Source organism: Lithobates pipiens, unplaced genomic scaffold (assembly GCF_037356315.1).
Source record: "Lithobates pipiens isolate NorthernLeopardFrog02 unplaced genomic scaffold, aLitPip1_a1.2 Scaffold_18, whole genome shotgun sequence".
NCBI lineage: Eukaryota > Metazoa > Chordata > Amphibia > Anura > Ranidae > Lithobates > Lithobates pipiens.
In genome coordinates this window covers 284,466,588-284,605,305 of record NW_027507758.1, presented here as the reverse complement: position 1 = coordinate 284,605,305, position 138,718 = coordinate 284,466,588, and the positions used below count along the sequence as shown (strand labels likewise).

The following is a 138,718-nucleotide window of genomic DNA, read 5'->3' as shown; positions in this document are numbered from 1 at the left end:
TGTCCTCTGGAATTTTTACCCCCCCTTGCGCGGTCGTGCGGCACCTCTGTGTCTTTTTTTTTTTTTTTGCACTATAAACAAAAAGTCCGACAATTTGGAGGAAAATATATTTTTTACTTTTACTTTCTGCTATAAAACACGTCCAATAAAAAAATGTAAAAAATCAAATTCTTAAGTTTAGGTCAATATGTGTTCTGCCACATATTTTTGGTAAACAAAATCCAAATAAGCGTATACTGATTGGTTCAAAAGTAGCATCTACAAATACACTATTAAGCCCCATACACACTATCAGACTTTCTGCTGATTTTTTCCTTCAGATTTACCAAAACCATATAATATGAGGTCAAACCTTAGGAGTTTCAATTTGTATGCAATCAGGCAGGGCCCTTCTACTACATGGTTTTGGTAAATCTGAAGGAAAAAATCAGCAGAACGTCTGATAGTGTGTATGGGGCTTAACAGTAATCAATGCTAAAAATATGCATGGTCACTTCACTAATCACACTGGCTGGGAAAGGGGTTAACATCAGGGGCGATCAAAGGGTTAACTGTGTGCCTAGCTAGTTTTTTTACAGTGCAGGAGATACTTTGACCAAGGGAAGACATGGATCCGGATCCATGTCCCTGCTTTGCAGAGACACAGGGTCCATGTCTTCTCTCCTGACAGAAGGTTGCTGCTCTGCCTCTGTATCTAAGGTGAGTTGGGTGTCGGCGGACATTGGGTCCGCGCTATCCGCCCATTGGCTCCCGCTGTGAATAATTACAATGGGAGCAAGCTGCCGGTGTTGTGCATTCACACCCGTTACCAAGAAAATATACGCGATCCTGCACATGGCTGCAACCCTGTAGCAGTAAAACTGCTATAGGGCAGTTACTAAGTGGTTAATAAAATAACTATATAATAAATCTGTGGTGAGAGAAATATGGTGGTTGCTACTGCTAACCAAACCTTTTTAAGACTCCATATACACATAGCCTATTATGACCGCCGGCTGCAGGAAAACGTCAAACTTTGCAAAATTGCGCGTCACTTTTATCTCGATTTTTGATGCGTTTTTTGGAGATTCTTCCACATTGGGAGAGGAAGGTTGAACCTCTCCTAACTGCAGCAGCTCCTAAACGATCCTAAAAGTCTATTTGTGCATGGACACAGGCTTTTATGGAGTTGAGTTTAGGTGCTTCTGCAAAAAAAATGCCAAAAGCTCCTAAAATAGTTTTATGAGCAGTACATGAAGCCTAAAAATGCTGTGCAAAGTTGATCCTATGTTTTTGATTGCTTTCTAAAGCCAGCCAGACATGGATCAAATCTCAGAGGGTTCAGATGCATGATAATGAGCAATACCACCTCCCTACCAACAGTCATACCAGGTCCAGGGCTCTAACCTTTTGACTGGAGTGTGCTGTTGACTGGATTTACACCTTTTGCGTTTTTGCCCGAAATCAATTAAAAGGCTTTAAATTGCATTTCACGGTGAACCGTTTATTACAGAGTGCATTGCAATGCTCAATAGTGAACATTGTCAATTAATATTATGTACCTTTTTTGTTTTTGTTTGTTTGCTTTTTAAACCATGATCTTTACCCTTCTCTGCTGACCTCAGAACAAGCTGATGCACATCAGGAGCTTATATGCTCAGGCTTGTTCCAGGTCATCGGTTCACCAAGTAGTGAAAGATAGATAAAGATAACAATACTGGAGACTGCTCCTTCCAAGAGTTAAAGTGGTTGTAAAGGGACAAGGTTTTTTTGCCTTCATGCATTCTCTTGATCCAGCGACGAGAGCCTTGTCTCTCTGGGGACTTGTCCTCCTGATTGGCTCACTGGCTGTGATTGGCAGTTTCAATCAGGTGATGGAGGGGACGGAGCCAAGCAGCGGCTCCTTGTGTGAATGGACACACAGAGCTGCAGCTCAGGCGCATGCCTGTTTGAGTGCCCCCACAGCATGGAAGGAGCCAGGAGCACCAGCGTGGGACCTGAGAAGAGGATCCAGGCTGCTCCAAAACTATTGCACAGAGCAGGTAAGTAGAACATGTTTGGTCAAGCTCACTATGCATCTTACAATCTCCTTTAGATCTACCAACAATTGTGCAGTGCAAGGGCCTGCCTGACTGGATACAGACTGATTGTATCTTTCTGGTGGGTGCTCATATTTAATTTGTTTTGGTAAGCCCCCGCTCACACCGGTGCAACTTGACAGATCAAGTCACATGATATGTCACACCCTATTTGCTGCTATGGAACCACTCAAATCAGTGCGATGTGAGTTGCAGCAACTTTGAAAAAGGTCCCTGCATTATTTTTGTGTGATTTTACAGTGCCTTGCAAAAGTGTTCTCCCCCCTTGGCATTTTTCGTGTTTTGTTGCTTCACAACCTGGAATTAGCATGGATTGTTTGAGGATTTGCATTATTTAATTCACAGCCCACAACTTTGAAAATGTTTGCTTCACAATAAAAAAAAAAAAAGAAATAGGACAAAATAACAGAAAAAGTCAATGTGCATAACTTTTCACCCCCCTGAAGTCCATACTTTGTAGAACCACCTTTTGCTAGTATCACAGCTCCAAGTCGCTTTAGATAAGTCTCCCATGAGCTTGCCACAGCATACTACTTGGGTTTTTGTTTATTCCTCCTTATAAAACTGCTCCGGCTCTTTCAAGTTGGATGGGTTGCACTTGTGAACAGTAAGTCTGACCACATATTTTCTATTGGATTGAGGTCTGGGCTTTGACTAGGTCATTCCAACACATTTACATGTTTCCCCTTAAACCACTGTGTTTTGGTGTGCAGCCTTCTCTTGGCAGGTTTGCTGTTGTACCATGTAATTTCCATTTGGTTATGATAGATTTGATGGTGCTCCTATGAATCATCAAAGAGTTGGATATTTTTGTATAACCTAACCCTGACTTGTACTTCTCAACAACAATGTCCCTTACTTGTTTGGAGAGTTCCTTGGTCTTCATGACAGTGTTTGGTTAGTGGTGCCTCTTGCTTAGGTGTTGCAGCATCTGGGGACTTTCAAAAAGGTGTGTATATGTAATGACAGATCATGTGACACTTAGATTGCACACAGGTGGATATCATTTCACTAATTATGTGACTTTTGAAGGTTATTGGTTGCACTATAGCTTTTTATGGGCTTCATAACAAAGGGGGTGGGGGGGGGGTAGTGAATCCAAAACACTAGTGCAGCACCTCTCAAGAGGCTTAAAATGTCCTACAGTAATAGAGAAGAACAGAATAGGCTGCATCTGAATATAGCAGTATAAAAACTCATATATTCACACAATTGGAAACTTAAAAGACAATATAGTGATATCAGACATATACATGTAGAAACATCATTTAGGGTCAGCTTTGGGAGATGGACCTTCACAGAACAGGAAGAGCTTCTCTGGGAAAGATTGCAGCACCTGTAGCTGTAATGCAAAGGAGACATCACTGGGGGCAGAAGACTAAGCGTAGCAATAGGTGAATGTAAAGCAAGCTATGTAAATAGCAACTCAAAGTAAAGGGTTTACGAGCTTTTAGAACTTGGGTCTTCTGCCTCACATGGGATTGTCCATTAAACACCCAGATGTGGGAGAGCTGAGCGGGGTTCAGCTTTCACTGGAGCTTATAAATGTGGATGGGAGCCCTGGAGTTCATTGGAAGACCACAAGATGGTTGATGGTGGAGGTTTTGCTTGAACCAATATTGGAGTGACAAAGAGGTAACCACTCCTTGAAATGCATAACCACAACCATGCATGTGACGTCACTTCCTGAGCCACATGCTCGTCACCGTCAGCCACCTTTTGGTCTCCCAGTGCTCCCAACCACACCCATAGGATCAAATGATCAGGCCAGTACAACTGGTTCTGTTGGCCCAGCATCCACAGCTCAGCAGGAGGGGCCCGGGCGATCAGTGTAGTGGAGTGCAGCATAAAAAAAATCCTTTCTGAATGCACCTCCTTGCGGCATCACTCCAATTACTTTAGGGGGGTGTATTTTTTCATTTCCTGTGCCCCTCCTCTCTAATATGTGCTGGTGGGAGACTGGGAGTGGAGGGACTATTTTTCAGTTTAGGGCATGGTGGCCTGTGCTTGCCTTTCCTGGCGGAGTGATCTATCTTCCTCCATTCTCGATTCCATAGTGGAGCCAGAGAGTAGAGCAGACTAGAGAGGCTGTGAGGCGGGTGACGGCCGGCACAGGCAGCTTAGCTGACAGTGTCCAGGCAGAGGCAGGAACAAAGAAGAAGTGGTTCATGGGGCTGCCTTCAACACAGGTGTGTTTAAGGTGAATATACACTACAGTGTATTGTCTGCAGACAGCACATTATGGCATGGATGGTAATCGTATCATAACACACAGGCAGCAGGCACGTTATCATGGCTCTGGCTGGCAGTGCTCTGTCTCAATGTGTCACATAACATGGCTGTTGGGTGCAGACCTTCTTATGTGACACATTGTGACAGAGCATTGCCAGCCAGAGCCATGATAACTTGCCTGTTTGTTATCATAATGCTGTTGATCTTAACCATTTGCCAACCACCTCATAGCAGATCTACTGCTACAGGGCGGTCTAGCTGCGCAGGATGATTTGTGTGTGTGTGTGTGTATGTGTGTATATATTTATATATTTATATATATATATATATATATATACACACACATACACATACACATGATCCTGCATTACTGGGTATTGGAGCCAATCCAGGGGTAGGTGGATTTTATGTCCGCTGCTGTCTGCTAATCATTCTATTCACAGGCAGAACGGCAGTCTGCTTATGTAAATAAGGCAGATCACCTTTCTGTCAGTATGGAAGACATCCATTCTGTGTTCCCTAAGCAGGGATAGGGATCTGTCTTCCATTAGTAAAAGCACCTTCCCCACAGTACGAAAACACTTGTTTTAGCAGGGTTGCTTAAAAATGTAGTTAAGCTAGGTGGTAATTAATCTGAATAATTGGTAGTTTTATCCCGCTGACTTTCTGCCTTAAACCTGAATGTGGGACATTTCTTCTGGCAATAGGTGGTACTGCTGCCTTTGGCATTAGAATGACAAGACCACAGTGAGTTCAGGCTAAGAATTCTGGGATAGACCATTTAAGGGGAATGAGTCAGGTGATCAGTGTTCTTTTAGCCCCAGGCTCAGGCTTTGGGGCTATGTGTGAAGCAGCAGCTCAAGGTTAAGCCTAAGCCTGAGGCCTAGCCACATGTGTAGTGGCTCAGCCCGAGGGAAGAATGATCGTTTCAGAGGTTCAGCTGGACAGGGAACCAAGTGTTGCCAGAGGTGAAGAAGAAGCAGTTGCCACATGGGACGACCACTCCCTTTACCAGAGGCTAGTGAGAACCAGAGTTCAGAGATAAAGGTGACACTATTGCCAGTAAGGACAACTACTCATGTTATCAGAGGCCAGGTTTGTGAAGTCCGAAGAAGTACTAGAGCAGCCTTTTTCACTAGCCGGGAACGGTGAACAAGTTGGGAAAGCTTCAGCGTTCAAGTCAGGGACCCAGAAGATTGAGGATTCAGAGGGTTAGCTCAGAGCCAAGCCAGGGACCCAGCAGGTAGCGCGGGTGACGCTTTGAGGGTACAGTGGGTTAGCTGTGGAAGAGCTTTTTTTTTTCTTGGATATGTTTTTTAAGTAAAAATTTTCTTTTTCTCAACCCTGGACAGGTAAGTGTTCATATATTAAAAGTCAGCAGCTGCAGTATTTGTAGCTGCTGACTTTTAATTTTTCGTGGGGGGGCTGGACCTCCTCTTTAAATATGTAGGGGAAGGAAGGGTGTGCCTGATTAACTGCATGGATTGTTTCGTTTTTTTATGTTACATAGTTTTGGTAAATTTAAGGGGGGGTTGTACAGAATTGTACAGTCAGATTGTCTAGTGTATGGCCAGCTTTACACCTGCCTACTGCATGCAGAGAAAGCTAGTGTGCATCATTTACACTTCATAACTAATGAAAAACAATATTGGGGTGCTACATATTCAAAAGAGAGCCATCCTATCACTCCTTGTATTGTGCAAAGAAGTATTTTTTAGCAATAGATATGAATAAGTTGCATTGTGCATGGGTTTTTTTCTATTTTATTCTAATGTCTAGCCGTGCAGTGTACCTGTGTGTTTGGAGCGGGTTAGCTTTCCCGTAGAGTTTTATTATGTTCCACATGTTTGGTGCGTTTTCTGAAAGTGCACCAAACCTGCAGCATGCAAGAGCATTCAGGAAGTGCGCTAAAACCATGGGATACAATTATTATTATTATTATACAGGATTTATATAGCGCCAACAGTTTACGTAGCGCTTTACAACTTGAGGGTAGACAGTACAAATACAATACACTAATACAGTATCAATCAGAGGGCCTGCTCCTTAGAGCTTACAATGTAAGAGATACAATATACAGTAACTCTATGGAGAAGCAGAGCTAACGTGTGGGGAAGCTGTGCTGCACCCATGGTGCAGGAAAACTGCACCACTGCAGTGTGAAAGCAGCCTTAATGTTATCAGGATATTGTTATAGGATAAGTTCACCTTTCCTAACATTACACCCATATTCAGGGTGTAACATGTTACGAACAGACCGTCCCCCTCACACACCTGATCCCCGCTGTGACAGCTAGCGGGGTTCTTCTCCCTCCCAGTTAGCTGACGCAAATTTTAAAAATAAATGTGGCTGAGCGGGTCTCTGGCCAAGTCACTGATTGATAGGGCTCTGTGCATGGAAAACTACAAGGTCCAGCAGCCTTTGTGGCTGTCGACTTGTAGTTTTCAATGAACTACCACGGCACTGGTAGTTTATTCATGCTTCCTGTCAGATTGTATCTGCTTACTCGTATGGGATGTAGGAGCAAGCAGATCTGCATGGCACCAGTAATCTGCTCATCGCTGGGTTAATGCTTACAGGCTAAAAAAAAAAATGCAAATTTTTTTACCTGCAAAAAAAATGCATTTATTTTTTCCAAAAAGCAAACTTATCCTTTAATACTGTATTTGACAACCAAATGGAGAAAATAAAGGAAGTGTATTGGAAAATGTGGTTCAATTGAATATTAGTTTCTTAGCCTTTATATATAACTGGCATGCCTGTATTTCCAGCGAGAACTAAGCTTTACATCTCTAATGTATTCTGTAATACATATTACATTAGCTATAGTGCCCTCTTGTGTTTGTTTTGAAATTGACTGGTAATAAGACAAATGTGAAAATTTTAAAGTTTTCCTTACTGCATTAACCAACAGGTTAGTCAATCGAACTAGCTGGGAAATCCTCAAATATGTGTCATGCTGGTGAAATGCTTGCAATGGGAAATATCTGCAACAAGCTGTGTTGGTATGCACACTTAGGGTTTATTTATTAAAGGAAAATCCACTTTGCACTGCAAGTGCACTTGGTAGTAAAGTCGCTGTAGATCTGAGGGGGCCATGCAAGGAAAAAAAAAAAACAGCATTTCTCTTCACCGACTGACACAGCTCCTTTCTTAGACCATCGGGATGTTACACCACCTTCAGAAGAGGACTAGGCAGAACATGTTAAAATGTACAACAAAACCACAACTTTCTAGGTCTGCCCAAGGGGTGTCCCTTAGGTAACAAACCCCCAGCCTGCCTCCTGCAGCCTCAGTTTTTTTCTGCCTAGTGAAGGAGAAGGACCTAGGAACCCTGCGACCCCATCGGTGCATGGATTTTTTTCTGCAGAAGTTTGCCTTTTGCGCAAGATTAGGATCCTGTGATCTGCTCCGTGCTGGGTCGGCCACGACATGTGGTGGGCGTAATGCTCTGGGGCACACATATCACCGGGCAACTGATTTCTGCGTCACAGTGTGAGCAGCTGGGCATTCCCTGGGAGGTCGATTTGTGGGTCCCTCACTTCCCTCTCTTCTGTCCCTGTCCCTATCTTCCCTCCCCTCCTCTCTGTGGGGGATGCTGCATGGGCTGCTGAGCAGTGTGCGTGCGCCATAGACAGGGGCCCCCCGAGGGGGCTCTCACCTGGGGTGGGGGCTGCGCTGGGTAGCTGTGCCCTAGATGTCTGTAGGTCTCTCCACTGGGTGTCTGGAGGCTGTGTCTGCTGATCACTGTAGCGCTGTTTGCCGCCATTTCCTCTGCCTGTTTTTACTGTCTCTCATTGCATACAGTGCTCGGCGGCCATTTTTGGTGTGACCAGGGAGTAGCATGGTCAGACTCCATTTTTTTGTATCTGTGTTTTCTTATGCCATTTATATTGTTTTTTCTGTGCTCCTACATTTACCCACAATTAGTAACATATTATATAATAATTGTATCTCTCACTGGAAGAAGACAATTGCAGAACCACCCCCATCCCCAAAGCAATATCATATTAAATATTTTCTTACCTCAGTTAATATCAATGTATTAAAGTTTAATTCCCAATATTAACAGCGCATACAGTAAATACGTCAGTTAAATGATATATGAAGTATAGAAAAATATTATAGTTCAACTAATATTATAATAAAAAATCTTAATTGTGATCCATTCAATGAACAACCATCCTCCAATAAAGTGCTCGGTGCTCCAAACTTCATAATAACAGTGCTAAAGTGTTCCAGGTAAACATGCTGTGCAATGAGGCACACACCCATCTTGTACCCTCACTCACCAGAAAAAATGGACCCTCAGCTCCGACCGTGTGTATGCGGCATTAGACTACAATATTTTTCTACACTGCACATATCATTCAACTGATGTGCAGTATTTACTGTATGAGCTGTGAATATTGTGAATTAAAGTATAAGGGATTTTAGGCTGGATTCACACCTATGCATTTTTTAGTGCTTTTTGTATTTTGCAGATTTGCACTACAACACATTTAACATGGTTTCCTATGGAACATGTTCTGTAGTGCAAATCTGCAAAATTCAAAAAGCACTAAAAATGCATAGGTGTGAATCCAGCCTAATGCCACGTACACACAATCGGAATTCTCGTTGGAAAAAGCTCTGATGGTTTTCCCAACGGAATTCCGTCGGAATTCGGCTCAAGCTGTCTTGCCTACACACAGTCACATCAAATTCCGATCATTTAGAACGTGGTGACGTACAACACGTACAACGGGACTAGAAAAAGGAAGTTCAATAGCCAGTTGCCAATAGCTTCTGTCTCGTAGTTGAATCTGAGCATGCGTGATTTTTGGCGTGTCGGAATTGCATACACACGATCGGAATTACTAATAGAAAGTTTTTCCGTCAGGAAAATTGAGAACATGCTATTAATTTTTGTCTGGCGGAAATTCGGACAGCTAAATTCCGATGGAACATACACACGGTCACATTTTCCGATGAAAAGCTCTCACCTGTCTTTTTCTGGCCGGAATTCTGATCGTGTGTGCGCGGCATTAGACTTAGTGAACTGCAACTGCAGGAGATTGATCACAATATTGTTTAGGTTATAGTGTGAGTATATATATATATTTCAATGTATTAAAGTTGTCAGGCTTTATCTTTTTCTTTAGGTTCTGAGTTCAGTTTTATTGGCATGCTTAATTGCTGTTGGACTGGTTTTTATCTGCTTAAGTCGGATAACCCAAGAAAATATTGATGACCAGCCAAACTCCAACAGAAGCGGAGAAACATCCAACCAGCTACAACAACATGAAGCACCAGAGCAAGCTTTGAATGATCAATCAGAAACTGATGCCGCGTACACACGGGCGGACTGTATTGCCGCGTACACACGGGCGGACTGTATGGCGTACTTAGTCCGTCTAAACACATTTCAGCGGACAGTCCGCTCGTGTGTGGGCTTCAGCGGACTTTTTCAGCGTGCAGTCTGGCGTACTAAGTATTTCGGATTTTTCGAAATTCTGTCCGTCGTACTTTGGTTTCAGCGGACAATCCGCTCGTCAGTATGCTAGTTCGACGGACTAAGAATGGTGCATGCCCAGAAAGGATTTACACGGCGGAAGGGTGCTTTGCTGTGTATTGGACTTCCTATTTCTAGCCCCGTCGTACGTGCTGTACACGTCATCGTGCAAGCTTTCGACGGACTGTTTGGGCATCCGTGTGTGGTCAAGTCCGTTCAGCCGAAAGTACGACGGACTGTCCGTCGGATTGTATGACGAACTAAGTACGCCATACAGTCCGCCCGTGTGTACGCGGCATATGGCGTACTTAGAAATAGGAAGTCCAATGCACAGCAAAGAACCCTTCCGCCGTGTAAATCCTTTCTGGGCATGCGCCATTCTTAGTCCGTCGAACTAGCATACTGACGAGCGGATTGTCCGCTGAAACCAAAGTACGACGGACAGAATTTCGAAAAATCCGAAATACTTAGTTCGCCAGACTGCACGCTGAAAAAGTCCGCTGAAGCCCACACACGAGCGGACTGTCCGCTGAAATGTGTTTCGACGGACTAAGTACGCCATACAGTCCGCCCGTGTGTACGCGGCATTAAGCTTAAGAAAAAAGACTAGGCCAAATATGTAAAAAATGTGTTCCTTGTGGTTTTTAGATAGTGTCCATAGAGCTAGAACTCTGAAATATTCAAAGCTCTGTTACTTTTTATAACAATGGATTCTTGGAGGGGAACTCAGAGGGGAATGGTTTTTTCTCAACAAAAGTGGAGTTACGCTTTAAAGTGTAACTCCACTTTTGTTGAGAAAAAAAACATTCCCCTCTGGGTGATCTATAAACATTGCAGGGAGTATAACAAACTTGTTGCAGATTCCTACCTTTTGTTATTCTGAAGAAATCCATGTGTGTCTGTCTGTGCCTCTGTACTGAGTGGGTCTAATAGGAGTGGTTTCATAATTAACTGTCAGGTTTGGCAGCAGCAGGACACTAATGATGAAATCTGCTGGGTCTACATCCCTTTAGATGGGTTCCTATTGAAAGTATCTCTCCAAAAATGAAATTTTCGTTGCAGAGGATGCCTGAAATCTGACTTGTATCTTAGTGCAAACCAGGACCATCTTTAGTATTGATTGGGCCCTGGGCAAAAAAAATTGGGCCCCCTCCATGCAGTTTCGCTCTCCACCTGCTTTGAAACATACCATAAAAGGCAGCTAGACTCAAAATCAGTTTACTGAATCAGATCAGACAGCAATTGCGATTGGTTGCCAGAGGTTAGTGTATCATTACCACTCACTGGTTGCTAGAGGTTACAGCACATAATTTATGCTTGTTGATTGATTGCTATAGGTTACTGCACATCATTACTGCTTACTGATTGGTTGCTAGAGGTTACAGCACATGATCTCCTCACTGCCTGCACACCATGGACCGGGGAGGTGAGGGGGCCCATTAATAGACAGAAAACTCCTAGGGATCCTAGAACTCCTGGGCTCAGTGGCAGTGCTGGGGGAGGGCAGGGTGTGATCAATGGCGGTGCTGTTTTTTTTTTATACTGACTACCAATATAAAGAGGAGTTTCAACACTGGCCACCAATGTAATAGGTGTTTACACTGACCGCTAATGTAATAGAAGCATTCACAGTAACCACCAATGGAAGGAGGGATTTACGCTGACCACCAATGTAACTGAGACATTTAGCCTGCGTTCACATTTGTGTGTGTTGAGAAAGCATGCAAAATCCCTTTCCTGACACCACAGAAATGTGCTGCCCTTTATCAGATATACAGCAGTGACATTAATTGTTAATGAAACCCTCACACATCTGCTGACATGTGCCTTGGCACCGTGTGATTTTGGAAAAGGGTTTGGAAGTTTCTTCCGCAATTGTAGCACATATAGCAGCCCATTGAAATGAATGGGCTGCCCTACACATGACCTACATCTTTATTATCCATGCTGTCAGTACACCCTTGAATCCTTAAACACATGCTAATATCTGCACCCCAAGCCTCCCCCATCTTCTCCACTCCAATCTCTCTCCCCTTTAACTCTGCCTGCCTCTTTTGCTCATCTTTGCACCCACCAAACTTACCTCCATACTGTACATTTCCTCCTTGCTCACCTGTTCACCCCAAATTCCCTCTCTGCCTAACTCTGCACACCCCCCACTAATTTGCTTACCTTTGCAGAACAGGCTGATGATAGGCTTTATGACCACAGTTGTAGGCAGGACTTTTATGCATGACCCTTTACCTCGCCAGTGGGCAGCATTCAATATAGGTGATGGTGGATATGACCTCAGGGGGGCATGATATACATATGAATACCTCCTCTATTTACATATGAATCCTGCCAGTCTGTCTCTATTTACATATGAATGCATATGAATGCAGTCACTATTTACATATCAATGTCGGTATTTACATATAAACACAGGGTCTGCAGGTGAGTTATCTGTACACAACAATAGGGCAGAGCTGGGAAGCATTAGTAACAGAACTTTACACTGAGATATCAGGACACAGCGCGGGACTAAAACCTCAAGGAACAATTGAATTTAAAATGGCATAGTTGGCAAGTATGAGACAGAATCTTTGGGCCCCATAACAATGGCAGGGCCCAAGGCAGTTGCCTCTTTTGCCCTGCCTTAAAAATGGCCCTGGTGCAGACTTCTGTGAAAATTGGTCAATCACACAAGCAGAAAATGATGTTTCTGGGGAGTGGTCAGTACACACTCTGTGTACAGAACAGCTCCAGGTAGCCAAATTTTAAATGCATTCTCCGAAAACTACAGCGCTACAGATTTAAAAGGAAAGGTAATTTTTAGGGCTGTGGAAATTAAAGATTAATTCCTCGATTAATCTTTAATTTTTTTGATCAATCAATCACTCTGTCAGTGTGAGGCGAGGAGAGCCGATTACCGGCATCTCCATGTTTACATGTGACCAGCTGTGATTGGACACAGCCGATCACATGATTAAAGAGCCACGGATGCAGCTCTTTACAGAGATCGGGGTCCTGCTATGTCCTAGCAAAACGGAGCGGGTGTGATCGTCACGCTGCGTGCCCATTCTGGGATGCCGTCATATCATTCGACAATGGGGCGAGTGGCAAGCAGTTAATGCAGTTTTGCATTAATGCATGTAGCTCATTTAAAGAAATCCTTTTGCCAGATAATTAATTTCAAGAACAATCTTCCAATGTTATTGCAATATTTGCTTTTAACATATTTTCTGCCTATTCTTTACCTGTAAAAATCTTCTGTGGGCAGACATCCAAAAGGCTTGAGACTGCCACTGGGCACCACCATTTTAGATGTGATATCAGCAATCCTAATAGACTCAGAGCTGTCTCTCAGCTGACACTCTGTAGTACTTCCCTTCACTCCTCCTCCAGCAGGATTATGTAGGTAGGTGAGGGACATAGGAGCAAGGAGAGAGGAAGGACAGTGGCTCTACTGAAGAATTGACTTTTCATGGTGTGGTTGAGTTCCCAAGCAAGTAGGTTCAAAGGAACATTGCAGGCAAATCAAAAAATGTTTATGTAAAGTAAAAAGGTGGCAAGCAAGCATTTCAAATAGTTTATTTTTGTCTGTATTTTTTAGGCTGGTGATTATTGACACTTGAATATGGGATCCCATAACGGAAAATTGAATATCAAATACTTACCACAATTTTACTTTCACACACACATGGGTATGGGCCCCACCCACCTCCACAATGATAGGACGTTTAACTCATAAATTTCAGCACTTGAGCCAACACCGCATTCTGTAACTAGCACTCCAAACGGGCAGGCAGGTGGGTGACTGGGCACCGATTGGCTGCACTGATGGGCACCGATAGGGCATCAATGGTGGGCACTGATAGGCTGCACTGAGAGGTGGCACTGAAGGGCACTGAGAAGTGGCACTAATAGGTGGCAGTGCTGGGCACTGATGGGTGGCAGTGATGGCCACTGGTAGGTTAAACTGAAAGGCATCACTGCTAGGTGGCACTGATGAGGCACTGATTGGCACCACTGGTGGGCATTGATAGGTGACACTTGTGGGCATTGATAGATGGCACTTGCAGGCACAGAGGAGGAGGCAGATATGCTTCCTTCCTCTTTGGGACTGATGTCAATTGAGCATAAGCCAGTGATGTGTCTGCCCTGTACTGTGCTTGCGCAGTACGGAGGACAAGGAGACGAAGATGAACGGCGCCTGCGCCGGGAGTCCAGGTTCAAGCCCCACCATCCAAGTGGGCATAGAGTTAGAATAAAAAATAGCCGAGCGAAGCGAGGCCGTGCCCAAAGCGTGGTGAACCCACGAGGGGTCCTGTTACTATGTGCTACCGTATGTCCACTTGGATGGTGGGGCTTGCACCTGGACTCAGTGCGCGGGTGCCGCTCTTCTTCGGAGACTTTCGGAGTCTCCTTCTCCTCCGTAATGCACAAGCGCTGCGCCTGCGCAGTACGGGGTGGACACTATCCAATGGGCGGACAGTTTTTGACAAAACACAGGTGATCGGCTTTTTTTTCTCCTCACACGATTACCGAGCTTTTGTTTATATATGTGATCAGCTGTCATTGGCTGACTGCTGATCACGTGGTAAGGGGCCCCTTACTGGGATCGGTGATCACCCGAGACATCGAGGAGCACGCAAAGGGGAGTACGTCCTGTGATGGCCTCCTGGAAATTCAGGTCCGCGTTGTGGCCGTCATTCGGCTATAGCGCAGACCTCAAGTGACATGACACAAAGCCCATGACTCTGGGCCCAACTCCACCGTAGTTAAGGCAGCTGATTCAATACAATAGTGAGTAAAGAAGGTCTTGATGACCAAGTGGCCGCCTTGCAGGTAGTTTCCATGGACACACCCTTCGCTGCTGCCCAGAATGTAGAAATACTGCAAGTAGCATGCTCCCTGATGTCATCAGGCAATGCCAACCACTTCCCTTATAGGCCAATGTGACCTCTATAGGCAGTGGTTCTCAACCTTTCTCTAGGGTGCAGTGCCCCCTTGATAAAATTTCCCAAGTTGTGAAGACCCCTAACCTTAAAACTATTTTCATAGTGTGGGTTGTCAGCACCCAAGTCCAGACAAGTAATTTGTGCCCCTAACCCACAGACATTTAGTGCTCCCTGATTCCCTTTCACTCGTACAGTATTAAAACCCCTTATGGTACATTCGAGGACGTAAGACTCTTTCTCTTTGTTCTCCTTTCTTTCCCTTTTATCTCTCTCTATCCTAATTTCTTGTTTTTTCCCCCCATCCCTCTTTCTAGCCATCTTTCTTGTTCTTTCTCTTATTATTTTTCTCCCTTTTTCTTTGTTCCTCCCCCTCTTTTCCTCTCCCTTCCATGTATTCTCTATTTTTATTCCTTCTCTTACTCCTTGGTGGGGGGAATGGGATGAGTGACAGTGTTGGGGGAAGTTCTGATCAGCCATCTTAGGTACTCTTGATCAAGGTCATCTGCTGATTTGAGAACTGTAGTGAAGACTTTTAATGGCAACTATAATCACAGGTAGTGTTACTGTGTCTCCGACTTCACTGTGTGTCAGACTTTGTGGTGTCTCGTAGCAGTGACACCTATGCCGAAATCAGGAGATAGGGTCTCCTCCAGCCCCTCCCACTTCACATTCCTCATCAGTCAGCTGACCTCTAGTCTCTGCCCCCCAGTCATGCCTTGAACTGAATGGGTTGCTGCCAAGAGGCTGAGTGAGCGGCCGCGAGCTCCAGAGACAGCCCTGCTGGGTAGCCGTAAAAAGGCTGGAAGAGCGGTGCAGCTTCAGGAACAGCCAAGGATTTGGTGACCCCAAAGAGGGTCCTTTCAACCCCCAAGAGGGTCCTGACCCCAGGTTGAAAACCACAGTCTATAGGAGTTTCAGGTTCCCCTGATGTCAAGAGGACCAAGAAGAATGTCGGCAGAACAGTTTCCTGGTTAGAGGGAATACAATAAGCACCTTCGGCATGCATCATAGCAGTAGAACTAGGACCACTCTATCCACGTGAATGGCTCATTACAGCCCAGGGCTGCCATCTCTGATATACCTCCCAACTTTCCGAGATGGAAATGAGGGACACCCACTAGCAAAAGCATGTAGGCATAGGACACACCCCATGCCATGCTCCCTTTAAGGAGAATTAACCCCCCCCCAAAAACTAAAAAAACTCACAAGTGCTTTTTTTTTATTTTATTTTTTTACCACTACTATTTCTTTATATTGGCTTTTGAAATTTACAAATGCAGCAATTTATAAATATGATGAAAGGTTTAGCACTGAGAGACAGTTTTTAAAAGATAAATTGTGCATTTTATATACAACTATACAGATCAGACCAAAATGAGGGACAAACGTGGATGAAAGAGGCACAGAGGGACATTTCTCCAAATCAGGGACAGTCCCTCAAAATCAGGGACAGTTGGGAGCTATGATCTCTGAGACTCTCCTTGTGAAGGAGATTGTGATTGAGATCAATCCACACGGATCAGGAAGAAGTCTGTAATGAAGCTGTCTGGCTGGAATGCAGGGCATGCGTTCCAGCAACTCTGAAGCCAAGATCCTTGTTCCTTCTGTGATGAAAAAGCCATGCCAACCCTCCACACAGCCAGGATTTACCCAGCCACACAATAAGACCCTGAAGTCGGGTTCCCCTACCCTGCTCCATTTAGAAGCACTCAGTGGGGTCTGCATCCAGGCAGACTTGGATAGACAGCTAGGGATTTACCCCAGCAAGGTAGGCACCGATTGCTCCTGGCATCACTGTGAGGAGGAAAAAACAGGAACGCAGTGCTGGCTCATGTGCTAAAATGTATGAGTTAAACGTCCTATCATTGTGGGTGTGGGCGGGGCCCGTACCCATTTGTGTGTTGACATGGAGCTGTCAGGAAAAACATGATTGTAAGATCCCAACCCCAAGCTTCATAACATCATCTTATTTTCCTTTTCTTCTTAAATATTGTGATAAGGATAAGGCAGTTCTAAAATGATGATTTTTATTTTCTATCAATATAATGATTGTACTGATTTTTAGGCTTCTTAACTGAACATAATGGCCCCATGAGACATACCATTATGAGATAATTCTTGTGAGTAAAATTGTTTGTATGAATTGAATAAGCGTATCATAATTCATAAATGTACTTCCTTTTGTATTTGCTACACATATTTTTGAGTTGTAGTGACCTCTTGTGTTTGCTGTGTAATTAAATAATAAAACACAGATGTGTAAATCTGGCACTTCCACCTTAAGGCCTTTTGCACATGGGTAGTTTACTGATGTAAAGTCCTTGCGTATGCACATACAGTAGCATAAACATGTGCATGCATATATACATGTAAAAAAAAAAATTCAACTTCTTTTAGCTGCCAGTGTTGCAATTTACACAATACATATAAATTACTACACTCAGTTGTAAAATTTGCTGAACTCATCGCTGTATTGCTGATCTTTACGCAGCTGTGTGCATTGTCTGATAGACAATAATGTACCTGTGTTAAGTCAGTATAAAAAATGCTACATGGCTACAAACATCAGCTATAATGTTAATTCAAGAACACTACCTTTATTCCGATATGAAAGAATTAAACTTATCTTATAGATTATGCTTCATGAAAAGATAGCCAGCACAAATAATGATACATACCATAGCTGCATAGTAAGTCAGGTTGCAAAAAGACCATTGGTTCAACCAAAAAAAAAAAATCCCATATGCACAATCCTTCATCCACAGTTGATCTAGAGGAAGGCAAAAAAAAAAAAACAGCATAGCATACTCCGCTTTGCTACAGCAAGGGAAAAAAAATACTTCCTGATCCGCCGAGAGGCAATCGGATTTTCCTTGGATCAACTTTACCTATAAATGTTAGTACCCAGTTATATTATGTACATTTAGGCAGTGGCGGCCCGCCCATAGGGGGCGCCCGGGCACCGCCCCCCCTCCCCCTAGGTGTAAAAAAAAAAAAGTAAAAAAAATTAAAATAAAAAAAAGTTTAAAAAAAAAAACGGGCCCTTTAAGACATTTAAAAAAAAAAAATGTCATTTAACAATTTAACATAGTGTACTGTGGCGCCGGTCACAGTGCACTATGAGAAGCGCCACGTCGATGCAATCACAACATTGCATCCATGGCGCTTCATTTGCGGGTTAAAAACCCGCCTTGCAGGGCACTGTAGAACGCCGACTAGCTTCCGCCCGTAAAATCACTGTGATTCTACGGGCGGGAGCATTGTCATTCTTAGACAGGCAGGTCACTTCCGGCTTTCGGCTGCTTCACGAAACCCGGAAGTGTTTCAATGTTTTTATTGATTATTATTGATAAAACAAATATTGCATGTTACATACACATAGTAAAACATAAATCTGAATATCATTGTAATTATGAAATACAGAATTTGAAAATAAAGCAACAATATGAATTGATATTTGGCATAAGATAGACATGCATAGATCAATAAAAAAATAAAAATAAATAAACAAAAAAAAAAAAAAACACACTTGTAAATATCTATCATATAGATGAAATTACTCCAAGCTGGATAAAATTGATTTAAACACATGCGTATATATGGAGTCATATTAGTCGCATACCTACATCTCATAAGAAACCAAAAAAAAGGTGTAACAAACTAGAGTAACAATGAATCTGTAAATTCCATATTATCTCACGCACCCCTAATGGGATCAAACTGTGCGCGAAAATAATTTGAGTCTTAACATCTGACTATATATAAGGTAGTGGTCTGTATGGCTTTAATCTGAGCTACAACCAACATGGTTGTCTACCTTATAAGGGATTAGTATCCAGAATTGAGTACAAGCTGCTATATAAAAGCAGTGAAATGTAATTTATTCTATTATATTATGTTGGGGTCCCCAGGTCAAGCTAAACAGGGACAGATATTAGGGTGTTATATGTAGTCGAGCACTTAAAATGTGACCAAAATGACCACGTTTTATAAAATTTAGTATGAGTATCTTTCGCTTGAGAGATCAAGCCCTCCATTTCAGCTATTTTCTCTATTCTGCGGAGCCATTCAGAAATAGTGGGGGGAGAGGTAGAACGCCAATGAACGGGGACGCAAAGCTTTGCTGCATTTATAAGATGTAATGTGAGGGATCTTTTATAAGTGGATTGCGGAATAGATGTATGATGCAGGAGGTATTGAGCTGGCGTGTAGTCTGGGGAATAGGTTGTGATTTTAGTGATGAGCTTATGGACTTCCTTCCAATATGGTTGGATTAAAGGACAATCCCACCATATGTGGAGAAGAGAACCGTGCGCTAGATTACATCTCCAACATGTGGGAGGGATAGTAGAATGGAATTTGTGAATTCGGTCAGGCGTTCTATACCATCTAGAGTATAATTTGTATCCATTTTCTTGAGCGGTAACATTTAGGGAGCCTGAATGTATGTGTGTGTATATGTTTTGCCAGTCCTCATGTGTTAAATCCAAGGACAGTTCTTTAACCCATTTCTTACATGTGGTGTCATTTGAGAAAGAAGCATCTGGGAACATTAAAGAATAGGTAAATGAAATGAGGTGTCTTTGAGGGTCTGTTTTGGAGCATAAGTTTTCAAACGGCGTATGGTCTCTATACCACAGAGATTGGGAGTTAGAGCTTTGCAAAAAATGTCTTATTTGAAGGTATTTAAAGAAAGGAATCTTCATTCCAGGGAAACGAGCTAAAATTTCTTGAAAAGATAATATCTGACCATTGTGATAGAAGGATTTAGCTCTCATGGGTTCCACTGCAGATATGTCAGCATCGGATTTAGGCAAAATACCAGGAGGGAAGTCCGGATTCTGGTCAATTGGGGTTAGTGGGCCCGGAACTGAGGCAATGTGTAGCTTCTTGCGAACTGAATGGAAGATTTGTAACGTGGGAGCTATTAGAGGATGTGATCTGACCTCATGTGTTAATTTTTGTGGATTGATCCATGGTAAATAAGACATTGGTAAATGGAGGACAGCTTCTTCCATACCTATCCAGGCCTTTGTCTTGTGATGTAAATGCCAATCTAATATTCTAGTCAGATGACAAGCCCAGTAATACTTTTGAATATCTGGAAGACCTATTCCCCCCTTCAATTTTGGGGACACTAGCTTACCCCATTTGACCCGTGATGGTTTCTCTGCCCAGATAAATTTTAAACATAATCTTTTGTAACGAAACCCGGAAGTGACGTCGGCAGCTCCGTTCCTCAGCCCGAGCGGAGCTGCAAGACAGTGAGGCAGGAGGTGAGTCACCGCATAAAGGCTTTCTAGTTTCTACTTTGTTGAGAATGTTCATGCATTTAGCTGAATGAATGGAAAAAAAGTTTTCACAGTCAGAAAGGTTTCCCCAGGCCAGGCGACTTTTGCCGTGGCCAATCAGAGAATGAGCTCTGAAGGGGGAACTCCACGCCAAATTTCTGAAAAAAAATGGGGGGTGCCTTGGGGGAGAGGGGGCGTGCGGCCCCCCCACCCCAAAGCACCTTGTCCCCATGTTGATGAGGACAAGGGCCTCTTCCCGACAACCCTGGCCGTTGGTTGTCGGGGTCTGCGGGCGGGGGGCTTATCGGAATCCGGGAGCCCCCTTTAATAAGGGGGCCCCGGATACCGGCCCCCCACCCTATGTGAATGAGTATGGGGTACAATGTACCCCTACCCATTCACCTGTGAAAAAAAGTACAAAAAAAACACAACACAGGGTTAAAATATTTTATTGCACAGCTCCGGGGGTCTTCCGTCTTCGGGGGTCTTCTCGCCGGACTCCTCCGCTATCTTCTTGCAGCTCTTTTGCTAGCGGAGGAGCCCAGCTTTCTTCCTCGCCGCCGGCCTCTTCTTCCGACTTCGGGGGTCTTGTCCCCCTCTTCGGTTCTTCTGCCGGGCCACCGCGCCTTCTTATAGCTCTTTTACAGGCGGTGGCCCGGTCTTCTGTCGCCGCCGCCGCCGCCTTCCGTTCTTCTTCTTCTTCTTCTTCTCCAGGAGATGTTGACTCGACAATCTCTCCGGCCACAATGCCAGGGACGCGCTGCGCTGCCACTTATATAGGGACAATGGGGCGGTGTCACATGGGTTGATGTCACATGGGTTGGTCACATGGGTTGATGTCACATGGTGACCCCACCCCCTTACGATGTCACAGTCCCGGAGGATGCTGGGACTGTCGCCATGTGACATCAACCCATGTGACCAACCCATGTGACATCAACCCATGTGACACCGCCCCATTGTCCCTATATAAGTCGCAGCGCGTCCCTGGCATTGCGGCCGAAGAGATCGTCGAGTCAACATCTCCTGGAGAAGAAGAAGAAGAAGAACGGAAGGCGGCGGCGGTGGCGACAGAAGACCGGGCCACCGCCTGTAAAAGAGCTATAAGAAGGCGCGGTGACCCGGCAGAAGAACCGAAGAGGGGGACAAGACCCCCGAAGTCGGAAGAAGAGGCCGGCGGCGAGGAAGAAAGCCGGGCTCCTCCACTAGCAAAAGAGCTACAAGAAGATAGCGGAGGAGTCCGGCGAGAAGACCCCCGAAGACGGAAGACCCCCGGAGCTGTGCAATAAAATATTTTAACCCTGTGTTGTGTTTTTTTTGTACTTTTTTTCACAGGTGAATGGGTAGGGGTACATTGTACCCCATACTCATTTACATAGGGTGGGGGGCCGGTATCCGGGGCCCCCTTATTAAAGAATAAATAAAAGTGCAGAGCTTACTACTAGGTGAAATTTCATATAACTGAGTATAAATGAATAAACTGTCATAAAAAACCTAAGTGTTAGTGAATCCAAATGAAGTGAAAATCAACAATATAAAATGTTTACAAAAAATTAATTAGTTGTCAAAAATAAAAAACAACATCTTTCAGTAACTCAAAGGTCCAATGCATTTAAACATGTGAGAAGAAATTTTCAAAGGTGTGTGATAGTGTCCTATTCAAGTGAACAAAGAATGTAATTAATCCTGTTTGTTCAGGAGAAAGTGCTTGACCACGTGGACCCTTCACAGCTACAAATCAATAAGGAATGGAGGCTTACCAGATCACCGATTAGTATGCACAAATACAAATACCCAAACGATTTGAAGCGGACAGCCGTACAACGACCCAGTCACTCAGACGTTCCACAGTCACCGAATCGATTCGGGTCCTCTCACTGGACGATTTGCACAGACCGCGTAGAGTTTTCGATGCGGGAAGCCAAAAATCAGCCCACACCTTCGAGTGTTTCGTAGTTCCCAGGTCCGTTCCGGTCCTTTCGAAAATCTCGGGATATCGTGTCACCATAAAAACAAAAATAAACAAGTGCACCCGATCGTGTAATAAAGTTTAAACACGTAACATTTATTTATTATTCAACCGAATAATGTTAAGCGCTACGAATGACTCCACCGAGCCATACAAAAGTAGACGTAACGTAAAAAATGAACAATTTTGCTATTAAAGGGGGCTCCCGGATTCCGATAAGCCCCCCGCCCGCAGACCCCGACAACCAATGGCCAGGGTTGTCGGGAAGAGGCCCTTGTCCTCATCAACATGGGGACAAGGTGCTTTGGGGTGGGGGGGCTGCACAAATTTTTTTTCAGATTACATAAGGGGCGTGGTTTATGTTCTTATGTTGTCGGACAATACGATCATGTGTGGGCTCCATTGGACCTTTGCTGTCCAAAAATCTGATGGACTTTAGAAATAGAACATGTTTTAAATTTTTCCGCCGGAATTCTGCCAGTCCCAGTTCCTATGGAGAAATCTGCTCATCTGTATGCTAGTCCGACAGACGAAAACCGACGTTAGGGCATTTATTGGCTACTGGCAGCTCCATATATTAAAAAATATTTATTGTAAAGCCGTCACAGTGACTACAGTCAGCGGCTGCTGACTGTACTCACTGTGAAGGCTTTACAATAAATATTTTTAATGGTATGGAGCTGCCAGCTGCTTCTTTTTCCTAATGACTACATTGTCTTTTGGTGTTTGGGAGGACACCTCATCTTGGACACCCTGACTGCAACTTCCAACATAAGAATTTGTTTCCACTGTTCTGAGCCATACAATCCCTTTTTGTTTGAACATATTCCAGATGAGGACTAATGATTTGTACAGGGGCAAAATGATATCTCTTTCTCTGGAGTCCATACCTCTCTTAATACAAGAAAGAACTTTGCTTGTTTTGGAAACCACAACTTGGCATTACATACTATTATTGAGCTTATGATCTACCAAAATCCAAAGATCCTTCTCCACCTTTGATTCCCCCAGTTGTACCCCCCCCCCCCCCCCTCCCTAGTATGTGTGATGCATGCATATTCTTAGCCCCGAGTGCATAACTTTACATTTATCAACATTAAACCTCATTTGCCACTTAGTTGCCTAATTAAACAGTGCATTGAGGTCAGCTTGTAAAATGGAGACATCCTGTAAGGACATTATTCCACTGCATAGCTTAGTGTCATCTGCAAAGACAGAAATTTTACTTTTAATCTCAGACCCTATATCATTTATGTAGCAAGGTCTCTGACCTTGTCCAGTCTAATGAGAACTTTCCAGGCCAGAGATAGCTGACATCCTTCTGTATGTGGTGAGTTGTGAGGCATAGTGGGTGCAAGGTGGACAAAGTAATTGGGTGTCAGACACTTCTTGGATGTAAAAGAGGGTTAATTTATCTTAAAAAGTCCTTTTTGTAATGTTGGAGGAAAGAGGGTTATGGCTAGGACCCCACTTAACTAGTTGTAGATTCAATTGGCAGACTCTGAGACTTCAATAGGAGGACAGCCATGCAGGGAAGGGCCCCAGCAGGGCGCCACATCTGCACATGCAGGAATGCTGTCTCCTATAGAAACAGTCTTAAACAGTTCTTAACTCAAGCATAACAGTTTCTTCAGCTTCACTACAACTGCCTCTTGTAGTTCTTCAACAATGGGCTCCCAGTTTCTCACTAAACCCTCTGACTCTGAATCCCTTGAATCTTTGCAGTGGTATCTCCCTCAAGCATCTCCCACGCTTCCCTGCTGGGTCCCTAGCTTGGCACTCCAGATACTTCTCAAGCTTCACCCCTGCTGACCGGCTCGGTCCCTGGCTTGACTCACAAGGCTGCTCTGCAAGTGTCACCTCCACTGGTTGGGTCCCTTGATCACCACCCGAAGTTTCCCAATTCTCCACCGTGCCCATTTGGTGAGAATGCTGCTCCGTTACTTGCTTCAGTTACTCACTGTGGTCACTGGTAATAAGGAGGTTGGCCACTTTGTGGCGACAGCTTCCCTTCTACCTCCGACCACTGACAGGTTCTCCAGCCGGCAGAACCGTCACTTCTGGTTGGACTGCAAGCCGTAATCCCAACCCTGCGCTGCTCTCTTACTTCTGGATAAGCCCTCACACAGCCTAGCAGCCAGGTGACCCTGGCCTAGCAGCCCGAGGCACACAACACATGTCCACCCAGACAGCCGTCTAGGTGACACGGAACATAGATCCCCTTGACTCCACCCGAATATATAGACTCTCCCAGCAGGCCAAGTGATTCAAGAAAACCCCTGCCCATTGGCTTAGATACCCCATATAAAGTAAGTAAAGTAAATAAAGTAAATAAAGTAAGCAAGTTAATGTGTGAGGCACATCCCTGACTAAACCCCAGGGTGCACTGAACTTTGGTCTACACCACTGATAACCTTAGACCCTTCAGAGTAAGAGTCATTAACTAACCACTACTCTCTGAATTTGGTCTTTTAGCCAGTTTTCTATCCACTTACAAATTGATCTTTCCAAGCCTGTAGACTTTATCTTATACATGAGCCATGCGTGGGGAAATGTTTTTGCAAAATCCTTGTATACCACGTCCACAGCCACCCCTCTTTCCAAGGTTTTACTTACCTCCTCATAAAAAGAAATCAGGTTTGTGTGACAACTTATGTCTTTCATGAATCCATGCTCTCTGTTGCTTAAAATATTTTTTTTCAGCAAGAACTCGTCTATGTGGTCTTTTATTAAACTCTTCAGTATCTTCTTAACTGTAGACTTAAACTAACAGGTCTATAGTTACTTGGTAAAGACTTTGATCCTTTTTAAATATGGGCACCACATTAGCCAATCCAGTAGTACCATTCCAGTCATTAACGTGTCCCTAAATATTAGAAACAATGGCCTTGAAATTACAGAGCTCAATTGTTTTAGGATCCGTGGATGGATGCCATCTGGTCCAGCTGCTTTCTCCACCTTTATTGTCTAAATATTTCTGGACCATATCACTTTTGAGCCATTGTGGATAATTTGGGGCTGTGACACTACCATCCCCATTATGGACATGAGCTCCCCCATGCTCCTTTGTATACACAGAGCTGAAGAAAGTATTTTATAAATTAGCCTTCTCTTTGTCCCCAGTCACCCACTTATTTTGTGAAGGTCCTACATGCTCAGACCTGATCTTTTTACTATTAATATATTTGAAGAATTTTTGGTAGTTTGTCATACTATCTTTTGCAATCTGTCGTTCGTTTAGAATTTTTACTTTTTACATATTCTGTTATATTCTGTGTAACATTTAAACAATGATAGCGTTCCTTCATTTTTATATTTTTTAAAAGCTCTTTTTTTATTATTTATAGCCATTTTACCTCTGACCGTGAGCCTCATAGGTTTTATTTTTATCCTTTTAAACTTATTGCAGAAGAATTATACAAATATATAGTAAATCTGGATATAAGGGAGTAGAAATGTTTGTTACTTGAAAATATTCATGTTATCACAAGTAAGCAGCACAAAATATTCACAACTTGCAATTTTTTGCCACAAGATAGTTCAAGAATGAAACATGCAAATTAACTCTGTTTCCCTATCATTAAATGGCAAACATAGAACACAGGTTGGTGTAATTCAGCTTTAGTGATCTAATTTGACAGCGTCCCAGCTGTTTATACTGTCCACAACTCACTTTCCATTTGAATGACCAATCACAAAGCATCAGCACTGTCATATCATGGCAGGAAGGATTGATAGCCACATGTGCCCCATTACCTGCATAATCAAGTATTTTCCTTTGATAAAGGTGCTGACCCAAGTGACAGGGGAGGTAAAATAATTTAATGAGATTATGTGCAGTTGTGGGGGGGGGGGGAGGCAGTTAAATAGGCCCGTGGGTAGGTGTTGCCTGGTGCGGTGAAAGTAAACTCAGAGTCCAGCTTCAAAAAACAGAACTGTATTTAAACTGAAGTTCAATAATGCACAACAAGCGCAGCGTGAAGACAACTTGACTGGATGCACTCACAGCATGCACAGCGATGAGTAGTAGCAGTAGGTATCAGGTGTGCAGACAGTGTCTGTCTCGAGGAGCGAAATATTGCCTGGCCAGTCAGTACCTAAGTGGGGAGGATTCCAGAAAGGATGGCATGTCCCTGCACACTCTCTACTCATCTGGAACCTCTCTCTGACCTTAACCATTGTCCCTGACAGATGGGTGACCTGCCCCTACTCTATCCACATGCAAAATGTGCACCAAACTTTAGAGCCAAGGTTTCTTAATAGACTCCTCCTGACCCAAGATGGCTACCAAAATCACATGGAATGCCAGTATCAGGTTGGATGCTGTTCCTCTGTGACTGAGGAGATCTTAGAGGAACTAGGTTCCCAGCAACTTCCTCCTCCACCTGCATTGCTGCTGTGGATGAGCCCCACCTGCAGTGGAGAAAATAGACTGCACCTACAAGCCTGCATTAACAAAGAACTATTTACCTGCAAGATAAGGTCAGCTTAAAAAAAAATACATATGCCAATATGCTGCAAGTACATACAACAGATTACTTTTCAGATGCAAGCCTTGTATACAATTAGCAATGCATGAATGGGTCAGAACCATTTAGCCTTTTCAACCAGTTGCCAACCACCTCACATATGATGACAGCCGCAGAGTGGCTCTCCTGTGCGGGATCATGCACAGGAGAGATGTCCATAGAGAGATGCCCACCTAGAGAGAGTGGATTCAATAGCAGCATCAGGGGTCAAATAGCAAAGATTTCACCAGTGCTAAACTGCGGTCATGTGAAAGGGATCACGGATGAGTAGAGGGAACTGAACCCAGTGCACCTAGATGGTAACCATAACTGGAGGATATGTATAGCAGCAATATGAAACAAAGGGTGTCAGCGCTCAATGGGTTAAAAATAGAAAAGAGTCTCTACATAGCAGCAAGAAAAAAAACGTAACAAGTTTATTCAATGTTGTACATGGGGAAAAAAAATCCAGTGTCAATGCAATGATGATGTGGATAATGGCAGAAAAAGAGTGGCCAAAAAGCTCACTTTGGTCTCATCACTCCAAATGACTTTGTGCCAGAAGGTTTAAGGCTTGTCTCCATGCTGTTTGGCATATTGTAAGTGGGATACTTTGTGACATTTGTGTAGTAATGGCTTTCTTCTGGCGACACGACCATGCAGCCCATCTTTCTTCAAGTGCCTCCTTATTGTGCATCTTGAAACAGCAACACCACATGTTTTCAGAGAGTCCTGTATTTCACATGAAGTTATTTGTGGGTTTTTCTTTGCATCCCAAACTAATTTCCTGGAAGTTGTGGATGAAATCTTAATTGGTCTACCTGACCGTGGTTTGGTTTCAGCAGAACCCCTCATTTTCCACTTCTTGATTAGAGTTTGAACACTGCTGTTAAGCATTCTCAATTCCTTGGATACCTTTTATATCCCTTTCCTGTTTTATACAGTTCAACTACCTTTTACAGCAGATCCTTTGACAATTCTTTTGCTTTCCGCATGACTCAGAATCCAGAAAGGGGATTTTATAGAGACCTAAGACAAGCAATTCAACCGTTTCAATAATTGCATGTGGCAGTTAGCTTAAGGCAGTGTTTTTCAACCTCTTTTCAGTCAAGGCACTCTTTAAAATTTTGGACAATCTCGAGGCACCATGCAAAATTATGGACAGTCTTGAAGCACTCCATTCTAAAATGTAAAACCGAATCTGATAGTCTCACAACAATCTGATAGTCTCAGCAACATCAATACACATTGGACACCCAACATTAAAGGTGATGTATTCTTCCAAAGCAAATACACTTTTGCAAACTGGTACTGACTAGTATTCCAATGTTTATCCCTAGTTTGTCTCCATCAGTTAGCTAATGAGACCCCAAAGCTGATGGAGAGAGGCAAGGGAGGGTCAATTAAGGGTGCTATGCAGACAGCTGACATCCTCCTTATCAACTAATGATGTAATTATTCATTAAGCGGTTGGCAGCTACTAGGTTGTAATGGTGTACAATGAAAACCAGTGGCTTTGTATAATTAAAAGGCAGGTTTCATCCACCCACTGGTTTGTATACAATTTTGGGGCAATTTTTAGGCATTTTGCCAAGGCACCCCTGAAGAAACACATAGGCACCCTGGTTGAAAAAGGCTGGGTTAAGGTCTAACAAATCATAGATAAGAGACTTGTGAATTAACACACTAACCCCTCGAGCATAGACTGAATGAGTTGCATGGTAATAGTGACCCACCCAGGGCTTCTTTAGACCTTACTAACCACCAGATGGGTTTGTTGAAGCATACAAATATGATGGTTGTATTTCTTAAGATAAGAAAACACTAATGGCGCATACACACGAGCGGACTGTATGGCGTACTTAGTTCGTCATACAATCCGACGGACAGTCCGTCGTACTTTCGACTGAACGGACTTGACCACACACGGATGCACAAACAGTCCGTCGAAAGCTTGCGCGAAGGCGTGTACAGCACATACGACAGGACTAGAAATAGGAAGTCCAATACACAGCAAAGCACCCTTCCGCCGTGTAAATCCTTTCTGGGCATGCGCCATTCTTAGTCCGTCGAACTAGCATACTGACGAGCGGATTGTCCGCTGAAACCAAAGTACGACGGACAGAATTTCGAAAAATCCGAAATTCTTAGTACGCCAGACTGCACGCTGAAAAAGTCCGCTGAAGCCCACACATGAGCGGACTGTCCGCTGAAATGTGTTTCGACGGACTAAGTACGCCATACAGTCCGCCCGTGTGTACGCGGCATTAGGGTCCTTTCACATGGGCTTGTCCGTGTACGGACTCCGCTTTGCTCAGCAGGGATCGATCCACTGAACCCTGCTGAACAGGCAGATGACAGGTCCATCTCCGCTCACTGTGCAGAGATGGACCTATCAGAGCCCCGCTGTCCTTTATGGAGATCGAATGAAAAAGGACATCCTGAAAACGGACATGTTACCGCTGACATGTGCGGCTCCAATCAGGTCCGCCTGAAAAACTGGCATTCAGACCTGATTGCCCGTGTGAAAGGGCCCTTAAGAGTGCTTAATCTTATGCCGCGTACACACGATCAAATAATCCGGTGGAAAAGTCCGACAAACTCAAGTCCGCCAAACAATCCCCCCGTGTGTAGCCTCCAGCATACTTTTTTGACCCAACAGTACGGCGGACTTAGAATTTCGGGTTTTCCAAAATTCTGTCCGTCTGACTCGCATTTCGGCGGACAATCTGGCCGTGTGTATGCCAGTCCGCCGTACTTTAGAAATGAGCAGACTTTTCCCGCCCGGAGAAAAGTCCGCTCATTTCGAGCGGGTCTCCAGGTAGGCGGGGCCCGCGAAGGAGACGTCGCTGGCCCCGCCGCCTGGTATGGACTTAAAGGGGAACCCCAACGCCGAAAAAAAAATCGGCGTGGGGGTCCCCCAAAGTCCACAACAGACCCTTGTCCGAGCACGCTACCCGGCCGGCCAGGAAAGGGGGGCGAGCGAGCGCCCCCCCTCCTGAGCCGTACCAGGCCGCGTGCCCTCAACATGGGGGGGTGCCTTGGGGAAGGGGGGGCCCCGCGGCCCCTCCACCCCAAAGCACTTGTCCCCATGTTGATGAGGTCAAGGGCCTCTTCCCGACAACCATGGCCGTTGGTTGTCGGGGTCTGCGGGCGAGGGGCTTATCGGAATCCGGGAGCCCCCTTTAATAAGGGGGCCCCCGGGTACCGGCCCCCCACCCTATGTGAATGAGTATGGGGTACAATGTACCCCTACCCATTCACCTGTAAAATAAAAGTACAAAAAAACACAACACACAAGATAAAATAATTTATTGCACAGCTCCGGGGGTCTTCCGTCTTCGGGGGTCTTCTCGCCGGACTCCTCCGCTATCTTCTTGTAGCTCTTTTGCTAGCGGAGGAGTCTGGCTTTCTTCCTCGCCGCCGGCCTCTTCTCCCGACTTCGGGGGTCTTGTCCCCCTCTTCAGTTCTTCTGCTGGGCCACCGCGCCTTCTTATGGCTCTTTTACAGGCGGTGGCCCGGTCTTCTGTCGCCGCCGCCGCCTTCCGTTCTTCTTCTTCTTCTTTTCCTTCTTCTCCTGGAGATGTTGACTCGACGCTCTCTCCGGCCACAATGCCAGGGACGCGCTGCGCGGCCACTTATATAGGGACAAGGGGCAGTGTCACATGGCTTTATGTCACATGGGTTGGTGTCACATGGTGACCCGCCCCCTTACGATGTCACAGTCCCCATGTGACATCAACCCATGTGACCAACCCATGTGACATAAAGCCATGTGACACCGCCCCTTGTCCCTATATAAGTGGCCGCGCAGCGCTTCCCTGGCATTGTGGCCGGAGAGAGCGTTGAGTCAACATCTCCAGGAGAAGAAGGAGAAGAAGAAGAAGAAGAAGAACGGAAGGCGGCGGCGACAGAAGACCGGGCCACCGCCTGTAAAAGAGCTATAAGAAGGCGCGGTGGCCCGGCAGAAGAACCGAAGAGGGGGACAAGACCCCCGAAGTCGGGAGAAGAGGTCGGCTTCGAGGAAGAAAGCCGGACTCCTCTGCTAGCAAAAGAGCTACAAGAAGATAGCGGAGGAGTCCGGCGAGAAGACCCCCGAAGACAGAAGACCCCCGGAGCTGTGCAATAAATTATTTTATCTTGTGTGTTGTGTTTTTTTTGTACTTTTATTTTACAGGTGAATGGGTAGGGGTACATTGTACCCCATACTCATTCACATAGGGTGGGGGGCCGGTATCCGGGGGCCCCCTTATTAAAGGGGGCTCCCGGATTCCGATAAGCCCCTCGCCCGCAGACCCCGACAACCAACGGCCAGGGTTGTCGGGAAGAGGCCCTTGTCCTCATCAACATGGGGACAAGGTGCTTTGGGGTGGAGGGGCCGCGGGGCCCCCCCTTCCTCAAGGCACCCCCCCATGTTGAGGGCACGCGGCCTGGTACGGCTCAGGAGGGGCGGCGCCCGCTCGCCCCCCCCCCCTTTCCTGGCCGGCCGTGTAGCGTGCTCGGACAAGGGTCTGTTGTGGACTTTGGGGGACCCCCACGCCGATTTTTTTTCGGCGTTGGGGTTCCCCTTTAAGTCCATACCAGGCGGCGGGGCCAGCGACGTCTCCTTCGCGGGCCCCGCCTACCTGGAGACGCGCTCGAAATGAGCGGACTTTCCTCCGCGTGTGTGGGCGAGTCCGTTCATTTCGAAAGTACGGCGGAGTTAGTACGGCGGACTTAGTCGCCGTATTAGTCCGCTGAAAAAGTGCCGTGTGTGGGCAAGTAGCCCGTTCGGAAATTTCGACGGACAGTCTGGCGGACGTCCGCCAGACTAAGTACGTCGGACAGACGGCTACGTGTGTACGCGGCTTTAGAATTCCACACTCATACATTCCAGGAGAAGTGCTTTATGGGGGCCATAGTAAAGAATGAACTATATATTGACCAGGAGGGACGCAACCCCGAAGGCATGTCACAGGTACACCAATTATACATATAATACTCCCACCCATAAATCAACATCCAGATAAAATGAATAGTAATCAAAGCAGCTAAAGTCGAGAACCACTGCCAAAAAAAAAATAAAAAAATAAAACCCAACCCAAACCCTCCCCGCTCCATTTAGAACTTGGATTGCTTAGTACCGAAAATGGAACAGTAGGAGTATTTCTCATGGGGGAAATGTGTTAAAGATAGTAAACTAAATATATAGTTCTACTCAGTGTGACCAGTCCAGTCTGGAAACAGGAACAGCCTGAAAGATAAATGGATCCATGAAAAGGGGGAACCTTTAGCCATAGCTAGGGGCACTGACTTAATTGCATAAGAAAAAAAAACCTCAACTGAGGGAAAATATTATTACCAAACATATAAGGTAAGATGAAACAGTCTTACGGATCAATCCAGCCAGAAAGCTCCACCGACAATCGCCTGGAAGTTCCATAGTATGGATGGGATGAGAAGAATCATGGAGTCCCATTTCTGAGCATTCAGAATTACCACCAGGTAGCAAATGACCGAGCACCAGGGTATACCCAGGTCCAGGATACATTTCAGGGGTGGTCTCCAAGTAGCTACAGAGAAGAGGAAATAATGTAGTGTATCCACGTAGTCGATCAAGGCACAGTGGAAGGTACAAACAACAGCTGGCTAAGCTGTAAACATGCAGCAAGTGAGTTAGATAAGAAGGGAGAGAGAACAATAGGGCATCTCCAAAAGGGAACATAGCGGTGAGCAAGCATGTAGTCCTAATCAGCAGGCACTTGGCAAGGTCTCAAGGCATTGTGAGGCATCCTTAGGTGAAGCAAAATATTGGGTAGACCCACCTTCCTGCACTTGTAGCCGGGCAGGGAATGACATGCTGTACTTTCCATCCCAATTACAAAAATAAGGCTTGAAGTGTGTTAAATGTACTATTTTTATTTAACTTTAATTGAGAGAGAATTAACTTATTTTCAGGGATGTCATTGTAGCATTACCCCCAGTGGAGCCACTGAATTGTTTTGTGATTTTTTTGTGATTTTTCTGCACACCTGAAGATGACACCCCTCATTCACCCAGCACTGCGCAGACTTCCTGGCGGGCTCTGCACGTTGGACCATGAAAACACGCCTGAGCTCATCCTTAGTGAGCAGCTTGGATGGCTCAGCAGACTAGATAGCTCAGCAGACAAGCTCAGCAGACTGGATGGATCAGCAAACAGGTGAGCAGCTTGGATGGCTCATCAGACAGGCCCAGCAGACTGGATGGATCAACAAACAGGTAAGCAGCCTGGATGGCTCAGCAGACAGGCCCAGCAGACTGGATGGCTTGGCAGACAAGCCCAGCAGACAGGTGGGAAGTCCAGGAGCGTCAGACAGGCCAGGTCGGAAATTAGGCTGGCAGCAGAGGTACAAAAGCAGCAGGCAGAGGAATCATCAAACAAGCCAAGGGCCAGGTACAGGCGGATAACAGGAACAGTCTCAAAGCAAGTCGGGTCAAAACAGGAGCAGATATCATGTTTTCAGGGAACACATACACAGAGCTGCAGAACAAACAGCAACGATGCAAATGTCAGACGCCCGCAATCGTGCACCAATGGGTCTAATCTGCCTGTGACTGTCAGGATCTTCATGACATGAGCATTGCAAAGTGGTCTCCATAAAGATTACTTCTGTACGTCCGCATTAATGAATATTCAGTTTAGCCCTGCCCACACTGCAGAAGGATAATACAACAGCAACAAATGAAGAGTTTCCAGAGCAGTTATCAGCTACCTGTGGGTGGGGCCAACTTGCCCAGTGCACATGGGGCCTTTTGCTCTCTCACACTCTTCTCCTTCCTCCAGACTCTCTGGTGTATAGTGGCGGCTGGTGCTCCATAGGTTGGGGTGGTGGTAGGCGGACCTAACCACAGACCCTCCCCCCGCACCACCATACCCTACCCCCTCAGTCTCCATGTCCCAGCTATGTCGGTCGGGCTCATGTGTCTACTCTGCTGTACGTCTCCTCCTCCTTCCTCCTTATAGGCAAATAGGATGGCCTTTCCTTTCGGCAAATCTGATTGGCCGGGAGGAGGATCAGTGTGAGAATAGCGAACATTCATTCTCTATTGTCACACAACTGGGTGGGCTCGGAGTGCAGTGCTTTGTGCCCCGAGCCCATCCTATTTTGAAGCCTATCAAGAGCCTCTGGTTCTAATCACGTGCTTCAAAGAAAAAAAGAAAGAAAATACATCCCCCATTGGAATCCATGATCCGGCACCCTATATGTAAATCAGGGGGACGGATGCATGGATGCCACTAGGCAGTGCCCGTGCGTCCCTAGTGGATGAGCCGCCACTGCCGGTGTATGTGCTCACTAATCCCGGGACCAGACGGGTGACGTTTATGTGGCATCAACGTTATGGTGGCACCCTGACTTAGAAGCTGTACACCCCGGTGTCCCTGTAGCATAACCTGCAGCTGTCATACAGGTGCCTCCCAGTACAGCAGCTCCTCCTGAGCTCTTTTGTTTACTTTTCAATCAGCCCGCTGGGTTGAATGAAAAAAATTTCATCAGAGGGCTTGATGACAAGTGATGACAGAAACGCATCAGGGCGTTGCTACGCAGCTATCTACAGAGTCAGCTTATCCACATCTGTCCTTCTGGGGAACACCGCGGGAGCAGTGAGAGGTTAGAGGGGAATGCACGACTGACATAGTATTGATGTTACATGCCCTTATATTATGCAAATATTGTGAGTGTATTTTTGTGAGATAATTTTAAATTAATAAATAATTGTTGTACTGGATAACACTATGTGGAATTTTTTTATCTATTGCTTGCAATGAGCAAAATACAGTTGAAAAGTGTCCAGTGAACAGCGATTATCCCTTTGATTGATAAGCGTGTTAATCAGCAGGGTCTGGTAAGTGGATTACCTACAGGGCTGTGGCACAAGTGGTGTGGTGATGAAGACTTGGGATTGCTGCTAATATTCTCTTCCACGATTGTCTAGTTTATACTCACCTGCCTTTTCTTAATGGACTTTCACTGAGTGGATCACCATTTGATACTTTGTTTAAGTGGACTCTTAAGCAATTTCATTGATATTTTTAAATATTTGCTATTTTTGCACTAGTACTGCTAATGTTTTAGAAATTTTTCTTTGACATATATTTGATGCATCTCATTTTAGTATAGCAGCTGCTGACCATTGTTTTAGCAATATTTTTTCTGTGTGCGAGGGAGGGATACCGAACATAGTTTTTTTATCTCTCATTCTTTTATAGGAACTGAAGACAGTTGCAGTAGAGGCCTGGCAGAGCATCAATAGGGATGAAACCCAGCGTCTGGTGATGTCTATGCGTTCCAGACTTCAGGCTGTAATTGACTGCAAAGGATTTGCAACCAAGTATTAAAAAGTGAAAGTTTTATGGATGATTGTTAATCTGTCCAATTACTTTTGGTCCCTTAAAAAGTGGGAGGCACATATACAAACTTTTGTAATTCCTACACCATTCACCTGATTTGGATGTAAATACATTCAAGTTAAAGCACATCTTGTTTGTTTCATTTCAAATCTGTTGTGGTGGTGTATAGAGCAAAAAGGATTACAATTGTGCCGATGTCCCAATATTTATGGACCTGACTGTACATATTGAGAAATGTGCAGTTTACTTTGAACTGGATACAATTCCTTAAAACTAAGGACTTTAGGTTACATGACAGTTATAAACAATGGATGGCTTCCTTTCATGCCATGCATTGTATACAATTGTGTTGCTAGATGTGATTGGTCACAGTGATCACATGGTACAGACAGGGCCAATTACAGTCCATCTGTAACCATGCGATTAGCTTTGGCCCATCACAGCTAATCATAACAAAAGACACTAAATTAACTGGTTTCATTCAGTAAAATGGTTGCTTATACCAATGCAATTCATTGGTATAAACCAGGGATTTGCAATTAGCGGACCTCCAGCTGTTGCAGAACTACAAGTCCCATGAGGCATAGCAATACTCTGACAGCCACAAGCATGACGCCCAAAGGCAGAAGCATGATGGGACTTGTAGTTTTGCAACAGCTGGAGGTCCGCTTATTGCATAGCCCTGGTATAAACAATCATAATGTGTAAAGAAAAAAAAATCTTATATTATTATATAATAGTTATATCATATAATTTTTTTATTTTTTTGGTATTTGCTTGAATTGGAATGATACCCTCATGATATTATGATGGTTTGCAATAAATGGCTCCACATATGTTTTGGTGATGCCCATTACGTCAAAACCCACTCACAAACTTTGGACCTATGCATCCAACCCCTACATTTTTCTTATCCAACACCTTCTGATGTTTGTCACATTCTCCATAGCCCCCTTTTATGTGTTATTTTTGTCACCCTTTTACTGTATGTGCAGTACCATGTTTATGGCAACCCATTATGGGTTAAAGCAGGCATGTCCAAAGTCCGGCCCGCGGGCCAATCGCGGCCCGCGGTCTGGTTTTGAACGGCCCGCCTGGTTGTTTAAACACATATATCTTTTGTGGCCCCCGGAGATCTCCCAGCGCCGGGGCCACAAAAGATATATAGTCCGGCTGCCTCGGAGGGAGGAGACGGGACGAGTGCTGTGCACACAGGAGGAGAATTTCCTGTTTACACGGCAGCTGTAATAGGAAGTCCCGTCTCTGCCATTGGATGACTGTACTGTCCATCAAAGGAGGCGGGACTTTCTCTTAAAGAGGCCGTTGTGTAAACAGGAGATTCTCCTGTAAGATGTCTTTGGCGCTCGTCCTGCCCTCCATGGCTGCACTGATGGTAATGGTAGCTGCATTCCTGGCAATGGTGAGTGAATTCCTAGCAATGGTGGCTGCATTCCTGGCAATGGTGGGTGAAATTCCTGGCAATGGTGGGTGGAATTCCTGGCAATGGTGGCTGCATTCCTGGCAATGGTGGCAGCATTCCCGGCAATGGTGAGTGAATTTCTGGCATTGGTGGGTGCATTCCTGGCAATGGTGGGTGCATTCCTGGCAATGGTGCCTGCATTCCTGGCAATGGTGGCTGCATTCCCAGCAATGGTGAGTGAATTCCTAGCAATGGCGGGTGAATCCCTGGCAATGGTGGCTGCATTCCCGGCAATGGTGGCTGCATTCCCGGCAATGGTGGCTGCATTCCCGGCAATGGTGGGTGAAATACATGGCAATGGTGGCTGCATTCCTGGCAATGGTGGCTGCATTCCTGGCAATGGTGGCAGCATTCCCGGCAATGGTGGCTGCATTCCTGGCAATGGTGGCTGCATTCCTGGCAATGGTGGCTGCCTTCCCCGCAATGGTGGCTGCCTTCCCGGCAATGGTGGCTGCATTCCCGGCAATGGTGGCTGCATTCCCGGCAATGGTGGCAGCATTCCTGGCAATGGTGGGTGAAATTCCTGGCAATGGTGGGTGAAATACCTGGCAATGGTGGCTGCATTCCTGGCAATGGTGGCTGCATTCCTGGCAATGGTGGCAGCATTCCCGGCAATGGTGGGTGCATTCCTGGCAATGGTGGCTGCATTCCCAGCAATGGTGAGTGAATTCCTGGCAATGGCGGGTGAATCCCTGGCAATGGTGGCTGCATTCCCGGCAATGGTGGCTGCATTCCCGGCAATGGTGGCTGCATTCCCGGCAATGGTGGCTGCATTCCCAGCAATGGTGGCTGCATTCCCGGCAATGGTGGGTGAATCCCTGGCAATGGTGGCTGCATTCCTGGCAATGGTGGCTGCATTCCTGGCAGTGGTGGCTGCATTCCCGGCAATGGTGAGTGAATTCCCTGGCAATGGTGAGTGAATTCCCTGGCAATGGTGAGTGAATTCCCTGGCAATGGTGGTTGCATTCCCGGCAATGGTGGTTGCATTCCCGGCAATGGTGGCTGCATTCCCGGCAATGGTGACAGCATTCCCGGCAATGGTGAGTGAATTCCCTGGCAATGGTGGGTGAATTGCCTGGCAATGGTGGGTGAATTCCCTGGCAATAGTGGGTGCATCCCTGGCAATGGTGGGCGCTGCATTCCTAGCAATGGTGAGTGAATTCCTAGCAATGGTGGCTGCATTCCTGGCAATGGTGGGTGAAATTCCTGGCAATGGTGGGTGAAATTCCTGGCAATGGTGGCTGCATTCCTGGCAATGGTGGCTGCATTCCTGGCAATGGTGGCTGCATTCCCGGCAATGGTGGCAGCATTCCCGGCAATGGTGGCAGCATTCCCGGCAATGGTGGCAGCATTCCCGGCAATGGTGAGTGAATTCCTGGCATTGGCGGGTGAATCCCTGGCAATGGTGGGTGAAATTCCTGGCAATGGTGGGTGAAATTCCTGGCAATGGTGGCTGCATTCCCGGCAATGGTGAGTGAATCCCTGGTAATGGTGGCTGCATTCCCGGAAATGGTGAGTGAATTCCCGGCAATGGTGAGTGAATTCCCGGCAATGGTGGGTGAATTCCCTGGCAATGGTGGGTGAATTCCCTGGCAATGGTGGGTGCATCCCTGGCAATGGTGGGCGCTGCATTCCTAGCAATGGTGAGCGCTGCATTCCTAGCAATTGTGGGTCTGCAGATAGACACTGACCCTTGTTTTGCTTCACAGTTCTTTATTTAAAATTTTAAGTTTTTTTTTCCTGAAGCTTCCCTCTTAAAGTGAAGGTGTGTGTTATACGTCAATAAATATGGTGTATCCAAATAATACACTTGAGTTCATCTATTCACCACACACAGCCACAAAGGCAAGGGAATTCTTGTTGGGCCGTGTATTAGTGCTCGGATGGACACGCTTAGACCGAATTTTAATGGTTCAAAGAATGTCAGGCAAAATGGTCGGCGCTCGCGCATGTTCAGGTCATCAAATCTGGCCCTCTTTGAAAAAAGTTTGGACATCCCTGGGTTAAAGAATCTGCACCTCCAATATGCAGACAGTGACCAATAAACAAAAACATATGCCCAGAAATCCCTTCTATAAAAAACAAAAACACCAGAACAAGCTCCCAGCTTAAAAATATTCTTGTCCTGTGGGACCCCTAAGACAACCAAAAACATATGCATCCTTAATCCCCCCCCCCCCCAGACTGAAACCCACATAGTGTCCACAATTCTCTTTGACAAAAATCTTCTGAAATCTCATCCAAATTGAAAGACACCTGCATGTTCTCCATTCTATGAACCAAATAACCAAAAATAAACAGCAACAGACAACATATGACCAAAAACAGGCACCTACATTTCAGCAACCCTTCTGGACTGAGAAATACCCATATGAACCCTTTCCAGGACTGAATGACCAGATACACCCAGAGTAATGAATGTACCTATTCTATTATCTGACTGACAGCCATCTGTAAAAATACCACCCACCAAACTGACAATCTCTCACGCCATCTCAAAACTGAGGGCTACTAGAATTAACTGAAGCTAGATGGCCATCTACACCCCTCAGAAAGATCAAGACAACACTGGGTTGAAGGTAAAAATGTGCACAGTCTCATGAATTATTGCCACATGAGGAAATCACACGGCATTTATAAAGAAATATATATTTCACTTTAATACATTTACTTGAAGAAAAAAAAACAACACACATGCAATTAGTGTTTAACACCTATACATTATATTTTATTGCACACATCCCAATCTTTCTCCATTTTATTTTTTACTGGAATGGGTACCATTGTCCTAGATACATCAGAAGTCATGTGTATTCTACAGTGGCCTATTGTATGTGGTTTGGTCATTTATTTCTTTTAGATTTCTTTTCATCGTTCTTTTTGAGGAATGTGATTCCTATTTCAGTGACATCATCTCCTTTTAGTCTGTCTTGAACAAAAGTGACTTCAGCAGGTAAATGAATCTGTAAAGAAAAAAAATCCCAGATGATACAATCTTATGCATCTATAGACAACATGACAAGAGAAAAGGAAGCAAGAAATAATAATAATAAAAAATAAAAACATTTTTTTTTACTGATTTTCTAACAAAGACTTTAATCCCAGTCCAATGGATTAGGCTGGATTCACACCTATGCCTTTCTTGTGCTTTTTGCATTTTGCAGATTTGCATTACATATCGTGTTCCATAGGAAACAATGTTAAATGGACTGTAGTCCAAATCTGCAAAATGCGAAAAGCACAAAAAATGCATAGGTGTGACTCCAGCCTTAAACTTCCACTTATTTATTAAGGAAGTGAAGGCCAAACTTCATCCAAAATCCAAATTTAGTTTTGAATATAGTTCACTTTCCATCAAATTTTAGTTTTAATCTTTTTTTTATTAATGTTTTACCAATATAGAAATAAGTACATACTGATCATGGGCAGATCATTAATAGTACAACCGATATCAAGATACAACACGGTAGGAGAAAAAAGACAATATGCAGCAAGAGTCAATGAACCATTCCCATAAAACCCTGCCGGGTCAAAAACAAAACTATTCCTTGTAGAATAATAGGCTAGTCAAACTCGGATTCTCTGTCCACTATGTGGAGACAGTAAAATGGAATCAAAGTTGCGTATAGCTAAAAATCGTTATCCAATCTAATACAGCTCCATGGAGGCCTATGCAGTGTTGTGAACCTTTGGAGAGACATAGGCGATAACAAGTTCTCCAGATCAACAAAAAGCCAAGCATTAGGTAGCTAGCCCAATTGAAGAGTGTAAATGGTCAAACGGAGCACCACAGGTGGAACAAGGATCTTAGAAATGGGAGGGGGGGCTATGACTCGGTGAAGTTAACATTGTAATCTATTAGGATTTCATAAAATAAACAAGCAATATATTTTGTTACTTAAAAGGAGGGGCTACCAATATGTATTTATTTTTCCCAAAGTTCCACTGAAAATAATCTATAGATGTTAGTCAACAGTTTAATGACTTATAAGCTTAAATAAAATAACTGAAATAAAGTTGCCCCATAATTTCCTGGTTTTCATTTAAGCCTCAATAACACAATACTGCACAGAAGAAGAAACAGGGTAATATCCTGAACGTAGGGATGAAGAGGATTTTGTGTGACTACTACAGGGATTCCAGTACCAGTCTTGGATAATAATAATAGTAACAGCACAACCTACCATTTCCAGAGCTCCTCTCAATACCCCAGAGAGAAGGTTGCAGTAGCTGAGTGATGGTCTGCCAGATGGAAGCTCTTCCACAAAGTCTACAAGTGGATTTTTATCCAGTATGAGAGAGAATTCATTTCCACCATCATTACCACCTATCGTAGAAGGGGTGATCCCAAGGTACATTTTAAAGGCCACCTATAATTAGAAAAATAGTCAGTTAATACCTGCTGAAAAAGGAAATATTGCAGAAGTAGGAAGCCCGAAAAGAGAAGAATCTGACACATGGATGTGGATGTGTCAGATTCTTCTCAAAATTTTACTGCTACTTATAATTTGGCAGGTAATAAATAAATCATTGCCCAAGGGTTACTTTAGTAACCATAAGCATTTCTGTATTGGGTTAACTTTTAAACTTAAACTACTAGCTGTGGTGAAGGATCTGTTTAATTTAAATAATACATCTATTGTAAATGGTACTGGCCGCTAAAAGTAAAATATAAAGTGTGAATTATTAGACCTTGAAGCATATCTGCTATAAACATACTGTCATACAAAATAAGTGTCACCAGTTTTATAATATAGCCCCATTAATGTCTAAGAGTGCTTACTGTGCAGGCACAGCCAGTGCTGAAGATTATTTTATCCTAAGGGAGATAAAACATGGAGGTGGGTTTGTATGGATGTAAAGTGTGTATATAAGGATGACATACCAGGTGGTCACTGTGTGGTCTTCCTAGTGATGTTTTACCTTGCTTTCTAAGGTTGGATAAGAGTATAATAGGGATTAACCGATAAGTGTCCTCATCAGACATTGTGATCTATGTGCCTTTTATACCAGTGTAATTTGTCCATGATGTGCTCCATGAATCCCGTAATGTTACAATTATTATCCCTATGGCTGCAAAGCTATCCATAAGGAATTAAATGGCTTAATTAGTAATTTATGACAATGCCTTAAACAAAATGAGGGACAATATTCATATTCTGCAAAGGCTTTAGATAGATGCTTTAAAAACAGCTTTATTAGAAAGTGACATCAGATCCGTATGGAAGAAACCTGACAAACTGGTTTGTTCCTTTGAAATTTTCATGGTAACTCCAGCATATATTTGTGTGTGGAGATTGACTTTTGTCTGACTGCATTCACGTCTCTAACATCTCTAACATGGAAGCCTTGCAAAACCTTCTAAAATTATGTGCAGAAAAGAAATATGCTATCGGTTGTGGCTTTCTGACACTTATAACATTGGGCAGCCAGCAGTTGTTTTCACCGATTGTGTTCCAGTGTCCATGCAATGAGCACAATCTTATGTATGGTTTTATTTTTCTCTTAGCTCCAGCAGTTATACTCACCATCCTAGGTTATTTCTTGAGTAGCAGGACTTGGAAATTCTTTACCGGCTGCTGTCTAAACCCAGTGAAGATGTGCCCCAATGGGAACCGATGTCAAGGTCTACGTGTCTTTGTACAGCTGACACGGAAAGCTCTTATAGTTCCTGTCATATGGATTTCTATAGCCTTACTACATGGATCTTTCTATGCATGTGCCATGAGTGGCTGGCAGAACCCGAACTATATCCAGTATCTGTGTAAGTACAAATCCGAACAATGCCAGAAGCAGCTTTACAAAGTGACCTGTAACAGAACAGCAATGCCTGGCAATGAAACACAAGAGGTTGTTCTGCTTCTTCATGCTCAATCTCAGGTACGTACAAGAAAACTCTAGGTCTCTTTAAAAATTGCATTTATTAATTAAAAGTACACTTTTTAACTTGTACCTACAGGTAAGCATATTATAAGGCTTACCTGTAGGTACAGAGAATATCTCTTAAACTTGCACTTTTTAGGAGATATTCACATGGATGCAGCCGGTGACATCACGTCAGAGCATGCGTTCTGAAGGGATGGCATACCTATGCTGTACCTTCAGAGCTCCGTGCTGGGGGTTCCCATGTGCATGCATGGGAGTGATGTCATCGCGCGCTGGCCATTCAGGCAGCCGAAGACTGCAAAAATGGTTTGAGACTGGGTGCAGATGAAAGCACTGGAGAGCCATGACAGCACTGCGCTTGAGGGCCTGAGTGTAGGTAAGTCTGTCATAAAGTGCTAGTATGGGGTGCAAATTTGGAAAATTATGACTTAAACCTGCAGGGGGCCTGATTTTTAAATGTATTTTTGTGGTGGTTTACTACTGTTTTAAAATATTGAGGCTTATACCATCCAGATCAAATTTTGACATCACATCTACATTCAAAACACCTAAAAGGTTACATGAACTTTGGCAATGCCAATGACAATATAATGGTAATTTGGGGTTAAATCCATTTATGCAGGCTCTTTACATGTTTGAGGGTTGATTTATTAAAATCAAATAGGCTGTTGACTTTGCAAAGGAATTTGCACCAGAGCTTAGTGAATGAGGTGTAGCCCTGTTAATTTCCATTATCCAATATCATGCAAGCAAAAATTGTGTTTTTGTTTTTTTTATTCATTGGGTTTGGGTTGATTTGGCTAATCTTTGCAAAGTGAAACTTCGCTGCATTCACCAGGGAAAATTGCGGAGTGCAATTTCACTTTAGTAAGTCACCCACATGATGTTGAAGAGAGTTCAGAAAGTTTTGACAAGCAGTGGATTCATGATTTAGGACTGAATGGGGCAGTTCTGCATTGTAGATGTGGCACCACCCCTGCAGGAGCCACTGGAAATCTTGGGTCCTCTGCTCTCTCAAGCCTTATGCAGCATACACATGAGCGGAATTCTTGTCGGACTGAACTCCCGAAGGACTTTTTGATGGTGTTCTGACAGAGTTCTGCCAAAACAGACTTGCCTACACACATGATCACACCAAAGACCGATCGTTTATAATGCGATGGGACTAGAAAAAGGAAGTTCAATAGCCAATAGCCAATAGCTGCCCTTGTGTCATTTTTGTTTTGTCGGAACAGCATACAGATGAGTGGTTTTCTTGATAGGAACTGGTCCCGGCGGAAAGATTTGAAACATGTTCTATTGCTACTTTCGTCAGAATTTTAGAAAGAAAAAGTCAGATGAAGCTCACACACGATCTGAATGTCAGACAGAATGATTCCCTCTGACCTTTTCGGCTGGAAAGTCCGGTCGTGTGTACAGGGCATTAGGTGAAGCCTAACCCTTGTTGACATCACCAGAAAACCTTGTCTGGGAACTCCCAGCAGACATACAAAGATTACACACGCTGCCCTTTCAAAATGATAAGCAGACTGACAGATTAAAATCACAAATATAACAAGGTGGATTTGTACATCAACATCGATGTACATAAACTAAACAAAAACAAAACAGATACAGTACAATGCACCTAACAGGGGTACCTCTAAAGTCAAACCCAGCATATAATGCAGTACTAGGAGCATAAAACAATACCTCTCAACCTCTCAAGTTACCAAAAAGTATTGTAAAGAGATGTGACAGGTTAAGTCACTTGAGGGCTCTTAAACAATGGGTTAAGCTCAGGCCTTGAAGATTTGAACTCAATAACAGCAACCTAGTTCTACCCTCAGGAAATGTAATGACCTAGACAGTCTTTATGGTGAGCTTCTTCTGGCAAAGTTGGGGCCCTTTAAAACACTGGTGCGCAAAAAGGTGAAAAATTTATGGGGGGGGGTGTCATTCAACAGCAGTCTAGTGTAAATTTAGGCTCAGTAAGTATGTAATAGCCTTAGTGCAACAATGCAGAAGGTAAGGCAAGTTCAAAGGGTAGTTGGGGTCTAAGGACCAGGATAATATGTAGCAAGGGGGGCAAATGGAAAGTAAAGCAAAGTTAGCATTCTGGGATACTTAAGGCTTGAGGCTCTGTATTTGGCTTTGATGGCAGCTGCTTACTGATGGATGCAGTAGTAAGTGAGACAGACCTCTTGTAGCAAGTATCATTGGGATGAAGTGGCTCAGTCTAGACTGAAGGAAGTGTTAACAACTAATGACAAATGTAATGCAGGTCAGAGATCCTTTTACTAGATTCTTCTTCTGCAGTCCTCCAGTGTCAGCAAGTGGTCTGTATGGTGGGGCACCTTTAATCAGTGGCACAGCAGACAACAGCAGATGCAATGGCGGCTTCTATATTGCATATGCCCGCTTTCAGATCAGGCTCCTGGTTCCAGAGTCTGACACAGCAGTCAGCTGTCTCTCTCTCTGACACTGCACAGCTTGGCACACCTTAGTATAGTTTAGCCTGGCACACCTCAGCTCAGCACAGCTCAGCTCTCTCTCTTCCAGGTTGGTGTGCTTCCCCCAACTGTCTGGCTCCTTCCTGGGCTTTTTTCTTTTATATGGTCCCTCCTGCTCACATGTGCCTTATGGGCCTTATGCCCCGTACACACGAGCAGATTTTCCATCAGAAAAACTTGAATGGTTTTTCCAACGGAATTCCGCTCAAGCTTGGCTTGCATACACACGGTCACACAAAAGTTCTCTAAACTTTCAACTGTCAAGAACACGGTGAGGTACAACACTACGACAAGACGAGAAAATGAAGTTTAATGCTTCCAAGCATGCGTCAAATTGTTTCAGAGAATGCGTAGGAATTTTGCGCGTCAGAATTTGCACAGATGATCGGAATTTGCGATCAGAACTTTTTCCAGCTGAAAAATAGAGAACCTGCTCTCTGGAATTCTGCCAGAAAAAGTCAGATGGAGCATACACACAGTCGGAATTTCTGACTAAAAGCTCATATCCGACTTTGGCTGGCAGAATTTCTGATCGTGTGTATGGGGCTTTATAGTTAGGGCACGTGAATGGCTGTAGTATGGATCCTTCTTCAATACTTCATTTTCCAGACTGCTCCTGGCAACTATATTTCAGTCACAGTTAGGCAAGATTAATTGGCAGTGCTATCTGGACAAATAAAGTTCTGCAATTCAGTACTATTGCCCAGTGTTAGCCTAGAACTGACTAAAGTCATCATTCATTAAAGTGGAAGTAAACCCATCGATTTAAACAGTAAAAAAAAGGCATGCTGGGAATGCTAACTGCACATTGGCTGTGCTCTCAGCCAAACTATCAAACCATCCAATGGCTGGTGTCATAACGAATCACATGTGCAGCACCATAGCAGTTGAAGATTAAACAGAGGCAAAGATGGCAGCTTCCTTGGCTGAAAACGATAGGGGAGTTTACTTCCACTTTAATTGGATGGGAATGATGTCACTGCAGTGCATGCACAGGAGTTTCTCTCGTTTTCAGCATTGCCCAATTTCTACAACGAGCTGCGGGTGCACAGTTCATTGTACAGAGGCGGACAGGCAGGTAGGTCATTTTAATGCAGAAGAGACAAAGCATGTCTCTTCTGCATTCTAAATCCATCAACATCAATGTACTTCAAGTCACTTTTGCATTCCTATTGACTTACATGGAGTGAAAAGCAAGTTCCAACAAGAACAAAATTGCATGGCCACAGGCCTAACTGTGTTATTGTGGCCACTGGCCAGTATGATGTTATCATGCACATTCCATATTATTCACTGCATTTAGACTCATTTATAGCCCTCTACCGCCCCTAACTTAGAGAACCTTAAATTACATTTTCATGAATGTATTTTATTTTATTTTTTTAAATGGAAATTGTCATTTATTGATGTTAGCAATACATATAGTATAATATTAATACATATAGTAAGTTAATTTGTGCTGTCTAATCACTTGAGATGCTCTCAGCTCAGATGTATAGAGTCTTTCAGTAAATTTGAGCAAGCTTATCCAAATGTATAATATGTTAAAGCAAAGATTTTTTTAACCGTTTCCCTGCCAGAGCTGTTTGTGCATTTTTGTGCATACATTTTAAGCCTAAAGATTGCATAACCCCCCAAACATTATATATTTTCTGACACCCTAGAGCAGTGATTCTCAACCTTTTTCCAGTCCGGGTGACCTTGAAAAGTAGTGTCAGTCTAAGGCCTGGTTCACATTACTGTGTCTCGTAGAGACAATTGCGCTCTTTCCTGACATGCAGACAAATTCTCTACTCTTTAGGGGTGCCATTAATTCTTAATGGTACTCCACACATTGGTAAACTTGCGGTGTTTTTGGTGTGGCACAATTTTAAAAAAAGGATGGCGACTTCTTTACCTGCATTGAAATTAATGGACTGCTCTGCACGCAGCATGCAGCATGCAGCCATACAGATGTGACCAAAGGGCGGTAAAACCATGTGGTTGAACTGTTTTTTTTTTTACCAAGGGTTTGGTCACGTGTGAGGTTGGGGGGGGGGGTAAAGCCATGTGGTTGAGCTGTTTTTTTACTAGACCCAACTGCTTCTCCATTAGCTGTAGAGGCAACAACTAGGTGTGTACACATGCAGTGGCCATGGCTAGAAATATACCCCCAGGTGAATGGGGCTGCACTGCAACCACCCCCCAACTGTGTGTATTGCAGTAGGTTGCAGTGTGGTGATGCTGCACGCAGAGAGCTAAAACAGGTGGTCACCTGTCAAATGTTTCTTAAAACGCGATCTGAGCATGGATTGCTTTTCAGAGGAGTGGCAGTCCTTGCTACTATTATGAACAAGCCCTAAAAAAAGCAGTTCTGATAGTACAGGAATAGGGGTCAGGATTAAAAAGTAATATACATCCATACTGTACATACACACAGACATATAAACACACATACAAACATATATAAATACAAACACACATATACACTCAAAAATGTAAAGCGCTGCGTAAACTGTTGGCGCTATATAAATCCTGAATAATAATAATATACACAAAATAAAGCACACACAAACACACGTACACACAGATACAAGCACATGTATATACACACACACATATGCAAATACATGTAGACACACACATATACACAGCCTATTAAAAAGTTGCAGTACAGTGCCTTCACTCACAGCTGGGTACTGCACTGTAGGGGGAGGCAGAGAGCACAGCACACACTTCTTCCTTTGCTTTCACTTTGCTGAGTGCATTCGCTGGCTGACCAAGCTTGGCTTAGAATCGGGAGTTCGGTCTCATCAGACAGCTTTTCTCTACCAGGATGCCACAGCACCCCTGAGGATCTCAGGCTGCACCCTAGTTGAGAAAGGCTGCCCTTGAGAATAAAACAATGGTATTTCCAAACAATACCATACAATAAAACAATATTAATGCAATGGTTTAGGAAACACAAAAGGCTCTCACTTTTGCTTGCGCTGTGATATGTAACATCTGTAGCGCAGTGGAAGTTTTTGTGCATAGACAACCCTGATTCATGAACTTACATATGTATCATATGTATGTGCATGTACAGTATGTGGGGGGTGGAGGTGTTTTTTTTTTTTTTTTTTTTGGGGGGGGGGGTTTAAGTGCTTTTGAATTGTAATTTTTTTTTTTACACTTTTTTTTTAACTATACTTTTTTTCTTTTCATCACATAAGGGACAAAAAGTGTGACAGGCTCACTTTAATGATACACTAGGGGTAATTTCCCTCCAATGAATCTAAAGTAGTGCAGATCTCAATGCATTAGAGTCTTTCCAAGCCAAAGAAAGAGATACCCGAAAGTGACATTTTGCACGTTTGAATCAGCAAGGAGGGGAGGAGAGCGGACAGACATTCTTTGGGCATCCTACCTTTTACCTGGCAGCACCTGTCATGGCAGTCCTGGGTGCCCCGATGGCTCTTGGGATGGGGAGGGGGTTACAGGGGGTGTGCAGAAGCTTCCATCCAGTTAGCAATCGGCTTGCCACCAAATATACACACAGTGCAGCCACTGGGAGTGTGTGTAAAACTCCATGCTCCTACCAACATGGTATATGCGTCAGTAGCAGCGAAAGGGTTAAACACGTAATAGACTGATTATTAAACTATAATTAGAGATGCAAATATTTTATTTAGTCTTGTAACTTTTAAGCTTCATTTAATAATGATTACACCTGAGTTATAGAGTACCGAAGCTGCCCTTATCCTTTAATGGCCTAAGGGAAAAGACTTTAGAATAATCATAGCTATGACAGTGTCTAGAGGTTATATTGCTTTATATCCGGCATTAATTATGTCACTCATTAAAAAATAAAACATAAAAAGAAAAACGAACATGTTTTACAAGGTAACAAATAAACACTATTGTTTTGTCTTTTTCCAAAATCTCATTAACTCTAATGTTGTTGGACTTCCAAGACTACAACAAAACTTTCCTTCTTAGGTGTAAATGTTTTAAAATAAGTTTGTGTTAGGAAAGAATGCCCCCTATTTACTTCCCACACACATCCCACACAGTTTTTACCTGAACTCATATCTAGAAAGGTCTTCAGATTTTCCAGAGGAAAATACATGTTTTGAGGTTCTCTACTATGAACTTTGAGCAGATGATATTTACCTACCACCATAATATATTTTTTGATAGGACACTTGAGTAAATATCTAGATGTCTAAAGACATAGGATGGGTCCTCTGTTCTTTGCCTCAATCTTCTAAAGAACCTCAGCCCCTCTGACACACCAGGCTGAGTGTACAAACATACAATAATACAGGAAATTACTGAAAGCAATAGTACACAATAGTAGTGCTATATCAACAGACACCAAATAGGGTTGCCACCCTTTTGGGATTCACCCAGACAGTTTGGGTTTTGAATCAAGTGTTCGGGTTTCAGGCAGACTGAAACCCAGACACATTATTCATATTGGGCTGTGGCTCCCCAAGTAACCAAGATAGTTACCAGGATAGCCACTGTTCTCTGTGGCACGCTATGCGCACCACATTACTACTCTACTTTGGGCACCCAAAGGTGTCCCAGGCCACTAAATTGTTCGGGTTTGGCTTGAAGAAAAGGTGGCAACCCTAGCACCAAACCAGGTAGTAAAGGAAAACTTAATATATTGTCAACCAGTATGGTTGGCAACTATACAAGCATAAAATGGATTAACGATGATAATAGCACAATTTAGCATACAAAGTGATTATTAGTAAAGCTACAGCCACCAGCTGAAAACGGTTGATTCGGCAGGAACCAGTCAACTTTCGGCCTGTGTGTGTACAGCTCCTCCACATCTTACAAAAATGGGTCTCATGACCGGCTTCTGATGAACAAACATGCTCGAAATCCAGAGTCCAATCAGCACTTACAGCCAATGGCTGCAAGCACTGATCACTGTGCTCTGGGAAGTCCCCCCGTCAGAACACAATAACTCAGTGTGGAGATTGCAGCACACAAAACTAGTTTTGTCAACCCGCCGGGTTGACAAAAATAAACTTCCCATGTGTACCCAGCATTAGGACTAGGCATAAGTTGACATTTAGCATCCAGATCAGCATATACAGTAGCAAGGCCACCTCAAGTGCAGCAGTGAGCAGTATTAAAGCTTAATCTGTCGAGAGCTGGAGCTATACTGCTAGAGCACATTTATGGTGGTGATGCTCATTCTAGACCAGGGATATGCAATCAGCGGACCTCCAGCTGTTGCAGAACTAAAAGTCCCATGAGGCATAGCAAGACTCTGGCAGCCACAAGCATAAGACCCGGAAGCAGAGGCATGATGGGACTTGTAGTTTTGCAACAGCTATAGGTCCGCTAATTGCATATCCCTGTTATAGACCTTTTGAGGTGTTTTTCTGAGGGCTATTGTTGGGGCCCTTTAAGAGCATTGGTGCACCTAACACAGGTCCCAGTTAGGCAGCATGTACAGTATAGATATGGTATAGTCCCACCAAAGGGAGGAAAATTATCTGTCTGCAAGCATTGACACTTTAACGACCACTAGATGATCATGCACTTTATGCTTTATGCACTCCTGGCCTCTGCACTTTGTACATTATGCATTTCTTACCCCTGCGATCTGTGCATTACCCACTCATGAGCCCTTTGTTCTATACATTACATAAACATGACACTTGCACTCTATAAATAACACACTTCTGATCCCTTATGACAGGGGTCTCAAATTGGTGGCCCTCCAGCTGTTGCAAAACTACAAGTCCCATAAGGCATTACAAGGCTGACAGTTACAAGCCTGACTCCCACAGGCAGAGGCATGATGGGACTTGTAGTTTTGCAACAGCTGGAGGGCCACCAGTATGAGACTCCTGCCTTATGATAAGCTTTAAGCCCCTCCCACTGTTAACAATTTTGCTACATCCACACGCTACTTCATTTGGCTGCCGTCTCAAACTACAACTCCCAGGATTCTCAGAGCTCTGTATAGAAGTCTATAGACTTAGCTCCACCCTTGCTGGCTGGAGGAGAATGGTGCAGCATAACATCAGTATCTCAGTAGAGGGAGAGAAGAATAAAAGGCAATGTCTCCTTCTCCACACTGCTGTAGCCCAGCATCTGGCTACAGAGAGAAAGGCTGTATTTAAGTATAATGGCATCTCATAGGGCATAGGTGTATGAAAGCTACAGTTCCCAATTGTGCATTAGCACTTCTAAGCCTTTGCTTATATAAATATTGTAAACAGCAAAGAATTTCTATAAGAGGGCCATGTGGAGAACAAAAAATACAGACTGATGATTCTGTGTAGCAAGCTTGTAATCCTTTGAACACCCAAAGATATGAAATGAGTTTAACACCCCAAGACTGAGAGGCAAGCACAGCATTCTGGTAGCAGTGCCCAGTTTGGTAACAACCCTGTTTCGGAATAAATGTCACCTTTTGGTGACATTTATTTACACTGTAACAATGCATCTTCATTCTAAAATGTCCTTTCCTTGTCCCCTTGAAGTGATTTTCGCATCACGTTCTTCACTTCATCATCATCATCATCTACTTTTCACTCCTACATTACCATGGGGGCCATGAGAACTACCATCACTGCTGCTAATGGCAACAGTTTGAATTGCTCTGTTCCTCCAATCCCTTTTGTAAGTCATACTTTTCTTCACCCTGCAAATACTGGACATTCCTTTACTGTACATCAATTCATCCGTCTACATCTGGAGAAAAAGCTTTGAACCATCCACAGTTTATTCTTTTGTAACAATGGAGACAAATAAGCCACCCAGCCCCATGATGTCATTGTGGAATGCTACTTCTTTTGTGACTATGTCAAAAAAATGCACAACCTTTATAATACATGACTGTCAGATATAGGTGGGCACAGCCTATTGCATTAGGTTGTGCACCTTAAAGCTCAAGCAAACGTGTGTCTACATATATATGGTGTCGGCACGGAGATTAATCTCCCTCCCGGCACAGTGAAAGAGAAGTGCATAAGCGATTCTCTTATGGCAGAGCTGGTAAGATAGAGATCTTTCTGAATCTTCCCACTGGCGCACAGAGAGATAATGCTAATGTGCATGGGGTGATTAGGATGTGCCCAGGCACATCCGGTACACCCTGTGCGCACGCCTATACAATTAAAATTACCAACCCAATTACCCTCATAGCATTCAGTTAGGAGTTTGACCTTTACACATTGACTAATGGAATAACTAAACTCATCATGTTTCCTGTTATCTGCCACTAGAAGTAAGTTTATTCTCTCCCACAAGGCAGTTCTGCTTAGACATGCTGAGCCCTGAAGTGTCCCACCCAAAGTAAGGGAGTGTAACACCAATGATACACAACCCAAACCTTGGAAAACTTGTCATACCGTGATGAGGCTCAGTCAGGAAATCTAAGATCAACTTTCAGGTAACAACGTAGTTACAAGGCAGAGTCTCAATAGTTAGGATATTATGGGATTATCCAATAATAAATGTCAAATTAGCATCATCATCAGATGCTGTGTCCTAAATATATGCATATGATATTTCCATGAATCTGGTAACACTGTCCCAACAACTGTAAAATTATGCCATAATAAATTATACAGCCTAATTAGTGACTGGTGACAATACCCTAACCAATAAAGAACAGTATATATTCTGTGAAGTAGTTTTGATACATATTAAAATTGGGTTTACAAGAAAGTGACATGAGATCCTCATAGAAGAAAGCTTGATAAACTGGTTTCTGAATTGTTATAATGACTCCAGTATGTATTTGTGCTGGTAGAGTCAGGCCCCATTCACACCTCACCACACCACATGAGTTTTTTGTAGCTTGAAGCTCCAAAATGCTGGGGGAGAAAAAAAATCAGTTATTCTCTATGGAGATGGTTCATATCTCCACTACAACTCGCCTGAAGCTCGAAAAAGTTCTGGAGCTTTTTTTGTAGCTCAAATTGGGCAGATTGGTGGGTTTTGGAAGTGTTTTTTGTTCCATAGAAATTAATGTAAACCAATGGCGGCTGGTGCTCAACATTTTTCGCACCCTATTTTCCGAATTGAAAGTGGTCAAATGAGCGCAAATCCAACTCTGTGGGAGTGGCACCAATTTTGAAAGTAGTTCCTGCACTACTTTTTGCAAGTTCAGGTGTGACTTGCATAGACATCTGTCAGATCTGACAGATGTCTTCCAAGTAGCACCTGAAGTAGAACTACTTCAAGTGAAGTAGCACAATTTCAATGTCACAATTGGTGTGACTGGGGGTCTAAAGCTCATTTACTGTTTGTTACAAATATGTAAATTATTAAATGTCCATATCTTGGTTACAGGTTATTCATGTTAAATACATAACAACTAATGTTAGGAGCAAAAATGGACATTGAATTTGGAGTTATCCCCTTAAAATCAGATGTTGTGCTAAACAATTTTCTATTGGAGGTTATTATAATGCCAAATCTAGGGCAACGCAACGCTGGGAGGAAGGTTACTGTGAGAACTAGTATACAGCTAACAGATATATATCAGACAATGGCAGCTAGCAGCAGACAAGAATTTAGCTTAATCCCCATAATGACAGATCGAAAAAGGAGATCTGTGTGATTTTCAGGGCATAAAGCATTGAGTAGTCAAAACGGTAAAAGCGCTAAGCTTGTGTCTGGTATTGCTATGCACTCTTACCACAAGAGGGCACTGCAATCATTTCTAAAAGTGATCAACGCCTGACCTTTGTGATAAATTAAGTCTTACTACATGTTTTCTTGTAACATACTGTACTTTTAACTTTACAGAAGATCTGAACTCAATCACTAAAATATCATATAAACTTGTATAATGTGTCAATATCATTTTAAAAATAATTTTAGCCACAGAAGGATTTACCACCTTAATGACCAGGCCATTTTTTTGTAATACGGCACTGCATCGCTTTAACTGATAATTGCGTGCTCATGCAAAGCTGTACCCAAACAAAATTGATGTTCTTTTTTTCTCATAAATAGAGCTTTATTTTGGTGGCATTTGATCACCTCTGCGGTTTTTATTTTTTGTGCTATAAACAAAAAAATTTAAATTACAATTTTGAAAAAAAAAAGATATATATATTTTTTTTACTTCCTGCTATAATACATATTCCCAAAAAATATAAAAAAACTGATTTATTCATCAGTTTATGTCAACATTTTTTATGCTACATATTTTTTTTGTAAAAATTTTTTGCAATATGAGTAGATTGATTGGTTTGCGCAAAAGTTATAGCGTCTACAAATAGGAAAAAGATTTTTTAACTGTGGCAGAGCCCCCCCCCCCCCCGCCCCCATGTTTAGGGCATCTGGCAGTTGTAGTTCAAAAGGGGCACTCCCTCACCCCTCCTTTCCTGACCTGCCAGACTGTATGCTTGGATAAGGGTCAGGTATGGATTTTGGGGGGACCCCACACCGTTTTTTTTTTTTATTTTGGCATGAGATTCCCCTTAAAATCTATACCAGACCCAGCAAATATTTTATTTTTTATTTTTTATTCAGCTGTCAGCGGAGAACCCCATTCACAGCTACATAGCTACATAGTAGGCGAGGTTGAAAAAAGACACAAGTCCATCAAGTCCAACCTATGTGTGTGATTTTATGTCAGAATTACATTGTATATCCCTGTATGTTGTGGTCATTCAGGTGCTTATCTAATCATTTTTTGAAATTATCGATGCTCCCCGCTGAAACCACTACCTGTGGAAGAGAATTCCACATCCTAACCCCTCTACACAGTTTAAGGTTAAACCCCTTTTCTTCTAATTTTAGTGAATGGTCGAGTGTCTTATTAAATTCCCTTTTGTGGAAAAGGTTTATCCCTATTGTGGGGTCACCAGTATGAGAGAACAAGCTCAATGCTTGTAACTTTTCCTCATAACTAAGGTCTTCCAGTCCCTTTATTCGTTTTGTTGCCCTTCTCTGAAATCTCTCCAGTTCCAGTACATCCTTCCTGAGGACTAGTGCCCAGAACTGGACTGCATACTCCAGGTGCGGCTGGACCAGAGTCTTGTAGATTGGGAGAATTATTGTTTTATCCCCTTTTTAATACATGCCATTGCTGAGCCTGTCATCTACAAGGACCCCCAGGTCCTTTCCATTCTAGATTCCCCCAGAGGATCTCCACCTAGTGAGTAGATTGCATTCATATTTTTACCACCCAAATGCATTATTTTAAATGTTTCTACATTTTTCTACATTAAACCTCATTTGCCATGTAGTTGCTCACCCCATTAATTTGTTCAGATCTTCTTGCAAAGTTTCCACATCCTGCAGAGAAGTTATTGCCCTGCTTAACTTAGTATCATCCGCAAATACAGAGATTGAACTGTTTATCCCATCCTCCAGGTCGTTTATGAATAAATTAAGCTGATGACTCATCTGTTGCTAAGGATCCCGTGGCCGGCTTCCCGGCCACATTCCTTAACAGACAGATTTTACTGCACCCTGATTGGACAAAGCTTTACCCAATCAAGGCGTAAACTCATGCTTGGACCAAACTGCTCGCACAACACTATTAGTGATTAGCCAGTACAGAATGACTGTTAACCACGCAGTCTCCTGTCACCTACTCCTCAGTGACCTGACTGAAGTGTATGTGATCTGCTTCAAGAGCAGTGGCAAATTTTTGGTGTATGGGCATTAACCCTTCAGCATTCTATACCTGGCATATACACTTTAACCCGTTAAAACTTTATCCCCAGCCTAGGTGCCCCAACCCAATGCATTTAAAAAAGGGCAGAGATATATACCTGGAAACTATAGGCCAGTCAGTCTAACATCAATAGTATGTAAACTATTGGAGGGAATAATAAGGGACTATATTCAAGATTTTTCTGATGAATACAATACCATTAATTGTGCAGTAATCAGCATGGCTCTACAAAAAGGTTGTTTTTGCCAAACCTACCTGTTAACATTCTATGAGGAAGTGAGCTGCCATTTAGATAAGGTAAGGCCTATGGATGTGGTTTACCTGGAATTTGCAAAACCATTCTATATAGTCACACACAAACGCTTAATTTACAAACTGAGGTCTGTAGGCATAGACCATAGGGTTTGTACATGGATGGTTACAGGAGTGCATCCAAAGGGTGGTAATAAAGACTGGCCTAGAGTGGTAAGTGGGGTTCCCAGGGCTCTGTCCTGTGCCAATTGTTTAAATTATTCTTAAATGACATAGAGCAGGGATATGCAATTAGCGGACAGTTAACAATTAGGCATAGCAAGACTCTGACAGCCAGAAGCATGACACCCAGAGGCAGAGGCATGATGGGACTTGTAGTTTTGCAACAGCTGGATGTCCACTAATTGCAGATCCCTGACATAGAGGGTGGGATAAATAGCTCAATCTCAGTGTTTGCTGACGATACAAAGCTAAACAGGGCAATAATGTCCCAGTAGGATATAGAAACTTTACAAGAAGACCTAAATAAAATATAGGGGTGGGCAACTACATGGCAAATGAGAATTAACCACTTGCCAACCATGCTATAGCTGAATGACAGCTACAGAGCGGTTGTCCAGTTCTGGGAGGCCGTCATATGACGTTCCCCTGTGATCACACCTGCTACAGCGTGTGGGTGGCATGCTCTGTGACCACAGATTGAGATAAAGAGCCAATCAGCAACTCTTTACCAGGTGATCAGCTGTGTCCAATTACAGCTGATCACGATGTAAACAGAAGTCGGTTATTGGCATTCCTTTCCTCACGCTGTCAGCGTGAGGAGAGGAGAGCCGATAACCTGCTTGTTTAAAAGGGACATATACACTGATAATCAAGGCACTAATTATCAGTGTACTGATTATTAGTTCAGTTCCAACAGTGCCCAATAATGTTGCCAATCAGTGCTCATTACTGCTGCCAATCAGTGCCCACCAGTGCTGCCAATCAGTCCCCATCAGTGCTGCCCATCAGTACTGCAAACCAGTGCCCATCAGTGTCACTTATCAGTGCCGCCTTTCAGTGCCCATCAGTGCCACCTATCAATTCCCATCAGTGCCAAGTATCAGTGCCCATTAATGCCGCCTATCAGTGCAGCCTCATCAGTGCCTCCTCATCGGTGCTCACCAGAGAAAAATTACTTCTTTGCAAAATTGTATAACAAACTATGAAAAAGTTATGTGTTTTTTTTTTCAAATTTTTTGGTCTTTTTCCGTTTATCTAGCAAAAAATAAAAAAACCCAGTGGTAATTAAATACCACCAAATGAAAGCTCCATTTGTGTAAAAAAATAATTAAATCCGGTGTTGCATGACCGCGCAATTGTCATTCAAATTGTGACAGCGCTGAAAGCTGAATATTGGCCTGGGCAGGAAAGGGGTAAAAGTGCCCACTAGGCAAGTGGTTAAAGTGGAAGTAAACTCCCCTATCGTTTTCAGCCAAGGAAGCTGCCATCTTTGCCTCTGTTTAATCTTCAACTGCTATGGTGCTGCACATGTGATTCATTATGACACCAGCCATTGGATGGTTTGATAATTTGGCTGAGAGCACAGCCAATGTGCAGTTAGCATTCCTGGCATGCCTTTTTTTTTTTTAACTGTTTAAATCGATGGGTTTACTTCCACTTTAATGTTGAAAAAGGTAAAGTAATGCACTTTGGGGCTAAAAATATGAACTCAATTTACTCGCTAAGGGGGAACCTCTGGGGGAATCCAGGATGGAAAAAGATCTGGGGATTCTAGTAGATGACAGACAAGCTAGCAGAATATTAGCATGCATAACAAAGATTATTGACTCAGGAAATAAAACTATAATCCTGCCAATTTATAAAACTCCAGTTCGGCCACATCTGGGGTACTCCGTCTAGTTGTAGTCACCAGTCCTCAGAAAGGAGCAAGAGAGTCCAGAGAGGGGCAACAAAGTAATAAGGAGAAGAGACACTTGAGATGAGATATGATAGCAATATACAAATACTTCAATGATGATTCTAGCATAGGGAATTAACTATTCAGTCTCAGGGAGTATAAGAAGACACGTGGTCACTCAATTAAAGTGAATGTAAACCCGATTCATGAAATTTGAGCTGAGCACATATATCTGTAGTGTTTTCCTATCTCTTTTCAAAGCACTATGTCCTGTGGCTTTTTCCTGCTCAGTTCTTCTGTTATCAGCATGATAACTTCTAATAAGTTCTTAGAGACGGGAGCCTGAAGTTTCTGTCAGGGAAGTTGCTATAAATAGATTAGCACAAAACTGAAATATTTACAGGCAAGGTCTGCATGTGTGCCTTTCCTCCAATCAGCTGTCTCATAGTCTCTCACAGTATATAGTAAGTATCCACAAACACAGGTGAATGAGGAAGAGAAATTTCTAACAGGACGTGCACTTTCTAAACAGAAGACAGCAGATATATATGTAAAACTTATGTAGGAAGATTTGTTTCATTTCTCTGTATAATCTGAAGCTATTCACTTCACTGGGTATATGTGAGGGTTTACATCCACTTTAAATTGGAGGAGAAGTGGTTTAACCTTAAACTGCGTAGGTTTTTTTTTACCGTAAGGTGATAAGGCTGTGGATCTCACCTCCACAATTGGTAGTGTCAGCAGGAAGTATTGATAGTTTCGAAAAACTGTTAAGCCTCGTACACACAATCAGATTTTCCGCAGACAAAACCTCAGACTTTTGTCCGCAGCCCTGGATTTTGCCTTGCATACAAACGGCAAGGAATTGTCAGCCAACAAACATGAATGTACTGACATACTACGTGGGTTTTCAGCTCTTTAGTGCCACCCTTTGGGCTCCTTCTGCTATATTCGTGTTAGCAGACATTTGGTGAGTGCCGATTCGCGCTTTTCATTTCGTGCTTTTCATTTAGCGCATTTCATTTCACGCTTTTCATTTTGCGCTTTTCATTTCGCACTTTTCATTACGTACTTTTCATGTTACGGAATGGGTGGAGATAAGGTGTTATTTATTATTGTCCTTGGAGTTATTGCTTTGACTCAAGTCTAGTCCAGGAACAGGAGGAGGAGGATTTTTTTGGACCAAAAATTGGTTGCTTTATTAATCATGACCAATTATGTCATATGCCTTTGCTGCAGGAGCTCCAGGAGAATAATCCTGAGTTTTTTTGGAATTATCTCCGGATAACGGACCCCTGCTTTCACCAACTCTTGGCATTGTTGACCCCTATATTAAGAAGCAGGACACATGCATGAGGCTTTTATTTTATTTTCTGGATGAATAATAATGATTTGATCTGGTATGTTTTCTATATTTTTGGATGCATACAATGCACTTTTTGGTTATCAACAAAGCTTGCTGAAAGCTCTGCAAATGGTTTGTCAAAGTTCCTGTTCACACTATTCTACAAACGGAAGCCAGCGAGAAACAAGCCTATTTATACATTCTACAGCAAAAGTTGCAAATACTGTTTTTTTTCTTCCTATTTTAGCCTGGAGCTCAGTAACATTAGTATACTTCAAATTGCATTATAGGCTATACTAATGAATTAATGTTATGGTTGTAACAGGACAGTGCTGTTCATGATAGTTTAAAGCTAATTGTTTATAATTATCAAAGTTATAAACTGTATGCGTATTAAACCAAGGTTATTTCTCAACTCTTCCTATTGTTTAAAGCCTCCAGGCCATTCATATGAGCAAAGATTCAAAAAGATTTTATGTTCACATAACGCATTTTATTTATGTTATTTTTCTTCTAAAATCCTCTCTTGTGTGGACATCCAAAAGCCCTGAAGCTGTGCCACCATTTTGCATGTGATGTCAGCAGCCCCAGCAGACTCAGAGGTGTCACTCAAGTGACACCCTATAGCATTCCACTTTGTTCTTCCCAGTTCTTCCCAGAGTGAGCTGATCAAGCACAGAAAGAAATTAGACACTCGGAGAAGAGAAGAATGCTATAACATTCAGAAGGAGGACGCTGTGCTAGGGAACTGACTTTTGCTGAAGTAAACAAATTTTTTAGCAAATAAAAAGACAATTTAAAAATCATTTATGGAAAATAAAAACACTTCAAGTAAGCATCTGCAGTACAGATTTTTCTGTGACTTTACCTACAATTATTTAAAGGAGAAGAAAGACCAAAGCTATACTTTTCCTGTGGGTCACAGGTGTGCACTTAGTTCTGCACTCCTGTGACATGTATTCAGCCTGTAAATATTGAACATAGATCCTAATGGGTGTGTTGATTGTCACTTTAAACAATCTGCTAGCAGGCTTCAGCAGGCTTTCAACAAGCTGTCAGCTGATGTCACTCAGATGGTTCAGACTCTGGAGGTATCCCAACTTTAATGTTGGAGCGGCATGTGGCTCAGGCTCTCAATGCGCTGCTTTGAGACTGAGCCAGGTGCTCCCGATCCCTCCACAGCCCAGTTCTCCAGTGAGCACTGGAGGGCAGAGCAGAGAGTAGTGACTGACAGTCACCAGCTCTCTGCTCACTGATGACCTTTACTTCTGAACTGAAAACTGAATGATCGAAGACTGCTAAATACTCAGTTCTCAGTCGTAGAGGTGGCAGGGGAAAGATGTAGCATCAGACCAATTCTGCATTCACCTAAGTGAGTATGAATGTTTGTTTAATTTTTAAATCCTGCACTTCTCTTTATAGTTAGTGACAGGATCTCTTTAAAATATGATATATAACATTTTTTAAGTGCCAGTGAAGAGACAGAAGACTATAGCTATAAATATTTATCTTTGGACCTATGACTATGTTTTATATCCTTTGTATTTGCAGGTTATTGGATGGTGCCTTATAGCTATACTTGCTTCACTAGCACTTCTGTGTGCTTGTTGCTCTAGGTGTCGATCAAATTTAAATTCCGTTCAGACAGTTTTCTGGAAAATGTATCTTAACAAGGAACAAGAGAAATTTGATGAACTGGCTCAGGAATATGCCACCAAACTTGCTGAAAGGAATCTGAGAAGTTTCTTCGAAAACAAAGATCCAGATGAGTTTAAACTGCCAAATAACAAAGCTTGGGAAAAGATTTCAGCATTGTACACATTCAATCCAGATTACCAGTACTATAGCACTCTTCATAGATTTGTTGAGCATGGAGACAATGACAGAGTACAAGAAGTCATAATGGATTTTGCAGATGAACAAACATAATTAAGCTATTTTTTTATTTAATTTTGTTTTATATGAAGAGTGAAAGATGGATAAATAGCTATTTAATCTCTATAAATTGAGCTAGCAGCATTATATACAGTTTTATTGTACTCTACAGGAGCTTATGTACTACACCAGCCTTTCTCAACCTTTTCAACACAGAGGAACCCTTGAAATAACTTTTTGGCTTCAGGGAAACCCTGCCAAAAATTACTATATACACAGAACTCATGATACATTAGTGCGATAGTCAGTGGAAAAATGATCCTCACACTTGTGGGTCATTGGGAATAATTACCCCCTTACAGATAGCCAAAAGGTTCAATGGTGTCAGTGGGGACTCGCTCAAAGAATCTCTAGCAACCTCTGGAAAAACCCTTGGGTTCCATGAAGCCCTGGTTGAGAAAAACCCTGTACTACATTATTAAGCAACTGGCCCAGCTTGAATATGATTGACCTCATCTAAAACAAATTTGGCCATGCATGTGTATAAAGTAAAATATAGGGCCAAATTTTAATAATGCACAGAAGACAAATGACTACATATACAAACACATACATCATCCAGCTACATCCACTGTTCTGCCTATTCAGTATCTAAATAGATATTGATCAGCTGCTGAATTCAGATGCATTCTATACTCAGCCTGAATAATAGGAAATAATACCTAAATCTGCCTAATCTGCATAACTGTGCAATGTACTGTATATATGTAATATATATTCCATTTTTAATTAATTTGATTTTGTACATTAATTATGAATTAGGAAATCCAAAAAAATGTATAAATAATGCCAGTTGATGTTTATAAAGCATCTGTATTGTGCTTTGCCAAATGTTGTGTGGTCTATGAATCTGACCTTCAAGGTTGTCTCAAAATCTATTCGGTAAGTAATCTTCACAATGACTGCTTTGTAAGACAAGTAACATAAATATTTTATATCGTCCTGATCTGTAAAATGAAAAAAATGATGCATGATGAATTTTCAAAGTAAAATGATACATTTTGCTTTGAAACGCTGCTAAAAGATATCACCTACTGAGATTATATCTACCTGGTACCCAATAATGATGTGAGGTAGAATTGTATAACTTGTGAGATGGAACACTTCATGTTCAAATTTTGACATGTACTGATGATCATACTGTGTGGTTAGAAAAAAACATATACTGTATGTAGGATCCTGGAGCAAGAATTAAGTTTACTGCACGTCACATTGATTTTTGGGGCTATCACAGACAAGGTTTAGCAAGTAACTATAACGTACATCTACTGCTATATGATGATGATGATGATGATTATTATTATTCTTTATATAGTGGTGACAATTACATATTGCACTTACATGGGTTTCCTCTGGGTACTCTGGTTTCCTCAAGCACATGCTGGTAGGTTAATTGGCTCCTGTCTAAATTTGCCCTAGTATGCATATGCATTAATGTGAGTGAGGGACCTTAGAATGTAAGCTTCTTGGGGGGAGGGACTGATGCGGATTTACAATATTTATGTAAAGCGCTGTGTAAATTGACGGTGCTTTATAAGTACCAATAATAAATAAATAAATTAGACCTTAAGTACAGTGGAGCAAAAAAGTATTTAGTCAGCCACCAATTGTGAAAGTTCTCCCACTTAAAAAGATGAGAGAGGCCTGTAATGCCGCGTACACACGACCTGACTTTTTGAGGGACTAGGTCCGAGTTCTGATGGAGTTCTGATGGAGTTCTGACGGACTTTCCGAATGAACAGACTTGGCCACACACAATAACACCAAAGTCCAAGGGATTCAAACGTGATGACGTACGACTGGACCAGAATAAGGAAGCTCATAGCCAGTAGCCAATAGCTGCCCTCGCGTCGGTTTTTGTCCGTCGGACTAACATACACACGAGCGGATTTCTCAGTAGCAAGTGACGGAGTTCGGGTGGAAAAATTTAAAACATGTTCTATTTCTAAAGTCTGCCAGATTTTTGGCAAGCAAAGGTCCGATGGAGCCCACACAAGATCGGATTGTCCGACGGACTCGTTCCGTCGGACCTTTGCTGTCAAAAATTCCGGTCGTGTGTAAGTGGCTAAATTGTCACCTTAGGTATACCTCAACTATGAGAGACAAAATGTGGAAACAAATCCAGACAATCACATTGTCTGATTTGGAAAGAATTTATTTGCAAATTATGGTCGAAAATAAGTATTTTGTCAATATCAAAAGTTCATCTCAATACTTTGTTATATATCCTTTGTTGGCAATGACAGAGGTCAAACATTTTCTGTAAGTCTTCACAAGGTTGTCACGCTGTTGCTGGTATGTTGGCCCATTCCTCCAAGCAGATCTCCTCTAGAGCAGTGATGTTTTGGGGCTTTCGCTGGGCAGCAGGGACTTTCAATTACCTCCAAAGGTTTTCTATGCGGTTGAGATCTGGAGCCTGGCCAGGACACTCCAGGACCTTGAAATGCTTCTTACAAAGCCACTACTTCATTGCCCGGGTGGTGTGTTTGGGATCATTGTCATGATGAAAGACCCAGCCACGTTTCATCTTCAATGCCCTTGCTGATGGGAGGAGGTTTGCACTCAAAATCCCACGATACATGGCCCCATTCATTCTTTCATGTACACGGATCAGTCGTCCTGTTCCCTTTGCAGAGAAACTGCCCCAAAGCATGATGTTGTCACCCCCATGCTTCACAGTAGGTATTGTGTTCTTTGGTTACGAGTTGTGTTTCTATCAAACAGTTCAACTTTGGTTTCATCTGACCATATGACATTCTCCCAATGCTCTTCTGGATCATCCAAATGCTCTCTAGCAAACCTCAGATGGGCCCGGATATGTACTGGCTTAAACAGGGGGACACGTCTGGCACTGCAGGATCCCCTGGCAGTGTAGTGTGTTACTGATGGTAGCCTTTGTTACGTTGGTCCCAGCTCTCTACAGGTCATTCACTAGGTCCCCCCCGTGTGGTTCTGGGATTTTTGCTCACCGTTCTTGTGAACATTTTGACCCCATGGGGTGAGATCTTGTGTGGAGCCCCAGATCGAGGGAGATAATCAGTGGACTTGTATGTCTTCCATTTTCTAATTATTGCTCCCACAGTTAATTTCTTCACATCAAGCTGCTTGCCTATTACAGATTCAGTCTTCCCAGCCTGGTGCAGGTGTACAATTTTGTTTCTGGTGTCCTGCGACAGCTCTTTGGTCTTCACCATAGTGGAGTTTGGAATGTGACTGTTTGAGGTTGTGGACAGGTGTCTTTTAGAGGAGCCTCTTAAAGAAGAAGATACAGGTCTGTGAGAGCCAGAAATATTGCTTGTTTGTAGGTGACCCAATACTTATTTTCCATCATAGTTTGCAAATAAATTCTTTCAAAAATCAGACAATGTGATTGATCCACATTTTGTCTCTCATAGATGATGTATACCTATGATGACAATTACAGGCCTCTCTCATCTTTTTAAGTGGGAGAACTTTCACAATTGGTGGCTGACTAAATACTTTTTTGCCCCACTGTACATGCAAATTTAACCTTGTCCAGAATGTAAATAAGTACTATTTAATCCAGCAAAGGAGCCCTCATTTATGAATGCAAAAGTCAAGTTTAAATAAAAGAAACAAACGTTTCAGTTAGTAGTTATTAGTATGACAGCAGTGCTAGAGGAGGTGTTAAGTAAAGTTACAAATGTGTATAAGGTCGCATGTTAAAATGAGTTAAGCTACGTATGCACAGTATGTAGAGGTCACAAGATGCCTACTATTATGCAATCATATGCCAGTCCAACTATACTGTAATAAGTGAACTAGGCAAAAACGATCATATGAGTAAGTGTATTTAGTTCTGTCTACACATGAGCAATGTAAACTCAACCACAGTTAGACCCCATACACACTATTAGATTTTCTGCAGATTTTTGTCCTCAGATTTACCAAAACCATATAATATGAGGTCAAACCTTAAGAGTTTCAATGTTTGTGCAATCAGACAGGCCCTTGCACTACATGGTTGGGCCTAAGCCCTTGTACACACGGTCGGAGATTCCGACAACCAAATCCGTCGGAGTAATTCCGACAACCAAATCCGTCTGAGTAATTCCGACGGATTAATTCCGGAAGAGGTACGGAAGTGACGGTGCATACACACGGTCGGACTAAGTTGTCGGAAAATCCGATTGTACATAACGTGATGGCGTTATTTTGTTACGACGGGACTACGTTCAGGCTAGTAGCCAATAGCTTTGGCCTAGGAATTTGATCTGAGCATGCGTGGCACTTTGTCCGTCGGAGTAGGCTACACATGATCGGAGTATGTCCGATAGGAGCATTTTGCCGGAAAATTTTACCGGCAAGTTGGAAAAGTTGGTCCGTCGGATATTCCGACGGAAACAGTCCGATGCAGACCACACACAGTCGGAATATCCGACAAAACGGTCCGATAGGAAACATTCTGACGGAGTCTCCGACCGTGTGTACAAGGGCTTAGAGTTAGTTAAGTATTATAGCATACCCTTGTTTATATAAATATTTTTGTTTGTGCATGTCATTTTAACTTTGTTCTGTCTATATCTATTTTGGCATCAAACAGAAAGGTGTTCAGTTATCATGCAAAATCATACTAATTACACAAAATATGAGTGAGCAGCTTATAAAATGTTTTATTATGAAAGTAAGAGTATTTAGCTGAAAACTACATAGTATCATATCAAAGGGGAATATCCCACATATTATATATTATATATAATTATATATTACATATAATATTATATATTAAGATGAAAGAAACAGGTCAGCTGCAAACTGGCAGAGTGCAGTTTATGGGTTAGGTGTAACAGGAATGAATGACAAAATGAAAATGATAATTACAGTGAGTACAAACATTGAAGCTCATTATGGATTAAATTTTGGATTACAGTAGCATTCACATTTACTAGGCGAGATCAGATGTACAGGCGTGTGAATTCTTGAAACCAAATTACTTTTTAGCGTCTGTTTTGTTGATTGCATTATCATTTTGCATCAATACTGTATTTCATGCTTTACTCTTCCCAACTAACACAAATGCTGAAACAGTGAAGTATTTATATTTTCTTAATTTTTTTCAAACACCACAGACTCAATTCACTAAGCTAAATCACCAGGATAATGATCCTTATTCTCAAAAAAGTGACAGATGTTTTTAACTGAGTATAATAAAATTTGAAAATACAATCACATAACTGAAAGAGATCCTTATTACTGTGTAAAGTTATGTATATTTAGTCTACCATCTTGGTCAGGCATGTCCAAAGTCTGGCCCGTGGGCCAGTTGCGGCCCGCGGTCCGGTTTTGAACGGCCCACCTGGTCTTTCTCAATTTATTGTGCTGAGGGATCAGGGCTGTCAGATCAGCCGATCCCCGGCACTGTGAGAAGCTCCGTGAGCTTCAAAAGTGAAAGTAAAGTGCAGTGAATTGTGCTGTGCTCTCTGCTTCCCCCTACAGTGCAGTACCCGGCTGAATGAGGAAGCTGCAAAGGTACTGCACTACAAGCTAGATTTGTGTTAAAAAGGCCTTTATTCATGTGTGTGTATGTATGTATGTGTATGCATTGTGTGCATGTATGTCTGTATGTGTGTGTGTATGTGCACATGTGTCTGTATGTGTGTGAGTGCACATGTGTCTGTGTGAGTGCACATGTGTCTGTGTGAGTGCACATGTGTCTGTGTGTGTGCACATGTGTCTGTATGTGTGTGTGCACATGTGTCTGTATGTGTGTGTGCACATGTGTCTGTGTGTGTGTGTGTGTGCACATGTGCCTGTGTGTGTGTGCGCACATGTGTCTGTATGTGTGTGTGCACATGTGTCTGTGTGTGTGCACATGTGTCTGTATGTGTGTGTGCACATGTGTCTGTATGTGTGTGTGCACATGTGTCTGTATGTGTGTGTGTGTGTGTGTGTGCACATGTGTCTGTATGTGTGTGTGCACATGTGTCTGTATGTGTGTGCGTATGTGTGTGTGTGTGTGCACATGTGTCTGTATGTGTGTGTGTGTGCGCACATGTGTCTGTATGTGTGTGTGTGCGCACATGTGTCTGTATGTGTGTGTGCACATGTGTCTGTATGTGTGTGTGTGCACATGTGTCTGTATGTGTGTGTGCACATGTGTCTGTATGTGTGTGTGCACATGTGTCTGTATGTGTGTGTGCACATGTGTCTGTATGTGTGTGTGTGTGTGTGTGCACATGTGTCTGTATGTGTGTGTGCGCGCACATGTGTCTGTATGTGTGTGTGCACATGTGTCTGTATGTGTGTGTGTGCACATGTGTCTGTGTGTGTGCACATGTGTCTGTATGTGTGTGTGTGCACATGTGTCTGTATGTGTGTGTGTGCACATGTGTCTGTGTGTGTGCACATGTGTCTGTATGTGTGTGTGCACATGTGTCTGTATGTGTGTGTGTGTGTGTGTGTGCACATGTGTCTGTATGTGTGTGTGCACATGTGTCTGTATGTGTGTGCGTATGTGTGTGTGTGTGTGCACATGTGTCTGTATGTGTGTGTGTGCGCACATGTGTCTGTATGTGTGTGTGTGCGCACATGTGTCTGTATGTGTGTGTGCACATGTGTCTGTATGTGTGTGTGTGCACATGTGTCTGTATGTGTGTGTGCACATGTGTCTGTATGTGTGTGTGCACATGTGTCTGTATGTGTGTGTGCACATGTGTCTGTATGTGTGTGTGTGTGTGTGTGTGTGCACATGTGTCTGTATGTGTGTGTGCGCGCACATGTGTCTGTATGTGTGTGTGCACATGTGTCTGTATGTGTGTGTGTGCACATGTGTCTGTGTGTGTGCACATGTGTCTGTATGTGTGTGTGTGCACATGTGTCTGTATGTGTGTGTGTGCACATGTGTCTGTATGTGTGTGTGTGTGTGTGCACATGTGGTGTAGTGGTTAGCACTCTCACCTAGCAGTAAGAAGGGTCGCTGGTTCAAATCCCAACCACGACACTACCTGCCTGGAGTTTGCATGTTCTCCCTGTGCCTGCATGGGTTTCCTCCGGGTACTCCGGTTTCCTCCCACAATCCAAAGACATGCAGGTAGGTTAATTGGCTTCAGTTCAAAATTGCACCTAGGATATGAATGGGGACCTTGGATTGTGGGCTCCTTGAGGGTAGGGACCAACATGAGTGTGCAATGTACAGGGATGGGGACAATTGTAGACACTCACTCAGGTTGAACTGGATGGACTGGTGTCTTTATTCAACCTTACTAACTATGAAACTATGAAACTATGAAACATGTGTCTGTATGTGTGTGTGTGTGTGTGTGCACATGTGTCTGTATGTGTGTGTGTGCACATGTGTCTGTATGTGTGTGTGTGTGTGTGCACATGTGTCTGTATGTGTGTGTGCGCGTGTGCGCACATGTGTCTGTGTGTGTTTTTTTTTTTTTATTGCACTGCACCAAAAGCACCCTACATTTTCCAATGTGTGGGGTACCATTAAGAATTAACGGTGCCCCCTAAAGTGCAGAGCATTCGTCTGTGTGTTGGGAACGAGCGCGACAAAGGCAAGAGAATTCTTGTTGGGCCGTGTATTAGTGCTCGGATGAACACACTTAGACCGAATTTTCAATGGTTCAAAGAATGTCAGGCAAAATGGTCGGCCCTCAGGCATGTTCACTTCATCAAATCCGGCCCACTTTGAAAAAAGTTTGGACACCCCTGATCTTGGTAAATGCGACCCTTGTAAAATAGTGCAGGCTTTGTTAATCCTTTTCAGTCATGTGCAACAGATAATTGGAGACAGGGCCGGGACAAGGCGGGGTGGGACAGACAATGGTGATGCAGCAGCATTTTTCCCTACGACACCACTGTGTTTTTCTTTTCGATGATGCAGGGGCATTTTTTCCTTCCAGAGACAATACCAATGCAGGAACACTGTTTCCTTCTAGTGATACAAACAATGCAACTATTTTTTTTCCTTTCAACGACACTACTGAAGCAGGAAAGTTTGTGCACCGCTATTAAACTCTTCAGTTTGCTGTGATGTGCCACAAACATTGGCACTGTTTTAGCAAATGCCACATCCATTACATATATTTCAGATCAGAGTTGTGAGCACCGCTATTAGCCCTGTACCATACACCACCTGGGTGGGGTGGCCAAGCTTGACATCTTTGTCCTGAGAACTGGATAATCTTGTCCCAGCACTGACTATGGGCCTTCCTTATGTTAACCATAATATCACTGTACTTTGTATTGGTGTAATATAATAAAATATTAACTTATACCTGCAAACTGTCTGCACTGTGGCTTAACCTATCCCCTTTCATAGGAGGCTCTCTTCCATAAGCTTCCAACTCCATTGGATTCTGGGAAGGGTGGTGGTGCCTCAGTCCTCACGTGCTGGACATTATTCAGCTGGGACTTTGAGTGCTTCTACTTTGAGTGCAGGTAATATCTATGGCTCCTAGCATTCACAGTGCAATAGCACAGACAGAAGCAGTTACATCATCATGTTAGTGCCACTTCAAGCATCTTTGAGGGTCAGATTTGAGCTATAATGGAAAGGCTATGAGGAAGAAGAGGACCCTGTGTGTCACTTGACTGGCCTGATGACATCTGAAAAAGGGGACTATAAATAAAAAGCAAAAATTACAGTGGTAGGTATCACAATTTAACTCTCAGATATCTCAACTAGAGACCAGAATGCCAGGGCTGCTGTATATAGACCCAGATCACCATTGCTGGAGTCCTGGAGTATTTTATTATGCTCATCAGACACAGCCTTAATTTCAACTTTTACAAATGCACCTATATTTCCATCTGACAATGTATTACAGTCCAGCAACCAACATATTACTGTGCATGGTGAAATTACAATTTATTAGAGACCAAACATGACCTTATTTATGTCTCTAGTTTAATGTGTTTTATTAGCCTGCATGACCTTGTAGAATAAGCATGTGATTGGTATTTCCTTACAAATTCATATCATGTCATTGTTATGAAGGTAAATCCATAAGGACAGGAATTATGAAGTATGGATAGGGTTTGTTTCCCTGACTGATGCACTTGGCTTAGGACTGCAAAGGCATCAGATTGCAACAGAGGGCTAAAATCTGGAGCTTGCAGCCTCCTCCTTCATACCCTAGAAGGTCTTCTTACACGCTGGTATCCAAGAGACCACTTTAGGCAGTTTCTTCTTGGTTAGATCAGTCAGGGTTTAACCAGGGTACTGTAGGTGCACATACATTTCATAAAGTAGCCAGATATGCCCAAGAATAACCCAGCACGCCTCTTTGTGTAAAGGGCAAACAGGATGAATGCCTAGACCTTCTCTGTTTTAGGGTACCTCCTCCTACCTGAATTACAAGGTACTGGATTTGTGTCATGCCTATTTGACACTTGACAGTTTGTCTGGGAGATGTTACATGTGTTCAAATAGTTCTTCTTTCCAAGTAGGGCTGTACATTGCCATGTCATCCAGTTGGGCAATTGCAAATACATCATGTCATTCATGACCCTCTAAAAAGCTGGAACTTGTTTATCACACATTGCATTACAGTAAACTGGAATAATCCAGATTGGGCGATGAAGGCTGAGAGGTGCTAAGGGAATTTGCCAGTTCCATCTGCTCAAGTCTATGATTGTTAATAGCAGGCAGACAGCAGGTTAACTAAGAACTCATTGATACTGGACATGCGGTAAGCATCAGCAGTAGAGATAGCATTCAGAATTCTGTAGTTCACAGAGAACCTGGCCATCTGATTATTTCTGGTGAACCAGGATTACATGTGACACCCAGGCATTGTGGAACTTTTGAATGTACCCTATCTGCAGCATCTCCTCATTCTCCTCCTTCATGTCTGCCTGCATTTCAGATAAGAAGTGGTAGGTAGGCAGTTTGGTGAGCTCACCAAAGAGGTGTGAATCAATGAACTCCCAAGTGTCAGTTAACAATTCTAATAATGGGCATATCTTATCCTCTTCAGGTCAGCTGTAAATTGGCATTACATAAGCTGTTTTTCATTGTGTGTTTTGAAGATGGTTACATGGAAAGCACTTTCTTCTATCTCCTTCTACTAAATTTACTGCATAACTGACATAATTCAGGTGCTTTGTGATGGGATATGGCTCCTTCCATGCTGATTGAAGTCTGTTCTGCTCCATAGGGAGGACCTTATGACCTGTATTCTATGTCCACTGCTTGTTTTGATGTCCTGGACCACGACCAGTGTCTCTATTTTGTCCATAAATGTTAGTACATAATTGGCCACATAATCCTCTGGCTCAGCCATCTTGCCCTCTCAAGTCTCCTTCATTAGGTCTGAGTCCACTCACTTGCCCTCCATATAGGAGGCCAAATGATGAAAAGAATGTGGACTCCTGGGTTACCTATCTGTAGGCAAACAGCAGGTGAGGCAAATATCATTCCTAATCCTTTCCCTGCATCCTCAGAATTTGTTTCAAAGTCCCATTTAAGTGCTCACACAGGCAGTTCATGGGGTGGTAGGGACTAGCCACAATATGTGTCATCTGTATTTTCCAAAGGAGAGAGCCTGTATCAGGTTCAATACAGACTGTGGGCCCTGATCACTAAGGAGCTCCTCAGGGAACTCCACTTTTATAAAGATAGCCAGCAGAGAGTTAGCAATGTAGTCCACCCTGTAGAAGGATAGTGACACAGCCTCCAGGTACTGGTTGGCATGGACATCTACTCTCAACATGTATAGTTTGCCTGAACGTCTCTGGATGGCTAGTGTTCTAATGCAGTGTTTCTCAACTCCAGTCCTCAAAGCGCTCCAACAGGTCATGTTTTCAGGCTGTCCATTATTTTGCACAGGTGATTTGATCAGTTTCATTGCTTTAGTAATTACCACAGCCGTTTCATCTTAGGGAAATCCTGACAATGTGACCTGTTGGGGAGCCTTGAGGACCGGAGTTGAGAAAAACTGATCTAATGATATCCACCACAGGTAACATAGAATCAACAGTAGTTGGGTATGTTTGTAAGAATACATCAGTCAGGCCTTAGTCTTACTGATTTCCAAGTGACCTCATAGGGGAAATTTCAGTGCCACATTCAGCAAGTGTCTCATAAATTTATTGGGTAAAATGAGCTGCATATTGACTTTTTCTGCCTTACTGCCTTCCATAGTTTGATCCTCCCTGTTTAGTTTTCCACAGTCCTAGTCAACCTTTTGTTTGTCTCCCTCTGCAGAAGGCCTGAAAGCTAGGCTTCTGAGTTTCTCCACATTTGAGGCAATTTGCAGTGGTTGCTCAAAGGTAGCAATACAATTCCCAGCCAACTGTCCCATGGCAAATGACAATTACAAATTAGGCTGAGCAGAGGTTAAGTCCACTGAGTCAGAGCAATGAAAGAGGTTAGGCTGCCATCTCCCTGCTCTGCAACCAAAAGCTGCCCCTTAGCAGCCCTTGCAGGACTATGAGTGACTGCTAACACAAGCAATACATCAGGTCGAAAAACTGAATTTCTGCACCAGACATAAATGTATTGGGAAACTGTGAAATGAAGATGGTTCCTCCAATCCATCTCCATCTCCTTCCCTAGAATAACTGCAAATATCCAACACATTTACCTCTCACTGCTTAACCCCACCTACTCAGGTGTCATTAGAAGGTATATATTATGAGAGCTGAGTAGTAGTATAGAGACACTCATGGGTCTTGCAGAGGAGGTTGATCAAAACAGAATACCGTCGTTTTTGTTTTTTTCAACATTTTGATGATCCTCAGTCCATCTTTGGCAAGACACTATCACATGGAAGTGAACAGACCAATATACCCAAAGTCCCACCCACAAACAACACCCCCTAGTGATGACATCACACACAGTGCAAGGGTAAAAAGATCACAAAAAGAGAAAATTACAGTAGTTCATCATAAAAGCAAGATATACAAAATCCTAGCTTAACTAAAACTATCCATAAATAGCTCCTGCATAAAACTGACAAAATGCAGAAAAATAAGGTAAAAAAATGCATATTATAAACACTCACAAGGTGGCCGTCATTGAACGTTGCAAACACCAGGCAGTCACAGAACCATCCATTATTAGTAACATGAAATAATAATACAACAACAAGTGATGTGCTAGGACAACATAGCAAGCAACAACTGAGAAATTAGCAGCCATAAAAATACCATATAAGTCCGAATACCTCACATCTGCCAAAAGTGAACAAGTGTCATGCCCCGTACACACGATCGGACATTGATCAGACATTCCAACAACAAATTCCATAAAAAAATTTCCGACGGATGTTGGCTCAAACTTGTCTTGCATACACACGGTCACACAAAGTTGGTCGGAAAATGCGAACGTCAAGAACGTGGTGACCTACAACACGTATGATGAGCCAAGAAAAATTAAGTTCAATAGCCAGTGCGGCTCTTCTGCTTGATTCCAAGCATGCGTGGAACTTTGTGCGTCGGAATTGTGTGCACACAATCAGAATTTCCTACAACAGAATTTTGTTGTCGGAAAATTTGAGATTCAGATCTCAAATTTTGTGTGGCTGAAATTCCGATGCAAAATATCTGATGGAGCCTACACACAGTCAGAATTTCCTACAAAAAGCTCCCATCGAACATTTTCTATCGGAAAATCCGACCGTGTGTCCGGGGCATAAGCGCGTGAATAGCATCCCACATAAGACAAAGACTTTAGATCCCTTTACACACACACACACACACACACACACACACACACACACACACACACACACACACACACACACACACACACACTCCCTAAATTAAAGTATATCTCTAGGCAAAACATTTTGCTTTCGTTTTTGATAGAATAGGCAAGGGTAGACCCATTTAGTTTAACTGGTGAAAATTCTCACAGAAAGTAAAGATGAGGAGACATCCAAAATTTTAGAGCTGTCCCCAGAACAAGAGGTAAGGGGAAATCTTCTAATGGGTTTACCTGTCTAAAAGGGGAACTCCTCTAATGTCCTGTTACATCTCTGAGAGAGGAAGTTGAGGGAAATATCCTGAATGGGATACAGCAAATAAATAAATTTCCCTAACTCTAATTTTTTTTTAGCTGGACATAAACTTTAACATTCCTCAGCATGATGCCTTGTGCTGAGGATTAGTCAACACTCTTCTATTAAACCCCGCAAGCCATAACTGACAGCTTAGGTCCCTACTAACTTGAGTGGTTTCTGATCATCTGATCACTATGTTAGCTATGACATAGTGATTGTGTTCAAGCAGAAAATGTTAACTATGAGTAACTATGAGAAAATCAGAATTATCAGAAGCACATAATATAGTTGGGCATATTCTATGCCTGAATCTCAGAACAGAGCCAATTATATTTAAAAAAACATGTGCATTGTACAGGAGAAATATAGATTAAAAATATCTAACTGGGGTTATGTTTGGTATAGTATCAGAATCAGTTTATAGTACCTTTGCTATAATGTCCACTGTTTCACTGTAACTTCGACATTTCTTTATACCAGAGTTGGCCAAAAAGTCTTCAATTAGCCTAACTCCAATGTTGTATCCCCTGTAAATGGCAAAACAAATTTAAAGACATTAAATTGAGTTAAGGAATCTGTCAAATGGAATACTGGATCTATGATACCTTTATCATTAGGCACATTTGTACTAAAACTGGGTACTGCAAAGCAGCTACAAGCTACTGAATTGACATATTATAGTACCTTTTCTTACTTCCTTGTCCAGCCAACTATTGCCTTTTTAGTTAATTTCTCGGCAGCATATAGCTTTAGGGGCTATTAATTAAAAAGAGTCACAATGCTCCCTTGTAGTTGAGGCAATGTATTAGATGTGTGCAGAACGATAAAATTAGTTTTGTTTCGCTTTGAATAGATATGTTATGTTACTAATTTTGTTTTGTTGATTCATTTTAAAACTCCTTTAGTTTAGTTTAATTGTGATTCGTTTATTAATTTTCTAACGACTTCCACATTTTCATAACGATTCAAATTCAGATCAGTTTAAATATTTTTGAAAGATTAGAATTCTGTGTGAAGAATTGCTGGTTGTTAAGGAGGGGGAAGCTGATTGACGCGACCTTAACAACCGGTGATTTATCAGCTATCAGAGGGCATCCCTGCTGACAGCCAAAATGTAAACAAACAAAAAAACACAGCAAGCAGCGCCCCCCCCCCCCAATCTATACCAGGTCCTTCAGGTCCCCCTCCCACCCAGGATCTGTAAAAGAAAAAAAAAGTGTAGTGAGATGTCCATCCATCTTCAATTACGTGCCTGACGGACCTGAAAAATAGAAAACAAAAAGCATCAGCTCGATGTGAGGTGTCCAGCCAACTGCTGTCTCTTGGCTTTGACAGGTGTTATACAGGCAAGGGTGGGGCCACCTGGTGATGTAACTAAGTGACCCTTCTCCTTCTGACATTATGTGCCATCAGAGGGGGCAGGGGTCATCTGGTTACGTCAGCGGGTGGCTCCGCCCTTGCCTATATAACATCTGTCACAGCCAAGAGACAGCAGTCGGCGGGACGCCTCCCATCGAGGTGGAGCTTTTTTTATTTTTCTATTTTGATGATTGAAGATGGATGGACATCATGGGACATTTTTTTTAACATTTACGAATTTTGGGGGGACCTCATGCCGGTTTTAAAAAAACATTGGCGTGGGGTTACCCTCTAAATCCATTCCGGACCCGAAGGGCCTGGTACAAAATGGGGGGGCATGCTGTTTATTTTTATGTTTTTTTTGGTGAATGGGTACAATGTACCCGATACCCATTCACATGGGGGGGCAGGATCTGGGGTGTCCCTTTGTTAAAGGAGGCTTCCAGATTCCGATAAGCCCCCCGCCCGCAGACCCCCACAACCACCGGACAAGGGTTGTGAGGACGAGGCCCTTGTCCCCATCAACATGGACTTGTTGCTTTGGGTGGAACATGTGGCCTGGTATGGTCCGGGGGGGGGCGCTTACATCCCTCACCCTGTCCTCCAGGCTGCATGCTTGGATTAGGGTCTGGTATGGATTTTGGGGGGACCCTAAGCTAATTTTTTTCTTTGGCATGGAGTTCCCCTTAAAATGCATACCAGACCCAAAAGGGCTGGTATTGATTGGGGGGGGCACGCTGTTTTTTTTTTTACTTTTATCTATATTGCCAGGAGTTCCCCTTAAAATCCATACCAGACCCAAAGGGGGGGACAACATAGATGTGCCATTTTACAGGAAAACTAAGGGGACCCCCAGGCACGATATTTAAGGAAATGTTTTCATTTTTATTGTTTCACTTTAAGCATTATTAAAATCACTGCTCCTGAAAAACATAGTTTTAAAACATAGTTTTAAAACATAGTTTTAAAAAGTTTTAAAAACTTTTTTTTTACATTGATGCAAGTGTAGCGCTGGCCAGCGGTACACATGTCCCCTGGGGCAGTACCCGGGTCCCCATATACTTTTTTATGGCATATAAGCCTTTAAAATTAGCATTTTAGATTTTTCATGTTCGTGTCCCATAGACTTTAATAGGGTTTGCATGTTCACACAAATTTTTTGCCTCTTAGTATGTTCTGGTGAAAACCAATCCGGTGGGGTGGGGTTAGGCCCATCCTTAATGAATATGCTTTGATCTAAACCATTCCATTGTAGCTCTGGCTGTATGTTTAGGGTCATTGTCCTCCTGGAAGGACAACCAGTCTCAAGTCTTTTGCAGACTCTAAGCCCTGTACACACGATCGGAGATTCTGACGGAATGTGTCTGATCGGAGCGTTTTGTCAGATATTCCGACTGTGTGTGGTCTGCATCGGACTGTTTCCGTCAGAATAACCATTGGACCAAATTTTCCAACTTGCCGGAAATATTTTCCGACAAAATGCTCCGATCGGACATACTCCGATCATGTGTAGAGAATTCCGATTGGACAAAGTGGCATGCATGCTCAGATCAAATTCCTACACCAAAGCTATTGGCTACTAGCCTAAACATAGTCCCGTTGTAACGAAATAACGTCATCACGTTCTGAACGATCGGATTTTCCGACAACTTCGCCCGACCATGTGTATACAACAGTTTCGGACAAAATCCGACAGACAAAATCCAACGGATTTGGTTGTCGTAATCTCCGACCGTGTGTACAAGGGCTAACAGGTTTTCTTCTAATGCCGTGTACACATGATCTGAATTTTAGTCGTAAAAAGCTATTATGGTTTTCCCGATGGGATTTTGCTCAAGCTGTCTTGCATACACACGGCCACACCAAATTCCGACGACGGGACTAGAAAAAGAAAGTTCAATAGCTAGTAGCCAATAGCTTCCATCTCATAGTTGAATCTGAGCATGCCTGAGTTTTTGCGGGTCGGAATTGCATACACACGATCGGAATTTTTCCATCTGAAAAATTGAGAACCTGCTCTTAATCTTTTGCTGGCGGAAATTCAGCCAGCAAAATTCTGATGGAGCAAAAACACAGTCGCATTTCCGACAAAAAACTCTCATCTGTCTTTTGCTGGCCGAAATTCCGACCGTGTGTATGCGGCATAAGTATGCCCTGTATTCGGCTCCATCCATCTTCCCATTAACTCTTACCAGTTTCACTGTCCCTGCTGAAGAAACGCATTCCCACAACATGATGCTGCCATCACCATGTTTCATGGTGGGGATGGTGTGTTCAGGTTGATGTGCAGTGTTCATTTTTCCGCCACACATAGCGTTTTACTTTTAAGCAAAAAATAAAAATTTTGGTCTCATCTGACCAGAGCGCCTTCTTCCACATGTTTGTTGTGGCGCCACATGGCTTCTCGCAAACTGCAAACTGGACTTCTTATGGCTTTCTTTAAACAATAGTTTTCTTCTTGCCACTCTTCCATAAAGGCCAGATTTGTGGAGTGCACAACTACTAGTTGTCCCGTTGACAGATTCTTCCACCTGAGCTGTGGATCTCTGCAGCTCCTCCAGAGTGACCTTGGGCCTCTTGGCTGCTCCTGTGATTAATGTTCTCCTTGACCGGAATGTCAGTTTAGGCGGCCATGTCCTTAGTAGGTTTGCAGTTGTGTCATACTCTTTCCACTTTTAGTGCTCCGTGAGATGTTCAAAGCTTGGGATATTTTTTTATAACCTAACCCTGCTTTAAACTTCTCCACAACTTTATCCCTGACCATGATGCTGTTTTTTCACTAAGGTTCTCTAAAAAATCTCTGAGGGCTTCACAGAACAGCTGTATTTATACTAAGATTAAATAATACACAGGTGGACTCTATTTACTAATTAGGTGACTTCTAAAGTTAATTGGTACCACTAGATTTTAGTTAGGGGTATCAGAGTAAAGTGGGCTGAATACAAATGCACGCCACACTTTTCAGATATTTATTTGTAAAAAAATTTGAAAGCCATTTATAATTTTCCTTCCACTTCACAATTATGTGCCACTTTGTGTTAGGCCGCGTACACACGCGGGGACTGTTCGCCCAACTTTGTCCGCCAAACAGTTTCAGCGGACAGTCCGCTCAAAATTAGCATGGACGGACTTGCCCACACACGATGAACGAACAGTCCGCTGAAACCGTGCGCGATGACGTGAACGGCACGTACGACGGGACGAAAAATACGACGTCCTATACACTGCAATGCAAACTTCGGCGTGTAAATCCTTTCTGAGCATGCGCGGAACTTAGTTTGACGAACAAGCCTACACACGAGGGGACTGTTCGCTGAAACAGAGTTTCAGCGGACAGTTTTTCGGAATTTCTGAAAAACTTTGTTCAGCAGACTGTCCGCTGAAACTGTCCGCTGAAAGCCCACACACGAGCGGACTGTCCGCCGAAACACTGTTCAGCGGACAAAGTTGAGCGAACAGTCCCCGCGTGTGTACGCGGCCTTAGTCTATCACATAAAATCCCAATAAAATACATTTAAGTTTTTGCTTGTAACATGATACAATTTCAAGGGGTATGAATACTTTTTCAAGGCACTGTAGATCCATGCTCAATCCCAATGCCTGCTGCTACTGACAACCCTCCCAAAAAAAAGCTCTGCACCGACAAAGCTCTCCAGCCGTCTGCCAGCTCCACCACCTAACAGTTCATAAATAACTAACAGCGAGGAGCCCGCTGACAGCTGATGAGTCATTGGTTGGTAAGGACGTGGCGGCCGGCTTCCCGTCATGCTTTTTAACAACCAGCTATTCTTCACACAGAATTCAAATCGGTCGATCATTTTCAATCGATCCGAATTCAAATTGTTCTGAATATTTGGAATTAGTTAGAAAAATAAATATCCAAATGAGATTAAACTAATCCCCGAATAACCAAAAATGTGCCTGAATTTATATTCGGACCAAAACCAATTGCACATGTCTACAATGTACAGCCATGCTTGATAAACTTTGTAGATTAATTATATTTCTACATATGAAACAGACCATGCACTGCCTCTAATAATCACATGACAAATCTAGTGAAAACTATAGAAGATGGTACCATCATTCACTTAGAGCAACTTGAGTATTCCATCAGGTTTGGCTCAACCAGCAGCTAATATTAGCAGATGATCAGCACTGTCTAAAAGCTCAACTATGCTCAATGAATAAGTACTTGCTATGTGAAACACATCTAAATTGTTTTGTCTCTTTAGTGGTCTATGCAGAGAAATGCAATAAATAATATTATACTATTTTCAATATACATTTACTTTTCCTTTTTACATTTAAAATGATTGCATAAGGAAAATAAAAGAATTGTGGGAAAAACACTTACATTGTATCCAAATATTTGTTAATTTCCTCATCATTGTCATAATCTTTACACATCTGTGCCACTAGTGCACCATATGTGAGAACAAAAAGATCTCTGCTCTGTAAATAGAAAAATATAACAATTTTACAATTTATGGATTTCAACTTAGCCAAACACATAAAAAAACGCTTTTTGAGAATTAGGGTGGCTTTCAACCTGCCATAATAAAAACTGTAACCAATAATATACAGTAGAGTTATATATATATATATATATATATATATATATATATATATATATATATATATATATATATATATATATATATGTATGTATATTCTACTAAAATACATCCACTTTTATGAATTTTTTTTTATTTATGATATTCTGTCAGTCAAGTTGGTCAATCAGTTCTTTCAATTACAGCTTTTTTTGTATGCTAGTTTCATTTTGAAAACCAATAGGTTACTAAAGTTATGAAAATTCTCGTATTACAGAATACAACTTCGGAAGTTATGTAATGGATTGTATTTTACTGTAATGTATTCTTTCGTTTCTGAGCATGCGTGGTCTTGGTCACACTATTTTATTTTTTTGTACAAATACCATATTAATTACATGAACATTGTTCCTTCTGTTATCTTATGTGAAACATTTTCATGCTTGTGCCTATGGATATTTTCGCAAGAACTGTCGTTATCAGCTCTTGAAAGCTGTGTACTAACAGATTATCAGACAATCGCTCCGAAAGTGGTATTTTTCGTCCGATCTTCTCATCATGTGTAATAGGCATTACACACATACTGACTCTTAGCACTCCTGGCACTTTGCAGTAAAGTATGTTGTATTCAATAGCACTGATTGCCTTTATTTACTTCATATGTTCTGGCTGTTAGCATCATACTTACTATATGATGTGCTGACGCAGAAGAAGAAACAGCTGGTAATTGCCAGTCCTAAAATATTTAAAGAAACCGCAGTTAGCAAAGGGAATCTGGCTTCATACAAAATTTTTGCATTCTCCATTATGTACATTGTATGACCACTAACTAAAGCTTTCTAACAGTTGTTACTTTCATCAAGTATCCATGTAGGTTAGAAAAGAAATATCTCTCTCTCAAATATTGTTCATAATGCAGTTCTCTACCCTTTTCTAAAGGATGTTGAATAAACCAGTTTTAGGGTTATATACTTCTATTGGAATTCATGTGTGCATGCTGTATTAGTAATAAAACAGAGGTCTCACATGACTGGTGTGAGATGTCTATGGTATAATTCTTTTACAATGCATGCTTTGAAGACTTTTTTAGAGTGTAATTTGATTACCCACCAAATGCTCAGCGTGAGGATGTTGGTCTGCGTATTTGAGTTGTGGGTCTTCCTTTGTTTAGCATTAAGCATATCTAAACAGCTACATACTTACATGACCATAAAAATGTACAGAATTAACCATTATAGAGTCAGAACAATATTTCTTTGACTGCACGTCTTCAACCATTCTTAGGCTGGCCATACACAGTTTGAATCTTGGCCGGTTCAACAGGAACCAGCCAAGATTTGAACCGTTATTGGGCAGGTTAAATGTACCAAGTTGATCGATTGATCATCTTGTGTGAAACCAGCCTGCAGGATTCTCTTTTATTATCGCTAGAGGCTACTATAGCCGCCCGCTAGCGATAATCACTGTCTTCTCCCAGCGGAAATGGCTTCCCCCACCCACTCCTGCCCCCTGGCCAGGAGAAGACAATTGCTGATTCCCCTGTCAACACTGCCTGTGTTGAGGGGGGAGTTGTGCAAATTTCTTTCTTGCAACCATAAATTTGCCCGTGTATGGCCCGCCTTAAACATTGAAGTGCATTCAATCAAAATGTAAATTTATTGGAGCTTACTACTTCTTAGATTTAAAGGCTGCCTTTTTTTAATCCTGACTCCTGTCCTAGGGTGACACAACCACAGAACGTCTCTTCCTTGTCTCATCTCCATAGCATAGGAGAGAGGTGTTGTTTAGTACGCAGAAAGATAGCAACATGGCGGCACAGGCAACTTACATATCAGCTCACTGCTTTTCTGGATGGATGAACAGGTTTTTCACATATCAAACAAATATAACAAAATTAATTCAATGGTTTATTTAACAGATACAAAAGAAAGATATAACAGTTCATTGTAGGAGTTTACATATAATGTATTGCCCACCTTATTCTGTAAAGAAACCATTTGATATTTAGATCCTTTTACATGACAGATGGAGCTTTCTATAGGGAGTACATTTATATAAACGTGTTTTGCTTTTAGGCAGCAATAACCAAAAAACAAAAAAAATATATAACGTTCTTAGAACTTATTTCACAACTAACATTTAAAATGCGGTGGCACAAAATGTTAATTTAGCAATTTATGTTCATTTTAAAGATATCACCTATATCTAATATGTAGTAAACTTGAGGAAAAGGTAGGTGTATATTATACCTAGTCTATCCAACTAAAATACAAACAAGAAGAAAAAAGAAAGCTGGTGTCGATTTAGCACGGTATAACACTTCAGGACTTTCAAAAACAGAGCAAGTAGGTAAGTAAAATAGGTTACCTATTTTACTTACCTACTTTTTTCTTGTTATATCTAACATGTATAATTTGATTACCCACCAAATGCACATGTCTGTGTTGCTGTTGAACAGTTCTCCTCACTTCCTGTGTGATAAAATGTTGTCAACACAGCAAAGTATACTCGCTGTTGCAGCACATTGGTGTAGGATAGAGTCCCTATAGACTTCAAGAGTAGTATCTGTATATCTGTAAACAGGTGAAGCACAATTTTTGCATGCTTTGCATGATTTTTTGCACTTGAAAAAATACTCTACTCCTCTAGAACTGCTCTTCTCCTCTTGCACAGCCCAGGAATTAAATGCCTGAACCTGGAAATATGCATAAATGCCTGCACAAAGCTTGTGAAACACCCTGAATGCATGTATTTATGCATGCAAAAACACCCCAAAAAAAAACACACTTCAAAATCATCAGAAACATGTTCTGCTCAAGTGTGAATGCAGGCTTAGAATATTGCACACATGATCAGGCCAAGTCTCCAAGGATATTGGATGAAGAAGCCGAACAGCCAGTGTTCATGTTCTACCCATGCTGTGCATCCCAATGGAAAGGGGGGTGACAGAATGAGAGTCAATGTGTAGGCAGTCTATTTTTTCCACTACAGGTGGCACTCAACTGTAGCAGCATTACAGAGGAAGAGGAAGTCAAAAAGAACCTAGTTCCTCTATGGTTTTCTGGGTAACAAGGGGGCAACTATCACCACATGCTGACTCCCCATGTGACTCTAGCAGCCATCTTGAGTCAGGCCAAGTTTAAGACCCTGGTCATGTGTGGCAAGAGCAGGGACAGGTTACCCATCTGGCAGGGAAAGTGCTTAGCATCAGGGAAAGTTTCCAGAGTTGTAGGAAAGGATGGTATGTCCTTGCACCTATCTGGAAACCTCCCCACTTGGGTACAGACTGTCCAGGCTACATTCTGCCTCTTGAAATAGATGCTCTTGACATACCTGTGGCCTACTTCTACTGACACATCGCTGTTATGCCCTGTACACATGGTCGGATTTTCTGAGGAAAAGGTCTGATCGGATTATGTTGTCGGAAAATCCGATCGTGTGTGGGCTCTATATCGGAAAAAGTTTGAGAGCTGGATCTAAAATTTTCCGACAACAAAATCCGATCTGACTTTTTCCGATCATTTTTAGAGAATACGGACAAAGTGCCACGTATGCTCAGATTAAATTATGAGACCAAAGCTATTGGCTACTAGCCTCTACGTAGTCCCGTCGTACGCAACGAACGTCGCCTCGTTCAGAACGATGGGATTTTCCGACAACATTGTCCGACCACGTGTATGCAACAAAAGTTTCGGACAAAATCCGTCGGATAAAATCAGATGGATTTTGTGGTCAGAATGTCCGGCCGTGTGTACAGGGCATTACATGCTATGAGTGTTCCCGGTTGGGTTGCCTTCCCACCTAGTCTGTTTGGTATTGCCAAACTTTCGTTACAAATATATTTCCATTTCTCTGCACTGGGGCTCTGAGTGTTTTCTGATGCCACACCATGGTGCTCCCACCCACACTTGATGGCAATTAGCAGGATATGTCCCTTCTTCCAGCGGGTACGAAAGGGGGAGCAGAAAACTATCATAACACCGTTAGGATCAGCTGTGATGAATGTATGGGCCATTTACTTTAGCAATCGCTGGTAGACATGACATTTGGCAGACATTAGAAATGCATTTTCAGTGTCTAAAAACCTGTCCTGTTAGTAAAGTCATGTCAAAAAAGTTGATAGATCAAATATTTTAAATTGTATGCAAATCTCAGCATTTTCAATGAAAATTAGGGCTATGCACCTTCCCATAAGATGCATCTCGGTCCTGAGTGAGTGGTGAATTCATTGACTATTTTGGAGGTGTGAAAGATTAGGCCAAGTTTCTAATTTTACAGAAAAAGGTGGGATGTGCATATATATTTAGCAGTCACTGGATCTATTGATTGTTGTGATTTGCAATTTCAATTAGGCCCCTTTCACACTGGGGCGGTGCGGGCGTCGGCGGTAAAGCACCGCTATTTTTAGCGGCGTTTTACCGTCGTTTTAGCGGCAGTATGCGGCCGCTAGTGGGAAGGTTTTAACCCCTGCCAGCGGCCAAAAAAGGGTTAAAACTGCCAGCAAAGCGGTATAGCCGTGCTGCCCCATTGATTTCAATGGGTAGGAGTGGTTTAGGAGCGGTAAATACACCGCTCCTTCACCGCTCCAAAGATGCGGTTTGCGGGACTTTTTTCACCGTCCTGCCAGCGCACCACCCTCCGGCTTTCACACTGGAGTGAAAGGGGCCAGTTTTTTCAGGCACTACGCAGGCACTATTTTTAGCGCTGTAGTGCCTGGAAACCGCCCCAGTGTGAAAGGGGCCTTATGCTAACTTGTGCTTTTTAATCCTATGTTATGTCTGAATTGCCCTGGTTTGAGAGAAGATTACTTTAAATGAGGTTTGAATTCTGGGACCTAACATTGACTCTGATATTTTCTCCATTGTGGGCAGTCCAGGGAATTGAGGTAGCTGCGATTTCACCAGGGGCAGCTGGTGGGTTTTTGGGCATCCCCCCTGGGAGGACGGTCAGTCGGTCATCAAAGCCCCGCACTTACCCCATATAGGTAACAGGCAAGCAGCGCAGCAAGACGAGCGATACCAGCCTCCATGGCATCTCCTCCTACTTTGGATCACGGCGGCTTTTGGCCGTGCGTCTCCTCCCACCTTCTCCTAGGCTTCAAAGAGGATCACCCGTCCTTTCAACTAATCGGGAGACAGGTTTCAGGACCCGCTTCCTGATTGGCCAAGAGGAGAATCAGTTTGAAAATAGCAAATATTCATTTGCTATTGTCACACAACTGGGTGGTCTTGGAGTGCAGTACTCTGCGCCCAAAGCCCACCCTTTTTTGAAGCCTATTAGAGCTTCTGGCTCTAATCACGTACTTCAGGAAAACCTCCCCCCCATTGGAATCCATGCATCTGGCAACCCGCATGTAGATTAGGGGGTGGGACGCATGGACCGGGGGGCAGCACCCATGTGTCCTTAATGGACGGACCGCCACTTAATTTCATAGAGCTACTGTTTATGCCATTCAGAGAAAGATACAAAGAAACAGCCCAAAGAGACTTCATAAAGAAATAATGTGTGGTCCGTTTTCTTGCACTACTACCAAATAGAATTTTTTATTTTTTTAAATGATCAATGATCTCTGCCAGTGTTTAAAATTTCTTTGAGGACAAGTATTTTGCAAAATGTCAAGGGTGCCAGTGTGTATGACCATCACTCATAGTGCACTCAAATTTTATTAATGCTGCTTATGAGCGCACAAGGGAAACATTGATATTTAACAGTGTAAAACTAAAAGAGTTTGGATGTGACACAACAATTGTAATGGCAGCATTATGGTTATTTTAGCTAGATCATTTACTTGAATTCCAAAGATAGCAGAGAATTAGTGACCTTTTGTCCTTGTAAATATATAGGTTGTTTTGGTGAAGCTACTGCAGTTAAAGTAACCCTGTCACCATGAGATCACTTCTAACCTAAGCCCAGCCTGTATGAGAAGAACACCCATACCTACCTTTCCAGTACCCCATGTCTTCAAATGCCATCACTTTGCCATTCTCAGCTGCTGCAGGTATACCACACATTTGGATGAGTTGATTACCTTCCCCCTCATTGTGGGCTGTTGTTCTTTATGTTGGCTCGTATCCTATAGTGACATATGAGCTGGAAGAGTAAATTCAGCACACAGCAGGATCTGGGGTGCCAAGGTTCGCCATCACTGGCCTAGGCTATTGAAAAGGTATTGCTGATTGGGCTTTGTTTGGAAGTGTTTTGTAGTGGCACGGTCATTTAAAGCTGAATTCCAAAAAACACCTATTAATCCTAATATATATTTTACTGCATACTTGTTCTGGGTCAGTAAATCAAAGCATTACAGTTTCTGGAGCCAATTAACAGCCAGACAGCTAGAATTTTCAATATTAAGGTTCACCAATGGCAGCCTAAATATTTTCTCATTTCATATACACTTTAATCATGTTTTCAACTATTTATAGTTTAAGCACCTCGTATTTACTTTAATATTATTACCATTCACAAGACTGTTGCTTTGTACAGTGCTGTCAATCTAACATAGTGAACATGCTTATAAAAAAGTAATGCACATAAATTACCTAATCAATATGCTGTTGCTGCTCTTTTACTGTTCCAGCAATAGTTTTAGAGAAGGAAGATGGAACTTTTGCATTGTTACAACTGTTAGCCCCCGTACACACACGGTTGGACATTCCGATAATTTCCGACGGATTTAGTCTGGAACTGATTTTGCCTACACACACAGTTGGACAAAGTTGTCGGAAAATCCGATCGTTCGGAACGCAGTGACATTTGTTGAGTACGACGGGTCTACATAGAGGCTAGTAGCCAATAGCTTTGGTCTCGTGATTTAATCTGAGCATGCGTGGCACTTTGTCCGTCGGAATTCTCTACAAACGATCGGAAAAAATCAGAACGTATTTTGTTGTCAGAAAATTTTAGATCCAGCTCTCATACTTTTTTTCCGTCTGGATTTCCGATGGAAAAAGTCTGATAGAGCCCACACATGATGGACCATTTCCATCAGAAAGTCCGACAGTGTGTACAGGGCACTAGATATATAAGAGTTGATTTACTAAAGACAAATAGGCTGTGCACTTTGCAAAGTGCAGTCGCACTCTGCAAGTGCAGTTGCTCCAGAGCTTAGTAAATGAGGTCAGGGCCGTCTTTAATATTGATTTGACCCTGGGCAAAAAATGTCTTGCCCCCCCCCCCCCCCCCCCCCCATGCAATTTTGCTCTCCACCTGCTCTGAGACATACAATAAATAGAAGCTGGACTTAAAATCGGCTTACTGTATCAGATCAGGCATCAATTGCAATTGGTTGCCAGTGGTTACAGCATATCATTACTGCTTAATGACTGGTTGCTAGAGGTTACAGCACACATTACGGCTCACTGATTAGTTGCTAGAGGTTACAGCAAATGATATCTGCTTGTCAATTGGTTGCTAGAGATTACTGTTAAGTAATACTGCTCACTGATTGGTTTCTAGAGGTTACAGCACATCATCTCCTCACTGCAGGGGAGCATGATACACATATGAATGCCAACTTTATTTACATATCAATGCTGCCAGCCGCATCTATTTACTTAGTAATGCTGCCAATATTTACATATGAATGCCGGTTATTTACATGTAAACACAGGGTCTGCAGGTGAGTCATCTGTACACAACAATAAGGAAGAGCTGGGCAGCATTATTACCATCACTTCACACTGAGATATCAGGACACATTACAGGACTAAAACTTCAAGGGACAAGGGAATTTACACTGGGATAGTTGGCAAGTATAAGGCAGCTGCTTTGGGCCCCACAACAATGACAGGGCCCAGGGCAGCTGCCCCTTTTGCCCTGCCTTAAAGACGGCCCTGAATGAGGTAAAGATTAAATTTGCAAAGAATACCCAATCACATGTAAGGGGAAAAAAACAGCATTTTAGCTTGCACATGATTGGATGATGGAAGTCAGCAGAGCTTCTGTTCATTTTACTGATCCCTGGAGCAACTGCTCTTGCAGAGTGCAACTTTGCAAAGTGCACAGTCTATTTGTCTTTAGTAAATCAACCCCATAGTGTCACCCCACTAGCAGTGCAGTGTGGTTAGGGTATATGAATCAAAAAAGTGGCTAAATATTTTGCTGGTTAAAATTGCTATCATATAAGTATTTTAAGAGTGTAGTAAGCTGATCTGCTGTGAGTTCAGCTTTAAGTTGTATGCATTGAAATAAAATTATTTGTGCTCTTCTTGTTTTTCCTTTCTATTGGATTACAATCCTCTGGGATCCTGTAGTAAACAGAATTAGTAGACTCTTTGGGCCATTAGAGCCTATTAAAATATTTATCTATAGTACACAACATCAACTGTGCACAATACCTAGAAAAAATATATATATTTTAAACGGGGAAAACATAAATTACACTTGATATAGTGTAAACATAATTTTACATGTGTTTTGGGAATTAAACAATTGTAAAATGTCCACTAGTCCGTTACATTAAACTTGCAAACCAGGTGTTACAAATAGTTTTTGTCCTGCCTACAGATCTTTTTATTTTTTCCAAATGAGAGTAAAAGTGTTCTGATTCATTAGTACAATAGCTCTGTGTCTGAAAACAGAATGTGCTTCCACCTTCTATATGCCAAAGCTGTCAGGGAATGTGCCCTAATAATAAGACTATAATTTGATTATGCATGTTTGTGAATGAGTCATGACAATATATAGTATGTTGGTATGTGGTCAAGGAGACTTTGTTTTTTAATTTAATCTCACATCTATATGACGTAAAAAGACAGCAAGAATTAGCTTATCAACGTTGCAATATAATAAAAATGAAAGGGGACTGATGGCACCTCACTCTAGAGCTTATTACCTTGCTTCACAGCTACAACAGCTGGGAGTCTGGAGATTAACGGATACGTTGGACCCGATCCGAAGGCTCCTCCATGTTACATCCAAGGATAATACGATAGCACTGACATGTCAGGAGGCTGGCTATCTGCATTTAGATCCTGGGGCTCCAACTATACTCCTTTTAAAAAACACTATGGTCCTATATTAAATGGCTGCTGGGGATACGGGGCTTTCCGTCCCATACCCCCTTATGGCAAAACCTGAAATTTAAAGAGCTGTACAAACTTAGAGGCTTTGGGAACTGGGAAAGTGTGTGTATAAGATAATTTGCACAAATATATACTGAGACTATCCTTAAATTGTTCATGGAGATACAAACAGAAATTGATATACCACGTAATAATTTCTACAAGTATTTGTAGCTGCGAAACGTATTGCAGACACAGTCAAGGCAAACAGAGCTTAGATTGATAGACCACCCACTGATACAAGGGATCCTAATGGAAGGTGAAAAGAAAGGTATGATCTCAAGGTGTTACAACATGCTTCTCAACACAATCCAGGATTTTGCAAGGATACCTTGTAGACACAAATGGGAAGAGGATGTGGGAGCCAAGGATAGGGAGACGTGGAATCTTTGCCTCGCCTTTGCCCCCCTGATCTCAGTATCCGCTTCTCAAAAACCGTCCCATCTGTTTTTGTTACATCGGTCATACAGAACGCCGGCACTACTCCACAAATGGGGAGTATGGGACACACCCCTATGCCCAAAATGTCAGAGAGACAAAGGTGACCTTTTGCACATGCTTTGGGAGTGCCTTAAACTCTTCCGCTATTGTAAAGAAGTCCTTGACACAATTTCTCAGGTTTATACTTTCACCATACCACAAAACCCTACGATATGTCTGCTGGGTGCCCTGGATGATGAGATGTTATCCCCTTCAGTGCACACGGCGATCCTTTGTCTGTTATATGTTTCCCACAAACTAATTGCACAACTCTGGATAACTCCCAGGGTTCCCAATAGGTGCCAATGAGTTGAGCAGGTCAATAGAATTATAATCAGAGAGAAATTGAAATGCCAGCACAGAAAAGCACCACGCACATTTTATACAATGTGACAGGCCTGGTTGGAGGTTCCTGGGCTAGCACCTCATCAATTGGTTAAAGATAGACTTTTACAGGGTTAAAAACTAGAAAATGCTACTTTAAATGGTTGGAAAGAGAACTTCCACAGCACTAAAGTACGATAGTAATAATAACTTTGGTGGGTCATGTAGAATGCTGGAGAACGCATGTCCCCAGGGACCTGAGGGCATGTAGAACCCGTTCAGAATATTTAACTGTTTTACTTTTCTTTATGTTGGGTCTTTGTTGTTTCTTCTTTTTATTCATTGTGCTTTTTCTCATGTATCATTGCACATTATCTGTAAGTTCTACAACATATATGGACTGAATGATATAAATTTTGACTAAGCAACTTTTGTCAATAACTGCTCTTTATTATATTCTGTAATATCTTGTATGACATGTATTTGACGCAATGAACAAACAAAATAAAAAACTTTTTTTTCTGATTAAACAAAAAATTTATTCTTAGATCTTTTAGTGAAGTTATTCTTTAAGTCTTCCCACCAACCCTCTCTGTGGTAGCAACAAAGTAATATAGTTACCTTCAACCCCTCTCCAGAGATCTTCATTTGCAACTCTGCTCAGCACCCAGCTCCTACTGTGACAGCACCAGAGGAATACAATAGCTATTGGGTGAGAAAAAATCATCCCAGATGAGCCCCTCCCCTCCAAGAAATGTCTAATGTCACAGGGAAGTTTGCAAAACATATAGTGGTAAACATAGATTTGGGGGAGTATTCTTATCAGATATTTCCTTGTAGACATGTGCATTAGTTTTCGTCCGAATGCATTTTCGTCCGAATTTCAGCTATTTTCTTTTTCGTTTTGACAAACGATAACGAAAGCACAGAATCCGAAAAACGAAAGATCCGACATAAATAAATGCTTTATTTTCGTTTTCATTGTTACAACAGTTCGATATAGAATAGGAGATTCAACGTGGCTCTGACAATAACAATCTGTGTCTATAGAACCTGTGGTCGAATGTGCCTAACCTTACCTCTATTAGTCCAAGATTATATAGAGAAAATATTCGACAGAGAAAAAAGATTTGACAGAGAAAAAAGATTCTGCAAGTTACTGTCCTAAAAAGTGTTTGGGGACCCGGGTCCTGCCCCAGGGGACATGTATCAATGCAAAAAAAAGTTTTTAAAACGGCCGTTTTTTCGGGAGCAGTGATTTTAACCACTTTCAGACCGGACCAATTTGCTGGTCAAAGACCAGACCACTTTTTGCGATTCGGCACTACGTCGCTTTAACTGACAATTGCTCGGTCGTGCGACGTGGCTCCCAAACAAAATTGACGTCCTTTTTTCCCCACAAATAGAGATTTCTTTTGGTGGTATTTGATCACCCCTGCGGTTTTTATTTTTTGCGCTATAAACAAAAATAGAGCGACAATTTTGAAAAAAACGCATTATTTTTTACTTTTTGTTATAATAAATATCCCCCAAAAATATATAAAAAAAACATTTTTTTCCCTCAGTTTAGACCAATACGTATTCTTCTACATATTTTTGGTAAAAAAAATCGCAATAAGCGATTATTGATTGGTTTGCGCAAAAGTTATAGCGTTTACAAAATAGGGATAGTTTTATAGCATTTTTATTAATAATTTTTTATTATTATTTTTTTTTACTAGTAATGGCGGCGATCAGCGATTTTTATTGTGACTGCGACATTGTGGGGGACCCATCGGACATTTTTGACACATTTTTGGGACCATTGTCATTTATACAGTAATCACTGCTATATAAATGCAGGGATTCCTGTGTAAATGACACTGGCAGTGAAGGGGTTAACCAGGGGGTGGCAGTGTAGGGGTTAAGTGTTCCTAGGGGTGTGTTACTAACTGTGGGGGGGTTGGGCTTTCATTTAGTGAACACTGATATCTGCTCCAATCACATGGAGCAGAGATCAGCGTCACTAGTTGCTAGGCAGAATGGAGAAATGCTGTTTACTCAGCATTTGCTCCATTCGACCGCTCCGTGAGACGATCGCGGGGATGCCCGCGGCGATCTAGTCCGCGGGTTCCGGCGACCGGACTCACGGGGGTCCCGACCAGCGCGGGAGCGCGCCGCCGGCGGCGCGCTCCCGATGGCAGGGCGGCATTGAATATTGGACGTACCTGTACGCCAATATGCCTGCCCGTGCCATTCTGTCGACGTACATCGTCGTGCGCTGGTCGGGAAGTGGTTAATAATGATTAAAGTGAAACAATAAAAGTGTAATATTCCTTTAAATTTCGTATGGGGGGGGGGGGTCTATAGTATGCCTGTGAAGGGGCGCATGTTTCCCGTGCTTAGAACTGTCCCTGCACAAAGTGTCATTTATGCAGGAAAAAAAGTCCTTTAAAATCACTCGCAAATTAGCCTTTAAAATTAACACTTTAGATTTTGAACGTTGGAGTCCCATAGACTTTAATAGGGTTCTAAAGTTCACACGAAGTATGCTATATACTAGCTCCGTCAAATCTTCTTTATACATTCGACAGACACCATAAGCCTTCAAAGACAGATTCAACCGTAATTCATGTGGATTTTCGGACGAATGCAATTTTTGAACGAAAAATTTAATAAATAAAAACTAATTTTGGGAGTAACGAAATAAATTGATTTTTCGGACGAAAACAAAATTCCGAAACAAAATATTTTATTCTGCACATGTCTATTTCCTAGCTTAGTAAGCAGATGAGTGTGGATACATGCCTCACAGATTACTCAAAGATAGGATGCAGGAAAAATTTCCATAGTGTAAAACCATCCAGAAAAATGAATGAAAAGATACAAGTGCTTTTTTCAGCCCATCCCCCAGACAACATCATCTATGACAAAACGTGTAGGGTTGGGACTTTGACAGTGACATCATCACGCAACTGGAGCCTGATTGGCTGGCGGCTGGTGTCCGGATCACAATAGCCAAGAGGAACGCTACTACTGAAATCTTGATGCTTGTTGATTACATTTTAAATGTGAGTGTTCACTTTTATCTTTTAATAGATTTTTGTAAATGGTTTTATACTATTGAAGTGATTCTTGCATCTTTTCTTTGAGCAACTTGGGAGGCATGTGTCCACACTCATCTGCGGGAGGATGTTAGATAGTGGATGTGATCATTCAACCTTGCTAAGCATTGACAGACCTATCTGTTTACACAGGGATCATTACAATCTGATAAGGAGCTGTAGTGTGTGTTTTTACACCAGGTGTATCTCTTCCGCTGGTTGGAATTGTTATGTTCTTTTTAAACAAATATTTCACTTATTGGATTAAGAAGATTTCTTCATTTGTCATTTTTTTGGCACGTTTTTGTTTTGCTATTCACAATGAACTTTGATTAACATTTCACTTTGGATATATTTTGTTTTCTTTACAGAACTATTTTATATATAGATTTGGTCACTTATGTATATTTATCACTAAATGTGCCAATTCTATCACGTATGTTATATAATTTTCTAGCACTGTACTCCACTTCCACACCAGGCCTTTTCTGACACTTTTTATTTACATGTAACAATCAGTATTTTTTGCTAGAAAATTATTTAGAACCTCCAAACATTATATTTTTTAAAGCAAAGGTCCTGGAGAATAAATTTCTGTGTATTGTCATTTTTCATGGTATTTTCAACAGGTATGTGCTGGTTGAATTTTTGAAAAGGATATAGTCCTTGTACCTGTATTTTTTTTTTTTTTGTAATTGTATTTTTATTAGTTTAAAAAGGATACCGAAATACAACAGTATAAATTTCAAAAATACCAAAGACATAGGAACCAAAAGTGAAACAGTGTTCAAACATATATAATATCAAAAGTACAGCGGAAGAAAAATAGTTAAGGAGTTGTGGAAGCATAGGTACATATAGTATTGGGCAGGTACAGTACATTTGAGTGTCCTCTAGTAACAAGAGAACATACCAGGAAGCAAAATAAGAACACATGCAATCACAAAAGGCAGCAGACTCCAGTTGTGAAATTAGTATATGCAATCCCCATATTTCGATGGATCCCAAAGCTCGCAAATTTTATTGAACTGGGAAACTGTGTAGTAAACATTGGCTGTAAAGTATTTCATTCTCCTGAATTCCGCTATGAGTTGCAATAATTGTAATTGGGAAGGAGGTACAATTGACAACCAACACAATGGCATAGCCCTTTTAGCAGCTAGAAGGATATATGAGATCAAACGATTACCCGGTTTTGCAATACCTGAAAATGGGAGCCCTAGTAAATAATATATGGGGTCTAAAGGGAATGGTAGGCCTATCACATGCTGAAGTATTTGAATTACCTCAGACCAAAATGATTGAACAAGCCGACATGACCAGAATATATGGAAATGTGAACCTATCTCCAGCCCTCATCTCCAACACACAGCTGAAAGGGTAGGTTCTAAATGATGGATAATCTCCAGAGTCCTATACCTAAACATTAGAATCTTCAAAGCAGTCTCTGTCTGCACCACACACTTAGAGGATTTAAAAGTTGATGACCAAATTTTTGCCCACATCTGAAGAGATATAGGTCGCCTTAAGAACGCATTCCATTTACGCATATATAAGTGCGTGTCTTCTGTATAGTGATGGAATCCTGTAGCATACGATATATGGAGGAAATTCAATTTAGTTGGTGTGGCCCCTCAGCACATGCATGTTCAAAGAGTGTAGGAACATGTAAGGTAAGGGACAGGGACATTGATTGGAAACAATGTCTGGCTTACAGATAAAAATAGAATACATTTTAAGGATTAGAGAACTTTTCCTGTAATGTCGCAAAAGTATGTAATCTGCGAGTAACAGAGTGCACCAGATTGTGTAATTGAAAAAGAGGAGTCTATATCCATGGCAACAAACGGCCAAAGGACAGACTATCTGGCAGGACTGGGTTAAATAGAATATTGGATAGAGGAGGACATGGTGAGGAGAGAGAGTACTTCTGGGCACATTTATACCACATTGACATGGTGAATAGTATTGGTGCTAGACACATACCCTTCAATACAGGGTCTGTTGGGAGAGAGAAAGGTACCATACCAAGATTTTGATTTCTGACCACCTATTTGGAGCCACCTGACTAGACCAGGAGATAACAGCCCGGAGGAGTGAGACATAGTAGTACTTAATAATATAAGGGGCTCCTAGACCACCTTGAATTTTGAGAGAAAAGACCACTGAGCTGGCAATACGATGTGCTTTGTTATTCCATATGAATAATATGAGCTTTAAGTTGGCTAATAGGTATAGCAGCTGGCAATGTTTCAAAGAGATATAGAAATTGTGGTAACACAGACATCTTCAAAATGTTAATTCTACCCAGAATGGAAACAGGATATGCAACCCATTGGAGGAGATATCAATATATATCCTGAAATGAGGGGGGGGGGGGGGTAATTAGCTGAGTAAATGCTAGAATATGAGGGGGTAAGCTGAATATCAAGGTATTAAAGGGATTGAGGGCATCATTTATAAGGGTAAGTACTTTTAAGTTGTTCTAATAAGTCTGGATGTATGTGTAAGCCCTTGTACACACAGTCGGAGATTCCGATGGAATGTGTCCTATCGGACCGTTTTGTCGGATATTCCGACTGTGTGTGGTCTCCATCGGACTGTTTCCATCAGAAATATCCGACTGACCAACTTTTCCAACTTGCCGGTAAAATTTTCAGACAAAATGCTCCGATCGGACATACTCCGATCATGTGTAGCCTACTCCGACGGACAAAGTGACACGCATGCTCAGATCAAATTCCTAGACCAAAGCTATTGGCTACTAGCCTGTACGTAGTCCCGTCGTAACAAAATAACGTCATCACCTTATCTACAATCGGATTTTCCGACTACTTTGTCCGACCGTGTGTATGCAACAGTTTCGGACAAAATCCATCTGACAAAATCCATCGGACAAAATCCAACAGATTTGGTTGTCAGAATGTCTGACCATGTGTACAAGGGCTAAGAGTAGAGCTTCAGTTTTAGCAGTGTAAACTTTATAGCCTGATATGGCCCCAAATAATGCAGAAGAGCGTGTAAGGAAGGAAGTGAAATTATAGGTTTCGTCAGTCTTAAGAGAATATCATCTGCAAATAGGGATAACGTGTACTCTCGCTCTCATCCATACCCCAGTAATGTCCGAATGGATTTGGGTAGCTTCGGCCAAAGGCTTCAAACAAAGAATAAAGAGGTGTGGGAACAAAGGACACCCCGGCCGGTACTGTTTGACATGGGGAAAAGAGGCGACAGAAGGGAGGCCATCTGTACCTGGGCAGACGTTTGAGAGTACAGAGCCTACAAAGCTTTAAGGAAAGGACCTTTGAACCCAAATCGTCTAAACGTGAAAACATGTAGGACCAGCTTGATCAGACGAAAGCCTTTTGGGCATCTAAACTCAGTATAAGCACTGGGCGAGGGAATTTGTTCAATAGGTCAATCAGATCAATGGTGCACCTTGTGTTGTCTCCAGCATGTCTAGAGTGGTCTTTGCCTGGTTTAGGTATGAGTGAAATATAGGAATGAGTAAACTGGGAGTGTGGGGTGTCTCCATGGAACAATGTTCTAAACATCTCCAGCATATGTGGTGTCAAAGTGGGCAGGAATGTTTTATAGTAATGATATTTGAGACCATTGGGGCCTGGGGATTTATGAGGGGGAAGATCTTTGACTGTTTGTGCAAGTTCCTCAGGGGAAATAGGGACCTTAAGTTCTTCTAGGTCCGAGAATGTCCAGTTAGGCAGATCTTTGGCAAATTGGTTAAATTATCTTGTGTAAAGTTAAAGTGATTTTCCCGGGTAAGACAATTATAAAGTTTACGATAGAATTCTTCAAAAACTTTAGTCATGGTTTGAGAACAGTGGGTGGGAGTATCATCCGTTTGAATGAAAAGGTCTGGAAAAGAATAAAAAGGTCGGGGGCAAAGCTTTTTAACCAACCTCTGTGTGGTTTATTAGAAAACTCATAAAATTTTTGTTTGCTCCACATCAGGGATTTTGCTGCCTTATTTAATGCTAGAGACTTCAACTGGTTGCGTAATGATACTACCTCAGGAAGGTCCTCAACCGTAGGGGCACCCACAAGCCAATGCTCCGCAAGCTTCAAGTCCACTATTAAAGATACTCGAAGGCCCTCACTTTCTCTCTTTGGGCAAGAGCCCTCCTCAATACATAGGTCTCAGAAATAGGCCTCATGAGCTTCCCAGTGGGTCGAGACTTCCTGTACAGAACCCACATTCAGTTGAAAAAACTCACACAGATCTATGGCTAGTCTTTCCCTGATGACTGTGGAATTAAGGTGATCATTAAGCCACCAAGGACAGATCTTGGAAATGGAATGTTGTAGGGAGAGATCTAAGGAAATAGGGGCGTGGTCAGACCAAGTAATGGGTGAAATATTAGCGTCCTCTGCGTGAGGAAGTAATGGTGCTGATAAGAAGAAATGGTCCAATCTAGAGTACATTTTATAAGCCATAGAATAAAAGGTATATTGCTTACGTTTTGGATGTTTAATTCTCCAGGCCTAATACATTTTCGAAAAGAGGCAGCTTGAGACATGACCTTCTGTGATAGGGTGTCTCTAAACAGTGTTTCTGTCTCTATTGTACAACATAACCAGATTAAAGTCCCCTCCAATTATCATAAAAAGGTTGGGAATAGCGCTGAATAAGGAGAAAAAGCTCATCAAGGAAACCAATTTGCCCAGAGTTGGGTGCATATACATTTAGCAGCGTGAATGAGGAGGCCATGTAGTCACATGCCAGGACGATAAACCTTCTGTGGGGGTCGATATGTTTATCCTTGGCCCAAAGGGGGCAAGACTTTTTAATAAGAATAGCTGCAGGGACTTTGCCAGATGAATCTGAGGCCACATAGGAAGTAGGAAAATATTTTGATGCAAATTTCAAAATCCGAACCCCCAGCAGGAAAGTGGGTCTCCTGGACCATGACCACATCTGCACCAGATGAAAATCTTTAAGAACAAGCCATCACTTTTGAATAGAGTTCAGAACTTCAACGTTATGAGAAATAAGTTTCAACGCCATATCAAATTAACAGTGTACCTGCTAAATGAAGCAATAAATCCGGAAACCTGTAATTCTCTAGATAGACATAGAACCCAATACTGTAACAAGTGTATACATCCTACAAACTGCCCTAGGAACACCAACAACAAAAAACATCAGTAGAGAGACCCAGGAGGGGTCTAGAAAAACAAAAAAACAAAAACATCATCTTTAAACCTGAGAGGGAGATGCGTCTCAGAAGTCCTAGACTTGAGTCTTGGACAGTTTGGGGCAACACGGCGAGCTCCATCAGATGGAAGTGTAAGGAGTGTGGACCCACCTGCTTTCCAGCAGGTATGTAGCATAGAAAGGGAAAAATTATACCTCGTGGGTATGTGTAATAACATTTACCATTCAAAGAGATCATTGCAACCTAAAGTCCAGAAGAAAAACTAATTTTCATAAAGTCAGGCATGCCTGTAACTGGGAGCGATTTGCAACCTTCAATGTTTCAAGGGGGGTGTCTGGATGTTAGAGAGCGTTGTGGAGTAGAGAAGGATTTCTTCTGTTTACTCTGAACAGGGGTCCAGAGCCGGTTTGGCTTGGTTGGATCTGGTCGACCAGATGAAGCAGCAGGAGGAAACATAAAATCTTCTGGTAAAGGAAGTAGACCCAAGCTTTTTATGAATGCTTCTCCTTCATGTAGATCCCAAAGGCAATGTGTTCCAATCCAGACTACAGTTACACCCCTACAGGGAAAACACCTCCAGCCCCAGGCTTGGGTCTAACTTTCTCCAAGCATATATAAAATGGTATAAACAAATACCTAATTTATCAAGTCCATATCAACAATATGTATATAAAACACCTGTGAAAAGATGTAAAATATGTTATAAATTAAATGAAGTCCATCCGTAAAACGAATCTTCATATATAGGTGCTGTGAACGATCCACCACCAAAAACTTAAAGATTGGCTGCTTACCAGATGTCTATGACCCCCCGTTACAGAAGGTCATAGAAAGCCTGCAACAATAGTGGATCTCCCAGATCCCCGCACAATCACGAAGTTTCCTTATAGTGTACAGCCTCCTCCGGGGCGGAACGATGCGCTGACGTCACCTCATGTTTGTAGACGAACGCTCAGGAGGAACAGGTTTGTCCGAGTGTGTATCGGCCGATGCACCAGACTTGAGGCTCTTTTTGAACTTATGCTTGTAAGTGTTACTCTTTTTTTATACAATAAATATGTGGGTTTTACACTATCAGAGCTCTTTAGTCTTTTATGTCGCAACGTCAATGTCCGTTTGGACCAGCGATTGTTTGAGCGTAGAGCACCGAAGGGTTGTCCACTGTTTGGAGGCTGTACACTATAAGGAAACTTTGTGATTGTGCGGGGATCTGGGAAATCCACTATTGTTGCAGGCTTTTTATGACCTTCTGTAACGGGGGGTCATGGACATCTGGTAAGCAGCCAATCTTTACGTTTTTGGTGGTGGATCGGTCACAGCACCTATATATGAAGATTCGTTTTACGGATGGACTTCATTTAATTTATAACATATTTTACATATTTTCACGGGTGTTTTATATACATATTGTTTATATGGACTTGATAAATTAGATACAGTGGTGTGAAAAAGTGTTTGCCCCTTCCTCATTTCCTGTTCCTTTGCATGTTTGTCACACTTAAGTGTTTCGGAACATCAAACCAATTTAAACAATAGTCAAGGACAACACAAGTAAACACAAAATGCAATTTGTAAATGAAGGTGTTTATTATTAAAGGTGAAAAAAAATCCAAACCATCATGGCCCTGTGTGAAAAAGTGATTGCCCCCCCTTGTTAAAACATACTATAACTGTGGTTGTCCACACCCGAGTTCAATTTCTCTAGCCACACCCAGGCCTGATTATTGCCACACCTGTTCACAATCAAGGCATCACTTAAAGCGGTAGTAAACCCGCAATTTTTTTTTTTTTTTTTTTAAACCTGCAAAGCAAAAGGCATAATGAGCTAGTATGCACCGCATACTAGCTCATTATGAAATACTTACCTTAGAACGAGGCCCCGACATCTCGCCCGATCCACGCCGAGGGAGCCGACATGCTCCCTCGGCGTCTCTTCCGGGTATCGCGGCTCCGGCGCTGTGAGTGGCCGGAGCCGCGATATCGTCACTCCCGCGCATGCGCGCGGGAGATTTAAATCCGGCCGGACGAGCGCTGCCGGATTTTCATGGAGAGAACCCCCTTGTGCGCATGCGCCGCTGCAGTCAGCGGCGCATACCGAGGGGAATATCTCCTAAACCGTACAGGTTTAGGAGATATTTTTTTTACCTACAGGTAAGCCTTATTATAGGCTTTCCTGTAGGTAAAAGTTAAAAAAGTGGGTATACAACCACTTTAAATAGGAGCTGCTTGACACAGTAAGGTCCACCAGAAGATCCTTAAAAGCTACACATCATGCCGAGACCCAAAGAAATTCAGGAACAATTGAGAAAGAAAGTAATTGAGATCTATCAGTCTGGAAAGGGTTATAAAGCCATTTCCAAAGCTTTGGGAATCCAGCGAACCACAGTGAGAGCCATTATCCACAAATGGCGAAGACATGGAACAGTGGTGAACCTTCCCAGGAGTGGCCGGCCGCCCAAAATTACCCCAAGAGCGCAGCGACGACTCATCCAAGAGGTCACAAAAGACCCCACAACAACGTCCAAGGAACTGCAGGCCTCACTTGCCTCAGTTAAGGTCAGCGTTCATGCCTCCACCATCAGGAAAAGACTGGGCAAAAATGGCCTGCATGGCAGAGTTCCAAGGAGAAAACCACTGCTGAGCAAAAAGAACATCAAAGCTCCTCTCAATTTCTCCACAACACATCTTGATGATCCCCAAGACTTTTGGGACAACATTCTGTGGACCGATGAGACAAAAGTGGAACTCTTTGGAAGGTGTGTGTCCAAGTATATCTGGCGTAGAAGGAACACTGCATTTCAGAAAAAGAACATTATACCAACAGTAAAATATGGTGGTGGTAGTGTGATGGTCTGGGGCTGTTTTGCTGCTTCAGGACCTGGAAGAGTTGCCATGATAAAAGGAACTATGAATTCTGCTGTCTACCAAGAGATCCTGAAGGAGAATGTCCGACCATCTGTTCGTGTACTCAAGCTGAAACGAACTTGGGTTCTGCAGCAGGACAATGATCCTAAACACACCAGCAAGTCCACCACCGAATGGCTGAAGAAAAACAAAATGAAGACTTTGGAGTGGCCTAGCCAAAGTCCTGACCTGAATCCTATTGAGATGTTGTGGTATGACCTTAAAAAGGCCGTTCATGCTCGAAAACCCTCTAATGTAACTGAATTAGGACAATTCTGCAAAGATGAGTGGGCCAAAATTCCTCCAGGACGCTGTAAAAGCCTCATTGCACGTTATCGCAAACGCTTGGTTGCAGTTGTTGCTGCTAAGGGTGGCCCAACCAGTTATTAGGTTTAGGGGGCAATCACTTTTTCACACAAGGCCATGATGGTTTGGATTTTTTTTCACCTTTAATAATAAACACCTTCATTTACAAATTGCATTTTGTGTTTACTTGTCTTGTCCTTGACTATTGTTTAAATTGGTTTGATGTTCCGAAACACTTAAGTGTGACAAACATGCAAAGGAACAGGAAATGAGGAAGGGGGCAAACACTTTTTCACACCACTGTATTTGTTTATACCATTTCCATATGGGCATAGATTAATAATTTTTTTCCTTACATATATTTTTGAATAATCAATATTTAATTTTTGTTTTGATGAATGAGACATCTGTTCACTATATGTGGGATTATACACAATTAATTGATGTACTTAATCGTATTGTGATATTTGGTTGTAAATGACACAATTGTTTAGGTAATTTCTCACAAAAATTCTGGAGAATTTGCTCACATAATGTTTTGCACATTATTAATTTGGATTTAGTGCAGCTCTGTAGTTTTTTGTTAACTATATTTTAGTTTGGTTCATTATAGCCCTTCAATCAAAGTAAACAGCACATGTACAGAGATACTTTACTTTAGTACTTTGTCAATGTTTGTTTCAATACAGAAGCTGTATAAGAAGGAAAAACATAGACAGGGACATCACAAATAAGGAAAAGTCATCAAAATAAAGATCCCCTTTAACAAAATATTTAAAGGTGAACTACAGGCAAACACCTCTGACAGACACCAGAGCTGGTAAAGTTGCACCACTATCTCTATTAGGGTTCAGAAATACAATGGTGTCACCCCCCATCTAAAGCTTGTTGAATGGACAATGAAAGAGCAGCAACACACTGATAGGTTATCAGCAATCCTCTTCTGCTGTCAGCACATTTCTGATTAAGTCCTAGTGATGCCCCCCTCTTCCTGTCCTCCAGAGTGCTGAGGTGCAAGACCAATACCTATACGAATTCCGTTTTTTGTGCTAACTTTATGAAAATATCCATTGATATAACATAGTTTGATCTATACTTGACTGATGTTTTCACGTCAGATTACACACGATACATATTAATATATTATGTTTAAAACCAATCTAGACTTAAAAACAAAAGGAGTGGTAAGTTGCAATATATTAAATACAGATACTCTTTGTTTAATGACTTACCTATTCAACGGCCGCTCAGACTTATGACCAGCTCTCCCCCGACCCGAGCAATGCACACTAACGCAGGATGAAAAAGGTGGCTACTGTCCAGAGTAGATATTTAATGCAATGCATACTAACCCATTATGCTTTTACTTTGCAGGGGAATAAAGAGGAAGAAAAACCCATCAGTTTTTACTTCCTCTTTAAAGAATTAGTGAAATATGTTGAGGGAGAGTTAAGTAATGAAGATTTAATAGAGTTGGAAGCACAGCAGCACTTAGAACAGGAAGAGGAAGAAAAGGAGGAAACAATGGAAGTACAAAAGAAGTTCACAGTCAAGGTTAGCTGGTGTGTTCTCAAAAGTGAATGAAGCTTTATTCGATTTACAGGGTATGGACCAAAATGTTGAGCGGTTCTCTAAAGTAGAACGGCAGATGAAGGAACTTTTGCAATGTTATTGTGAAATTTATGATGAAAAAAAAAGAAAATGACAAAGCAGAGCAACTTAACAGAACTCTCTTGCAAGCTACCCCTAGCAGTTCTATTTTTTCCTTGTCGGCTTCTCCCTCATCTACAACTCCTGATGACCCTACTGGTAACTCTAATGATGACACTGATGACCCTGAAGCACTATCACCCTTGGATTTGATGACTAAAATGTTACCCTAAGTGTATACTGTATACGTTTGTTTTTTGGGCACTGTACATCATTGTATAGTATCCTGTATAGTACAGGATTTTTGTTTATATTTTTGTGTTCTGTACTTATGCAAATTAAAACAACATTATTGAGTTGGAGTTTTGTGTTTAGCCCTTTTTTCTGAATAAAGTACACTAGTTAAAAATACTTAAAATATTGGTTGCTGGTCGTTAAATGAGGAGCGTCTGTATTTGTTTTTGGTTTATTCTTAAAGGATCTTGAATGGCAGCTAGGATCCAGTACCCTAGGATGATGGAGAGAATGCAGAGCCAACACTAGGATGGAAATTATCTCTCATCAATGTAAGTATTCTAGAAGTGCCTAGCCTTTACCGGTGCTACTGGTGGAAATGTGTTTAGATTTGTGTAGCAGACACTCACAGAGTGTAATTCTTGGGATGGCCTTACCGGTGGTAAGCCAGAGCTTAAAAGGCCTACTGCAAAGTACTAGATGTTTAGCAACTCATTAAAGTGAAATCCGAACAATGTGGTCAATCCAAAGAAGCAAAAAAGTTTACCCATAGGTACCAAATGCTATGTGTAACTTGAGAGCGGCATATGTTGACCGAGTTTGTTCCACCAGGATATGGACCATTGACACAAGGAAGGTGCTTGGTCATGCCCCTGCTGCTGTGTGGATTTTGAGCATTGCAGGATCCAGCAATGACAGCAACAGAAGAAACCAAAGCAGAAGAGGAAGAGTCAGCAGAATCAGTCACTGTAAACCAATACACAGCCAACTGCTTGACATTCTACCACACCGCAGACAGTCAACTCCATAGCAGATAACCTCCAGCTGCCCAGCTGCAGGAGCTCTAGATTGACAGCAAGAGAGCGCAGCAGCAGTAGGCATGTGCATGTGACGTCACCAGCTGGAGAAATTCTGAATATCTACTAAACGGTGCACATTTAGGAGATATTTATTTTACCTACACGTAAGCTTTATTATTATAACCTACTTGTAGGTAAAAGTGACATAACTGTGTTCACTACCGCTTTAATGACAAGCAGGCATAGCAGTGCACATTTCTAAATTAGAACCTAGAAATTAGTCCTTTAACATTCTACAAATATAAATCTAAATATTAATTTTGGTAATGATTTATTCCCCCATGTTTTTGACTGGTAATAGGCTTTAAGAACATGTTGGCATAGTCTGCTAATCTAATGCAATCTGAGTGTACAATCTCCATTAGCTTTTGTTTGACAGATATTATATCTTACATCATAAAAAATTATAAGGCATATCAATAAAATACCAGATGCTAAAATAGGTATTAATAAATAAAAGCAATATTTCAGAGTGCTGCTTGAATTTACATTACTGGATGGCTGATCAGAGTATTTCAACATTGTGAATGCATATTTATTATGTGTTGTGTTAGCTGGATTGTATCCATACGATCTAAGACTACATTACTCTCTTTCTGGCATGGTATTTTTTAGGGATGCACCAATTTCACTTTTTTAGAAACGAGTACAAGTACCGAAAAAGTACTCGCCGATACCAATTACCGATACCTATTTCCAGTATTTAGGGAGATCAAGATGAGGAGGAGCAGGGAGGGGGTTCTCCATCATCTATCAGTGTGCTGTGTATTATTACCATCTGGATGAGACCAAGTGATGAAGAAACACAGCGCTAACAACACTCAGCACTGTTGGCCCCACAACTACGAGTACCATGCTCTCACACTGCTCTAACAGGGTGCTCTCTCATATTACTCTAACAGGGTGCTCTCTCAGACTGCTCTAACATGATGCTCTAATGACCTGTACACAGATTTTTTCCGATGGATTTTGTCCGAAAATGGTGTTGCATACACACAGTCGGAGAAAGTTGTTGGAAAATCCAAACATTCGTAAAGAGGTGAAGTTCTTTGTGTACGACTGGACTAGTAGCCAATAGCTTTGGTCTCATAATTTGATCTGAGCATGCGTGGCACTTTGTCCGTCGGAATTCTCTATAAATGATTGGAAAAAGTCAGATTGTATTTTATTGTCGGTTGTCAAATTTTTTCGACGGAAAAAGTCCGATAGAGCCCACACATGATCAGATTTTCCGACAATATAATCCGATCGGACCTTTTCAGTCAGAATTTCCGACTGTGTGTACAGGGCATAACAGTATGCTCTCTCTCATTACTCTATTAGGGTGCTCACTCTCATTCCTCTAACAGGGTGCTCACTCTCATTGCTCTAACAGGGTGCTCGCTCACATTACTCTAACAGGGTGCTCTGTCACATTGCTCTAACAGGGTGCTCTCTAACATTGCTCTAACAGGGTTCTCTCTCACACTACTCTAACAGGGTGCTCTCTCTCCTTACTCTAACAGGGTGCTCTGTCACATTGCTCTAACAGGGTGCTCTCTAACATTGCTCTAACAGGGTTCTCTCTCACACTACTCTAACAGGGTGCTCTCTCTCCTTACTCTAACAGGGTGCTCTCTCTCATTACTCTAACAGGGTGCTCTCTCTCCTTACTCTAACAGGGTGCTCTCTCTCATTACTCTAACAGGGTGCTCTCTCTCATTACTCTAACAGGGTGCTCTCTCTCATTACTCTAACAGGGTGCTCTCTCTCATTACTCTAACAGGGTGCTCTCTCTCATTACTCTAACAGGGTGCTCTCTCACATTGCTCTAACAGGGTGCTCTCTTGTACTACACTCCCTACCAAAGTGCTCTCTTACACTGCTTTAATTTGGTTCTCTTTTACACTTCTCTTTAAGGGTGCTCGCTCACATTTCTTGAACAGGGTGCTCTCTCACATTGTTTTAACAGGGAGCTCTCTGTTTAAGGTAGGTTTTGCCTCAAATGGTGTTTTATTTTTATTTATTTTTTTGTATTTTTATATGCCTAATGATGAACCTAAATAATTGGTTATTAGATCAATTTACATCTATAAAAAGACAAACAGCCTGTGATCATTGTCAGCTGTTAATGGTGTACTTGTTATAATGGTTTTTTAGCAATATGTTAGTGTGATGAAGCAGTGTTCTCCTGAACTGAGGAGTGTAAATCTAAATATAAATGTACTTGAGGTCTGCCACTTAATAAATAATGCAGGTCAACTGTACCTTGAAAAAAACACATTACAGGGCTATTTTATTCTGTAACTTACATCTGCTGGTTTTTACTATAAAGTACAATTACACTGATGTAAGGTCTAAGTATTGTCAGAGTACATATGATAGATCCATTTGTTCTACAGCTGCCCACATATTTTACAATTTCCCTTGTTCCGTTCCAGTATAGTTGTATACAACCATCAGATTCTTATGTGTATAGCTGACAGTTATATTGCCAAGCATTTCATTACATTTAAATATGAATCACGTTTAGAAATTATTTGAGTGGAATGTACTTTAAAATGAATAAACTATTCAGCCTATACATGTTAGCAGCATTTCATCCTGCTGTTTCATTTGAGCTATTTCCCCTAGTTATCAGTCGTATAATACCAATAATAAAACCAAGAATACATGAGAACTGATAGAATATTCTATTGCAAATTAATTGGGGTGGCTTAAAGAAAGTGGGGTTTAGTAATAAATAATGTAAAAGGAAAAGCATGTGTAGGCAGGTGCAGTCGATTTGATTGAAAATAACGCATCAGTGTACAGGCACTAACAATACTCAAGCCAAGTTATAATGCAATACATTGTAATTAACAGATCGTAAATTTTACAAAAGTGAACCAACAGGTGCATCTCAAAAAATTACAATATATTCAAAAAGTTAATTTATTTCAGTAATTCAATTCAAAAAGTGAAACTCATATATTATATAGATTCATTACACACAGAGCGATATAATTAAAGCATTTCTTTCTTTCAATTTTGATGTTTATGGCTAACAGCTAGTGAAAACCCCAAATCCAGTACCTCAGAAAATTTGAATATCACATAAGACCAATAAAAAATAAAAAAAGGATTTTTAACCACTTCAGCCCTGGAAGATTTGGCTGCTGAATGACTAGGCCATTTTTTGCGATTCAGCACTTCGTTGTTTTAACTGACAAGTGCGCTGACGTGCGGTGCTGCACCTGAACAAAATTGACATCCTTTTTTTCCCACAAATAGAGCTTTCTTTTGGTGGTATTTGATCATCTCTGCAGTTTTTATTTTTTGTGCTATAAACAATTTTGAAAAAACACAATATTTCGTATTTTTTGCTATAATAAATATCCCAATTTTTTTAAAAGAAAAAATGCAAAGTTTTTCTCAGTTTAGGCCGATATGTATTTTTCTAAATATTTTTGGTAATAAAAATCACAATAAGCCAGAGCTCAAGTCCTGCGGGAACGCATGGGAATGGAGTTCCTGTACTTTTTCCACAACAGGAACTCAGTTCCCATTAGCAGCCGCGTCCTGCATATGCCTGAGTAACTGGTTGCTAGGCTGAGCAGTGCCACCGAGAGAGAGCAGCCAGCCACATACACCACACCAGACAGAGCCACACTTACTGCTGGTAAGGATCCAGCCTGTGCCCACTGCCCAGTCAGTGCCGGACAGCCCTGGCCGCCGCCAACTACTCTCGCAGCCGCTATAGCACATTGCCAGTAGTGCAGCCCAACTCTGAGCTGCCAGACTTCTCCAGTTCAACTTCTCCTCTCCTGAGCTGACCCTCCGAGTCCTCCCGCCCATGAGATCCGCTGCGAGTTTTCCGCCCCCAGAGTCATTGACAAACTTCCAGGTTAGTGTTTTACACACACTTTGTTAGTTACAGTGAGCATGCCCCCCCTCCGTTCTGCTGCTGTCCCCCACTCCCCCTCCATTCTGCTGCTGTCCCCCACTCCCACTCCGTTCTGCTGCTGTCTCCCCCACTCCCCCTCTATTCTACTGCTGTCTCCCCTACTCCCCCTCTGTTCTGCTGCTGTCCCCCACTCCCCCTCTGTTCTGCTGCTGTCTCCCCCACTCCCCCTCCATTCTGCTGCTGTCTCCCCCACTCCCCCTCTGTTCTGCTGCTGTCTTCCCCACTCCCCCTCCATTCTGTTGCTGTCTCCCCCACTCCCCCTCTGTTCTGCTGCTGTCCCCCACTCCCCATCTGTTCTGCTGCTGTCTCCCCCACTCCCCCTCCGTTCTTCTGCTGTGTCCCCCACTCCCCCTCCATTCTGCTGCTGTCTCCCCCACTCCCCCTCTGTTCTGCTGCTGTCTTCCCCACTCCCCCTCCATTCTGCTGCTGTCTCCCCCACTCCCCCTCTGTTCTGCTGCTGTCCCCCACTCCCCATCTGTTCTGCTGCTGTCTCTCCCACTCCCCCTCCATTCTGCTGCTGTGTCCCCCACTCCCCCTCCATTCTGCTGCTGTCTCCCCCACTCCCCCTCCGTTCTGCTGCTGTCCCTCACTCCCCCTCTGTTCTGCTGCTGTCTCCCCCACTCCCCCTCCGTTCTGCTGCTGTCTCTCCCACTCCCCCTCCATTCTGCTGCTGTCTCCCCCACTCCCCCTCTGTTCTGCTGCTGTCTCCCCCACTCCCCCTCCATTCTGCTGCTGTCTCTCCCACTCCCCCTCCGTTCTGCTGCTGTCTCCCCCACTCCCCCTCTGTTCTGCTGCTGTCCCCCACTCCCCCTCCGTTCTGCTGCTGTGTCCCCCACTCCCCCTCTGTTCTGCTGCTGCTGTGTCCCCCACTCCCCCTCCGTTCTGCTGCTGTCCCCCTCCAGTTTCCCTCCGTGTACCCTCCGTTCTGCTGTCCCCCTCTGTTCTGCTACTGTCCCCCTCTGTTCTGCTGCTGTCCCCCTCCGTTCTGCTGCTGTCCCCCTCCAGTTTTCCTCCATGTCCCCCTCTGTTCTGCTGCTGTCTCCCCCTCCCCCTCCATTCTGCTGCTGTCTCCCCCACTCCCCCTCTGTTCTGCTGCTGTCTTCCCCACTCCCCCTCCATTCTGCTGCTGTCTCCCCCACTCCCCCTCTGTTCTGCTGCTGTCTCCCACTCCCCATCTGTTCTGCTGCTGTCTCCCCCACTCCCCCTCCATTCTGCTGCTGTCTCCCCCACTCCCCCTCTGTTCTGCTGCTGTCTCCCCCACTCCCCCTCCGTTCTGCTGCTGTCCCCCACTCCCCCTCTGTTCTACTGCTGTCTCCCCCACTCCCCCTCCGTTCTGCTGCTGTCTCCCCCACTCCCCCTCTGTTCTGCTGCTGTCTTCCCCACTCCCCCTCTTTTCTGCTGCTGTCTACCACTCCCCCTCCATTCGGCTGCTGTGTCCCCCACTCCCCCTCTGTTTTGCTGCTGCTGTGTCCCCCACTCCCCCTCCGTTCTGCTGCTGTCCCCCTCCAGTTTCCCTCCATGTCCCCTCCGTTCTGCTGTCCCCCTCCGTTCTGCTGCTGTCCCCCTCCGTTCTGCTGCTGTCCCCCTTCAGTTTTCCTCCATGTCCCCCTCCGTTCTGCTGTCCCCCTCCGTTCTTGTTGTGATTATTCTGTTTGACAAGTTAACTTATTTTGTTTTTACAATAAATGTTGCACTGTATTTTCTGTGAAATATATATGCATATGAGCATATCTTTTTTTTTTTTGGTGGGGGAGTGGATCTTGGGTGGGAGTTCCCATACTTTTTTCCCCAGGACTTGACTCCTGCAATAAGCGTATACTGATTGGTTTGTACAAAAGTTATAGCGTCTACAAAATAGGAGATAGATTTATAGCATTTTCATTTATTTATTTATTTTACTACTAATGGCGGCAATCTGCGATCTTTATCGGGATTGTGACATTATGCGGACACAACGTGTAAATAATAGGAGCTAGATTTATGGCATTTTTATAATTTTTTTATTTTTAGTGGGATTGTGACGGACAGATCGGACACTTTTGACACATTTTTGGGACTGGCGGCGATCAAGGGGTTAACTGTGTTCCCTCTCTGTGTTCTTACAGAAAGGGTGATAGGACTGTCTAGGGGAGATGACAGATTGCTGTTCATACTCTGTATGAACACACAATCACTCTCTCCTCCCCTCAGGGAACCGGGATCTGTGTATTTACACACACAGATCCTGGCTCTTGCTGTGCCACGAGCGATAGTGGGAGCCCAGCGGTCATCACACCCGCTGGGCACTCACATCGGCTCCAGGGAGCAGCGGGCATGCGTGCGCCCCTAGTAGCCTCAGGGCGAAGTGATGTAACATAGCATCATTTCGCCTAGCAATGCCATTCTGCCACAGTAAAACTGCGGCGGCTGGTTGACAAGTGGTTAATACAGAAATGTTGGCTTACGCAAAAGTATGTCCATGTACAATATAGTATGCACTCAATACTTGGTCAGGGCTGCTTTTGCATGAATGCAGCGTGGCATAGAGATGATGAGACTGTGGCACTGCTGAGGTGTTATGGACACCATGAGTCTACAATATTGAACTTTTTCACAATTTTCTAATTTTCTGAAATACAGAATTTTGGGTTTTAACTGTAAGCTATAATCGTCAAAATTAAAAGAAAGAAATGCTTGAAATAGATCACTCTGTGTGTATTGAATCTATATAATATATGAGTTTCACTTTTTGAATTGAATTACTGAAATGGTTTAACTTTTAGATTGTAGTCTAATTTTTTGAGATGCACCTGTATAGTGATAAACGGAACGTGACAAGCATATATACCTCAGTAAAACAGAAGTAGCGTACATAGTCTCTCTTATCTCCAGACGTAATACGCTTAACTCTAGCCCTGCTGTTGGCCACAGACAGGCTGGGTTCACATACATGCGAATTTGATGTTGATTTCTCACATCCAATTCGCATGACAGGAGAGTGTGCCCCACTCTCAATGGAGCTGGTTCACACAGCTCCAGGGCGGTCCACAGTCCACATTTGCAAAGGGTCCTGTGCATCTTTGGTTCCAATTCAGGTGCAAATTTGGACCCAATTCACGCCTGAATTGGTGAACAGGGACGCACCAGACCCCCTGCTGTGAGCCGCGGCCGCAGAATGTGTGACCCAAGCCTCCGATTGAGGTGTGAATTCAGGCAAAAATTCAGACCTGATTCGCACCTGTATTGGTGAACAGGGATGCACTGGGCCACTGCTATGAGCTGCAGCCACAGCATGTGTGAACCCAGCCAAAGGGCCCTTTCACACATGTGAACCGCTCAGATCTGCCTGTCAGTTTTTTCAGGCAGACCTGAATGGACGCTTCATACATCTTTATTGTGTAGTGTCTTCCGGAGTGCAGGGAAAGAGCAAGATAGGCAGGGACAGTGTTCTTTTCTCAGGCATCTGCAGGAGTTAAAGTGGGTGTTGTGTGCCTCCAGCACAGTATACACCTGTATCTACCCTTTTTTGCTGGTGTTCTCTAATACAGGCATCTGCAGGAGTTAGTGGGTGTTGTGTGCCTCCAGCACAGTATACACCTGTATCTACCCTTCATTGCTGGTGTTCTCTAATACAGGCATCTACAGGAGTTAAAGTGGGTGTTGTGTGCCTCCAGCACAGTATACACCTGAAGATACCCCTTATTGCTTGTGTTGTCTGTTGCATATCTTGAATATTAGCCTTTAAAATTAGCACTTTTGATTTTGAATGTTCGAGTCCCATAGACTTTAATAGGGTTCTAAAGTTCGTACGAATTTTTGGTCCGTTCAAAGGTTCTGGTGCGAACCGAACTGTCTGGCGGATCTGCACATGTGAAAGGGGCCTAAAGGTTCTTTAGATTGCGATGTGTAAAGTTTCCAAATGCTTTGTCCAACAACCTTTGTGGGCACAATAAGTTTTCTTCTAACTAGTACATGTATATCCTTCTATTGCACAAGGTAATAACAGAGCTTATTTCTTTGTTTATTTTGTAGTATGCTGATTATCTGTGTTGGTGTAAGGAGATTTCTAGGTATTGTTTATACTGTGATCACTATATACTGAGCACAATGGTCATTTTTGTTTGCTCTTGGTAATGATTAGGGATGAGCCGAACACCCCCGGTTCGGTTCGCACCAGAACTTGCGAACGACCCCCGCGTTCGGTACGAACGTTAGAACCCCATTGAAGTCTATGGGACTCGAACGTTCGAATTGGAAAGTGCTAATTTTAACGGCTAATATGCAAGATAGTGTCCTAAAAAGGGTTTGGCGACCTGCCTCCTGCCTCAGGGGACATGGGTCACTGCAAAAAAAAGTTTTAAAAACTACAGTTTTGGCGGGAGCACTGATTTTAATGACGATTAAAGTGAAAAAAAAAAGTGAAATATTCCTTTAAATATGGTGCCTGGGGGGTGTCTGTAGTATGCCTGTGAAGTGCCACGTGTTTCCCGTGTTTAGAACAGTCCCTGCACAAAATGACATTAAACGGAAATAACACCATTTAAAACTGCTTGCGGTTTTAATGTTATACCTGGTTCCTGCAATATGGTTGAAAATCATTGAGAAACATGGCATGGGTAGCCCTCCCTGCCCATTACCAGCCTATTTGGGTCTTGTACGCATATTAAGGGGAACCCCGTACCCATATTAAAAAAAGGAAATGCGTGTGGCCCCCAGGCCCTATATACTCAGAACAGCAGTATACAGGCGGTGCAAACAAGACAGGGACTGTGTAGGTTTGTTGTGTTAAGTTGAATCTGTTTGTCATTTTCAACCGGTACATTTTTAAAGTGTAGCTCCAGTCAAAAAAACTATCTTTAAGCTTTTTGGAAAACATAGGGAAGGGTTATCACCCCTGTATAATTTGTTTTGTCGTCCATCTTTTTTCATCTCACTTGCTGCTGTCTCCTTGCGTTTGCAAGTAGGAGATGTTTGTAAGTTGGATGTTTGAAAGTAGGGGCCTGCCCTATATTATAGCGGTATGTACTGGGTACAGAGCACGCAGACAGCACGCACTATCTCCTAACACTACTGACTGCAAGCTCTATTATTAACCACTTGTTAGCCCAATGTTTGCATAAAGTGAAAGATGAAGTTATGCTGAGTAAATAGATATCAAACATGTCACTCTTCAAAATTGCACATGCCCGTGGAATGGCGCCAAACGTCGCTACTTAAAAAATCCCCATAGGCGACGCTTTAAATATTTTTTTACTGGTTACATGTTTTGAGTTGCAGAGGAGGTCTAGGACTAGAATTATTGCTCTCGCTCTAACATTCTCGGCGATACCTCACATGTGTGGCACATGCGAGCACATGGGGACATGGGCGCTTTAATTTTTATTTTATTTTTTTATTGTTCATTTTACTTTATTTATTTTAGTTTGACATTTTTTTTCCCAAAAATATATTTTTGATCACTTTTATTCCTATTACAAGAAATGTAAACATCCCTTGTAATAGGAATATGGGGTGACAGGTCCTCTTTACAGTGAAATCTGGGGGGTCAATATGACCCCACATCTCACCTCTAGGCTGGGAAGCCTGAAATAAAAAATAAAAAAAAGATTCTGGCTTTGATCGTACTGGCGAGTTGGTAGAAGCACCGGAGGGCGGTGAGGGGTGGGGGGCGTCTATGGCTGGGTATTTCAGGGTATCACCGAGTATGGCTGAGTATCTCTGAGTATGGCTGGGTAAGGCAATTTATGGCAGGGTATTACAGAGTATTGGCGGGGTATTGGCGGGGTACTACAGAGTAATAGCAGGGTACTGCAGAGTATTGGGGGTACTGCAGAGTAATGGCGGGTACTGCAGAGTATTGGGGGGTACTGCAGAGTAATGGGGGTTACTGCAGAGTAATGGGGGGTACTGCAGAGTAATGGCAGGGTACTGCACTGCAGAGTAATGGCGGGGTACTGCACTGCAGAGTAATGGCGGGGTACTGCAGAGTAATGGCGGGGTACTGCAGAGTAATGGCAGGGTACTGCACTGCAGAGTAATGACAGGGTACTGCACTGCAGAGTAATGGCGGGGTACTGCAGAGTAATGGCGGGGTACTGCAGAGTAATGGCAGGGTACTGCACTGCAGAGTAATGGCAGGGTACTGCACTGCAGAGTAATGGCGGGGTACTGCACTGCAGAGTGATGGCGGGGTACTGCAGAGTAATGGCGGGGTACTGCAGAGTAATGGCAGGGTACTGCACTGCAGAGTAATGGCAGGGTACTGCACTGCAGAGTAATGGCGGGGTACTGCACTGCAGAGTAATGGCGGGGTACTGCAGAGTAATGGCGGGGTACTGCAGAGTAATGGCAGGGTACTGCACTGCAGAGTATTGGCAGGGAATTGAGGGGTTAAATTCGGTGAGCAGCGATGTGGGCACTGCAGATGCAGCCCACATCGCTGCTGACACCGATCTCTTTCCCCTCCGCTGTACCGATCGGTACAGAAAGGGGAGGGAGGAACAGGCGTCATAACATGACGCCGGTTTGTTTCCAAGTGATCACTCCGTCATTTGACGGAGCAATCACGTGGTAAACGGCCGCTATGAGCGGCCGTTTACCGTGATGCGCCGGGTCCTATGGACCCGGCGGTCACGGATGCTCTCGAGTGCGCACACCTCGGGGCACGCGAGAGCAGAATTCTGGGAGGCCGTTAATTAACGGCCTCTCTGAGTTAAACAACCGCCCTGAAGCCGTTAATCGGCAATGGGCAGTTGTTAAGTGGTTAAAGCTAGATCACTAGCTATATAGGTGAGGTGAATATAGTGGTGTATACTGCAGTCAGGGCACAGACAACAACCACTACACAGCAGCAAGATAGGAAATCAGCCAAAAACGATTGGTGTGTACTGTGTTGAAGGTACACAGAACACCCACTGCTTCAGATGCAAAGTAACACACTACAGGAGGCCGCCTTAAAGGCGGCCTTATATAGTGTGGGGCGTGCACTACACAGCCTGAGCTATGATTGGCCACAGGCAGGATGCCTGTGGCCAATCATGGCTCTCCTCGCTGCCGGCGCTGCGATTGGCCAAGCATGCGGGGTCACAGTGCATGCTTGGCCAATCATCGGGCAGCAATGCACTGCGCCAACGCAGTGCATTGTGGTCCGCGCGCGCGTCACTCGAATTTTGACGCGAACGGCCAAAACGTTCGGAATTCGCCGAACGCACGAACAGCCAATGTTCGAGTCGAACGTACGTTCGACTCGAACACGAAGCTCATCCCTAGTAATGATCAATAGCACATGTGTCCCCTATGTCCAGACTCATAAGGCCCCTCAGAGCACACTATTATTTTCTTTGGCATGTAGTTGAGTCCTTAAACTAGTTATGGAGAGTGGGTCTTTTATGGTAACCAAAAAATCTGATTGTACAATCTTGTTTAGATCTTCTATCAACAATGGAGTTTGAGAGCCTGCCTGATTGGATACAAATGGTAAATATTGTTCAGGTTTGTCCTAGTTATGGTAAAATGAAAGAAGATTGTACTAAAGTTGTACTATCGAATTGTACAGTGCACAACCAGGTTTGTGGTATACCGGCATTTACCAAAAATTGATACTATCATACAATACATTTATGCCCCGTACACACAAGCGGATTTTTCCAATGGAATTCCGCTCAAGCTTGGCTTGCATACACACGGTCACACAAGAGTTCTCTGAACTTTCGACTATCATGAACGTGGTGACGTACAACACTATGACGGGCTGCGAAAATTAAGTTCAGTGTTTCTGAGCATGCGTTGAATTGATTCTAAGCATGCGTAGGAATTTTGCATGTCGGAATTTGTACAGACGATCAGAATTTTCTGATCTGAACTTTTTCCGACTGAAAAAATTGAGAACCTGCTCTCAATCTTTTGCTTGCCAAAATTCCGCCAGAAAAAGTCCGATGGAGCATACACACGGTCGCATTTTCCGACCAAAAGCTCTCATCGCACTTGTGCTGGTTGGAATTTTCCGATCATGTGTACGGGGCATAAGTGGCATTGAAATAATAATATGTCACGCGAATGTGTCTTCTAAAAGAAGTCATCCATCCACAAGTGAGCTGAAAAGCTGCACATAAAAAAGCGGTGACAGCGTGCCATTGAAGGGCTATGTTTTCAGGTAAGCCTTTCATAATGTGCTAGTATGTGACCTGCACAATCTGTAATGTCAATTTGTATGTTAGTGACCAGGTGACCTGACAGGCAAGATCAGAGGAAACTCTAGGTTAGGGTTTCTCTACCAGGGTTCCATGGAATCCTTGGGTTCCTCCAGAGGAGGCATTTTAATACAGGAGGTGTGTTACTGCAAAAAATTAAAACCACTGCAGCTACCACATCTAATGATTGGTAAGGTGCAATAAATTAAAATTTTGGTTTTGAGTTTAATACCACTTTAATAATCTAATTATGCCAGGAACTGGTCATGTCTTCTTCTGGGCTTGAAATCTATAGTGCACTGGGCAGAGAGCACAGTTTGAAATGCCTTTGCCCTGACATCAATGCAGGTGTAATCTATGCCTACTGCAAGGTGACCAGATTTTTAAAATTAAATCTGGGGACATATTTTTTTTTTTACTAGTAATGGCAGCAATCATCGACTCATATCGGGACTGCGATATTGCGATTGACACATCGGACACTAATGCCGTGTACACACGACCGTTTTTCCAACGGAGTTCCGCTGAAACTGTCTTGCCTACACACAATCACACCAAAGTCCGATCATCTAGAATGCAGTGATGTATAACAGGTACAACGGGACTAGAAAAGGGAAGTTCAATAGCCAGTAGCCAATAGCTTCCGTCTCGTACTTGCTTCAGAGCATGCGTAGTTTTTTATCTGTCGGAACAGCATACAGACGAGCATTTTTTCCAATAGGAATTGGTTCCGTCGTAAATATTTAGAACATGTTCTATTTCTAGGTCCATCAGAATTTAGAAAAAAAAAAGTCCGATGAGGCCCCCACAAGATCGGAATATCCAATGAAAAGATTCCGTCTGACTTTTTCTGTCGGACATTCCCCTTGTGTGTACGCAGAATTAGGCCGCGTACACACGGGTGGATTGTCTGCCCAACTTAGTCCGCTGAACCGTGTTTCAGCGGACAATCCGCTCGTGTGTGGGCTTCAGCGGACTGTTTCAGCGGACAGTCTGACGGACTTAGTCTTTCGGAATTTCCGTAATTTTGTCCGTCCAAACTTGGTTTCAGCGGACAGTCCGCTCGTGAGTAGGCAAGTTGGACGGACTAAGTATGGCGCATGCTCAGAAAGGATTTACACGCCGAAGGTTGCATTGCAGTGTATTGGACGTCGTATTTCTAGTCCCGTCGTACGTGCTGTACACGTCATCGCGCAAGCTTTCAGCGGACTGTCTGTTCATCGTGTGTGGTCAAGTCCGTTCATTCAAAAGTTGAACGGACTGTCTGTCGGATTGTCTGACGAACTTAGTTGGGCAGACAATCCGCCTGTGTGTACGCGGCCTTAGTGACACTTTTGACACTTTGTGGAAACCAGTGACACTAATACAGTGATCAGTGCTAAAAATATGTACTGTCACTGTACTAATGAAACTGTCTGGCAAGGGGATAAGATCTAGGACAATCAATGGGTTAAATGTGTGCCTAATAAGTGTTTTCTCACTGTGGGGGGGGGGGGGGTGCTTTTACTAAGGGAAGACATAGATCCCTGTACTTGCTTTGCAGGAACACAGGATCAATGTCTTCCATACTGACAGAATGGCAAACTGCCTTGTTGGCAGACCACTAGGCGAGTCAGCTGGATCCGCTGATTGGCTCTGATACCCAGAAATGCAGGATCATGTATATAAGTGATCCTGCGCAGCGCGACCGCCCTGTAGCAGTAAGTCTGCTATCAGGCGATCAGCAACTGGTTAAGATCATCAGCATTATGATAACTCACAGGCAACGGGCACTCTATCATGGCTCTGGCTGACTCTGTCACAGTGTGTCACATAACATGGCTGCTGGGTGCTGATTTTGTTAACTTATGACCATTAAGTGCCTGCTGCCTGTGAGTTCTGATATCATCCATTATGCCACAGAGACAGACACAGTGCAATGTAGTCTATTCACATACACCCCCAAAGCACATCTGTGTCAAAGCCTTGAAGGCACTGGCAGCCCCACAATTGGATCTGCTTCCCCTCTATTCCTGCGGCTGGACATCATCAGCTGAGCTCAGCTGCCTCTCTCTGCCCGTTGCCGCCTCCGCCACCTGCCTCACAGCCTCTCAGGTCTCACTCTCCGGGCCCCGGCTACTACTGGGTGGGGAGCAGAGGAAAATGACTCTGCCGGGGAAGGCAATCAGATAAGCAGGCAGGTGGCTGGCCAGGATTTGAGCCAAGGCAGAAGAACATGTGAGCGGAGCTGAATGGGCATGTGCCGAAAACGGAACAAATAGTCCATCCGCTCTGACCAGCACATCATCATCAGAAAGGGACACAGATAATGGAAAAAATACACCCCCTAAGCTAGTAGGAGCGGGGGTGTGTAATTCTGTTTTTTTTTTTTTATTCTGCACTGACTGTCTTTGAAAATTGCCCCAGCTCCTGTTGAAGTCAAATCCAGGGACAAAACCGGGGACAGATTTGGTCTGGGGACAGTGTCCTCTATCCGGGGACTGTCCCCTGAAACCGGGGACATCTGGTCACTCTAGCCTACTGCCAAAAAAGAAGGGACAGAAATGGAGTGCTTGCAATTACATGACTGCACATTAAATATAAAGAAAATGGTACAGTGAAACAGAATTTCCTAAAAAATTGTGAAACATTATTACAACATTACTTTTTTAACATTCTGTATATGATACAGATGTATTAATCATCAATCAGAAAAATCATCATCAAAATGTAATTTCATTTGCAAGATCATACATTACTGTACTTATGAAATGCATAAAAGGCTTGTCTTAGAACAAAACATCAGCTTGTAATTACACCTTTATTGACATCATTGATACACATAAATCTGCATTTTTTGCTAGGTATGTAAAACACCACCATACTATAAATTCAAAACACAATAACAGCTAAGCAGAACATAAGTTACTTCCTTTGTAAAAAGCTATTAAGGAATCTAGTCATAAATTCCTTGTTGTCATGCTAGCCTTTTTCTGCAGGAACAGATGGAAGATGTTTCACATTTACTTCCATTTAGCAGTCCATGAGAAATATATATATATATATATATATATATATATATATATATATATATATATATATATATATATATACATACACACATATTAGGTACACCTTGCTAGTACCTGGTTGGACCCCCTTTTGCCTTTAGAACTGTCTTAATTTCTTCATTGTATAGATTCAACAAGTTGTTGGAAACATTCCTTTAGAAATTTTGGTCTATATTGACATGATAGCATTATGCAGTTGCTGCAAATTTGTCAGTTGCACATCCATGATGCGAATCTCCCATTCAACTACATCCCAAATGTGCTCTATTGGATTGAGATCTGGTGACTATGGAGGCCCCGAAATACAGTGAACTCATTGTCATGTGCAAAAACCAGTTTGAGGTTATTTGAGCTTTGTGACTTGGTGCATTATTTTGCTGGAAGTAGCTATCAGAAGATGGGTACGCTGTAGTCATAAAGGCATGAACATTGTCAGCAACAATACTCAGGTAGGCCATGGCATTTAAACAATGCTCAATTTTATACTAGGGGGCCCAAAGTGTGCCTGTCAGGAAAAATCACAACGTTTAATAAAATGGTATAAACAGAGCAAATGTAGTCAAAACATAGCCAGGGTTCGGTAACCAGAGCTGGTAGTCGGAACAAGCCAGTGAAATAGGAATCCAGAGATCAGCGTAGTAGAGGCAGTAAACAGGATCAGGAACCAGAAGGGAAGTAAGCCAGACAAAAGTCTTTAACAGGAAAACACAGCAGAGAGTATCCGAATATGTTGACCAGGTGAAGGCACAGGATATCTGATCCAGGCAGTGAAAGTAGCCAGCAGGGCTAGCTGACGAGCAGGAAATGAATACCAGGTGATTCACTGTGGAATGAAGAGTACTGGCAATAAACCGACGGCTGAGCACAGAGCTCTGAAAAGGAAGGTCTGAGCCCAGCACTGACAGTGCCAAGAAAATATCCCCCCCACACCATTACGCCACCAGCTTGAACTGTTGATACAAGGCAGGATGGATCCATGCTTTCATGTAGTTTACACCAAATTCTGATCCTACCAATGCTGCAACTGAGATTGAGACTAATCAGACCAAGCAACATTTTTCCAATATTCTAATGTCCAATTTTGGTGAACCTGTGCAAATTGTAGCCTCAGTTTCCTGTTCTTAGCTGACAGGAGTGTCACCCAGTGTGCTGCTGTAGCCCATTTGGTTCAAGTTTTATTGTGTTGTGCATTCAGAGATGGTATTCTGCATTCCTTGGTTGTAATCAGTGGTTATTTGAGTTACTGTTGTCTTTCTATCATCTGCAACCAGTCTGCCCATTCTCCTCTGACCTCTGACATCAACAAGGCATTTTCGCCCACGCAATTGCTGCTCACTGGATATTTTCTCTTTTTCTGACCATTCTCTGTAAATCCTGGAGATGACTGTGCAAGAAAATCCCAGTAGATCAGCAGTTTTTGAACCACTCAGATCAGCCCGTCTGCTATCAACAACCATGCCATGTTCAAAGTCCCTTAAATCTCCTTTTTTCCCCCATTCTGATGCTCAGTTTGAACTTCAGCAAGTTGTCTTCACCATGTCTAGATGCCATGTGATTGGCTGATTAGTGATTTGTGTTACAAAGCAACTGTACCTAATAAAGTGACAGGTGAGTGTATATCTATATATATATATATATATATATATATATATATATATATATATATATATATATATATATATATATAGAGAGAGAGAGAGAGCTATAAATAGATATGCTGTATATATAGATATGCAGTGCCTTGAAAAAGCATTCATACCCCTTGAAATTTTCCACATTTTGTCATTGTACAACTAAAAATGTAAATGTATTTTATTGGGATTTTATGTGATAGACCAACACAAAGTGGCACATAATTGTGAAATGGAAGGAAAATGATAAATGGATTTCAATTTTTTTTACAAATAAATATATGAAAAGTGTGGCGTGCATTTGTATTCAATTCCCCCCTACTTTGTAGAACCACCTTTCACTGCAATTGCAATTACTCCAAATATTTTTGGGGATGTCTCTAATAGCTTTGCACATTTAGAGAGTGAACTTTTTACCCATTCTTCTTTGCAAAATAGCTCAAAGTATGTCAGATTGGATGGAGAGCATCTGTGAACAGAAATTTTCAAGTCTTGCCATAGATTCTCAATTGGATTTAAGTCTGGAGTTTGACTAGACATTCTAACACATGAATATGTTTTGAACTAAACCATTCCATTGTAGCTCTGGCTGTATGTTTAGGGTTGTTTTCCTGCTGAAAGGTGAACCTCCACCCCAGTCTCAAGTCTTTTGCAGACTCTAACGCCGCGCACACATGATCGGAATTCTCGTCGGAAAAGGCCCTGATGGTTTTCCCATCGGAATTCCGACGGAATTCCGCTCAAAACTGTCTTGTCTACACACAGCCACACCAAATTCCGACTGCCAAGAACGCGGTGACGTACAACACGTACAACGGGACTAGAACAAGGAAGTTCAATACATAGTAGCCAATAGCTTCCATCTCTTAGTTGAATCTGAGCATGTGTGAGTTTTTGCACGTCGGAATTGCATACACACATCTGACCAGAGCACCTTCTTTCACATGTTTGTTGTGTCCCCCACATAGCTTCTCGCAAACTACAAATGGGAATTCTTATGGCTTTCTTTCAACAATGGCTTTCTTCTTGCCACTCTTCCATAAAGGCCAGATTTGTGGAGTGCACGACTAATAGTTGTCCTGTGGACAGATTCTCCCACCTGAGCTGTGGATCTCTGCAGCTCCTCCAGAGTTACCATGGGCCTCTTTGCTGCTTCTCTGATTAATGCTCTCCTTGCCTGGCCTGTCAGTTTTGGTGGATGGCCATGTCTTGGTAGGTTTGCAGTGTCATACTCTTTCAATTTTTGGATTATAAATTGAACAATGTTCAAAGCTTGGGATATTTTTTTTTTATAACCTAACCCTGCTTTAAACTTCTTTACAACTTTATCCCTGACCTGTCTGGTGTGTTCCTTGGCCTTCATTATGGTTTTTGCTCACTAAGGTTCTTTAACAAACCTCTCAGGGCTTCACAGAACAGCTGTATTTAAACTGAGATAAAATTACACACAGGTTGACTCTATTTACTGATTAGGTGACTTCTGAAGGCAATTGATTCCAATTTAGTTAGGGGTATCAGAGTAAAGGGGGATGACTACAAATGCACGCTACACTTTTCAGATATTTATTTGTAAAAAAAACTATTTATCATTTTCCTTTCACTTCACAATTATGTGCCAATTTGAATTGGTCAATCACATAAAATCCCAATAAAATGCATTTATGTTTTTGGTTGTAACATGAAAAAATGTGGAAAATTTCAAGGGGTGTGAATACTTTTTGAAGCCACTGTATGAATATATATAATTGTTTATCTCTTTTTTTGCAAAGAGATGTTGCATGTGTGGTGTGGCTTAGTCCTAGTAGAGCAGCTTGGGTCAAGCTGAAGAGGCACTAGTTAAAGTAATTAACCTGCAGGCCCAGTTGTGTCAATGGCAATGAAAAACACATACCGAATGGGCATAACAAAGCAGAGTGTGGCCCAAGAGTTTGTAAGACCCATCTAGAAAACTGTGATATGAGGTGTATGTGTAGTTGCACATGTAGAATTTCCCACTCATAGCATGATTGTCACCTTTCCCTCTACCATATGGCCCCCACAATACACAGATGATATGTGTTAAGACCCACATTACATTTACAGTATATATACACTGATGCAGGGTAGGGATCACGTCAGAATAATGTAAGAAGTGATACGTCTTAGAAAAACGTATCTGTCAGGCCAACCACATATCCTTGTGTCCACAAGGTTCTATTTGTCTTAAATAATATATTGTAATACATTTATTTTATATATGATGAATTTTTACATTGTGGGTGGGTGTGGTCATAATACCTCACACACAGTCCCGAATCAATCAGTAGAACTTGTATTGTGGCAAAGGCAGAACTTGTATTGCAGTAAAGGAAGAATTAGAATTGTAGTAAAGGCAAAACAGTTTACAACTACCCCGATGGGAGAGGGCCCAACGGAAGAACACTTACGAATGCCAATAGTATGTAGTGGAGCGGGTATCAGCCAAATTGACAGCATCTGTCTGGAGGGACAGAAAGCAGCTTGGCTGTCTCGTAACCCAAACAGAAAGATGTCCAAGGAACTTGCATGCTCTAAGCTTTCCCTTCTCATTTGGAACCTTTCCCCGCTGCTAATACTGTCCCTGACAGATGGGAGACCTGTCCCTAAACTACCCACACATGAATACGCACCAAAACCTGGGAAACAGGGACTTAAAAAGACTCTGCTGACCCAAGCTGCCCCCCCCCCATGGGTCACCTGGATGCAGTACAACCAACCAAAGGGTTGCCTTCAGGAACTAGGAAACCACAAAGAAACAGAGATTTCCCTGACTTCCTCTCCAAACTGTGATGCCGCTCCGGTCGTGCGCCACCTAAAGTGGAGGAAGCAGACTGCACCTGCCTACAGCCCGACCTAGCGTTTACATGCTTGTAACATAGGGGGCAGCATAAGTGGAACACAGCCTAGTGCAGAAAGGTAGTTGGGACTTATCCAAACTGGGTGTAAACCTTTGTTTACCTCACCACTTTCAGCACACACACTTCAAATTTACCTCACTCCCTCCACTCACTGTACATTCTGTATTCACCCCTCCATCCAATGTGTACCCAAATGTACCTCACCCCTCTCACTGTGCAGCCCAGATTTACCTCATCTCTTTCAGTGCACAGCCAAGATTAACCTTAGGCTTTATGTGTAGGCATTAGTATGTTGATGTGCCATTTATCTTGAATGGCACCCCGATGTACCTCCGCAATGCAACGCAATGCATTTTGGAATGAAGCATGCATCAATGCGCCTCAATAGACCAAATGCTTTGTGGTATAGTGCAATGTAGTGTGATTAGAGAGACAGAGATGTAAACTTGGACTTGCTCACAATATTGTTGAGTGAGAAACAAAAATCCGACATTGGTTCTTAAACCAGGACAATGGATACACTAACTGGATATCTTACCTAAAGCAAATCTTTTAAAATCTCTATGCTAGGCCCAAGCTTTGCTGTCTTTTTTACCAATGCACTTGTTCACTTTGCCCAGTCCATTGATGAGGAAAAGGGCACAATCCTGCATTGTGCCTAGCCACTTTGCAACAGCTATGTGGAAAACTATTGACCAATTATACAATATTAAAATACACCTACTTGGAAGGTCTAAATTATTTAAATGTTCTATGGTGATGCTTCGCAAATGCTCAGGCAGGCGCTTGCATATGCAGCATAGCATGCTTGTTATACTCACTGTGGAACTTAAGGGGTTAATCCTCTGCATTGTGTATAAAGGTTTTATCCTGTATGCATAAATCCTCCCCCTCCTGCATTGTCTGGGGAAGGCCAGCTAACACACAGGCAGAGTAGCCAACCTGCACATTCTCAGTTCTGTCTTTTATGCTGGAGAGAACATTTACTTGTTGATCAGATCTAGCCAGGTCACATGATATTGACATCACACATGTGGATGTGTATAGATGCTGCAGTGGAAATCTCCTCCTTCCTGAACTCACAGCACTGGAGAAACTCTGCAGTTTATCATGTAACTGTGGTATACAGATCATCCATAAAGGTATATAGTGGCAGTATTTTAATGTAAAAAGATGATTTATAAGCTGTGGGCACAGTGGGGGGGGGGGGGGGGGGGGTGATGAACAATTTTGCATATTACTGGGTTTAGTAACACTTTAAGATGAGTTTATTTCCTGTAATTGTGGAACAGTTTTAACACGCCTTAACGCTCATCAAACGCTTCAAAACTGCACATAGGGCATTTGGGGAGCCTTTTTAACTTGTCATTAACGCTTGTAAAATGCTCATACTAAAACTCATTGACGACAGTCTAATGCTCATACTAATGCTATAGGAGCGTTTGTTAAAGTGTTTGTGAAGGTAAAACATTTTCTGCTATAGTTAGTTACTCTAATACAGAACAGTAAGCTCCCCAGTGGATGTCCTTTATAAAAATATGTGGTATAATAGCTTACTTCAGAGCGCAGTTCGGCACTCAGCTGACTGCCCGCTGGTCTCCTCTCCCGATGTGCTAGCTGCAGGGGGAGGTGCTGGGAAATCCCCACTGACATCAGCCGAGACGAGGAAAGGAGGAGACCGGTGGGCAGTCACGTGAGCACCAAACGGTGCTCTGAAGTAAGCTATTATATCGCATATTTTTATAAAGGACATTCACTGGGGAGCTTACTTCTTTTCTATATCAGAGGGAACTATAAAAGAAAATCGCTGTTATTTTTAGTGCAGTAAGGGAGGATCGGGGGGGCTGACAGGCATAGAAGAGAGAGGAGAGGAGGACAGATGGAGACAGACACAGGAGAGCAGACTGCGGCTGGTGGAGGCACGTACTCTGACCACAGTGTCAGGGCTCAGCAACCCCGGTTACCGTGGTCAGTTTACAGGGGGAGGGCATAGCCAGGCAGGATCATCCAAGTATTACAGGTGTTACAGGGAGCAAAATTACACAGCACAAGCACTGTGCTGTATAACATGCTTTAAAAGAAACAGGATCAATATACATATTTTTTGTTTTTTTTGGGCCCCTAAGGTGAGCAGTGAATCACTTGTGAACATATTGGTAAATATTTGTAAAAAGGAAAAGTGATTTTCAATTGAACCACCTGAAAACTTGAATAAAACTTCAGTTAAAAAAAAAATTGATTCAAGATGAAAGTAGGGATGAGCTTCGTGTTCGAGTCGAACGTACGTTCGACTCGAACATTGGCTGTTCGTGCGTTCGGCGAATTCCGAACGTTTTGGCCGTTCGCGTCAAAATTCGAGTGACGCGCGCGCGGACCACAATGCACTGCGTTGGCGCAGTGCATTGCTGCCTGATGATTGGCCAAGCATGCACTGTGACCCCGCATGCTTGGCCAATCGCAGCGCCGGCAGCGAGGAGAGCCATGATTGGCCACAGGCATCCTGCCTGTGGCCAATCATAGCTCAGGCTGTGTAGTGCACGCCCCACACTATATAAGGCCGCCTTTAAGGCGGCCTCCTGTAGTGTGTTACTTTGCATCTGAAGCAGTGGGTGTTCTGTGTACCTTCAACACAGTACACACCAATCGTTTTTGGCTGATTTCCTATCTTGCTGCTGTGTAGTGGTTGTTGTCTGTGCCCTGACTGCAGTATACACCACTATATTCACCTCACCTATATAGCTAGTGATCTAGCTTTAACCACTTAACAACTGCCCATTGCCGATTAACGGCTTCAGGGCGGTTGTTTAACCACTTGGGTACCGCGCTATTGCCGAATGACGGCATTAGCGCGGACCTAGATTGCCGGGACTACGTCTATTGACGTCGTCCCGGTTACGAGCGGCCTGCGCGCCCCCTGAGGGGCGCGCGCGGCGCGCTCTGTGATCGGCGAGTCCGTGAGACTCGCCTGATCACCGATCCGTGTAAGGGGTCGATCCCGACCCCTTATCACGTGATCAGCTGTCAGCCAATGACAGCTGATCATGTGATAAAACGGAGCCGGTAATCGGCTAGTATTCCTCCTCGCGCTGTCAGCGCGAGGAGAAAAAAAAAAAGCCGATCGCCGGCGGCCGTGTTCGGGACATCAGTCCCGATCACGGCCAGCAATTCAAGCGGACACCTGCCCCCTGCCAGTGCCCACCTGCCACCCGCAGTGCCATCCTGAAATAAAGTAAGTGCCCCCCTGTCAGTGCCACCCAGCAGTGCCCATAGTGCCCACAGTGCCACCCAGCAGTGCCCACAGTGCCACCCACAGTGCCACCCAGCAGTGCCACCCACAGTGCCACCCAAAATCTGCCTCAAAGGTGCTGCACCCCAGTGCCGCCCATCAGTGCCCAGCAGTGCCGCCCATCAGTGCCCAGCAGTGCCGCCCATCAGTGCCCAGCAGTGCCACCTATCAGAGCCACCTATCAGTGCCACCTATCAGTGCCCATCAGTCCCATCTATCTGTGGTACCTATCAGTGCCCATCCGTGCCACCCATCCGTGCCACTTATCCGTGCCACCCATCCGTGCCATCTTATCTGTGCCCATCTTTGCCCATCAGTGCCGCCTTATCTGTGCCCATCGGTGCCGCCTTATCTGTGCCTATTAGTGCCGCCTTATCTGTGCCTATTAGTGCCGCCTTAACTATGCCTATCAGTGCCCACCAGTGCAGCCTATCAGTGCCCACCAATGCAGCCCATCAGTGCCCACCAATGCAGCCCATCAGTGCCCACCAATGCAGCCTATCAGTGCCGCCTAATCAGCGCACTTCAATGAAGGAGAAAAATGACCCGTTTGCAAAATTTTATAACAAACTATTAAAACATGATTTCTTTTTTTTTTTTTTGCATCTTTTTTTGTTTGTTTAGCAAAAAATAAAACTCCGAGCTGTAACTAAATACCACCAAAAGAAAGCTCTATTTGTGGGAAAAAAATGATAAAAATTTCATTTGGGTACAGTGTTGTATGACCGCGTAATTGTCACTCAAAGTGCATCAGCGCTGAAAGCTGAAAATTGGTCTGGGACTGAGGGGGGTTTAAGTGCCCAGTAAGCAAGTGGTTAACTCAGAGAGGCCGTTAATTAACGGCCTCCCAGAATTCTGCTCTCGCGTGCCCCGAGGTGTGCGCACTCGAGAGCATCCGTGACCGCCGGGTCCATAGGACCCGGCGCATCACGGTAAACGGCCGCTCATAGCGTCCGTTTACCACGTGATTGCTCCGTCAAATGACGGAGTGATCACTTGGAAACAAACCGGCGTCATGTTATGACGCCTGTTCCTCCCTCCCCTTTCTGTACCGATCGGTACAGCGGAGGGGAAAGAGATCAGTGTCAGCAGCGATGTGGGCTGCATCTGCAGTGCCCACATCGCTGCTCACCGAATTTAACCCCTCAATTCCCTGCCAATACTCTGCAATACCAGTGCATACTCTGCAGTACCCTGCCATTACTCTGCAGTACCCCGCCATTACTCTGCAGTACCCCGCCATTACTCTGCAGTGCAGTACCCCGCCATTACTCTGCAGTGCAGTACCCTGCCATTACTCTGCAGTGCAGTACCCTGCCATTACTCTGCAGTACCCCGCCATTACTCTGCAGTACCCCGCCATTACTCTGCAGTGCAGTACCCCGCCATTACTCTGCAGTGCAGTACCCTGCCATTACTCTGCAGTGCAGTACCCTGCCATTACTCTGCAGTACCCCGCCATTACTCTGCAGTACCCCGCCATTACTCTGCAGTGCAGTACCCCGCCATTACTCTGCAGTGCAGTACCCTGCCATTACTCTGCAGTGCAGTACCCTGCCATTACTCTGCAGTACCCCGCCATTACTCTGCAGTACCCCGCCATTACTCTGCAGTGCAGTACCCCACCATTACTCTGCAGTGCAGTACCCTGCCATTACTCTGCAGTACCCCGCCATTACTCTGCAGTACCCCGCCATTACTCTGCAGTGCAGTACCCCGCCATTACTCTGCAGTGCAGTACCCTGCCATTACTCTGCAGTACCCCCCATTACTCTGCAGTAACCCCCATTACTCTGCAGTACCCCCCAATACTCTGCAGTACCCGCCATTACTCTGCAGTACCCCCAATACTCTGCAGTACCCTGCTATTACTCTGTAGTACCCCGCCAATACCCCGCCAATACTCTGTAATACCCTGCCATAAATTGCCATACCCAGCCATACTCAGAGATACCCAGCCATACTCGGTGATACCCTGAAATACCCAGCCATAGACGCCCCCCACCCCTCACCGCCCTCCGGTGCTTCTACCAACTCGCCAGTACGATCAAAGCCAGAATCTTTTTTTTATTTTTTATTTCAGGCTTCCCAGCCTAGAGGTGAGATGTGGGGTCATATTGACCCCCCAGATTTCACTGTAAAGAGGACCTGTCACCCCATATTCCTATTACAAGGGATGTTTACATTTCTTGTAATAGGAATAAAAGTGATCAAAAATATATTTTTGGGAAAAAAAATGTCAAACTAAAATAAATAAAGTAAAATGAACAATAAAAAAATAAAATAAAAATTAAAGCGCCCATGTCCCCATGTGCTCGCATGTGCCACACATGTGAGGTATCGCCGAGAATGTTAGAGCGAGAGCAATAATTCTAGTCCTAGACCTCCTCTGCAACTCAAAACATGTAACCAGTAAAAAAATATTTAAAGCGTCGCCTATGGGGATTTTTTAAGTAGCGACGTTTGGCACCATTCCACGGGCATGTGCAATTTTGAAGAGTGACATGTTTGATATCTATTTACTCAGCATAACTTCATCTTTCACTTTATGCAAACATTGGGCTAACAAGTGGTTAATAATAGAGCTTGCAGTCAGTAGTGTTAGGAGATAGTGCGTGCTGTCTGCGTGCTCTGTACCCAGTACATACCGCTATAATATAGGGCAGGCCCCTACTTTCAAACATCCAACTTACAAACATCTCCTACTTGCAAACGCAAGGAGACAGCAGCAAGTGAGATGAAAAAAGATGGACGACAAAACAAATTATACAGGGGTGATAACCCTTCCCTATGTTTTCCAAAAAGCTTAAAGATAGTTTTTTTGACTGGAGCTACACTTTAAAATTGTACCGGTTGAAAATGACAAACAGATTCAACTTAACACAACAAACCTACACAGTCCCTGTCTTGTTTGCACCGCCTGTATACTGCTGTTCTGAGTATATAGGGCCTGGGGGCCACACGCATTTCCTTTTTTTAATATGGGTACGGGGTTCCCCTTAATATGCGTACAAGACCCAAATAGGCTGGTAATGGGCAGGGAGGGCTACCCATGCCATGTTTCTCAATGATTTTCAACCATATTGCAGGAACCAGATATAACATTAAAACCGCAAGCAGTTTTAAATGGTGTTATTTCCGTTTAATGTCATTTTGTGCAGGGACTGTTCTAAACACGGGAAACACGTGGCACTTCACAGGCATACTACAGACACCCCGCAGGCACCATATTTAAAGGAATATTTCACTTTTTTTTTTCACTTTAATCGTCATTAAAATCAGTGCTCCCGCCAAAACGGTAGTTTTTAAAACTTTTTTTTGCAGTGACCCATGTCCCCTGAGGCAGGAGGCAGGTCGCCAAACCCTTTTTAGGACACTATCTTGCATATTAGCCGTTAAAATTAGCACTTTCCAATTCGAACGTTCGAGTCCCATAGACTTCAATGGGGTTCTAACGTTCGTACCGAACGCGGGGGTCGTTCGCAAGTTCTGGTGCGAACCGAACCGGGGGGTGTTCGGCTCATCCCTAGATGAAAGTCAGGTAGTTCCAGTATGCACACTGTATATTTACATAAAATCATTTATTTTTACATTTTTGTTGTATTTGTCATCCTATATTAATTAAATGCAGCAGAGCTTTAATTAAAACAGTATAGTTAAAAAAAATATAGTTATGAAAGCAGTTATTCAATCCCCCCCCCCCCCCCACCAGTCATTAGCTCCCACTGCTGTCAATCAAATCTTGTGAGGAGGAAGCCGGGGCAGGACCAGATTGTGCTGTGTGTGTCAATAGACGCACACAGCCTGCCTCAGGATCAAGACCGCACAAGTGCCCCCATAGCAAAGGAAAAACAAAAGAAAACAAATGTTGCCATCACATCTAATATTTGGTTTTGGGTTTAATACCACCTTAACTTAAATTAAGCTGTGCAATAAAACTACTGCTACTATTTATCAAAATGAATATATGGACAGTGCAGTTTGAATTTAACTGTCATGTTCCATTTCTCTACGTAAACCTGGCAGTAAAAAACTCAGTATGAAAGCAAATAGATTCTCAAAGAAATATCGTCTTAATATAGAATGATCATAAAATAGAATTAACTGTATATAACACATAGGGGTCGATTTATTAAACAGGAGAGTGCAAAATCTGGTGCAGATGTGCATGGTAGCCAATCAGCTTCTAACTTCAGCTTGTTCAATTAAGCTTTGACAATAAAACCCGGAAGCTGATTGGTTACTATGCAGAGCTGCACCAGAGCAGCACCAGAGTTTGCATTCTCTAGTTTTAGTAAATCAGACCCATAGCCTATACTAATACAACAAAACGTATTTGGTTTGCGTTTTATGATGGGAAAGCTGTTTTATAAATAGCACTTCCTTGTTATTAGACAAATAATAGTAAAGGCATATCTGCACTTTCCCAATAATTCATCTATACAAATAAACGGACTTACAATTTTGAAGATTTCTTGCTTTCGGTTTGATGACCTTGCCATCTCAGAGATACTGGAATCTGCAAATAACTCCTGATATCCCAGCTGGTCCCAGTGGTACTTTGTTTGTCTGGAGGCTTTGCTTGTTTGTTGTACATTGCATTGATCTTATGTTTCCTTCTGTCTCTAGTGATGGTGAACTCTTGGCTGCTCCTCCCACAATGTGCACGCATTTAGCAGCGGAAAGCACATTGATTGCCAGCAGAACGTTTGAGAGCACAATAACCTGACTCAGATTAAATAATGTGGCTATTCCATTTACGCAAATGGAAGAAAGAAAATCTAAATTACCTCTGTGCTTCTTCTTATTTCCTGTTGCTGTTTTCTGATATGTTATTGTAATCTCAAGGGCAATTGAATAAATGCTGAAATACAAGAAATGTATCATTTTTGTAAATATCTTTGTTAAAGATGGTATACTCACTTTTACTTGTAAATCGTTCTTTGGAACCGCTGACCAGTTTCTGCTTCACTACTGGGCACTTTCACCCCCTTCCTGCCCAGGCCAATTTTCAGCTTATAGTGCTGTCACACTTTGAATGACAATTGCGCGGTCATGCAACACTGTACCCATGTGAAGTTTTTATCATTTTTTCACATAAATACAGCTTTCTATTGGTGGTATTTAGTCACTGCTGGGTTTTTGGATTTTTTGCTAAAAAAAATTGAAAAAAAGATCACAAATTTTGAAAAAAATATTTTCTTAGATTCCGTCAGAAAATTAAGTAAATAAGTAATTTTTCTTCTTCACTGATGTGCGCTGGTGAGGCTGCACCGATGGGCACTGATGAGGCGGCACTGAAGGTCACTGATGAGGTGGCACTGATAAGGTGGCACTAATATGCGGCACTGATGAGCACTGATAGGTGGCACTTATGGGCAATGATAGGTGGCATGGATAGGCAGCACTGATGGGCACTGATTGGCACCACTTATGGGCACTGAAAGGCAGAACTGGCTTGCATCACTAATGGGCAAAGATTGGCATCACTAATTGGCACAAATTGTCATCACTTCTAGGCACAGATTGGCATAAATTCTGGACACAGATTGGCATTACTTCTGGGCACTGATAGTCAGCACTGTTAGGGCTGCACTAATGATCAGTGCCCCAATTACCTGTACAGTCTCCCCTGTGTGGAGATGCTGCTGATCTCCTCTCTTCTCCTCACATTCTGTCAGTGTGAGGCAAGGAGAGACGATTACTGGCACTTAAGTGTTTATATGTGATCGGCTGTGATTGGACACAGCCAATCACATGGGTAAAGAGTCATGTCATCGGCTCATTACTGAGATCGGGGTCGTGCCGTGTCCCAGGGACACAGTGCGCCCCCGCTATAGCCACTCTGCGCACCCCCGCAGGCAAGCGCAGTGAGAATGGGGCGACGTCATATGATGTTGTCCCAAAACGTGAGAGGATCCCACCTGTTGTTAATGGTCTATATGGCATGAGGTGTTTAAGCGCCGATTCACACCAGAATGGCGTTGACGCACCGCCTAGGAAACGCACTGCCTTTGTGATCTGTTGTAGGTGCATGCACTACTTTCCCTGCTTTCTCATTTCAGCTCATTCAAATGAATAAGCTGTAAAATTGCACCGCACAGGAATGTGCATTCCTGTGTGATGAGACCCCAGTGCGATCCAGCCCTCAAGCTGAACTCCAGATAAAAAGCTTCATAAAGTTAGGTCAAAATGTATTCTGCTATATGTCTTCGGAAAAAGAAAAAAAAAACACAATAAGTGTATACTGATTGGTTTGCATGAAAGTTATAACATCTACAAGCTATGGTTTACATACTGGAATTTTTATTTATTTATTTTTTGTAAACCACTAATGACAGTGATCAGAGACTTATAATGAGAGAGCGGCGGGATATCTGACACTGACTGACACTGGGGGGGGGGGGGGAACTGAATAACTGCCACTGACACTACCTGTGGCACTAATGCAGTGATCAGTAATACTATACACTGTCACTGTACTAATGACACTGGCTGGGAAGGAGTTACCATCTGGGGCATTCAAAGGGTTAACTATGTGCATACTGTTTTTACTAAGCAATGTGCTGGTTTTTACTCCCTGCTTTGCAGGGAGCTAACAAAAACAGCTCATCACTGATGTCCATAGAGAGCCCTGTGTTATTTACCAACGCAGTACTCTCTTCTGTCATTCACTTAGCTGATCAGCTGGTTCCAGCTAGAAATCATCGGCTAGGACCTGTTGATCGGCTTGTGATATAGCAAATGACAACTCAGCTGGGGTGGTGTGGAAATGCAAATCAGATATATTTGCAAGTCGCCCTGTGGCAGTAAATTAAGTTAATAAGACCATTACAGGTTATCCTCCATAGGAAAAGTTGTTTAGAAAAAAAGTCTGGTGAGCACTGTCCAAAATCTCTGGGTAGCTCAAGAAGATCATCATGTCCACTAATTTGATACAAACCTACCTTGAAAGTATGATCTCACTGGTGATACAATGTGCTGAGAAAGTACAAAAATGGCACTTATACAGGCGTTCAGCTTATTGAAGCACCTCTATGTTAGCTTATGTGACCCTGCACACATAGGTGTTTGCAAGAGTATTTGAAAATGTATGTTTATAGGCCGAAACAAAAAACACCAAAGGTGCGTTCTGATAGGTGAGCATTAAAAATGTGTGTAAGCATGTCTAAACACGTATAAATGTACACGTATATATATTCCAATTGCCAAAATGAATTAATATTCTGGCCAGTAGAATTTATTAACGCTCTAACCCCGAAATGTACATAAATGTGCATACATGTGCGCAAATACGTGCATACATATTGTAATAGTTGAGGTGTTTTTTCAGACAAATTCTGGCAGAAAAAGTGTTGTTCTTTTTCATAAACCCATGTCTAAAGAACAGAACTCACAGCGCATGAGCAGCTATTCACTTACATTGTGCTGTGTTCGGCAATTATCTGTATCTCACTTACAGCAGGCTAACATGTCTTCCATATCTCCTAACAATGTACCTTTCATGTTTGTCTCTGCCGCCAAAATAGCTTACTGTGTAAAGTTCTATCATAAAAATAGAGTAGGACAAGTCTCTATGCAAAGACAGGACAATATACAAACTCCATACAGATGAATGGAAATGGAAATAGGAATACTAGCACTGTGGAGCAAGGATCAAATGACTAATGGAAATGGCACTGCTCTTCCCCAGACAAAGCCCTGTTTATGAATTTTAAGCTTGATTTTTAAATGGAGCCTGGGCTCTGCTCCTGTTTTTTTTTTTTTTTTTTATTCATATAAATGGGGATAAGTACTTTTGTAAAGCACACTTCAGTGCTACCACTGCTAAATAAATGAGCCCCTAAGGTGGCCATTCTCAACCAGTTCAGTCGCTCATTGACGTTCGAACGTTTGATGGTGCCTGCATAGCTCTAGGACCAACATCACTCTGCAAAGCCAGCATGACACCAATGATTTTTTAGCGGTCTGTAAGACCCCTTTCACACCGCCGAGCCTATAGCGTCGGATTTGCGGCACATTTCGGCCGCTAGCGGCTAGCGGCCAAGGAAGGGTTAAAACCGCCTGCAATACGTCGCAATAGCAGCGTTTTGCTGGCAGTATAGCCACGCTGCCCCATTGATTTCAATGGGGAGCAGCGGTGGAGGATCAGTAAACACACCGCTCCTTCACCGCTCCAAAGAAGCTGCTGGCAGGACTTTTCCTGACGTCGTGCCAGCGCATCGCTCCAGTATGAAAGCCCTCAGGAATGGAATGAATGGTGCAGCGTCCGATCGCCTATAGGAGAGGAGGGGAGTAGAGGACGGGAGAAGACATGGAGGAACATGTCCATGGTGGACATGTTGCGCCACCAAGACAGGGTAAGTGCCGGGCAAACGGTGAGCTGGCAGGTGGGTCACAATGGCTGCATTCAATGGGCACTGTGGCAGCATTTGATGGGCACAGTGGAAACATTTGATGGGCACAGTGGCAACATTCGATGGGCACAGTGGCATCATTTGATGGACACAGTGGCAGCATTTGATGTGCACAGTGGCAGCATTTGATGGGCACAGTGGCAGCGTTTGATGGGCACAACGGCTGAAATTGATCCGTTTTTTTCAGAATTTTTCAGTTTGTTTGTGCCCCCCCAAAAAAATTTTGAGCACCAGCCGACCACTGTAGCAGTGCATTTGATATGTATATATACAGCCTAAATGTGGAGTTCCCCTTAATATCCATACCAGACCTGAAGAGCCTGGTAATGCACGGGGGGGGGGGGGGAATCATGCCATTTTTTTCAATGATTTTGTATGTATATTGCTGGATCCGGATACAGCCGCGAGCAATTTTAAATTACAGTTTTCCCTTTAGAAAGTAATTTTTGCTGCGGTACTGTTATAAACATGGGAAATACGCTACTTTACAGGCAGACTTAGGGGACCCCCAAGCGCGATATTTAAAGGAATATTTAATTTTTATTATTTCACTTCAAGAATTCATAAAATCACTGCTCCCGAAAAACTGCAGTTTTAAAAACTTTTTTTTTGCATTGATAAATGTCCCCTGGGGCAGTACCTGGGTCCCCAAATTCTTTTTGTGACAATAACTTGCATACAAGCCTTTATATGGGGGTGTTCGGCTCATCCCTAATGGCTAGAAGTTTGAACGGAAAAGTCTTAGGCCGCGTACACACGGGCGGACTGTTCGCCCAACTTTGTCCGCTGAACAGTGTTTCAGCGGACAGTCCGCTCGTGTGTGGGCTTCAGCGGACAGTTTCAGCGGACAGTCTGACGAACAAAGTTTTTCGGAATTCCCGTAAGACAGTCCGCTGAAACTTGGTTTGAGCGGACAGTCCGCTCGTGTGTAGGCTTGTTCGTCAAACTAAGTTCCGCGCATGCTCAGAAAGGATTTACACGCCGAAGGTTGCATTGCAGTGTATAGGACGTCGTTTTTCTAGTCCCGTCGTACGTGCCGTTCACGTCATCGCGCACGCTTTCAGCGGACTGTTCGTTCATCGTGTGTGGTCAAGTCCGCTCATGCAAATTTTGAGCAGACTGTTTGTCGGATTGTGTGTACGCGGCCTTAGGAAAATTCTCAGAAGATTCAAATTTCGTTCAAAAGCTTTTGTTTGCTTTTACCATGTGATTTTGTAATGACTGGACTTTACTTAAATAATAATCACATATGTTTTTTTTTTTCATTCGAGAAAAAATTTCCATCTTGCTCCTTTGAATTTTCTCATCACTGTGGTCAAAAGCAAACACTGATTTGACCCACTAGTGTTAAAAAAAATGATCAAACTTTCTTAGAACCTTCTTTTACTATGATTTTTCGTGCAACATTCTACCTATGTATGGCCAGTTTTAAGGTTACATTCTTTCTACAAATAACCAATGTAAGTGGTGTTTTTTTTCCCACTGACCACCAATGACCTGATTTTAGTAAGGGATCCCTGAGACCTGAAAAAAGTTCCTGTGTGGAAAAGAAAGGCTGCTCTAAGGGGTTCATTTTTAAAGTAGCAGTATGGCCGTACCACAGCCATATTGTCAATTAACAAATTATAGAAAAAAAAAAATACTGCACATATATAAAGCAGAGTGGTGTGCTCTCCCTGGAGGCAGAGTTGCTGGTCAGAACTTGGCAGCTGGGCGAATGGTAGTGAAAGCCACTTGCATAATGGTGGTGAGAGCCCTGAAAAGGGCCGAGGTGCAGAATCTAATGCCTCGTATACACGATCGGAAATTCACCCAGCGAAAGACCGATGAGAGCTTTTGGTCAGAAAATGTGATTGTATGTATGCTCCATCGGACTTTGGTGTAGTGGTGGCACAGTGGTGTAGTGATTAGCACTCTCACCTCGCAGTGAGAAGGGTCGCTGGTTCAAATCCCAACCACGACACTACCTGCCTGGAGTTTGCATGTTCTCCCTGTGCCTGCGTGGGTTTACTCCGGTTTCCTCCCTCACCCCAAAGACATGCAGGTAGGTTAAAGCGGAGGTCCACCCTAAAGTGGACCTCTGCTCAACGGAACCCTCCCCCCCTCCGGCGCCACAATTGGCACCCTTCAGGGGGGAGGGGGGGTGCAGATACCTGTACAGTACAGGTATTCTGCACCCACTTCCGGGATAGCTCTCTGCGGAAAGGGGCGTAGATTACACCCCTTTCCGCAAGTGCCCGCCCCTTTCCGCAAGTGCCCCGCTGCCTGCTGGGAAACACACAAATCCCAGAGGCAGCGGGGACCGTCCTTATTGCGCAGCGCGATTCGCGCATGCGCAGTAGGGAAGTGGGAAATGAAGCCGAAAGGCTCCATTTCCTGATTCCCATACCCAAGATGGCGGCGGCAGCACACGACAGACGATCTAGAGATCGGCTTCGGGTGCCGACATCGCGGGCGCGCTGGACAGGTAAGTGTCATGATTTTAAAAGTCAGCAGCTGCAGTATTTGTAGCTGCTGGCTTTTAAAAAAAAAAACGCGGAGTCCCGGCGGACTCCCGCTTTAATTGGCTTCTGTCCAAACAAATTGGCCCTAGTATATAAATGGGGACTTTGGATTGTGGGCTCCTTGAGGGTAGGGACTGATGTGAGTGTGCAATGTACAGGGATAGGGACAATTGTAGACACTCACTCAGGTTGAACTGGATGGACTGGTGTCTTTATTCAACCTTACTAACTATGTAACTATGAGAGCATGTTCTCAATTTTTCGGGCAGAAAAAGTTCCTATCTGAAAATGCTTTCGTATGTATGCAATTCCGATGCGCAAAAACTCCTGCATGCTCCAATTCAACTACGAGATGGGAACTATTGGCTACTGGCTATTGAACTTCCTTTTTCTAGTCCTATTGTAGTTGTTGTATGTCACAGCGTTCTTGACAGTCGGAATTTGGTGTGACCGTGTGTATGCAAGACAGCTTGAGTGAAATCCCTTTGGAATTCCGTTGGGAAAACCATCAGGGCTTTTTCCGACCAAAATTTTTGTGTATGTGGCATTAGATGCTGCCTAGTCTTCACCAGAGCTTTCTGGGGTGGAGATATTATGCTGAAGGCAGTATCCAGGTTGTGGCCCCTGCAACTGAGGGTAGGTAAGACTTTCTTGCAATGCTGGGACACTGACTTAAAGAGGAAGTAAACTCCCCTATTTTGTTTTTACCTATAGGTAAGCCATAATAAGGGTTATCTATAGGTATTTTAAATATCTCCTAAACTTGCACTGTATATTTATGGTATACGCCGGCTATTATGTCACCCGTGCTGTTTCTTCAGGGCCTATGCGTGCATGCGTGGGAGTGACGTCTTTGCGGCTCCAGCCAATCACAGCGCCGGAGCCCACAAACCCAGAAGAAACAACGGGAAAGATGTCTAGCTCATTATGCCTTTGTCTTACGAGTTTAATTTTTTACATTGGGGTTTACAACCTCTTGAACTAAGTGCAGTAGCAAGCCCCAAAACACATCATCATTGTACACAGGGTATGTGTAGCACATCCAATCTCTCTGTCTTGCTTCTGGGAATCCC

At 43.0% G+C, this 138,718-nt stretch overlaps 2 protein-coding genes across 2 annotated transcripts; one reads left to right on the top strand and one right to left on the bottom strand.

Annotated features, from left to right (window-relative positions):
- Positions 1 to 39,067: 39,067 nt before the first annotated feature.
- TRAPPC3L (trafficking protein particle complex subunit 3L) lies at positions 39,068 to 131,353 on the bottom strand. Its single transcript, XM_077487076.1, has 6 exons — positions 131,185 to 131,353; positions 80,397 to 80,444; positions 79,510 to 79,607; positions 74,221 to 74,320; positions 40,552 to 40,737; positions 39,068 to 39,330 (listed from the first exon to the last, which is right to left on the bottom strand). Exons 1-6 carry the CDS (start codon positions 131,224 to 131,226, stop codon positions 39,211 to 39,213), a joined length of 594 nt encoding a protein of 197 aa, XP_077343202.1. The 5' UTR covers positions 131,227 to 131,353; the 3' UTR covers positions 39,068 to 39,210.
- Positions 41,646 to 61,715, top strand: CALHM5 (calcium homeostasis modulator family member 5). The gene is made up of 2 exons (XM_077487077.1): positions 41,646 to 42,247; positions 60,433 to 61,715. Exons 1-2 carry the CDS (start codon positions 41,708 to 41,710, stop codon positions 60,808 to 60,810), a joined length of 918 nt encoding a protein of 305 aa, XP_077343203.1. The 5' UTR covers positions 41,646 to 41,707; the 3' UTR covers positions 60,811 to 61,715.
- Positions 131,354 to 138,718: the final 7,365 nt, after the last annotated feature.

Excerpts from the sequence above, each read along its gene's own strand:
- TRAPPC3L (XM_077487076.1), bottom strand. The coding sequence starts at position 131,226 with ATGGCAAGGTCATCAAACCGAAAGCAAGAAATCTTCAAAATT. Across the intron at positions 79,608-80,396 it reads CTGCGTCAGCACATCATATA|AGCAGAGATCTTTTTGTTCT; the intron begins GTAAGTATGATG and ends TTCTATTTACAG. Across the intron at positions 74,321-79,509 it reads AACAAATATTTGGATACAAT|GGGATACAACATTGGAGTTA; the intron begins GTAAGTGTTTTT and ends TGCCATTTACAG.
- CALHM5 (XM_077487077.1), top strand. The coding sequence starts at position 41,708 with ATGGAAGCCTTGCAAAACCTTCTAAAATTATGTGCAGAAAAGAAATAT. Across the intron at positions 42,248-60,432 it reads TTCTTCATGCTCAATCTCAG|GTTATTGGATGGTGCCTTAT; the intron begins GTACGTACAAGA and ends TTGTATTTGCAG.